The sequence below is a fragment of the Muscardinus avellanarius genome, assembly GCF_963383645.1.
Source record: "Muscardinus avellanarius genome assembly, chromosome: 19".
Taxonomy (NCBI): Eukaryota; Metazoa; Chordata; class Mammalia; order Rodentia; family Gliridae; genus Muscardinus; species Muscardinus avellanarius.
Window position 1 is genome coordinate 20,527,976 of NC_137805.1, and position 136,245 is coordinate 20,664,220.

Here is a 136,245-nt window from a genome sequence, read left to right on the forward strand (position 1 = left end):
GGAGTGTAGCCCAGAGGTAGAAGGGCTTCCAGGAACCTCAGTACCACCAAAAATAAAAAATAGGGCTGACCTCACCTTGAGCTTGCTCTCCTTGTTTTTTTTTTTTTTTTTTTTTTGCGGTACCAGCATTGGAACTAAGGGACATTCTACACCCAAGCTCCACCTCAAGCCCTATGTTTGTTCTCTAATTTGAAACAGGTTCTCACGAAGTTGCAGAGGGCCTCACTTAGTAGTAGCTGAGGCTGGCCACGCAGTTAAGATCTTGTCTCAGCCTCCCAGTTACTGGCATAACAAGCATGTGCCATGATGCCTAGATTCCCCAGAACTTCTTTTTTTATTTTTTTATTTTGAGACTAAGTTGACCAGGCTTCTCTTGAACCTGCTATCTTCCTGTCTCAACCTTTCTACTAGCTTGGATTGCAGACATGTGCCACTACAGCTTTTGTGTGAGGAGGGCCTTGCTAACTTGTCAAGGCTGCCTTTGAATCTGCAATCCTCCTGTTTCACAGCCAGTTTCAGCCTACATAGTGAGGTCCTTTGCAATTCAGTGAGACCCTGTTTCAAAATGAAAAATAAAAAATCGGGCTGGGCGTGTAGCACGGAGGTAGAATGCCCCTAGGTACTATCTCTAGGTACAAATATGAATAAATAAGTTAGGACTGGGGGTGTAGCATGGAGGTAAAATGCCCCTGGGTTCCATCTCCAGTAGGCAAAAATGAATAAACAAATAAATAAATTAGGATTGGAGTTGTAGCTCAGAATTAGAATGCCCCTGGCATTCATCTATAGCAACACACACACACACACACACACACACACACACACACACACACACAGAGGAAATAAAGAAAGAGAGAGAGAGAGGAAGGAAGGAAGGAAGGAAGGAAGGAAGGAAGGAAGGAAGGAAACTTGGCAGCGGGGCCGGCTGGCCCACACCTGTGATCCTAATGCTTGAGAGGCTAAAACAAGTGGATTGCAGTTCAGCATGGTGTTCCATGCTAGTAATCCTGGTACTTGGGAGGCTGAGAAATAAGGATGCAGGTTTGCAGACAGCCTCATCTACTTAAAGAGGCCCTTTGCAATTCAGTGAGACCAGTTTTCAAAATAAAAAATAAAAAATAAGGTTGGGGCATAGGTCGGAGGTAGAATGTCCCTGGGATCCACCCAAAATAAAATAAAAAGCAAAGAAAGAAACACTCATTCTCCTTCCTGGGGTACTCCTGCAGAAGTGGCGGGGAACGGTTGGCCAACTTTCTTTTCACCCTGGATTCGGCCTCCTTGGTACTGGCATTGGAACCAAGAGACATTCTACATTTAAGCTACACCTAAAGCCCTATTTTTTTGTTCTTTATTTTGAAACAGGGTCTCACTAAGTTGCAGAGGGTCTCACTTAGTAGTAGCTGAAGCTGGCCACACAGTTAATAAGATCCTCCTGTCTCAGCCTCCCAAGTACTGGCATTACAAGCATGTGCCACCATGTCTGGCTTCCCCAGACATTCTTATTTTTTTATTTTGAGACTAAGTTTCCCAGGTTTGTCTTGAACCTGCTATCTTTCTGTCTCAACCTCTCTAATAGATGGAATTACAGGCATGTGCCACCACTGCTTCGGTTTGAGGAGGGCATTGCTGACTTGTTGAGGCTGGCTTTGAACCTACAATCCTCCTGTTTTAGTCTCCAAAATGCCCGCATTTGGGAGACTGAAACAGGAGAATCTCATTTCATGGCCAGCGTCTGCTAGTTAGTGAGACCCTTTGCAACTCAATGAGACCCTGTTCCAAAATAAAGACTAAAAAGTAGGGCTGAGGATGTAGCGTAGAGGTAGAACGCTCCTGGGTTTCATCATCAATAGCGCAAAAATGAATAAATAAATAATAAATTAGGATTGGGGAGTTATTTTTTTATTTTTGTGGTACTTTTGGTGGAACCCAGGGGCTTTTCTACCTCTGGGCTATACTGAAAACAGGGTCTCACTAAGTTGCTGAGACCCTAAGTAGCTGGGGTTGGCTTCAAACCTGTGTGACCCTCCTTGTCTCAGCCTCCCAACCACTGGGATTACAAGTGTGCACCACCAAGTCCAGCTTCAAGGACTGGGGGTTTAGCTCATATTTAGCATGCCACTGGAATCCAACCCTAGTACCACTGACAAAACTAATCAAATAAAATGCACCTTAGCTACCTCTCCAAGTCCAGAATAAAGTCCACTCTGGTATTAAAAAGAGGCCCTGAGAGCCATTGCCTGGATGGCATCCTGTATTTTGCCCTTTGAGAAGATCCTCTCCACCTGATGGCACTCCATTCTGTACCTCTTTGCTGCCCGTGGCTTCACATGCCCCTGTAGCCTGGAGTGGCTCCTCCCTTAGCGAGCTCTGCCAGTGGGCACAAGTCATGGCCTCTGTGTCTGCAGAGCAGCTTCCTCTTTTACAAAGCAGAATTCCCCAAACCAGGGCCTCCTGCTCTGCCCCTCAAGAGACACAATGGGCAGAAGTGGGGAACCTTCAGCGCTCTTGGGGAAGGGAGTCCCCACTCTGGTTTCAGGGTGGGGAGAAGTGTGGCTCTTTAACGTATTTAATTTTTTTCATACAACTGATTCTTGGGAGCCTCGTAGAAGCTAGGTGTCCTGTTGAGTCCTGGGTTCTCTGGCCTCAAGGTACTCTGGGGGAAGTGAGCCTTGTTTGGGGAAAGATGGACAATTCAAGGGGTCATGCAGAAGGCAAGTCTGGTGGCATATCATGATTTCTGGTGGTGCAGAGATCACATGTATGTGGAGGAGCTTGAGAAGGTCTGAGAGGGTCACTGTTTGCTGGAGCTCATGGCAGGGCTGGGCCACCACTCCTGCAGAAGAGGCACTGTCAAATCAGTTGTGAGCTCTGCTTTCCAGTGCCTTGGCTCTGCACTTGTTGGCATCTTCAGCTACCACTGGCTTTCCTTTACTGCCAGTAACCCTAACCCTAACTCCAACCCCAAACCTAACCCCTATCCCTAACCCTAAATTCTAACCCTAAACCTTAACCCCTAACCCAACATTAAGCCCAAACCCTCCCTAACCTCTTGCCCTAAACCCTAACCTCTAATCCCAAACCCAACCCCAGCCCCAACTCCAATCCTTTCACTTACCTCATAGAGCAGAGGGTGGGTTTTCAGTTCTCCTGAATGAATTCTTCCTCTTTATACTTCCATTTCTCTTGCCTGGACCTCTTGTCCAATCAAGGAAGATGGTGCCGCCCTCTGGTGGCTTTCAGGTCACTGCGCCTCTAACATGGATGCCACAAGTTCAGGACCGGGAGCGCTGCACCCTCTGGTGGCAGTCAGAGCTCAGTGCTGGATACTAAACTTCACAGTGAACATGGGACCCTCCAGTCTCCTGTAAAGGAAAGAGATTCAGTACTGCATATTATGAAAAGGCCAAAATTCTAGAAATTCAAACTGAAGTGAATCACATTACCATTGTTTTCTCAAAATTGTAACTGAATGTTAAGAAGCCATATCAAATGAAGTAGATGTATATAAAAAACTAAACGTAGCCGGGTGTGGTGGTGCATGCTTGTAATCCAAGCATTTGGGAGGCTGAGACAGGAGGATCAAGGTTGGAGGACAGCCTCAACTACTTAGTGAGGCCTTTTTCAACTCAGTGAGACCCTGTTTCAAAATACAGAATAAAAAATAGGGAGAGCTGAAGGTATAGCTCAGAGGTAGAATGCCCCTGGATTCCATTCACAGTAACACACACACACACACACACACACACACACACGTACAAACTTTTTTAAAAAATTGAACAAAATATATCACAATGACTCATTGTTTCATACTGATACTTTGTATATAGGAATTCTCTAAAGGAACATTTTTGTGTGTGTGGTACTGGGGGTGGAACCCAGGGACTTTTTTCTACCTCCAGGCTATACTCCCAGACCTATTTTATATTTTATTTGGAAACAGGGTCTCACTAAGTTGCTGAGAGCCTCACAAAGTAGCTGAAGCTGGCTTCGAACCTGTGTGATCCTCCTGAGATTACAAGTGTGCGCCACCACACCCAGCTAAAGGAACATTTAAAGTCAATTTTCTGCTGAAAAATAAAGAAACACTAGAGGCAGCAGAATGATTACAAAAAAATAGACTAGTCCTTGGGAGGTTAAGGCTTAAAGATAGCCTCAGCAATGCTGCCAGACCCTGTTTCAAAAGTAAAAAAATAAATAAATAAAATAAAGTGGAGCTAGGATGTAGCTTGGAGGTGGAATGCCCCTTAAGCCAATCCCAAAAATGAATAAAATGAATGAAACAAAAAAACGAATAAAATATAAAACTTATAAACCATAAAACATGCGTACCTCCCTCTTCAGCTCTGGGACACAAACGGAAGGCTTTTCCCTCACACTTCCCATAATTTTCTCACCTCTTCCAAAACGGCCGTCCCTATATTACAGAAACTGCAGCAGCATGTCCCTGAACTACTCCTGAGGAAAATGGAGCTCCAGCAGGCCGTGGAGGGGTTCCACAGGCATCCTGAGAGCACCATCTCTCCGCCGGTCCTCGGAAGAAAGCTCTGGTCCTAATGAGAAAACTCCAGTTAGGTGCAGGGTGTAGTAGCGCACGCTTGTAATCCAAACGCTTGGGAGGCTGAGACGGGAGGATCGCACAGGTTCGAAGCCAGCCTCAGCTACTGAGTGAGGCTCTCAGCAACTTACTGAGACCGTGTTTCCAAATAAAATATAAAAAGGTCTGGGAGTATAGCCCAGAGTTAGAAAGCCCCTGAGTTCCACTCCTAGTACCACCAAAAGAAGAAAAGAAAGGAAAGAAGAAAGAAAGAAAGAAAGAAAGAAAGAAAGAAAGAAAGAAAGAAAGAAAGAAAGAAAGAAAGCTCGCTCCAGTTACATAGCAAGCCGGTCTGCCAAGAAAGAACTTCAGGTGCTGAGAAGAAAGTTCTGGCTCAGAGAAAGAGGTTCCGGAGTTAAGAAAACAGTTCCGGCAAGGAAAAAAAAGTTCCGGTGCTAGTAAAGGAATTACAGCTTAGAGAAAACAGTTCCAGGAAGAAGAAAGAATTTTCTTTGTTCAGAAAAAAAGTTCCAATCCAGAGAATGAAGATCAGGAACAAGAAGGGCTCGATGTTAAGAAAAACGTTCTGAGCTGGGCGTGGTGGCGCACGCTTGTAATCCCAGCATTCAGGAGGCTCGCGGTTCGCAGACAGCCTCAGCTACTTAATGAGGCCCTCTGCAACTTAGACCCTGTTTCAGAATAAAGAATAAAAAATAGAGTGGGGGTGGTATCTTTGAGGTAGAATGTCCCTGGGTTCCATCACCAGACCTGCAAAAAACAAAAACAAAAAACAAAACAAAAAAACCCCTCTGGTATAGAGAAGGAAGTTCTGATCCTAAGACAGAGGTTCCAGGCCTATGAAAAAAGTTCCTATTTCACACAGTTTACCTAATCCCCTGAAGCTGTCCCCGAGGACTCTGGGTATTGTAGTTTGGATTTACCTCCACACATCTTTTTACAGAACCACAGAAGTCTTCCGAAGGACTGTGGGCATGTGCGCTGGCTCTAATTCCGTGTGCCTTCCTATAGAAGTGCCAGAAAGCAGCGCCCATTCAGAGGTAGAATGCCCCTGGGGTTCCATCCCCATTACCAAAAAAAATTGAGAATTTGATACTTGCTATGATGTGAAGGAACCTGGAAAACTGTGTGCTAAAGAGACGCCAGACACAAAAGGCCACGTGCTGTGTAATTCCATTACGTGAAATACCCAGAGTAGGTAAATTAATGGAGACAGAAAGCGTGAGCAGTCACTGGGATCAGAGTGGGCACAGAATGGGGAATGAATGCTTAATGGGTAGTGATTTCCTTTTGGGATGATGTAAATGTTCTGGAACTGAGAGAGATGATGGTTGCACACCACTGTGTATGTACTAAATATCACTGAAGTGTGCATTTTAAGTCAGTTAGTTGTGTGTTTTACGAATTCTACCTCAAATGAAAAAAAAAAAAAGAAAAAAAAGAAATGAACCCAGACCCATGTTCCCTCACCTGCAGCATTCCCTCAGCTAGCATTTGAGTCCCTCCACACTCCAGAGCTGCCTGGGGCCTGGCCAGCCACATTCTGGACACCACACTGTCCACCAGTCATTCCAGGTTCAGGTCACCTTCTCTCTGGTGCCTCCTCATGTGACCCGCTGTCAGCAAGGCCTCTCAAGGCTCACAGGTCAGTGAAATTTACCCTGATGACCTGGTACATGGTTGCAGAGGGCTGTCCTGTCTCAATCAGGGAAAGTCGGCATTCTTTGAGCCCACCTGTGCAAGTGTCCTGCTCAGGTGAACCCACAGCGACTCTGCTAGGTCTGCAGCCCCATGTGCAGAGGGAAGGCAAGGTCCAGGTGGTTCACTGATGCCCCTGCAATCTCTCACCCCCAAGTGCATCATACTTAGGCTCCAGCCCAGGTCCAGGACTCCAAGTGCCACTCGGGGAGACTGAGTCTAGTAAACAGTTTTCCAGGCCATGCAGGAGAGGTGTCCCCACTGTGAGGTCGCTGGACTAGGCACAAGGCGGCTTAGCTCCCACATGAAGCTACAGGTAAGTTGGAGATAGTTACAAACACACCCAGAGGCCAGCACCAGGAAGTAGATTCACACTAGTATTTTTTCAGTACTGGGAATGTAACCAAGGGGTATTCTACCTCTAAGCTACACCCCCCTCCCTAGTTTTTATTCTTTATTTGGAAACAGGGTCTCACTGAGTTGCAAAGGGCCTCACTAAGTATATGAGGCTGGCTGCAAACCTGTGATCCTCCTGTCTCAGCTTCCCAAATGTCTGGATTATAAGCATGCACCACCATGCCTAACTCACACTAGTATTTTATACTTGATTAGAGCTGAGGATCCTCCATCAGCCTACTAAGAACTGGGATTACAAGTGTGAACCACTATATCCAGATATTTTTGAGATTAAAAGAAGTATAGTAAATTTTTTTTTTTTTTTTTTTTTTTGTGGTACTGGAGGTGGAACCCAGAGGCTTTTTACCTCTGGGCTATACTCCCAGACCTATTTTATATTTTATTTGGAAACAGGGTCTCACTAAGTTGCTGAGAGCCTCACTAAGTAGCTGAGGCTGGCTTCGAACCTTTGCGATCCTCCTGTCTCAGCCTCCCAAGTGCGGGGATTACAAGTGTGTGCCACCACGCCCGGCTCAGTAAAAAAAATTTAAACCCCACACAAGACACAGAAGCAATGCTGTAAATAAAACTTCTAACTACCTTTATTGATTCATTCATTTACTTATATATGTTGGCTCATTAAAATCAATGTTTCAAATTTCTTGGATTTTCCCCTTGTACGTTCCAGACTGGAAAAAGCATTTTTACATACACATCTGATTCTCATATTACATACTTAATGTTATAAATTTGAAATTTGTTTTGCACAGATCTATGGCTTTACTACTTTTCAAGACAAAAGTCATATGTTAAAATATAGACTACTCAAACATAAAAGTAAACAGTTGTCAAGACTGTGGTTTACAATATAGACCTTGCAGACAATATAGACTATACAATGACTTATCTGTTTGAGTACAGAATGTAGTGTATTATATTGAATTCTGGTGTAACGTGCTTAATCACCAGAAAACTTATACCAACTTATCTCTCACAAGTATTACAACTAATTTTTTAACTTAATTCTGGTTTAAAAGCCACAAACTGACAAAATATAAATACAAAGTGCTAGGAAAAGTTTAATATATAAAAGGAAAAGCATGTCTTTGCCAGTGTCATGATTTTTATAATGTAGTATAAAGGCAAAGGTGACTTTTTAAAAATCTCAGTCCATATATAATTCTAGGAAAAAAATTTAGCCAAGCCACCTAATGTAACAGATTTCACAGATAACATTAATTTAGTATCATGTCCAGAAAATGTCTATGTAATATGAAAGTCTACATATCACTTAAAATAATGTCAATAAGGATATGCAAACTATAAAATAATCAAGTAAACCTAAATCATGCATTTCTCTCTGAAAAAAATAGGCCTAGATTTTAGTTTAAAAGCAGGTAAAAAATAACTTTGAACTAACTTTCTTTAGTTTATATTTACCAATGTGTGGCAATATATACATTTTCCAAGTTATACATGCAGACTGTATTGTGCAATAAAAAAGAAGAGATCCAAAATAACCAGTTAAGATGGAGATGCCACAAAGACAGCAAACCCCTCACAGAAGGTCACAGAGGCTAAGGGTTAGAGTAAATCATAACATCTGGGTACTTAAGACATCCACACCTGGGATTATTATCAATTCACAATATTCTTTGGGTAAATAATCTTTACTAAAGGGCCCATGTTTTGGAATCAGCGTTGTCCCTTCAAGTCATCTGCCATCTGACTGCTAGAAAGACTGCTTTTTATCTAGACCCACAAATTGATAGAAAGTTCTTGACACAAAAGGCCTAGAAAATGGACCTCATACGTCGCTAGGCAAAACAGTTCTGATGCAAGGGAGCTACTAAAATACATATATTTGTTAAGAAAATTTACAAAACTAACAAATCTCTTTTTCTCCAGAATTATAAAAGATAAAATATATGACTCAGCACTCTAATGTGATCACGGAAAGCGAGCAAACTGAAGTAAAAAAGCACAGGCTGTCTGCAGCATTCCCTAATCTGTCTCCTGCAGTTGCAGCACTTCCCACCTAGCTTGGAATTCAGCTTGTGGACACCTTAGAAATCCATTATGTTCTTTAAAGTGGGGCAATCATCCCAAGGTTAGGGTAGAAGTCAGTTATCTTAATACTTATACATATTAATTAAAAATCTCGCTTCATTTTCAGGATAATCTTTAAGAAATTACCTGACAGTGGTTCATTTAAAGGTAACAAAAGGTGTCAGAAACAGACTTCTTGAAAGTCTTTTGGAATTACAGAGAGACAACTGGAAGTTTGATACTTTTATTCTTCCCCCACTCACAATTTTTTTTCCTTTAAAAATTACAGTTGAAAACTCATATAAGATTTAATTAATTTGATTAAGGGAAGGAGTTTCAATGTTTCCTCATGTAGAAAACTAAAGTTCAGTCAAACTCGGTGTCAGTAATGAAGAGGTTGGTACCAAATAACCCAGTCTCGGACAGTGGTGTGTCACGCCAAGGAAAGCTGTCTCATTTACAAACGATGCTTCACTTCATGTAGGTCAGTCCCAACTTCAGCTTCACTTACAGGGTGCAATGTGCACCAGATGTAAGGGAAAGTCTCCATGTACCGTAGTGTTTCAGCAGAGCACAACAAGCTCCTCTCCACTTGAGGAAGACGCTCTTCTACGCAGTGTTTGTCTCGTTGGAGTACACGTAAATAAGTCACAGCATGGAATCAAAATGTTAGAGGACAATCGAGATGCCGAGTGCAGCTTCCCCTTCCCCAGCATCTACTCCTAAGACCCCGCACACCTCAGTGGCACAATTAGACTCACAAGTGGCTCTTCATTACTCCACTTTTCAAGCAGGAATTTATTTTTCTCTGTAATAAAGCAAGTAGTATTTCAGGGGATCTGGCAGAGGGAGGCTCAGGACCTTCTGGCGGAGGAAATTCACTGGAGGTTCTGGCTTGGTCTCTGTCGAAGTTTTCTCTTCTTCCCGCCGGTCCTCTTCTGCATCCTCACAGCTGTTATCATCTGAGGGATTGGAAATACGACTGGCAAAGACCTCTTTGTCCAAGAAGACAATAGTCTCCATCCGACGGCGGCGCACTCTCCGTCGTTTAAACCTGGGTGTGCTTTTCAGTCCGTTTCCACTCCTGCTCACTGCTTCCTGATGAATGATCTTTTTAATGGTGCCCCGGATGGCTATGCGGGCCAAGTCCTGCAGGCTGCGGACAGCCAGGGGTGCTGCAGCCGGGAGCAAGAGGGGTGAAGCATGTGTGAGCGGACATGCAAGGGCTGACCACCCAATACCCTGACATTTTTAATTCACCAACATATTTACATGTGTTAACAAAAATACAAGAGTACTCAAAGCAAATGTCAATTAGTGCTCTAACTTGCATTCATAGGGTACTTTCCAAGACACTTTTGTGTATGTGTGGCACTGGGAATTGAACCCAGGGGTATTCTACCTCTGAGCTACATCCCCAGCCCTATTGATTTTTTTGTGTGTATATGGTACTGGGGTTCCTGGGTTTCCAGGAACCCCAGTACCTGGAGGGTATTCTACCTCCGGGCTATGCTCCCAGACCTATTTTTATATATTTTTAAAATTTGGAAACAGGGTCTCTAAAGCCAGTGCGGCTGGCTTCGAACCTGTGCGATCCTCCTGTCTCCACCTCCCAAGTGTGGGAATTACAAGCGTGCGCCACCACGCCCGGATTATTAATTATTTTTTAAAACAGGGTCTGACTAAGTCACGGAGGGCCTCACTAAGTAGCTGAGGCTGGCTTCGAACCTATGCAATCCTCCTGTCTCAGCCTCCCAACTACTGGGATTACAAGTGTGCGCAACCACGTCCGGCATTCAAACATTTTTAAGTAAAACGAAAACTTCAAAGCACACCAAGGAAAAAGCACATTTGGCAAGCAAACTACAGCTCACAGTTTGATGCCAGCAATTCACAAAGCAATACGTAAGGGACTTTTCTCAGGAAAGGTATTAATGCCCATATGTTTAAACACATTAAACATAGCCAGGCATGGCGGCACAAGTCTGTAATCCCAATACTTAAGAGGCTAAGACAGGCAGACTGCAGATTTAAGGACAGCCTCCGTAAATGAGCAAGGTCCTCAGCAACTTAACAAGACCCTGTTTCAAAATAAAAATTAAGACCAGGTGTGGTGGTGCACACTTGTAATCCCAGCATTCGGGAGGCTGAGACCGGAGGATCACAGTTCGCGGACAGCCTCAGCTACTTAGTGATGCCCTATGCAACTTAGTGAGACCCTGTTTCCAAATAAAATATAAAATAGGTCTGGAAGTGTAGCCTGTAGGTAGAAGACCCTTGGGTTCCATTCCCAGTACCACCAAAAAAAAAAAAAAAAAAAAAAGATCTAAAAGATAAGCACAATGAGTGCACTCACGTAGCTGGACAAGCCTGGACTTTCCTGCTTCCGAGTGACGGGGCTGGACCAGCGGGGCGAAGGACACAGCCAGGATCTTCTTGGTTTCCCAAGCAGAAGGGCCTGTGCGTGTGATCTTGGTCAGCTATCCCAACGACCAAAGGAAAACATCCAAAAGCTTTGAATGCTACACAGTTTATATTCAAGTGTACTCACTCCTAGATATAAAATCTAAGAAATACAGGTACAGCAACATGTAATAATCTGACCCTAATGGATTTGCAAGAAATACCAATAACTTATGAATATTCCAGCAAAAATTCCTAGCCTAAATAGAGTTAAGCCTCTAGACCTGCCTGTTTTATAGGAAATACGTATGACAGAGAAACTAATTAAAGGACAATAGGAGGAAATCAGACATATCAGGAAGGTTAAGTTCCTAGCAGAGAGCTGAGTGTTGGATCCAGGGGCAGGTCTACCTCTGAGCTAGCCTCCAGCCCTATTTTTTTTTTTTTAAACAGAGTCTCACTAAGTTGCTGATACATCCCTAAGTTACTGAGGCTGGACTCAAACCTATGATCCACCCATCTCAGCCTCCCAGGTCCTAATTCCACACCCAGCTAAGGTAAGGGTTGTTATAGGAGTCTTTGTTGGGTTCTTCAAAAAAAATCATTGACTGGGGAAAGGTTAGGGAAGGACTAACTTCAGGGGGAAAAAATAACTGAGAACACACAACCACCATGATGTTGCAGCCACTCAGCACCCCAGCCTGCCACTTGTCAGGCATATAACTCTACAGACACCATTGCTATAACGGACGACGCCAGGTACTAGTGAAGAGTCATTGCGACTTCCTTCAGCACAAGCACCCCATTCTGGAGACCTAGCAATTGTGCCTATTCTTCCTGGCACAATGTATCCTGGAGGCACATAAAAAGTACACTAGAATTTGGTGGCTACTTCTTCTGCAGTGTAGGCCATCAAAACACATATTTTTAATTAAAGCATCAGACATCAAACTCGATAACATAGCATCACATGTTCAGTGTGTCTAGGCCTTTTGGAGAATGGCCTAAATAGGTCACAGTACTATTTTCAGTCAGCTGTCATGCTAAAATTAGATGCTAATCTTTTATAAAAGAAGTTAAGTAAGCAAATCCTCTAAAACTAGGATTCTCTAAAAGAATTAAGTAGCACGGTAGGTAAATATCAACAAATTAATTACATCTTTATATACCATTAAAACCTATTGTTTGTTTGTTTGGTGGTACTGGGATTAAACCCAGGGGCATTCTACCTCTGAGCTATACCCCCAGTCATATTTTATTTTTATTCTGAAACAGGGTCTCACTACTTGTTGAAGCTTTATAACCTCTGTAGTCTTGGAACAGTGTCACCCTTCTTTTATTGTTTATTTGCAGTATCACCATTACCAAAGCAATTTGATTTCCAAAAGTAGCTCAACATTTTCTACTCATTTATTTATTTTTGGTGCTTTTTCGGGCTGGGGGTATAGCTCAGAGGTAGAACACTCTTGTGTTCATCCCCAGTACCACAGGAAAGAAAGGAAGGAAGGAAGGAAGGAAGGAAGGAAGGAAGGAAGGAAGGAAGGAAGGAAAAGGGAGGGAGGGAGGGAGGGAGAGAGGGGAAGGAAGGAAGGAAGGAAGGAAGGAAGGAAGGAAGGAAGGAAAAGGGAGGGAGGGAGGGAGGGGAAGGAAGGAAGACTAGAAAGAAAGAAAGAAAGACTAGAAAGAAAGAAAGGAAGCCAGGCAAGGTGGCGCACGCTTGTAATCCTAGACCTGGGAGACTGAGACAGGAGGATCTATGTTTGCAGCCAGCCTCAGCTACTCAGTGAGGCCCTCCACAACTTAGACCCTATTTCAAAATAAAGAATAAAAAATCGGGCTGGGGGTATAGCTTGGAAGTAGAATGCCCCTGGGTTCAATCCCCAGCATCACAAAAAAGGGAGAAAAAAAATGATGGAATCAGAATGTATTATTCTGTAATCCCTAATGAAACAATCAAAGCAGGCCACAATCTTGCCATAAGCATCAGAAGAAAAAGAGAAAATAGGCTTGATGTTTCTATACCTGGAAGCAGAGCTGGTCTTTTGATTCTAGGGTCTCTGTTTCCATAATTTCAATCAACAATGTCTCAATAATATTCAGGGGAAAATATATATACATATGTATATGTGTGTGCATTTATATATATATGCATACACACAGTGGCACACACTTGTAATCCCAGTACTTGGGAGACTGAGACAAGAGGATCAAAGGTTTGTGGCCGGCCTCAGCAACTTAGTGAGACCTTGTTTCAAAAATAAAAATATAATGGGGCTGGGGGTGTAGGTCAGAGGTAGAACATCCCTGAAGTCAATCTCCTTTACCCAAAACAAAACAAAATACACATGCCTATACAGATTTTTCTTGCCCTCATTCCCTAAACAACACAATATACAAATATTTATATAGCATTTACATTGTATTAGATATTTTAAGTCATCTAGAGATGACAAATTATACAAAAGGATGTAAGTGTAGGTTACACATCAGTAACATAATATGTGTTTGTGTATGTGTGTGTGTTACTAGAAGGTGAACCCAGGCGCACTCTACCACTGAGATACATCCCTAATCATTTTTTAATCTTGTTATTTTTGTTGTTATACTGGGGATTAAACCCAGAGGCATTCTACCTCTACATCCCCATCCCTTTTTTGGTTTTTTGTTTTTATTTGGAACAGGATCTTGCTAATTTGCTAATAGGCACACTAGCCTCAAACCTGTGATCCTCCTGTTTCAGCCTTCCCAGGACTGGGAATACAGGTGTGCACCACTGCATTCACCTAATATGGGTGAATCTGGGTATCCTCTGGAATGAGGAGTTTCAGAACCAATCTTCTGTGGATACTGAACAACAAATGTAATTTTTTTTTTTTTTTTTTTTTTTTTTTTTTTTTTTTTTTTTGGTGGTGGTACTGAGGTTTCTGGAAACCCTTCTACCTCCGGGCTACACTCCCAGACCTATTTTTTTTTTATATTTTTATTTGGAAACAGGATCTCTTAAGCCAGCGAGGCTGACTCCAAACCAGCGTGATCCTCCTGTCTCCGCCTCCCAAGCGCGGGGGATTACAAGCATGCGCCACCACGCCCGGCCAAATGTAAATTTTAATACCTGGTAAATACTCTTTGCTCTCCTCCTTCAAAAGGTATCAAAGGTCGACCTAACCAAGTCCCTAGATCCAACCTGCAATACCCAGAAAACACAAACAACAGAAGAACATGTGAAATAGCACCACAGAGATATGTAAAGTATAAAATCCAGACTAAATTCTATAAGATAAATGATCTGATTGCTTAAACAAATTGCAAAGAAAGCTGAGCGTGGTGGCGCAAGCTTGCAATCCCCTTGCTTGGGAGGCGGAGACAGGAAGATCGCGCTGGTTCGGAGCCAGCCTCGCTGGCTTAAGAGACCCTGTTTCCAAATAAAAAAATATATAAAATAGGTCTGGGAGTGTAGCCCGGAGGTAGAAGGGCTTCCAGGAACCCCAGTACCACCAAAAAAAAAAAAAAAAAAAAAAAAAAATGCAAAGAAAAAGTAAAAAAAAAGAAAGAACGAGAACCTACAGGTTTCAAAACATTAAGCCATTTCAACCAAAAGCAACATATGAGCCTGAAATGGATTTTTTTTTCAAACTATTAACATTTTTTGAGACAATAAGGAAAATTTGAACATGGACGGGATATTGAAAGATACTAACAAAATTCCTAATGAGCCAAGTGTAATCCTAGTACTTGCTAGGATTACAAGACAGGAGACATACAGGTTTGTAGCCAGTCTCAGCAATTTAGCAAATCCCTCAGCAATTCAGTGAAATCTTGCTTAAATAAGAACTAAAAATGTCTGGGGGTGTAGCTCAGAAGTAGAATGCTCCTGGGTTCAATACCCAGCACCAAAAAAAAAAAAAAATTTAACCAACTGTTATTGGTGGCTACATCCATTATAAATGGTCTTATACTGATATTTTTTAAAAACAGAGACTTAGAATAGTTAGGGTGAGAAGAAGAAAGGGGAAAAAGAGGAGAGAAGAGATGAAGGGGAAGAAAAGAGTGGGGGGGGAGGGGAGAAGAAGGAAAAGAGGAACAGCAGAGGAGAGGGCGAGAGGGCTGACGGCCATAAGCGCGAGGGCGGGGCCTGGCCCACCTGGGATCTGCAGGACCTGGCAAGCTCTCCAGGCTCTCCTGTGCTTGCCTCCTTTCCCTAATCTATAACAATAGTGAAAGCTATTACACATACACTGTCTGGAAAAGACCTTGGCAGATAGGTACAAAAACGCCAGCTGTGAAGGCACTCTGACCTTCTCTTCCAGGGGCATGACAAGGATCCCTCCAACTTTAAGAAGATTCTTCATGTACTCTTCATGTTCTTTCTGCACACCAGCCCCACAGTACACACGATCATACTGAGAACAATCTGGAGAAATCTCCAGGCAATTGCCAGTAACAAAGGAAGGTTCACAAAAGTCAAACCTGGAAGGAAGGAAAAGAATGTTTTTTGTAAGTAAATGTATCACACTGCAACAAGACCATACAGTCAATTTCTATGCTAACCACAGTTTATGTTTTAATTGTAAAATCTCAGAACAATGTAACACAGTTACGAAGCCAGGAGCTGGAAGCCACACTTCCAAAAAGAATTATACTACAAGAATAGAACTCTAGAAATTCCAAACAAAACACAATGAAAAAAAAAGTCATAATCATGATCCAAATATAAGGCAATCTGTGGTCACAGTTTGCTCCGTTGTGTTGTTTCTTCCATTAATTATATAATTTACTATTAATAATACAAATAAAACAAAGAGAGCTGTCCTGAACACTACTACAGGCTTTTTTCAGCAAATTATCTACATTTAGCTTCTTCAGATACAGCCGGTCACTTTGCTGAGCTTTTAGCACCAGGATATTATAGATCCACAGCTTGATACGAGAGGGCACATCCTCTCTAAAGGCAAGAACTAGTGATATAAACAGAGACAAGCAGAACAATTTTATTTAAGAAACAATTTCATGACAAAAAGTTGTTTCTATTGAAAACATAAAAACTGAGTAAAATGAGCTGGGTGTGGCGGCGCACGCTTGTAATCCCAGCATTTGGGAGGCTGAGACCAGAGGATCACAGTTCGCAGAAAGCCTCAGCTACTTAGTGAGGCCCTCCATAACTTAGTGAGACCTTGTCTCAAAATAAAGAATAAAAAAATAGGGCTCAGAGGTCGAATGCCCCTGGGTTCCATCCCCAGACTTGCAAAAAAAAAAAAAAGCAAAATAAAAAAAAACCAAATTAAACCTGTTCCGTCTCTTTTTATATTGGTGAAAAGGTGGCTTTATACAAGTGTCAGATACAAAACCTAAGGCCCTTAAAACCACAAAATACTAAAACAATTACAGCAGGCATGCACAGGGCCTAGGATCAACTAAAGATGTTTGCCAGTCATGTTTGCTGGCATCTACACACTAGTAAACTAAGTGCATGCTCCCTGATAGAGTCTGTTAGCGTTTAATTCATGCCCGCTGACCCAATGGATAGTGTCTGATCATACTTGTCGAAGCTATCACTGGTTCTGATGAAGAAGTCCAGTTTCTGCTTTGCATACTCTATAACGTCTGAATGAAGCTCCACCCCATGGTTCACACCAAAAGGACCTAAAAGGTTGCAGAACAAGAAAGCATTTAGACTAGAGGGGAAAAAAAATCTTGTTCATTTGTTTTTTCTACTTTACTAATTACAACATGTCTGATTTAGAATGAACAATGAAGAAACTCACAAGTCTCGATGCCTTGGCACACACTGGGCCTGGGCCACCCAAGCTGCTCTTCCAATGTGTATGGTAGTTCCTGCTCACAACACAATATTTATTTTGATCCCTGGGCATCTTTGCTCTCAAACATTTAAAGAATAATTTTTTTAAAAAGCCAAGAGCTCAGAGTCTTCTTAAAAAAATTGAAGAAGAAACATATATTTGCAAATGAAACTTCCAGAGACGTAACCTATTTGTCCAGAGGCAGCATTTGTTTTCCACAAAAGATCCCCCAAAACGCTGAGACATAAGCATTTTAATAATTCTCACAAAAAATAAGATTAATTATCCAGGTATGATGGCACATGCTTGTAATCCCAGTGCTTGGAAGGCTGAGACAGGAGGATCGCAGGTTCAAGGACAGTCTCAGCAAGTAATGAGCTTCTCATCAACCTGGGACCCTGTTTCAAAAAATAAAATAAAATAGGGCTAGGGGTAGCTCAGAGGTAGAATGTCCCTGGGTTCAATCCCTAGTACCACACACACACACACACACACACACACACACACACACACACAATTAGTAATAATAAGCTTTATTTGTCAAAATAAAACTACAATTCTAAATCACAATGACACATTTTATTTTGGGTTTTTGTTTATTTGGTGGTGGTACTGAGGATTGAACCTAGGGCTTTGTGCATGCTAGGCAAGCACTCTACAACTAAGCTACATCCCCATCCCTCTTTATTTTTATTTTAAGATGACCCTGCTAAGTTGCTGAGCTGGCTTTGAACTTTCAATCTTCCTGCCTCCGCCTCCCAGGTAGTTGGGATCACAGATGTGCATTGCCACAGCCATGTATCCATAATTTGGAAAAAAACTGTAAGAAAGTTCACAAGGCCACTTGATGAGGTAAGCACTGCATCCTGTAAAAGTGCTCGGGTTAGTGTGGGGCAGGCAGAGAACACCATGAACAAGCACTTACACCTGTCCACATACCAGGCTCCACCCAGGCTGGACCCAACATATGATGGAGGACACAGCAAGGGGAACATGGGAGTCTGCTCTGTACCTCCTTCTGGGTGGTGCTTACCTGGAGGTGAACATTGATGCAAAATTTCACCAAGCTCCACACTTTATGTTTGTTCATTGATTACAGGTTAAATAATACCTTAATTTTAAAACTCAGCATGTGGAAGTCAACAAAGCATGTAGGACTTTATTTACTTGGCGTGTATATAACAGCAATAATACAAACTCTCAGCTAGAAGGGAAGCATAGTGTGGTGAGCAGAGTGGTGTGTCAGGACACAGAACCTACACATGAGTCAGACTGCAAGGCCCCACTGGCAGAGCAGCTCCCATATATGTACCACCTTTGCATACAGGTAATCTCAAAAATGATGAGGGAAGATGGTGACAGCCCTTCACTGTTAAGACTAAAGTAAAGGAGGTTCCTGGGTAAAGGGGAGAGGAACAGTACAGAGCAGGTAAGGCAGTGGGTTTGGAGAGGAGCTTCACATCAAAGGAGACCTCAGAACTCATGTGCAGGCCCTAGAAAGCCAAAGAGGTTTCACTCTGATATGATGTGTGGGAGGTAGCAAAAAGTCAAACAAGCTAGATGCATATGGCCAAGAATGTGAAAGCACACCCCAAAGATTTCTCCTTCAAATACACCGCAATAGGAGACATTTCTTCCCAAAGACCTCTCCTCTCCCCACCACAAATACAATTCCCAGCAAGCAGGGGACCAAAAAGAGAGAAGCAACAGCATCAAAGCACAGTCCTTTCTTCATCACTTCTAGCTGTCAAGTGCAACAGGGTACTCAGGCTTACTTAAGGCCATCTTTCTCATTTTAGATTTCATCAATAGCATTTCTAATCTAGTCGGTTTTATAATCTATCTTCCAAAAATACTCCAATTAAAAGGTACAATGAAATGAATCACAACTGACAAATTTTAAAGTAAGTAATCTGGGCACTATGCTGGAAACCACAAGAGTCAAAGACAAATTAAGGTTAAAAAAAAACAGCTTAAAAATAAAAAGGTACAGGTGAATTCGTTCCAACCACCCCATCATGTTACAACATAAGGCTGTAACTATCTTCTGTATTTCTATCTTTTTAATAAACTTCTTTAAATCTCTAGCAAGAGAAAAAGCTACACATTAAAAAATTTTAAAGTACCAATCTATAGCCTAGAGCTAAGTGATCATCTCAAAACTTCACCAAATTTCAAAATATACAAACCTAAAAGGAAACAAAAAGTTTTCATTCCATACCCACAAAAAACAGCTGTCACAATTAGGGTGTTCTAAAGTGATGAGGACAACTGCACAGAGATGTTGTTCACAATGATGAATTCAGCAGAACACAGAAGACACTGTAACCTGGGATCTCAATGATCAAAACTTTACACCATGGATCCTTGGACCACCGTGGACACTCTTGTTCTCTTTTCAGACAGGGTCTCACTTTGTTGCCCAAGCTGGTCTTGAATCCCTGGGCTTAAAAGATCCTCCCACCTCAGCCTCCTGACTATGCTAGCACACTGAATATTCCTGATGTTTCTTTCACAACCACATCCAGTCCATCAGTAAATTCTGTCAGTTCCAACACCATAAAATAACAACTGCAGCCATGCTATGCCAGCCTCTTCAAGGTCTCCAACCCAGCTTGCTGTGGCAGCCCAGCCTCAACTCCTCTGCGGAGCAATCTTTCACAAAATAGGTCTGCTCCTTTCACAACTCTGGCCAACCCACTCCACCTGACTCAGAGTCAGAACACGTGTCTTTCCCTCAGTGTGGTATTTTACACAAAGTAGATTCCATAAATCCTGGGGTATCTGATCTTGCTGTTGTTATTATTAGAAATGGCCTATTTCCACGTACATTTTCACAACCTTGTGTATTTGAGAAAAAAGGCTAAACAGCTTCAAATAAGATACGTTGTGAAACTGCTTCCATCTCTGAAATTGATTTAATACATAAGTTTACGAGTAGTACTATTTTTTTTTTCGGGGTCTGGGGATGGAACCCAGGGGCATTTGACCTCCGAGCTAAATCCCCTGCCCTATTTTTAAAAATTATTTATTTAGAAACCAGTTCTCACTGAGTTGCAGAGGGCCTAAGTAGCTGAGGCTGTCCACGAACCACAATCCTCTGGTCTCAGCCTCCCGAATGCTGGGATTACAAGCATGCACCACCACACCCGACTGAGTATTACTATTTTAGTATTAAACAAAACAAAAGCTGTATGGAAGAACTTTCATTACGAAAGGATTATAATGACCCTGAGTGGAGAGGAGAGTTAAGGGAGGACGATTTTTAAACAGGGTCTTACTAAGTTGTGGAAGGCCTCACTAAGTAGCTGAGATTGGTGAGAATCTGCAATTTTCCTGTCTCAGCCTCCTAAATACAGGGATTACAAGCCTGCGCCACCACACTGGCTAGAAGACTGATTTAAATTAAATTAAAAAATCACATGAGGTCAAGATTCTTCTACCTCTCCTGGTCATGTATCAGCCACCACAGACTGTGGCAGTGCAGGTGGGAGTGGACATGGAACAGAAGTGGGTCCCGAAGAACTCAGCTCACAGGTGCATATCATCTGGCCACCCACCATCCTATGAATGCGATTCCGGTGACTACTGGAAGGCCAGATGGCCAACTGTATTTTCTGTCCAAGGAGACAACTCATGCACTGAGCAGAAGAGCATACTTCCACACTCACCTAGAATGAGGCCCACCATGGAGCTGAGATAGCCAGTGCCACTGCCCAGGTTCAGAAAGGAGAGCCCAGGCTGCAGGTCCAGGGCCTCCATCACCTCCGAGTAGATGCATGGGGCTGAGAGGTGGATGTTTCCATGCTTCCACGCCAAGTCTTTGTAGGCATTTTCTTTAAACTCTTCAAGATAATAATCTGCGCGATCAATAGCTCGGAAAGCCTGCTCTACCAGTTCAGTCCGGATATACTGTGCTTCTTTCAAGTTATCGATCAGCTCATCGTTGTCCTCACCAGCACTCACAGCACCGCCCATGTTCAAGATAACACTCAGGCAAGACTACAATTAAAATTAAGAACTATTTAAAAATTAAGGATAACAGCAGAACAATAAAAGATCTAAACACATGCCAATTTTAAATTCTGAATTCTAAAAATAACACAGATGGAATATCTTCTGTCAAAAACTACCCATCCTCTACAGATGCCAGATTTAGAAGAAAATCCCAGTTTAGTAATAAATTCAAGCCAATATAAATACTAAAAAAATTATTCCACATTGATTTGAAACACAAATTTAAATGGTGTCCTAAATTATATATGGAAACTCTAGACCTCTACATACACATAAATACTCAAGATGGTAAACTGAGGAAAAGACCACTAAACCAAAGATTAACTTTTCTGAATCACTCACAACAACCCATTAACATGTTGTTACCGTACAATTATATTCACTCTCCCCTAAGTTGAGTCTGTAACAGCAGAATGAGGGTAGCAAAGACACTGGGCAGAGACTTCATATACACCCATATACAGAACTGGCTACAATGGTGGGACAGGTTAGCCAGGAAAGAAAATAAACACAACTCATGATAATCCTCAGCTTTTAACAACAGGTGAACAAAAATACATGTACAGGTGTGGCTTGACACAAATCCTCTTCTATTTTATGGTGAAAGAGTCACTTTTCATGGCCAATATTTGAAAGCTGAGTATTGGACTTTCCAAGTTATAGTTCGGTTATTATAGTTCACCTCCATCTGCAGCTGTTTCAGAGCCCTTGGTATGTATGCATGTATGTATGCATGTATGTATGTATGTATGTATGTACTTCTTATTTATGTATTGCCATACTAGGGATGGAACCCCCAGCCCTATTTTTTATTCTTGATTTTGAAACAGAGTCTCACTGAGTTGCAAAGGGCATAAGTAGCTGAGGCTGGCCATGAACCCAAACCCGGATCTTTCTGTCTCAGCCTCCCAAGTGTCCGACTCAGAGCCCTTGTTAAATGACAGTCCTCTACTTGTCAACTTAGATGGACAGAATAAGTGCTAATGAGGTCAGATTTAATCTTGGATAAGCCACTTAGTTCCCAGACTATACCCCTAGCATAACACAATCATCTTAAAATTTGGGTCGCTGGTTAAAAGTGGAGTCATGCGTTTGGATGCTTAAGGGTCTGTTTTAGAAAAGGACCTTAAAACACATATCCTACTGAGTATCAGGTCAGGAAAGTCACCTACTCCCGAAGCCTGTCCACAATGTCTGTCATTCCACCTCACCACCACCATTTTGTCCTTAGAACGTAACACAAACTGTGCACTGGGTATGTTTGATTTTTCTACTAAGTATTACTTATTTTGCAGTTTTCCTCTCTTTTAAAATTTATCCCATATCAAAGACAGCTTTTCAGTAAAAACAGATGCCACTTTTCTTCCTACGGGGCCAGTCAGGACCTCTAAACACGTGGCAGGTTGGGCTAAGCAGTTATTTTGCTCATGATCATACGGCCACCGTGAAAGGGAGGTGCAGTCAAACTAGAACCATCTGAATAACACAGGTTTTTAAATTTTTCAAGGGAGCAACATTCTTTACACAAAACATCTTGTTAATCCTCTGATGATCAAGGTACCCTAACTATTGCCACTAGTAATATATGGGATATAGGTGTGATATTTACTACCTGCTTTGGCTGGTAATCTAATACTCCCTCATAAAAACAACACTACTTACTCCTTACATGGATATCATGTCACCATGCCACCAAAAACACCCACAACACACTTGTTAATGTCCTAAACAAACCAAGTATTATCACTGTACCAGACTCTGCAATCCAGTAAAATCCAATTTTTCAAAGTTACAGCGGAGAAATACTTTTAGGTTGTTGTCCTTAATTATATTATGCACTTCACTATTTTCTGAAACTCTTAATATAGTCCCTACCCCGCAGTAACCAGCCCAGCCCAGTAGCACTGCAGGACACAGGAGAAAGATGTGCTGAGCTACAGTAACAAAGTCCCAGCACTGGCACATGGGGGCTGTGACTGAAGCCTTGTCAGCATAAGCCAAGCTGTGGAGGTGGGGCTGTTCCAATTTTGGTCTTCAATGGGCTTGGCAGACTACAACACAGTCCAATCTGGATGTCACTTCTGTTGCTGTTGTTGCTTCCTAGTACAAAAAACAAAACCCACCACACACATACACACACACACACACACACACACACACACACACACACACACAAACACCTCTGAGCTACACCCCCAGTTCTATTTTATTTTGAAACAGTCTCACAAAAATTACTGAGGGTCTTGCTAAGTTACTGAGGCTCGCCTCAAACCTGACATCTTCCTGTCTCAGACTTTCAAGTTCTCGGATTAAAGTCATGGGCCACCATGCACAACCTGGATATCACTTCTGAATGGGAATATCCTGTGGAAAATAAGTTGGGGAAAGGGACCCAAAACCTCATGTCCTACAGGCAGAAAGATGGAAAAAACTGAGGCTTCTCATCTTGAAAATCATAACTCTTACAGGGGTGGGGTAATAAAGCCATCAGGTATATACTATCTGTGATCCCTATTCATGGACCAAAGTTTGACCAGTGGTCCATGCTACTAGACACACAGAAAGGCTTCTTTTTTTTTTTTTTTTTTTTTTTTTGCAGGTCTGGGGATGGAACCCGGGGGCATTCGGCCTCCGAGCTACAGCCCCTGCCCTATTTTTTTTTTAATTCTTTGTTTTGAAACCAGATCTCACTGAGTTGCAGAGGGCCTCTCAACTGAGGCTGTCTGTGAACCGCAATCCTCAGGTCTCAGCCTCCCGAATGCTGGGGATTACAAGTGTGCGCCACCACGCCAGGCACGGAAAGGCTTTTAACGACTAGAATTGCAAAAAATGAAATAAGCTCTTTCTCAGAACACACCAGGTCCTAGTGGATTAACTGGCAGGGCAGGGACAGGCCTAATCTAAACACTGTAGATGGTCTCTCTATTCACCAAGGGCAGCCACAATTCCTGAGCCTTACAGGCACCTCAATTTCCCTCATTCTTGAACACCAGGCAACCTAGTGCCCAGAATGAGGCCATTCACTAACTAGAACAGACAAGTCTACTATAAAGAGAGGCAAAATAGTCAGATGGTTAATTCTGAAGAGGCACACCTCCAAGGAAATAAAGAGACCACGCCCAGACACCCAGGTAAACCCCCCCCCCACTTACGACACCCCCCTACACACACTCTGGGCAATTCTTTTCACCTCAATAATAGGTTCTGTCATTTGGAAAAGTCCAAAGTATAATTCATTTCAAACCTTGCCTACTCCTGACCTTAGAGTTAATTGCAAATATTTCCTGCTTAGGTAGAGACAAGCTATGATCTAAAGTAAGCAAATTCCAGAGTCTTAGCAACAAGCCAGGGATGGGGGTTAGGGCAGCACACGCTGGAGTAGGGAAGATGCCACAGGAGGGAAGAGTGTAGGGGTGATGCTTGGGGAGCAGGACAAAATGCTGGGGGAGGGAAGATGCGGGGGAGGAGGACGCAGGAGAAAACGATGCTGGGAGAAGGGCTTGTGGGAGAGAGGCTGCTGGGGGGGAGTGGAAGCTCTGGAAGGGGGCGTGAAGGAGGGACGATGCTGGGAGAGGGAAGATGCTCGGTAAGGGGGACAAGGTCGAGGGAAGTGCGGGGGTCGCCGGGGAGGGAAGATGCCGAGAAGGGGACATGGGGGAGGGAAGGTGCCAGAGGCGAGGGCACGAGGGGGAACATGCTGGCGGGGGGCCGTTTCCCAGAGAAGAGGAAAGGAGCCGAGGATGGGGCGCTGAGGGGTAGCTGCAGGAGTCAAATGCTTCCCGGGGAGGGGCGTTGGGGAGGACGCGGACGGAGGCGGCCCCTGGCCAGGGCAGGGGAAGGGCTGCAGGGCCAGGCGGCGGCGGCGGCGGCGGCGGCGGCGGCAGGAGATCTACCTCCGCGCTCGGCGGCCAGCAGGTACCGAGAGCTACTGCAGTTCTGGGCGCGTCTCTCGCGTCCGCCGCCCGGGCACCGCTACGACCTCGGTCGCCGTAAACATCCACCGCTGCCTCTGCGGCTGCGCGCGACACAGTCCGCACTGCGCGTGCGCCCGGCCGCTTAAAGGGGCCAGGCCGCGGCACTTAAAGGGGCGACGACGCGGTGAGTTGGACCCTATCCTTCTCGTGCTCTATCTAGCTGAGCCTCATCGACTGCGTCCCTGCCTTCATGGCCGAGCTGTCATCGCAGAGGATGCCGCGGCCCAGTGACCACGAGGACATGGAGAGGGACTGTAAGAGTGTTTACAGAAGAAGGGACCTCTGTTGGAGACGAGGATGGAGGGGGAGCAAAGGGCTTGTCCCTATAGCTGCAGAAGTGAAGAGGGCACAGCCTGTGCCCAGCGGCAGTGGCTGTAGGGATTGGAGTTGGCCCGGGACTGGAGGTCCAAGGACAACACCCCTGAAACACTCAGGCACGTCAGACGAGGCAGAAGTGAGAAAACAGGGTCAGGGCAGATCCTGTGGGGCGGGTGCCGAGGTCTGCAGGTCGAGAGGATGGAGGGGGCAGAGCAGAGGTGGGCAGGGGCCCGTTGTGCCACCCACGCACACTTGACCGCCCGGAGTGGCCACCTCCACACCCTGCACCTGGCCGGTAGTATCTTTAGCTCACTGGGGGCCTCGGCGAGAACCAGGCCCTGTAGGCATCTTCAGAGCCACCTGCCAAGGTGGTTCTGAATTTTGTTCTAGTTGTGAGTGAGAAACACAGGCCTATTTCAAGATCCTGTCCACGGCCCACTCCTACGACATCTTGCCGTCCACCACAACCTTGGAGGCTACACACTGAATATGGCAGCGAGGCGGAAGAAGCCTGTATTTTTTTTTCCCCAGTACTGGGGATTGAGCCCAGAGATAGTCTACCTCCAAGCTACATCCCCAGCCCTATTTTTTATTCTTTATTTTGAAACAGGTTCTCGCTAAATTACAGAGGAGCCTCCATCCTTGAGTCAATATTTGTTTTTTGTTTTCTGTTTTTTTTTTCTTTTCTTTTTCTTTCTTTATTTTTTTATTTTTATTTTTTGCGGGTCTGGGGTTAGAACCCAGAGGCCATTGGACCTCCGTTCTACACCCCCTGCCCAATTTTTCAATCTTTATTTTGAAACAGGGTCTTACTAAATTGTGTGTGTTGGGGGGGGGGGGTAGGCTAAGTAGCTGAGGCTGTTTGCAAACCGCGATCCTTCGGTCTCAGCCTCCCGAAAGCTGGGATTACAAGTGTGCGCCACCACACCCGGCTTCTTGAGTCAATATTTGTATAAGTCATTCACCCTACCATGGACTGTAATATGAACTAAAAATAAATAATAATACTGTTGGAGAAAAAAAGCATATATGAAAAGGCCAAAGAACCAGAATAACCAATAAATAATGGTGGAGAAGAATAAAATTGGAGGACTGGCACCACCTGATTTCAATTTATTTTTAAATTACAATAATCGAGCCTGGCGTGGTGGCACACGCTTGTAATCCCAGCATTTGGGAGGCTGAGACAGGAGAATCACGGTTCCTGGGCAGCCTCAGCTACTTAGTGAGGCCCTTTGCAACTCAGACCCTGTTTCAAAATAAAGAATAAAAAAATTGGGCAGGGGGTGTAGCTCAGAGGTCAAGTGCCTCTGGGTTCCATCCTCAGACTCGCAAAAATAAATAAATAAATAAATAAAATTACAATAATCAAGACAGTGGTATTGGCAAAAAAAAAAAAAAACTGCCAACAGATAAATAGAACTGAAGAGAAAGCCCAGAAATAGGCCAACAAAATATAGTCAACTCTTCTTTGTTAAAGAAACAAAAATAATTCATTGAAAGGGCAATCTTTTCAAGTAATGATGCTAGAACTTGAAATTCATGCGCAGAACAGATTAATCTAGAAATAATCTAAACATATTGCCCCACACCTGTAATCCCAGCTACTGAGGAGCTGAGGCAGGAGGGTGGAAGTTCAGAGCCAGCCTGGGCAATTTAGAAAGACCCTGTCTCAAAATCAAAAGATAAAAATAAACCAAGGCTATAGCTCAGTTGTAGAGTGCTCCTGAATTCAATCCCTAATAACACACCCCAAAAAGATTATTGATCTAGAAATAGATATCACACTTTTCACATAAAACTTGTAGAAGATAACAGAGAGGCTGGTCATGGTGGTTCGTGTCTGAACTCCCAGTTCTTAGAGGCTAATACAGGAGAATTTGCAGGTTTGAGGCCAACATCAACAACTTAACAAGACCCTGTTTATAAATTAAAAATTAAAAAAGGGTTGGGGTGTAGCCTGGAAGTGGACTGTCCCTGGATTCAATGCCCAATACTGCCAAAAATAAAAAAGGAGAAAATCTTGGTGACTTTAGATTTAGTGGTGATTTTTTTAATGCATCAATTCATTAAAAAGAAAATTGGTAACTTGGATTTCATTAAAGTTTTAAAATTTTTCTGTAGAAGACACTGTTAAGAGAATAAAAGATAAGTCACAGCCTGAAAGAAAATACTCACAAAACACAAAGGATTAAAAAAAAACTCCTGAGATTCAATAATAAAACAAACAGCACACTTTTAAAATGTGCAGAAGCTCTGAACAGATGCCTCAGCAAAGAAAATTTTACAAGTGGCAAATGAGCATGTGAATAGATGTTCAGCATCATAAGTTGTTAGTTGCAAATGTGTAAAACAATGGATGCCTATACACATCTATACAATGGTCAAAATCTAAAGCACTGATAACACTGAAAGCTGGCAAGGACATGGAGCCTTAGGAGTCCTCTTTCATTGCTAGTGGGAACCCGAAATGTTTCATGAAGCCACTTTGGAAGACTGTTCAGCAATTTCACACTAAGCTAAACATAGTTTTACCATAAGATCTAACTTTTGTGTTCCTAGGTATTTTATCCAAATGATCACTATGCATACACAAAAGCTTGTAGATAATTGATAATAACTATGACCATAATAAGCAAATATTGGAAGCAAACAAGATTCTGCAATGGACTAACAATAAAGAACTGTGATATATCCATACAATAGAGTACTAACCCATGATAAAAAAAAAAGTGAGCTATAGAGCTATGAAAAGACATAGAGGGACCTTAAATGTTTATTGTTACATGAAAGAAAACAGTTTTAAAAAACTACATACTATATGATTCCAATGGCATAATGGAAAAGTAAAAACTGTAGAAATAGTAAAAAGCTTAAGTATTATCCAAGATTGGGACCAAAAGCATAAACAGGTGGAGTATGGTAGATTTTTAGGACAGTAAAACAATTCTATATGATCCTGTAATAGTAAATGTAATTATATATTTGTCAATACCTACAGAATGTTCAACACCAAGAAGGAACCCTAAAGTAAACTGTATCCTAGTCAATAGTAATATATCCATATCAGCATATCAATTGTAATAATGTAGCACACTGATACAAAATATTAACAACAGGAAAACCTGTGTGGAGGGGAGAATGGGGGTCTGTGGAACTCTGTACTCTCTGCTCATATTTTGTGTAAACTTAAAACTGCTTTCAAAAATATATTTTATTAATTTTTTTAAAAGTGCAAGTTCCCCCTCCCAGACATCTAAAAGATGAAATAATTCAACAGCAGACCTACACAACATTAGAGAGATTTTTTTTTCAGACAGAAAGCAAATGATACCAGATGAAAATATAAATCAACACAGAAGAATGAAGGGAATTGCAACTGTATAACTGTATGGGTAAATATGTAAGATTTTTGGGTTTTTTTTTTGTTTGTTTGTTTGTTTTTTTTTTTTTTTTTTTTTTTTTTTGGTGGTACTGGGGGTGGAACCCAAAGGCTTTCTACCTCCGGGCTATTCTCCCAGATCTATTTTATATTTTATTTGGAAACAGGGTCTCACTAATTTGCTGAGAGCCTAAGTAGCTGAGGCTGGCTTCGAACCTGCGCGATCCTCCTGTCTCAGCCTCTCAAGCACAGGGATTACAAGCGTGAGGCACTATGCCCAGCTGTAAGATTATTTTCTTAGTGCATTTGAACCTTGGCTAAGAACTCCACTTCTTACTTTATCTCTGTGTTGGGATTGTTCTTATGATGAGCAAGTATAGCTTTTGAAATTACAAATTTATATTTCTAATCTGCAAATGTTTTACAGATAGAACCCTGTTCTTGAGGGGGAGCTCACGGTCCAAACACCAGTAGCTGTGGTGGTCTTGCCCTTGATCAGCACTTGGTGGTGGCTGAAGGGAGGAGGGAGAACAAGCTCCATAGGTAATGTGCTGGGGGCTCTGCCCACATGCTCAGCAGGAAGCCCTTCCCAAAGCCCCCTTCAGTCCCTCCCTATACAGAGGAAATGGGTGCGAGCATGGACAGGCGTCCCCGTGGCCCCACTTTATGGCCTCAGCCCTCCGTGCCCCAGTCTTCTGACATCTCCTCTGGGCGCTTTTGGCCTTTTCTCTTCAGTGTTCTCAGTCTGAGATACTTGCCCACAGACATCAAATGGGGCTCAGTTTTGTCAGTGCCACAGTGGGAGTGGACAGTAGCTGGGGAGGGTCCGCATGTCTGTAGCCACAGGAATGGCAAGACACAGAATTTACCACAAGGTGTCAGCATTGTATGGCTGCTGTGTTGGGAGGAGGAAAAGCAGATCATCCTTTTAAGCCTTTTAAGCCAGAATATGGAATTAGCAGTCTCTCTTTTTTTTTTTTTTTCCTCCAGTGTTGAGAATGGAACCCAGGGGCATTGTACTTCTGATATACACCCCCCAGTCCTTTTTTTTTTTTGAAACAGGGTCTCACTGAGCTGTGAAGAGCCTTGTTACGTAGCTGAGGCTGTCCAGGAACCACGATCCTCAGGTCTCAGTCTCCCGAATGCTGGGATTACAAGCGTGGCACCACCACGCCCAGCAAATTAGCAGTCTTTAGACAGCATATACAGAAAGATTGGCAACTTATTCTTAAAAATACTTTCTCCTTTTAAACCACTTTAATGAAAAGCACCACAAAAGCACCATGAAGGGGTCTGTGTGGCTCGATTTCATGTCACTTTGCCTAGGCCTACATGGAAGCTGTACATGCTTGCCTCTGGAGACCCTACTGGTACAGGGTGCTTACAAAAGAGTGGTGCCAGGCTGGGGATGTAATTCAGCAGTAGAGTGCTTGCCTAGAATGTGTGAGACCTGGCTTCCATTCCCAGCACCACAAAAATAAATAAACAAAAATAAAATAAGAAAAGCAAAGAAGTAATGCCATACCAGAGCCTAAAGCTTTCCACATAGCCCTGAGGTGAGGCTACCTGGACAGGTGCACTTCTCGGAAGTAGAAGTCAGGTCTCTGTGATACTGCTGCCACTGCCAGGAACTGAGTCCCCTCCCCATGCACAAGCTCCTCTGCCACCGCCCACCCTTCACTGTCTCTTGTGACCTGTAAGAGGGAAGCTCAAGGGAAGATGGCCCTGGAGAAGTAGGGGCCACACCAGATGCTGTTGCCTGTGGTTAGTGGTGGACCTGACCTGGATGTGAGGAGGCAGAAGCAGCAGACTAATCCTCTCCCTGGAACCAGGGGTGGCAGCCAGACCTGTGGGTGCAGACAGGAGAGCCCGGGTGGCCACTGTGCACAGACATCAGGTGGCTGGCAGTTAACAGGAAAGACCTCAGCAGAGACTGCAGCTGGCACAGATAAGAGGTTCAGGGAAGGGAAGTAGCCTTGAGGGCCTCCTTGGGGTGTGCAGTGGTGATGACCTGGGTCACAGCCTTCATGCTCTGGGTGTGGGGACCAGGCACTCAAGAGTCATCAGCTGACAGGCTTCCAGAGGGCCTGCTTCAAGTTGGCTCCTCCCAGCACCCCAGTGCCAGAATCTGGGCAGAGAGATGCCACTCAGAGGCCCCTCCCCACCCCAGCACCCATCTGACATCCCCAGTCTCAAGGCCAGCCCTGTCTACCTTGACCTTTTTTCCTCTTCCCTATGTAGCACGTGTGTGTGTCCACCTACAAGGCAGGCCCTGTTCTGGACCTTGGGCCTGGGTGAGTGTGACGAGACCTTGGCCTTGGGGAACTTAGACACAATAAGCTGGAAGTGAGTCAGCAAATCCACCCCTGCTCACACCCACCAAAAGCCTGGCCATGACCAAGTCCCACTCACTTCCCACCCATTCACTCTTCCCTGGCCCCTGGCTAGCCCCATGGGTCAGGCATCATTCACATTCCTCATTCACATATGGGTCCCTGGGCCTGTCTCAAACACCAGTAGGTCTGGCCCTTACTTCCCCTTAAACCCAGAGCAAATGCCCTGAGGAAGCACCCACTGATCACCTCATGCCCATTTCCCTTCCCTGCTTTCTCTGTAGCTATTCTCACAAAATGTATCATTCTCAAGATGAACCACAGAACCTGCCTCCATTTCAAGGAGGCTTCAGTGTCTCCATCCAGCCCTGCTTGCCATAAAGAATGGTCAGTGCAACCCAGGAACCAATAGTGTCGAGCTGGCCTCCCTGTAGGCACCTTAATAGTGCCCAGACAGTTGCTAACCCTCCTGGGGTGGGCGCAAGCCAGTTCAGAGTTCTGGCTCTCACTACTGTGCTGTGGGGCCCTCCTGCTGGCCTGGGGACAGAGGGCCTTGGACATCTACTCTGTCTGATTGCTCCAATGGGGTACAGCTGATCTTATACTACCATCTCCTCTTCTTCCTCCTCCTCCTCCTGGAGAGACAGACACCAGGGGCATCATCCTGGGGAATCTGAGTCACCAGCCCTGGAGTTCCAGTGGGCAATTGCTGGCTGCACAGCCAACCTTCTGTGTGACTTCTGGGGCTTCCCGAGTCTCCCCATTGATACGTCGGGTCCCTCCCCTCCCCCATGTGATCTGCAGTGAAGGCAGGAGGCTGAACCCTGGAGGCAGAGTCTGCTCCTCAAGACTCCAGATGTCATCGTGAGAGAATCTGCGTTCCCATGCTTAGCCCCCCCCCCCCAAATATTGGCCTTCAAACAGAACTACTTTCCACCCTGGAACCCAGATGACTCCAAAAGCCAATTGGGACTGGTCCCTTCCCCCACGACCAGAGGACCCATTTTGAAGGGCGCTGAATATGGCAAATCGCTGGCTGATTGCCTCCTTTGTAATCTTTTGCATATATCAGAATCTTTAAATCTGGTGCCGACCCTGGGACCATTATTTTTTATTTTAATTTTTTAATATTTTTTCCATTTTTTTTTATTTCCTTAAAACTCTCCAATTTGCTGCCATCGTGGCATGCTCTGCGCAGGTGCAGTAAAAACCTCCACTTACCTAGCCACTGCCGGTCGCCAAGGCTGCTCTTGCTGCCCCATCCCCGCCACAGCGGGCACCTTACCTGGCAGCTGCCATGTGCACTTGGTGCCATTTTAATTCCGCCTTGCAACCGGCAGCCTCGCCATTTTACCCAGTGGCCATATAGCTCACCCTGAGTCCCAGTGGCCATTTTACCCAGTGGCCATTTTACCCAGCTGCTCACCCTGGATCCACCGCCCGACCGGGCTCCACTACACACCCTGGCTTGCAGGCACAGTTTCACTCGCTGATGCCAGCGCTCCATCCAGCCCTCCCGGAGCGAGGTTTGCTGTGCCCGGGACTCAGCGCCCCACAGGCTCTTCCAACCACCAAGCCAGGCTCGCTGGGCACACACGCCATGTGGCCTGGCCTCAGCATCTGCCACGTGCCTAGCAACCATTTTATTTCCACACCGCAGGCCCAGCAGCCACACTGTTCACCCAGAAGCTGGGTCCCCAAGCCCTGGCAGCCATTTTACCCAGCGCTGCTCGCCCCAAGAGCCAGTGGCCATTTTAAATTCCACCCAGCAGCTCTGCAGCGCACCCCTGGCTCCACAGCTTCTCAACACTTCTGCTACAGCCGGCACTGGCCGGCAACTGGTAAGCTTCCCCTTCCCTGGGCAAGCAGGTCCCGGCATTTAGCCTTTCCCGGACTTGAGCTCACGGCTGTTACAAACCCAAATGTTTGGTGCCCATTGTCCCCTGGGGCAGCCAGGCTGCCCTTCAGTCCGTGTAAAAAGAGTGGAGATGTCCTTCTCAACCACGACCCCCTGTTTACTGACGTTAAGCATGATTTTCAGGGATGCCTGTTTCCTGTTTTTTGTTCTCGCCCGCTGACCAATTATGGGGGGAACCAACCCTCCAAGATCACTCCCAAACCTGGCTTTCCCTTTCCACCCCTCCCTGCTCTACTGTCCAAGTTATGCTGACTGGGTGTGCCTGCCAGTCACAGTCGCCATCTTGGTCACCACATGGCAGCTCACAGGCGCCTTCTGGTGATCTTTCTGGGTTACAGGCCTGCAATTCTGCTGACTCACAGTCACCATTTTGTAGCGACACATGGATGCCAGAGTCTGACCCAGCTGAGTTACAGACCTCATTTTCTGAAGACCCAGACCCACAAGATCTCTCCTCATCACTGTGGCCACCATCCTATTCCAGGGCAGCCTCCCACTCTAATCTGCTCCCCCCCGCCACCATCCTCCCTTAAAGTACCAACTCAGAAGGCTTTTACCTTCTATTCCCTCTTAGATTCTTCTTCTGAGGCAGGCTCTGTAGTACTGGCAACTTATATTGGGCAGTCAGCCCCTGATAATCAGAAAAAAAATAAGAAAGGCTGAGGACGGTCCTCAAACTCCTATCTGAGATTTGGTTAACATGGCATTTAAAGTTTTTGCTTCCTGGCCAGGCGTGGTGGCGCACGCTTGTCATCCCCGTGCTTGGGAGGCAGAAACAGGAGGATCGCGCTGGTTCAGAGCCAGCCTCAATGGCTTAAGAGACCCTGTTTCCAAATAAAAAAAATATAAAATAGGTCTGGGAGTGTAGCCCGGAGGGAGAAGGGCTTCCAGGAACCCCAGTACCACCAAAAGATAATAAAATAATAATAATAATAATAATAATAATAATAATAATAATAAAGTTTTTGCTTCCAGAGACAAACAGGCAGAAGTGGAGCATACACTCCAACTTTGCCAGAAGGGAGATTTGCAAGCCCGAGCCCTGGTAGCTGCCCTGTGGCCAGCAGAGGAGGCTCAGCCCTCCGAGCAACGAGCACCACCTAGGGGTGGAGGACAGCAACAATAACCACCTCCAGGAGCCTGTTTTAAGTGTGGACTTACTGGTCACTGGGCATGCGGTTGCCCCCAGCCGTGTCCACCAACTAGACCTTGTCTGGCATGTGGCCAGGAGGAACACTGGAAAAGTGAGTGACCTTGGAAAAGCAGTGAGTGCCAGGAGCCTCAGCACAGAGGACCACCTTTCCAGACTAGGCCCTGTCACTGGCCCTACTCAGCCTGGCTGAAGACTGATGGCTCTGGGACCCGTCAACCTCCATCCTCCTTGCAGCCCAGGGTAACTCCAGGAAGCAGGTAAGCCAGTCTCCTTTTTGGTTGCCTACTCAGTCCTTCCATCCTTTTCAGGTCCTAGTTTTCCTTTTCCGGTCTCAGTACAGGGGATTGACAGCAAGCCCTCTTGCCTACATAATACAGGCCCTCTTTTACAGGACAAAATTGCTCTGCCTGAAGCTCAGGCCAAGTCTAAAAAAGGGTCTGCTACAACAGCCTCATGACAAGTTCTCTTGTACAGTGTTGGGGCCACTAAGCTTCGTTTTTCTCAGCATAATTCTCTTTAATGTTTTTATTTTAGCAGGTCCACTTGTTTACATAGTACAATGTTTTTCCTCTCCAGATGGAAGACAGCCGTAAGTATTTAAAATGCTGCTATCATATTAATAAATCTAGTGACAATCTACTTCATATCTGAAAGGGCTCCAAGGGCCAGAAGCTGCCGGGCTCCTTCCCTGCTGGGCAAGAGCCAGTAGCTGATGGGTTTCTGCCTTTCTCAGGATCCAAATTGTTCTCACGATTTGCCTTTTCTTTTAATAGTTCCTCGCCTGTAAAAGTCTCCTCAAATGCACATCACCAAGCTGTCCAGGGTAACCTCCGACTCCCACTGCAGCCATACTCCCACCGGCCCACTTTGGGAGGACCCGACTTCTCCCAGCCAAGGGGCCCCCCTATGACACTCCCTGACAGCAGGAAGTAGCTTAAGACTCGGTCTCCGCTCATTATCAACAAAAGGCCGGGATGAGAAATCGGGTCCCTCCCCCCACCCACGTGATCTCGCAGCAAAGGCAGAAGGTAGAACCCTGGAGGCAGAAAGTCTGCTCCACGAGACTACAAATGTCGTCGTGAGAGAATCGGCATTCCCATGCTTAGTCCCACCCCCAAAATATATTGGCCTTAAAATAGAACTATTTCCGCCCTGGAACCCAGATGACTCCAATGGCCAATTGGGACTGGTTCCTTCCCCCATGACCGGTGGACCCATCCTGAAGGGCGCTGAATAAATCAGATCACTGGCTGATTGCCTCCTTTGTGATCTTTTGCCTCTATTAGAATCTCTACACCCATCCATATATTGCATCACAGGTGGCTGAGCATTTGAAGGAGACTGTGCATTCTAAAAGGGCTCAGAATCAGATAGTAAGGCCTTATTTCTCTCCTGCATCTGCTCAGAACTGAGGCAGGGAGGGCTTCTCTGGGGAGTGGAAATTGGATCAGCTGTTACTGAACCCTTTTAGATTTGATTCCTGAAAACATCACAGATTATTAGCCTGTGGTTGAAGGTCCCAAGCATGGTCCCAGGGATCATAGGTAGAACTTGAAAGCACTTCTGCTTGGTCTTTACAACTTGGCGGTGGGTCTCAGATGCCTCCTCACATTCTTAGTTCTAGACATCACCAGGATTTTCTTCTGCTATTTTGACAACATCCACAAAGAGAGCTATGACAGAATTAAGAAAAGAAAAACACTTTTGACAGCATGTGAAAGAAACAGGCAAAAATGTGTCTAATTTAGCAGAAGGTACCCCTGAGCAAACAAGTGGACAAGAAATACCCTTCCAGGGCAGGTCTCCAGTGCCCACTTCCTCAAACTAGGCACTACCTCCTAATAGTCCATTCAGCTATGAACCCATCAATGAATTGATCCATTGATGAGATCAGAACTTCATGATTCAATCACTTCCCAAAAACCCACCTCTAATCATTACTGCATTGGGGATCAAGCCTTCAACACATGAGCCTTTAGGGGACATTCCAAACCAGAACACCTCTCTCCTTCCTGATTTCTGTGCCCCCTGCAGCTGTCCCTGGGTGCTCCTCACCAGCTTCCCAAACCATTCTCCCATTTCACCTATGCCTTAAGCTGATACCTGCTGTGCAGAGAACTCCACAGGGTTCCCAAGCCTACCTCTCCCCATTCTGGTATCCTTTGGGGCTCCAACATGTGCCCAGTGGCCACAACAACCCACTAAGTACTCCCAGCCTAGCTCTCCCTAGGCCCATCAAGGCACTAGCTCCTTCAACTCCCCATCCTCACTTACCAGCTGAAGGTCTCATGACTGCACATGAGGTGTCAAAGGGGCAACACTTTTATCTTAAAAAATAAACTTTTATCCTGAGTCCTAAGGAATCAGAACCCCAAGACTAGGCTCCCAGTGCCTCCTAGAATCCTGGACTTGGAGAAACAGAGTTTGATAAACTTAAAGTTCAAATAGAGTTAAAGCAGACTTCTCAAGACTTGGGGTTCTTTAAAGACCAAAGGTCCTCCACCCAGCATTTCTTATACATGCTATTCCCTCTTCAGGGATCCGCTCTATTTCATACCACATTCCAAGAATTGCCTCCCTTAGAGCAGAGACTCCACCACAGCCTCCTCCTTGCAGAGGGATGCAGAGAGTCCTGCTTCTGCAGCCCTTCACACTCACCTGCTGAAGGGACTCCATCATGAACAGCTCTGGGCCAGGGCAGCCACTGAGGGCAGGGCTGCATTCTTCCAGGCTGGAGCTCCTGCTTGAACCAGGCCAGATTTCAGCTTGGAACCCATCCCCATGCTCTTCCCTCAGCTAACTGCCAGTGCCCTATTATGAGCAGGGATCTCTGCTGGGATGTGGTGCCTGTACCCCACACCCACTTCCAAAGCCCTCCATGCCCCCCACACAAATATACAGCTGTGAGGTTGACCTCCAAGATCCTCATCCACATCATGGTTATAGTTCTCTGGGAGCTTCACAGAGACCACAGACAGATTGATGAGCTCACTAATGAGAGTTCACAACCCACCTTCACACACCTCTGTGGGTCTCGATGCTGCTGTTGTTTAGAATGTCTAGAAGTCTTTTTTTTTTTTTTTGCAGCACTGAAGATGGAACCCTATGGCATGCTACCTCCAAGCTACACCCCCAACCCCATTTTATATTATTTTGAAACAGGGTCTCACTAGGTTGCGGAGGGCCTCACTAAGTAGCTCAGGCTGTCTACGAACCACGATCCTCCTGCCTCAGCCTCCCAAATACTAGGATTACAACATGTACCACCACGCTTTAGAAGTCTTTTAAATAAGTCCCACATCTGGACCTATGTGTCACAGAAGAGACTGTGGTGTGAGAGGCCTGGGGTAAGTGGCTATCTGATGTGCAATGTGCCAGGGTCTGGATGGATGGAGAGTCTAGAAAAAACTTCAAAGATCACAGGCAGGGATGGGAAAGGGACTGAGGAGCTAATTCCCACTAGCAGTCCACACATGGGACAGATGTGGTCCTTCCCTTGATGGGCATCTCACTCCTCCACAGTCCTGGCCTCCATTTTCCAAAGTCCCCCCTCTAGTCCATCCCAATGGATTTCAGAATGACAACACCTCTGCAGGCAGAGGGATACCTCAGAACCAGCCTTGCCCACACCACACCAGCACCTGTCATGCTGACATGAAAGGATATAGCTTTGAGCCACTGGCCCCGTTTCCAGGGGAGGGGAGAGCAGTACTGGGACACCCCCCAGAAACCCTTCTTCAGAGCTTCACTATCCTGCTAGTGTGTACAGAGCCTGCTGTGGTTCTTCTGGACAGAGCAAATGCCTCCAGGTGTCCGACTAGAGCAGAGACTGGGAACACAGCCCAGATTTTCAAAGAATTTGTTAGTGAAGGTAAGAGGAAGCTCTAGATCTTCCTCTAGGTCCAGTTCCCATGGAGAACAAAAGCACATGGAGAGTTAATGGTTCAATTCAGGTTCAATGTAACTAGAAGCCTCAAGTCTAAGTCTTACCCTGGGAGGGTTAGAGCTCCACCCAACCTATAGGAGTGACCATAGCCACTGCAAAACCAATAAGACATTGACATTAGCTTAAGAAAAATAAAAACATAGAGGAGTCTATTGCTCCCATAACTGGGAAGTTCAAAAGTAGACTGCCTTCAGTCTGGCCGACCCTGGAGCTCTGAGTTCGTGAGAGGGGTCCCTCTGCCTCTCCTACCTTATTTCCCAGCTCTGCCTCCCTTCAGAATGGCCGAGCTCTCACCTTGTGGCTGAGAGATGTGGTATGGCAGCTCCCGTTTTATACCCACAGTCTAACAACTCCAGTAGGACTTTTTCTCCCTGATTCTAAGAGAAAACTCCTGGGAAGATCTCCAATTTGCACATGCCTGATCATGTGGTAAGAGGTCCTTCTAGACCCACACCTGGGGGTAAAAAATTCCAAAAAGAGATGTTGGCTGAGCTGACCCAGGAAGACCCACTTGCATACCAGGTAGAGACCAAGGATGGAGGAGGAGCTCTCCCCATCCCTAGCATCCTAGGAGGATGAGAAGTAGAGACAGTACCCTCCACATAGACCACAGCACCACTCACAGTCAGACTTTTATTAGGAAATCACCCTCCAAACACACCATGAAGTGTTGTGGGTCCAACGTGTTTCCTGAGGAAGGAGGGTCACAGTATCAAAGCTGCCAAGGGCCGGGCAGTGTGGCCTATGAGTCCCAGTGACTGCTCGGAGCTGACCGTGGCCAGTGCTCCCTCACAGCTACATGACTCAGCCATAAGAACCGCCACAAACGCGACACAAGAAACACGCCAGAGCACACACATCTGCTCTACTCTTAAATAATAATAAATACAGAATTCCATTTGCTGTAACGAGCCTGGAACAAAGGAACCCAAAAGGAAAAAGAAAACCAAAGTGTCTTTCTCTCCATTGGATCAAGGGAAAATCCCCAAATTATCAAAATTCCTCAGTTACAAAATACTTTTAAAAATTTTCATTATTAAAAGAATAAATAACAAAATATATAAAAAATAACTTGGTTGCATCAAAATTATAACTAGAAGTTATATCAAGATTTTTTGTGGCCTATCTTATAGTCAAATAGTTGTTTTTGCTTTGATTTCACTCATTTCTCTCTTATGGTGCCCTAGTGTGGGGTCTAGTTGAAACAATATAAAATTAATAAATAAAAATGTTAAATAAATAGCAAGCATTAACATAAGAGGACATGAATATAAATACATCTTGACAAAATTAAATAATTTACATAATAAACTAGCTACTTTCAATGTTTTCCAGGAAGTGCAATTTCTCTACTCTTAAATACTAATTCAGAATTGCAGTCACAATCAACTTGGACTCTATTTACATGGTCAAAACATTGTGTTTTCAACACATTAAATTAAAATTTACCTTTTTCACATCTTGAATGAATCTAAGAACTGCCCTCTGTGATTTCCCCTCAGGTCAGGGATTCCCCGACTTCACAGATACCACCCACCTCCATCACCTCAGACAAAGAAGTCAAGGACAGCCATGACCCAACTGATCTGTGAGAGGTCAGGGGCCTGGGTGGAGGCGCAAAAGCCAGAGGCTAACTAGGTGGTCCTGGGCTTGGAAGGCCACAAGCACAGGGAGCCACAAACCAAGGCCACACAGGTCTTCTCAGCCCCGGTGACTCCCAGGCTCATCTTTAGGGCCTCCCAGTTAAAATCTCTTGGCTAACTGAGCTGCAATGCTGGCTGACTGTCCAGATTATCGTCTGGAAGGTCTATTCCTAACTTTACTTCTGGAACAGGGGTTTGTCCCACCCTTAAAAGAAAGCTGAATTAAATTAAAATATAAAAAACACTTGTCACATGGGCCCTCACTGAGCACAGACACGCAAACCCAGGCGAGCCCTCCAGGCTGAGCTAACCCCCATGGAGCCAAGCCATGGCTACACTCCCAGCCTTGACAAAGGAATACTGTAGTTGCAAACTCCAAAACTTCCCTGAGAACCTTGTCCATGAGCTTCCATTGGAGACTTTGAGCTGCTCTTCAGATTTCTTTCAGAAAACAAAAATAAACCATTTTGTAATACTTCGGTTTCCCCAGGCACTCGCGTGGGGAGGGTCGGCCCCAGAGACACTGATTTCCAGGCACCCTTTGGATGAACTTGCCCGGGGCTGCACCCGCGCCACCAACTAGAAGTTGCTGTGAGTTAGAGAGCCCCACTGTGAGGAGGTCAACGCTAGGGCCAGGGTGGGGTACTCCTCCCAGCAGCATAGCCTAGACCTGGATGCCCCTCACAGCCTGCTTGATGCTCTCTAGGAGGCCCTTGTTCTCGGGGTTCTGGTAGCAGTCCTGATTGGAGTACATGTCCGTGAGGGTGCTCACGTAGGCGTCGAAATTCTGTTCACATATTGGCTCCTAAAGAACAGAACTAGGTTAGCAAGCCCAGTCCATGCACTGGGCCCCAGGCAGTGGAAACCAGTGGGGGAACATCATAATCCCCGGGTGATCCAAGACAATCCCAGGTCATGGGCAGTGCTGATAGACATCCCTGCTGGAACTTCATGAGCTTCTGTCTGTAGTGAGCCCAGCAACAGACCCACTGTAGCCAGAAGCACCACTGTGCTGAGAATTCATGAGGTGCTAGAAAGGCCAGAGGCCTCATGACCAATAGCTGCACAGGCTGGCCAGAGTACAGAGAATTCCTGTTAAGTGCAAGGAACCCTTTCAGCAGGACCCAGAAGCTGAGAGACGAGGGACAGCCCACCCTCCCCACCCTCTAAAGAGTCCCTGGGGCAGCCGCAAATTCAGCCATGGTACCCACAGGACCACTGCACCTACCATGTGTGGAAGGCGGATGTTGGCGAGACTTTGGATCAGGGCCTGGCTCAGTCCAGACAGCTCCAGAAACAGGGCTTCATTCTGCTCCTCGATGAGCTTATTTTCCTCCTCAATGTTCTTCAGGTTCTTCTCCATGGAGGAGATCTGTGCAGAGAAAGCTGGGAAGTGCTCCTGCTTTGGCCTTGTCCTTCTGGGCACACACTGGGCCATACCTCACATCTCTTGGGGAAAGAACAGAGTCCAGGGGATAGGGGACGCATCAAGGATTTCTTTTGGGAGTCCTACCTCAAAGGAAGGAGCTGGCAGAGCCCTGGTTCCTGAATGGAGGAGATAAAGGCCTTCTGGAAACAGCTGAGCTCAGGGAAGCCAGGAGCCAGTGAGGTGACTGAGCCAGGAGATACATGTGGCCATGGCTCCCTGTGCCTAGTCTGTCCTGGGCAGAGCGAGGGCACAGACTCGGCGGTGCCCTGAGTTCAATATCAGCCCACATAAACTGTGTGCTTAATGTCACCAAGTTTCTTGTTCCGATGTTTGAGTTGCAAGTATCTGCACCTCTGGGTCTTTTCTTCACCCAAAAGATTAACAAACTGTCTCCCTGATGCTCCCAAGCATGTCTTTTCCAAGCCAAACACAAGTAAGTATCCCCACTTTCTGCATCTTGGTCATAACTTGCATAAGGTTATACTGTCCTTGAGGTCTCTAGTGTCAAGGGATAGCTCCAGGCCTGACTTCTGTCTCCAAGGAGCCTCAGGGTGGAGGCAGAGCTCACAGGAGGGCCGGTGTGGCATCAGGCAAGGATGAGCTCCCTGGGAGGCTGCAGATGGGGCCTAGAACTGTCTTGTGACCTAGTAACAAATGTGCAGCTTTAAAGGAGAGAGAGTACAGGCCTGCTTTCCCTTTGCCTAAGCCCTTCTTAAGTGAGCACAACCCACAAAATTCTTTCCATGTGATAGTAAAGGCCTCCGGAAAGGATGCTAGTGAAAGCTAACAATTTGCCTTTTAAACAGACAGGTTTTGTTTTGTGGCAAGGTCTTGCTATGTTGCCCAGGTTAGTCTCAAACTCACTGGGTCACATGATTCTCCTACCTCAGCCTCCTGAGTAGCTGGGCCTGCAGGTATCACAACCACACCTGGCTCTTAAAAGACAGGTTTTGAGTCAAGCATCGTGGTGCATACCTATCATTCCAGTACTTGGGAGGCTGAGACAGGAGGATCACAGGTTCACAACCAGCCTCAGCAACTTAGTGAGGCCTCCACAACTCAGTGAGACCTTGTTTCAGAATAAAAGAATGAAATAGGGCTAGGGATGTAGCTCGAAGGTATAATACCTGAGTTCAATCCCCAGAAACACACACACACACACACACACACACACACACACACACACAGTAGGTTTTGGCAAAACAAAACCAACAAAGTGTATCAACGCTACTTGGGACACTGACAAGGGCTTAGAACTCTGGGAGGTAATGAGAAAGTGACTCCAAAACATGCTGTGTCTCCCACCCAGAGACCTTGCTAAGGGACAGGGAAGGTCCCATCTAGCAGCCCTGTCACCCCTGTTGTCACTGTGGAGATGGAACACACCACATATGCATGTGCAAGACACAGTACAAATCTTTCTGAGCCCCAAGGCTGGTGCTGTTTTTATACAGGTTCTTGAATGGTCAGTGTTCAGCATGGGGCTGGAGTATGTCATGAATCTGCTGCCTATGATAAAGGACCTTGCCAGCTTCCTGTCTTCCCTTTGCCCTTGAAGGGCTCTGCCTACATTCTCTGTGGGGGACTGGTCACTTCCTTGTCCCCTCATCCTTCTATCCAGTAGGAGATACTCCTCCCAATTCATTAGCTCTTCTCTGCCCTAATCAGCAGCCAGAGGGTGGGGCATGTTTTTGTTTTCAGAATAAGACCTTCACCGCTATTTTCTGATGACATAGATTCATCTGGGGGAACTGGGGAAATAGGACACATTTATTTAAGCAATGTGTAACCTGTCACTCAGCCAGGCTCCAGTCAGGCACTGATGCTAAAGCTCTGCCCACAGACGCCATCTTCCCACAACAACCAAAAGGAGCAGGGAACATTCTTGGCCCCATCACACTGAGGAAGAAACAATAACAAAGATGATGGGAGATGTGCAGGTTGTTCTGCTGCTGTGTACTCTGCTGAGTAACTGGCTCCAGGCCCAGCCAAGGCCCCATGCTGATGGGCCGCCAATGCTAACAAAACTAGAAATATGATCAGGACAACAGGGCCACTAACTCTGATGGCCTGCTCACACCAGTGGGACTACCAAGTAGGACAACTGTACCATAGGGACCGGGCTGCTGGCCTAGAAGTGAGGCTCCACTGATGCGGACATCATGGAAGGGCAGCCAACTGGATCTATCTGGGTGTCCCTGTGTGCCAACACTGCACTCTGAGCCAGCTCGGCTTGAACAGCACTGATGTCATCCCCAGGGTGGACTCTGGGTGGGAGGGCAGGGTCGGGAGGATGGTACTACCCACCTGGGACTGCAGCTGTACCATGGCAGCCTCCATCTCTGAGTTGGACTCGTTCAAGTCTCGGATCTCCTGGTTCAGCTGCTTGATCTCCTCATCGTTCTCCAGCACTGCCCAGAAAGAGACCACAGATGTGGCTTTGGCCTCAGGCCCAGACTAACAAGTGAGGTTCAGAAGACCTGCTTTTTTGGTGTAAAGGGAGACTGCCTGTGCAGTGGAGGCCCTCCCACTGGGCTTCCAAGTTCATCTCTCTCAGGCCTGGATCCCACATTTCTTGCTAGGAAACCTGTCTTAGAAACAGGTGAGGGCTGTGTTTGCCTGGGTCCTGGTAGAAAGGCCTGTATAGTTCTCTTTGGAGGTACTAACTGCTGAGTCAAAAGGGGAGAGATTCAGAAATACTGTCTACTCACAGAGGTAGGGTGAGCCACACTCTCTACAAACCTGTAGACATGACTTGTGTTGTGGCTACAGGGCTCTCTAATGCCAAGTCACCAAGCCATAGATCAGAGAATTTATAATGACTTGGGCAAGGACCGGGCACCCAGACATGGTGACTTTAGCCCAGGTCAACAGGCTCTTCAAGGCAATGGCCATCTTCACCATGACCAGGCCCTAGAGAGGCTACCTCTCCACTCCATTCCCACCAGAACAGAGAAGGGACTGACAGGCAGGGACATCCCTGAAGAGCATCCTTACCATCACTGGTCTTGAACTTTGGGCTGAGAACCTCGTCCCCTGAGAGTTTGCCCTTCTTTCCAGCAAAGGTTGCTCTGGGACAGCCAGACAAACTGGAAGCAAAGATCACACATCACTGACAAGTCCAAAGACATGATCTATGGGCAACCCAAGACCACACACCATGGCCATTCCAGGGTTACGCACCATGACTAGGCCAATGTCACACACTGAGACCAGCTGAGGGACACATACCATGGCCACTCCAGGGTTGTACATCATGACCAGTCCAATGACACATACCAGCACCAGGCCAAGGTCCCATACTATGATCAGTCCAGAGTCACACACCATGACCAGTCCAGGAGCAGTCTCAAGTCACACACTGACTGATGCAGGTTCACTGAACAATGGATCCCAAGCACATTCCATGTTACTCAGATAATCCTGAAGGCCTCCCTATGGGAGAACTGCTGCCTATAAGTTGCCTTCTCTCCCTAGAGTATAAGAGGCTGCAAGCTAGCAAGATGGGGGCCTGGCGGCTGTACTCCTCTGAACCCGCCATGTCCAGCTCAGCCATAGATGACCCCATGAGGAGCTGTAGGGACCTGGCATCACTGCACTCAGGCACTGCCTTCTCAGGAATCTGAGGGGCACAGGACTCTCCTGCTGGCACTTTTCAGCCCTGACCTTCCAGAGCAGCCCCTCACAGCTGACCCCACCTACAAGATCCTCCAGGATGTGGCTAATGACACTCACTGATTATTCATTGGACATAGTTGTTTAAGTAGAAATATGTATTAAAATGTGTATGGCTTGTCAAGTATGAGCTCATGCTTGTGCAGTGACCTCATTTATAATAGGGACTTAGAGGATGCTTTTGCTAAATCACTGATTCTTCACCTGGACACGCAGGATAAAACTTGGCATTTCTTCCTTCATTTTGTATGTCTCCTGTCCAGCTCTGCACATAAACATTTAACTAAACATAAACATTTAACTAAAGACTATTATGTCTGAGCCTGGCATGGTGGAGCACACCTATAATCCCAGTACTTGGGAGGCTGAGACAGGAGGATTGCAGGTTCTAGGGCAGCCTCAGCAACTTAGCAAGGCACTCAGAAACCTATCAAGACCCTATTTCTTCCGTGTGTGTGTATGTGCATGTGTGTGTGGTACGGGGGATTGAACTCAGGAGCATTCCACCTCTGAGGTAAACCATCAGCCCTATTTTATTTTTATTTTGAAACAGGGCCTCACTAGGTTGATGAGAGTCTCACTACTTGCTGAAGCAGTCCTCGAACCTGTGATCCCATCTCAGCCTTCCAAGTACTGGGATTAGAAGCATGTGCCACCATACCCAGCTGAGACCTTTTTTCAAAACAAAAAATAAAAAGGGCTGGGGGTGAAGCTTGGAGGTAGAATGCCCCTGGGATCAAACCCCAGTACTATATACACACCAAAAAAAAAAAAAAAAAGACTGAAACTAGTAACACAAGTTTGATTAGCTCTAAATTTACCTAACCCATCTCTTCCCCCCTTCAAATCTGAGGATGCCAAGAAAAGAGTAACCAAGTCTTTTTTTTTTTTTTTTCAGTACTGGGGATTGAACCCAGGGGCACTGTATTTCTGAGCTACATCCCCAGTCCTATTTTTTAGTCTTTTTATTTTTTGAAACAGGGTCTCACTGAGTTGTGAAGGGCCTCGCTAAGTAGCTGATGCTGTCTGGGAACTGTGATCCTCTGGTCTCTGCCTCCTGAATGCTGGGATTACAAGCATATGCCACCATGCCCGGCTACCAAGACATTATTAACAGGTTGTCAAGCCGGGCGTGGTGCCACACGCTTGTAATCTCCACGCTTGGGAGGCTGAGACAGGAGGATCGCGCAGGTTCGCAGCCAGCCTCAGCTACTTAGTGAGGCTCTCAGCAACTTAGTGAGACCCTGTTTCCAAATAAAATATAAAATAGGTCTGGGAGGAGAGCCTGGAGGTAGAAAGCCTCTGGGTTCCACCCCCAGTACCACCAAAATAAATCAATAAATAAACAAACAAACAGGTTGTCAATACCAGTTTTATAACATCCTATCCCAGGCCACACCCTCAGTGGCACTAGAAGTCTCATCATTGCCCTAAACCTTCCAGTAATAAGCAGAAGCTTTGCAGGCATTTCATCCACAATGAGGCTGCTCCCCTACCCAGGATCCATCATCTCATGGGACCAAACTGCTCCTCAAGGGACGACACTTCCCTGAAGCTGAAGCTGGAGCTCCCCAGAACCTGTCTTGAGATAATGATTAACCAGACTACCAGTTTGGGCAAAACTGTTTAATTATGTATACCTCTCACCCCCTGCCCCAACTCTTCCTCTACTTAACATAAAGCTCATGTCAGCACCACTGAAGACAGGGCTTGGATGTATGCGCCCTCTTGTCTTCACACTATAGTTATACTGATTACATCCCTTTCCTGCTTCTCACCAATATTTTTGTTTGCTTTCCTTAGGGTGAACCTTAAGGAAAAGGTTCCTTAGCTAAACCTCCTCTGTTGGGACCTGTGAATCAGGCCTCTGGCATAGGATTACAATAACACATCCACATTACACACACACACACACACACACACACACACACACACACACACACACACATTTGAGGCAAGAATAAATGTGCTTAAAATACCCAGAGTGTGCCCAGGCATGGTGGCACATGCTTATAATCCCCAGTACTTGGGAGGCTGAGACAGAGGATTGCAGGTTCACAGCCAGCCTTAGTGAGGTCTTCTGCAACTTAATGAGACCTTGTTTCAAAATAAAGAATGAAAAATAGGGCTAGGGGTGCAGCTTGAAGGTAGAATGTCCCTGGAAGTACTGAAAAAAAAAATGCCCAGAGTGTGGCCCTTCTGCCTGCCTGGCCCAGGCCTCAGCATTCCCTTTGGCCTTCTTGCAATCCCAGCTCTCCAAGTGAGACCTGATCTCTCCTCTGCCCCAGCCAGGTCCCCTCACTCCCAGAGAAGCCTGGTAAAACCCTAGCTCAGAACTTTCTGCCTCTGCTCTGTGTAGCCCAGCAGGCCAGTCCTTCCAGCTCCAGCAACGCCAAGGTTGTCCTCCAGACTGCTGGCACTCCCTTCTAGGAGGCCTCTTGACCCCCTACCCTGCTATTTTCCTCAGATCCCTGACCACCATTCAAGAGCTGGTTGTCCTATCTCCAGGCCTTGATGTGAGATGAACTCGCAAAAAGTACTTTGGTTGAATGGATGTGTTAATTAATCTTGTAGGGGAAGGGCGGGAGGGAGGAAGAAAGGAAGGAACGAAGGAAGGAACAAAGGAAGGAAGGAGAGAAGTAGAGGGTAGGGGTGAGGTGAAGACAGGAGAGAGGAAGGGAAGGGGGAGAGGGGGGAGAGAGGGGAGAGGGGTTTCTGACTGGACCAGGTACTGGCCCTGTGCCCTCAACCATCACCATGACTACCCAGGACAAAGAGAAAAGGAGGCTGACATCAACCCAGGGGCAGATGTCAGGACAGGTGAGAGCCATGATCACTGTCCAGGCCTACTACCCAGGCAGGAAGAGGCCTAGTCACCAGGTCCCTTGCAAACAGGCCCAAAGCTCAAAGAAGAGGCCCCAGCAAGAGGGGCAGAGCATGAGGTATGAGAGACAAACTTTTCCTGGGAAGTTGACAGGTGAAAAAAACATGAGCCTAGACAGTGCTCTGCCCACACATAGCCTTGGTGATAACACCAGCCCAAAGGACTCCATCAGGGTGTGGAGGAAAGCTTATGAGAACAGAAGCAGGGTAAGAAAGCTGCCCACTGAGCCCTGTCCACCCCACCCATGCCTTATCCAGCCAAGGCCAGTCCCTACTGACCGGCAGAGAGGGCAGGACACGTGGGGAGTTACCTCCGATGGGTGAGGAAGCTTCCGTTGGCATGGCCAGAGCCATCGCAGCCTGGTGTGGGGCAGGTGGGCCCCTCGTTCTTCAGTGACTTCCAGGAGAATGACGAGCCATTGAGGGAACCCTCTTTCTGCCTCCGGGCAGCTAGAGGGCAGCCAGATGCACTTCTGTGGGAGGCATACTTGCCACTGATGTGACCGAGCCCCACACAGCCTGGAACAGGACACCTGGACACAGAAAGGCTGGGGTGACTAGGGGGCACTGCAGTGGGAGGATTCTGAAGACCCAGCATCATACACAGAGGGCTCCTGAGCAAGACAGGAGAATGGCAGAATCCTGGGGCCTCGGGAACAGCCTGTTCTCCAGATGGTAGATGAAGACCTCAGGGGCCACCCTCTCCCTCTTGGCCTCACAACCTGTGCTTAGCTGGGAAGCCTGTGGATCAGGAAGGCCAGGGCACCCTGAGTAGGCAGCTCAGGAAAACAGAAGCCTGCCATCCCGTAATCTCAGAGCTGAGGCCAGGCATGGTGTGGCACCTGTTGGAGTCCAGGAACACAGAGCACAGGTATGTAAGGCGCTGATGTTCCATGACATTCTTTCCAGGTGTTCAAGGAGAGAATAGGAGGCTTTCTAAATGCAGACTGACGAAGGCCACAGGCCCAGTGTGTGGGTTGCTTCTGGGCATCTGTTCTTGCATCTCAGGAAGGACATGGACGAGGGTGTTCTGGGGAACTGGGTAGCTCAGGAACCAACGCCTGACCCAGGACAAGATCCCCAACCTTCAAGTTTTTAGCCTTTTCTCTCCAACAAATGAAGGTCACCCCAATTGCCACCTGTCATACTCCTGTGGGCTGAATATCTGGCACACACTTGCTGTGTGCTGAACACCTATCAAACACAGAGGGTGGCTGCCCAAGGATGGCTGCCCCGTTTTACAGAGTGGCCCATGGGCATACAGAGAAGTCAGGGCCAGGGTACCCTCAGAAGGACTGAAGGCCATCAGAGGCTCCAGCTATAGGGGAAGGCTGCATTGCCCAGTAGGAGGCCAGTGAGGCAGGGGCACACTCTGGCCTCATCTCAGAGACCTCCCTTGTAGACACTGTCCAGCCCCTCGGCCAGGGTTCTGCTTCTCCCTTGGCCGCACAGCTCTTCTTGCCTCTCCTCCTCTCTTGCTCATCTGGTCCACCCAGACAATGTAGGAGAGCCCCTGGGCCAATGAAAGGTCATCTCAACCTTTAGTGCACCACAAGGATTCTGCCTAGGGCCTCCAGGGGGGGGCTTTACAAGGCTCGCATCCAATGTCCAGACCCTGGATCCTGAATACCTCCCAGCTGAGACCTGAGGTTAGCTGACCAGCCCAACTGATCCTGTGGTGAGAGTTGGGCAGAGGCTGAGGACCTGACATTATAAGAACAAATGGCCACATGAGAGGTGGCTCTTCAGTCACTCAGGAGAGTTTAATCTGGATTCCTTTTATTCACTTTCTTGCAAAACTCTAGACCTCCTCACCAAAATGGACTGGACTGTGGTATTTCCTTGAACTGTGCTCATGGAAAGCTCTCCAGGGAGGGTTTCTTTCTCTTAACACCTGGCATCAAACCTTCAGAACTATCAGGTTATTTCATACAGACAAGCAAGGGGCCCAGAGCCAGCCTACTGTCATGCTCCGCAGGCGAGCGGGTGTTTCCTAAACACCTCATGGGGCACAGGAATGGTGTGCAGCCACATGGGAAATGGAGCCAGGACTGCAGGGACCAGAGGTGTGCTTCATATGTCAGATGGAGTGTGGCCTGGACTTCCTGCAGGAAGCATAACACCTGACTCCCATGCTGCAACAGCTGTCAAGTTCTATAACAAGTTATAAAATCATGGCAACTGGGATTCACCACAAAGTGCTGACATGAGTCAATCTCAAATGGAGCAAACATGAGATGTCATTAACGGGAGCTCTTCTTTCACAGCCCCTGAAAAAGTGCTGCTCATGCCTAACGAAATCCCATCCCTCAGCAGGACCTGGTGCATCCATTAAAGATTCTGCTTCACTCTGCACTTGTTTAAAGATGCTGGTTAATTATAAATATGGTCAAAGTTTATGGCTGAGGGGAGGCCCTATAAAATGCAGGTACTAGCAGGTATCCCTCCTCTGGCCATGGAGCCATTAGGGACTTTATCCATCCTACAAATTCTGGATTGTTTCTATGGTCACCATTTCTGCTTAGGTTGTGGGATTCTTGCTTCTTTAACAACAAAGTTGATGGCACATAAGAAGAAGGAAAATTATCTTTCCCAGTTGTTTTGAAAAGTGCTGAACTTGATCTTTTTTTTTTTTTTTTTTTTTTTTGGTGGTACTGGGGTTCCTCGAAGCCCTTCTACCTCCAGTCCAGGCTACACTCCCAGACTTATTTTTTTATATATATATATATTTTTATTTGGAAACAGGATCTCTTAAACCAGCGCGGCTGGCTTAGAACCTGCGCGATCCTCCTGTCTCCGCCTCCCAAGCGCGGGGATTACAAGCGTGCGCCACCACGCCCAGCGCTGAACTTGATCTTAATAATTCATTTATAATATCCTTGCCAGCAGGATCCTTGCTAACTCCATAAAGGCACTGCATCCATATGATGACAGGCAAATTTCTGGATTTCAGGAAGAAAAATGCTTTTGTCCCCAGAGCATTGAGTGTAGCATCAGGATCCCAACAACCACATTTGCACTGTTAATTTAGCATACCTTACAGTTTACTGAAGAATTAAATATACTTTATCAGACCAAACAGCTTGTAGGGCCATCCCCTTCTGAAGGATGTGATGCCTTTCAGTTAGGTCCCTCTTCTGTGGCCAACCAGATGCTTTGGCACAGCTGGAGTACGCTCAGAGGAGCAGCAATGGGATCTGGAACCAAGTGGCCCCCTGTGGGGTGTCTGAATGCTCTTGGCCCAGAAAGCAACTTAGTTGAGGAAGGTCTGCCCAGTCAGTCCCAACGCCCTACTCAACTAGGTCTCTCAATCCCATTCTTCTCCTGCTGGTGGCCTACTGCCTACTTTGCTGTGTGTTAACTCTGAAACTAATCATGTGCAGGGAAATACTTTTATCCTCAGAAAATTGGCCAGTGGATCTTCCTGTTGGGGCTTGTGGCACAGTGTGGCCCCCACCTACAAAAGACAGTGCAATGGACTATTTCCCTACAGAGATAACACATTTGCAATTATAAAACACCCCACCGAGTAGATCCCACACAGGGTCAGCATCCACACCCAAGCCCATGAGGATATGTCAGCCCCCACCCATTCTGGAGAGGGCAATAGTGGGCAGCCTTTTGTCTTCAGGACTTGGGTCACTTAAGGTCAGTGATGTCCTCTTTCCTCCCCACAGCAGGGTATGCTTCCCAGTTTCAACTTCCTCAGCTCTTCACAGGTAAGCAGGAAGGTGAACACATAGGACTGATTGATTGACTGATTGTGGTCCTGGGGATGTAACCCAGGAGCCTCTACCTCTATTTGGAAACAGGGTCTCGCTAAGTTGCTGAGAGCCTCACTAAGTAGCTGAGGCTGGCTTTGAACTTGTGTGACCCTCCTGTCTTAGCCTCCCAAGTACTGGGATTACAAGTGTGCATCACCACGCCCAGTTGAACTCATAGGATATAAAGATTCAGTATTGCTGGGCATGGTGGCACATACATGTAATACCAGTACTTGGGAGGCTGAGACAGGAGGATCTCAGGTTCGAGGACAGCCTTGGAAATTTAGTGAGGCACTCAGCAACTTAGCAAAACCTTGTTCCAACAGAAAAATATAATAGGGCTGGAGGTATAGCTTGGAGGTAGAATGGCCCTGAGTTCTATCCCCAGTATCAATAAAATAAAAATAATAAAGATTTAACATAATCCCACCTATCCTCCTCTCCTGGACTCTGCACCTGACCTTTCCTACTAGACAAAAGTTGTGCAGACTGCAAGGTCTATGGGTACCTTGTGGCCACCCTGAGGCTCAGGGCACTCAGACACTTCCAGCCCCACCAAATGCCTCTGACCTGAACTGAGCCCAGAGGGGGTCCAGCACCCAGGCATCAGTGAGCCAGGTTTGAGTGCTTCTATAAAAATAAAGATTGCTTTGAGGATCAATTGTAATGAAAAGGGAACCAAAAAGGAGTATGAGTTTGGTTTGTTTGTCTGCTGTTATTGCAGTTATTTTAATTATAACACATAGGAAAATCTCAATTCTTCAAAACATTGAAGAAGCCTGTGTGGCCAAACTTACTTCATCAGCTCTGGATCCTCCTTGTCATCCTTGGTGGGTGCCACCTTGAGGCCACTCTTCTTGGCACGCGGACAGCCTGACAAGCTGATTTTGAAGGATGAAAAAATGCCAGCTTAGTCCGAGATCAGCAGATCCCACACTAGTACCCGTCCTGTTCCCTCAAGCAGTGGCCTCCACAGGGGGTGAGGGCAGGTCAATCAGCTGGTCAACTAACTCTGGCCCTCCATCTTTTTCTCTCAGTGCAAAGAGCCACCTACGCAGCTTCTGTGAGCACCAGTAATTCAGAAGAGAAGGAAATGGCTCTAGCTGTCAGCAGAATTAAGGACTATTCAGAACTTTAGACTTTTGTCTAAAACAGAAACCATCACCCTCTCCTGCCAGCCCCACTCACCTCCGGTGTGAAGCATAGTTCCCTGTTATGTGGCCAGAGCCATCGCAGCCAGGTGTGGGGCACCTGTGGAGGAAAGTGGGAGGAGAGCAGACCAAATGTTTAGCCCACTGGGCTCAGCCCTCAAGTGAGCCCATCACTTTCCACAGCCCAGGGCCCCCCATATAGCCACCCTTCTTAGGCACTTCTTTGCAGAGGAGCAGTACCAACGAGGCACCCCAGCCTGCAGCTACCAGCCACAGGTGTCTGGCAGGGTCACCTTGGTGCCTCAGTGCTTTTCCCAACTGCCTCCCGGGGTCCAGAATGCTGAGAAGAGAGCGGCCCCAGGGGCCTGGTCTTACACCAGACATCAGCCAGGGTGTGGGACCGACCTTCTGGGTCCACTGTATCCACAGGAGATGATGGGCTCCAGATCAGCCTTTTCACTGGTTCTGGCCTGCCTAGAAGCATCCAGAACACACCTGAGCCCTAACTTTAACATGAGCCCTTGGAAGGCACAGCCAGTGACCAAGACTCTGGAAGCTTGCTCTCAGGTAGAGTGCACAGTGACAAAGAAGACCAGCAGATGCCCGCAGACCACCTGCTTTCATGGCCGTTGCAGGCCTGGCCGCTGTTTAGTGAGCCCAGACTCAAACAACCAGTGACTTGTGGGGTGGTGGGACCAGCAGAGGTAAGAAGGGAGACAGGACACACAGAGGTCCAACACTATATACCCAACAATGCTTGATGAAAATATTGCATAAGGTATAAAAATTATACTTCGATATTACAAATAAGAAAATGAACTTTCTTGTTTTTACCCAAATAGCCACTGAGAAAAAATGACCTTAGGGTGAAAAGAGGGGCTGGCTCTGAAGTTGGACCCATCTTCCCATGGGGCCTCCTGCTCTGTACCTTGCCCCCAGGAGGGTGCTGGTCCACAGGAGCCAGGCAAACATTTGACACTGGCGCCTGAAAGCCCACCATCATAGTGCACTGCTCTGTGGCACTCGAGCCCATGTGGTGATGGTGAAGATGATCCTTCCTCACTGAAGTCTTCTACCAGCACAAGCAGTATCTGGCCTTTGGGACAGGGCATCTCCTTGCTTAGGTGATAGGATTTGGGCACAGTCCCAACAAGCTCCTATGGCACCACAGGGCAGCCTCACTTCCCACGATCTCTCTGGACCTTTGGAGTTCTCTTGGGGCATCCTCCTGGAGAGTCCTGGGTCTCTCCTCCCTAACCTGTGTCACGCATTGGATGCTTTACTAGCCTGTCAAACCTTTACCAGTCTTTGTGTCAGTATGTCCCTGTTCTCCGAAGCCTAAGTCCAGAGAGCTGAAGGTAGCAGCCTTTTCATCCTGTTTGGGAGTGGCCTCAAGGCTCCTGTTTCTTGTCTCAGCATCAGGAAAGCACTGGCAGACTCAGTTATGGCACTGAGAATAGAGGTCACTCGGTGGCCAGGGTGACAGACCCAGAAAAGCCCTGCCTCAGAGGTGATGAGCCCATTGCCAGGCTGTGAGAGACAGCCACGATGGGGTGTAGGCACACCTGGTGGTACTGGTCAGTCTCAGGTGGCCCTGTAGGCACTTGACCCTGTACTCCCCTCTGAGGCCTAATGTGAGCTATGTCCAAAATAGGACAGCATTCATGTAACCAGAGGAGCAGGAGTACTCAACGTGCTCCTAATGGCCTGTGGCCTATGGGGTCAGCCACAAGAATGGGAGCTAGCCCTGCCCCTCCCACCACCTGCTTCTGAGCACCTTGTCTAGGCAGAAAGGACTCCAGGCCATATCCACGTTTAAGGGCTGCCTCTGCCTTGGCAGCGCAGGTCTCCTCTGAGCCCCATCTGGTGCTATGAGGTATCACCCACCCTGTGCAGAGCCCCCATACCCCAGCACCCCACTACATGTGAGCTGAACAGCCCATGGCAGGTCCTGACCACTAGGGCACACAGAGAGGGAGCAAATGCTGTAGGGATTAGCTTAAAACACAGAAAATGTGTCATTTGAGAATCAGCCTCTGTATCAACAGCAAGGCCACCAAAAGAACCCTGTCTGCCCCAGCTTGGCTGGCCCAACACCTGCACAGGAAGAAGGACATGGAGCAAGCCCAGGAGCAGGAACCAGAGGGGCTGGCCCACCAGCTCCCTGAACCAACCATGGTCTTAGGGAGATGAGGAGAAGGCTCCCAAGGAAGACCCCAGGGCAGAGAAGTGCTCTGGAAGAAGGGGAACCCCTTGGCCATCTGCCACACCTTGCTGAAGCTGAGCTGTTCATTGCATACAAGGGAGACTTTTTGTTGCAATTTCTGCACAAGTATGGGTTGCAGTTCTTCACAAACTTAGTCTTAAAAGAACACTAACCCTGCCATAGGCTGTGTCTCAATAGGATTGTGCCACATTTTCTACCTCCACCTCTTAGCATCTATCTGCTCAAGGCCACAGAAGTATGTGGGTGCATCGCTGGCTCTAAAACTATTCAAGCCCTTGAGTTGGAAAGCCATGGAAACTAATGATAGAAAAGAAAGCAGAACTAGAACAGAAAATTGGAAAAAAAGAATACAAGAAAGATGGCAAGAGAAGAAAGGGGCAGCAGGGGTCACTGAAGCTGCATGACTTAGGGTTCCAACTCTGGACTTTGGGCCAGCAGTGGTAGGGCAGAGTAAACGAATACATTGTGAGCCTGCCACTGCCTCCTCTTCGCCCCCAGAAAGAAAACAGAGGTGGTGAGTCCCACTCCACATCTGTGGTAAGTACTGCTGGAGACCAAGGGTCTCTGTCCCGCCTTAGACCAGCACAGGCCCTTGTGACCACAGCACTCCAGCTCCTCATCCCAGAGGCACCGGTGCCAATTTCTGTCTGGCCCTAAGACGGGCCAAGGATTCTGGGCCTGGATCCAGGGCCTTCCAACACCAAGGCCCACAGGAGGGAGGGCCAGCCCTCGAGGGCATAAAGGGGACAAGAGCACACCTCCTTCCTCCAAGCCTGCGCTCAGCCCTGGCACCCAGGATGAGGTCCCCGCAACTCAGGGGCACCAGATCTGTAATGCCACAGCTTACCCCAAGGCATGAGAACCAAAGGTAATGGCTACTTCCAGCTCCAGCCCCAAGAGAACAGATACCTAGAAACCTCTGGGTGCCTGAGCCTCATTTGTGCAGGACTGCCAAGCAACTGGTGGGTGCCCTCAGGGCTACCCTGCCCAAATGTTAGGGGTAGGGAGGTGCAGAAGCAGAAAAGAGGCCGGCAAAGAGAAGGCATAAGCATGTGGGGACGGTTGGAGGGACCAGGGCAGGAATGGAGCAGGAATGGTCGCAGAGGGGGCAGGAGGAAGGCAAAGAGCTCTTTTGCCTCTTTGGCTTCCAGTTCACTCGGCAAGCGCTGCAGAGCCAGCAGTCATTGAGCTTCGGTGGACTTGTTGGCCACAGCCAATTCTGGGCTTTTTCTCTATGCCTAGGGCAGTGGGCAAAGCAGACCCATACAGCCCCTTTAGGGGCCTCAGGAGAGGCTGGGAGGGCCAAGGGCTGTGCAGGAGCCTGCAGCAGCCCATTTGGCCTGAGGGAAGGCCAAGGCAGTGCTCAGAGCAGGGTCACAGCCACAGCAGCAGCCCCAGCCACACAGAATCGGCCCTTCCTCGGGCCTGCCCCTTCACCCCATCCCAGGAGAGCAGGGCCAGCCTAGGGTGGCACCTTGGAGAAGGCCGATTTTAGCAGGAGCCTCATGAAGGAGAGAGCAAAGCAAGGGTGCTGCCCAAGAGACAGGAGGTCAGGGAGCGCAAACATACTTGAGGTCAGCAGAGTGGGCAGCCATGAGGGTTCTGAGGCTCTTGTCAGCAAGGGGGCAACCAGAGAGGCTGAAAGAGAAGAGATGGGATAGGGGTGAGCCACAGAGGGAGCAGAGGAGGGAAGAGGGAGACCCCCGTGAGCACGAAGGGTTTGGGGTGAGCCACAGAGGGGGCAGAGGAGGGAAGAGGGAGACCCCCATGAGCAAACGAAGGCCAGGCCAAGGAGCAGGGGACGAACCTGCGGTGGGAGGCATAGTTCCCGGTGATGTGGCCACTGCCGTCACAGCCGGGGGTGGGACAGCTGGACAAAGGAAAAAGAGCGTCAGAACAGGGAGCCAGACAAGCCTGCAGGCCTCTCCTGCAGTCCCCAGAGCACAGCCCTCGCTCCAACCGAGGCTTGTCCCACACAGCTTAATGCAAGAAGAAGCTGGACGTGGAGTTAGGAGGCCTCTGAAGTATGTGTGCTGTGTGAGAACACACGTGTGCTGCATGAGAACACATGTGTGCCGTGTGAGAACACATGTGTGCTGCGTGAGAACACGTGTGCCCGTGAATACATAGGTGGAAGCTCCCTCCCTCTCCAGCCCTGCAGTAGTGTGGCCTTCCTTAAGGACCAGAGCCTGGATCTAACAACCTGGGAAAGTTCAGCTCCATGGCAGGAGGAAACTGGTAGTGTTCAGGGTGGGGAGAGGAGGAACCCTCTCCTGCCTGATCACCTGTGGCACAGGAGCCAGGTCAGCCACTCGTAAGCTTCTAGGGAAGGCAGTCACAGTGGTAATGACAGAAGGCCTTGCCTACTTCAGCCCCGCGAGGACCAGCTCGAGGCACCCTGCAGCCCAGCAGCTTCCAGGGCTGAGAGCGGAGTCCTCGCCCAGGCACTGAGCACAGGCAGAAGGTGTCCCATTGGCACCTCAGGGAGTGAACCAGGCCTCTGCTGACCCTCGGGGCTCCCTCTGGAGCTCTGTGCTCGGGACTCCTCAGTCTTCGTCCTGCTCTCTTTGTTCTGCTTTGCAGGTTGGGCCAAGGCACTTCCTTGCTTTTAATTGCTTTTAAAGGATCACATGAATGCCCAGCATAGTGCAGAGATGACAGGTCACCTGTCACATTAACAAAGGAAAGATAGACGAGGGCAGGGAAATCAGCCAGACAGGAGAGGCCCCGACTGAGAACCCTAGTAGCCATGGGCTGAGCCCAGGCTTCAGGTATGCCAGCCACTCCTCCCAGGCTTCAGGTATGCCGGACAAGGTAGCACTTACGTAAGCAGCTCCTTCTTTATGTCCTTGGAGAGAAACTTCAGCTTAAAGTTGGTTAGGGTGACTTCCCCTGGGTACTTCCGCTCCTCAAAGTTCTCCTCTGACACCTCCTGGTCATCTGCTTCAGAAGAAGCAAAAGAATGTGCTGCTGGCTCTGACTGCAAAAAACCAGCAGGGAGATGTTTTAGCGGCTAGCGGGGAGGCCCGGGCACCCAGGCCGGTGGGCAAGGGAGTCTGGCCCTTGGGACAGAACCTACAAGGCACTTAGAGTCTCCTGCTTTCTGGAGGAGGCAGGAGGCTGAATTCCCCCATGCAGCACAAGCAACCACACCCTGTGGACTTAGATCTACCCCCAGGCCAGAGCTCCAGGGCCACTCCAGAGGCAGTGAGCCAATAGCCTAGCCTCGGGCCACCTCTGCAAGCTGCCCTCAGCAAGAGCACCAGGTGCAGAGCCCTCAGGCATGGCTGGTGCCCAGCTATTCTAGGGCTAAATAAGATTGTTGGGTGTAGGAGCTGAGCTGGTGAACACAGCTAGTGCCAACCTGAACGTGCTGAGGTCTCACCCACCACGTGCTGCCGCCACCTCAGCAGCACTTCACCATCGACCGCTGGGCCTAGAGGGCATTCCTTCACCACAGAGGCCAGTTAGCAAGGAATGCCTTCTCCCAGAAGGGCAGAGCTGCCATCAAGACAGCAGCACCAGAGGTCACATTCCAGAGCTGGTGCCTACTTGCTGTGGGTCCCAGCAAGTTATTGAGGTGCCTCACCTCCAGGCCTTAGAGAATCACAGCCCCTCAAACAAGAGAGTGCTGGTGGGCACACTGCCCAGGGAACCACTGGGCAATTGGCAGCGGACCTGGTCCACATTGTAGGTGCTGCCTCTACTGCCTACCCCTGGATAAGCTTGATTTATGTGCCTGACCCAGTAGGAGGAAGCTCCTCAGAGGACATGCTTAGCTGGGTCTTCATAGGATGAATGAGGGCTCCAAAAACAGAGGTAAGAAGCTGTTCCAGAGGCCCATGGACACAAGGGACCTGGAGACAATAGAACAGGCTGCTGCCAGCAGTATGGGTCTCCGGCAGGGTTGGCAGCTGGGTCTGAGTTGGGGGTTCAGGGTGGAGGCAGAGAGACAGGGAAAGGCTCACCTCAAGAGGTATTTCCAATCTGTGACCACACCTAAGAAATGGGTGGAGGAGAAAGAGGAAAGGTTTGGGGAGAGCCAATACTGCTGGCTACAGAGTGCACTGTTGGCTACATTGCCAGATAGAGCATAGGATAGGCTTCTGAGGTGGGGGGGACCTTGAGGCCTCTGAGACAGGCCTATACATGGTGGCTTATTTCTAGGAGTACAAAAATGACCCAAAAGGATGTGGTAAGAGACTGTGTTAACTCAGTGTTAAGCACTGAACTGGGGTCCAAGAAGGGGCAGGGAAGGGTCCAGGGTACCCGCTCACTGGTGCCAAGAGAGCAACTGGCTGAGAAGTGTGGACTGTGGGTGACAGGGGAGTACAGAAAGGAGGTGACTGGGAGAGGCTTGGTCCTGGGAGCAAGGCAAGAATGCCACAAGCTTCTAGACCCAAGCCTGGAGCTGACAGTGGAAACACTGCACAGGAAAGCAACCCATCTCAAACAGGACTCTTTCTCATCACAGGAAGAAGCCAGCTTCAGCAGATGCAGTTCCAAGTATGGCCTCCTTCTACCCAGGCTTTGCCAAGGCAGCACCTCTTCCAGGACCACACACTGGAGGAGGTCAGCAACTGGGCCATGTGCCCTAGCAGGGGGCCTAGCCCACCTCTCTGTAAAATAGGGCCTCCGGATCCCACCAAGGGTCAAATGAAGAGCCTGGGGGATTAACTGTAGAGGGCTCAGGCTACCTCCCCATCTTTCCTTGGGTGTCTGGCCCTGTTCCTTGCATGGAGGTCCTCTCCTGAGGACCCTGGGAGAAGGAGAGGAAGGGGAGCCCATAGTCCTCATGTATGCTGCCTGGATCCTGTGTACTCTCAGAACTAGACTCTGTTCCTAGGGATATATCCTCCTGGAGAAAAGTTTATTTTCCACCCACTTCTGAGAGGCTCTTCATTTTACAGGTGAGGGAGATGAAATGTTCTACAGCTCCAACACCAATGACTAGACTAGCTCTTCTTTACCAGGTCAGTCCAGATCTCAGGGACTCAGGCCATTGTCCACCATAGGGGTCCCTCATCCAAGGCCCTGGGCCAGGAGTTTTCTTACTGTCTTGGCCCAAGGAGCCAAGTGGGCAGCAAGTATTTTCTGCAGGTTGGTGTGACGCTCGCAAAACCAGAGACCATAAATTTCCCCAAAATCACCCCTGTGGGAACTGAAACAAGGCCCTCTCCTCTACATGCTCTAAAGCACCTAAAGTGGTGGCCACCCCATTCTGCAGAGGTGTGTAGACCACCTCTCTTATGAGACAAGGCTGAGCACAGCCCTGCAGGTGGAACCCTTCTTAGAGGAAAGAAATGAACTCAGAAATGGACCTTCTGTGGGAAGCACAGAGAAGGAGCTGCTTAGAGAATCAGCACTGGTTGCAGCAGCCTGACTGCTCACTCAGCCCCACCTGCCCACACCCACCTCTTCAGGCTCCTCTTCCCGAAGGCGGCTGGGCTTGGTGTAGTCCAGAGGCCGGTCCCATTCATCCTGGCGGGAGGCCTGGCTGGACTGTGGCGAGGTCATGGAGCTGCTGGGGGCACTGGTGCTGCTCTGGCGCTGGGAGACATCGGGAGACTTGACCCCAGGGCTGCTGCTGCAACTGCTGCTACTGGGGAAAGCATTCTCCCGTTTACGGTGTTTGTGCATGCTCAAGTCCAGAGTTCCATTTTCATCAACCTCAATGTCCGCAGACTACAATTGCAAAGGTGAATAAATATGTGAAACGTGTGTCAGGGTTCAGGCCCTTCCCATGTGTGCCTTCTAGTACATTTTAATAGGATTTACAGAAAGCCCAGAACCCTGATGCCCATGGAAGGAAGCAGAGAACCAAAATGGATGGCCGCAGAGAGCAAAGAACAGACTGCTGTTCCTGACCACACGTGGAGGAGCCCAGAGTGACCTGGGCTCCCGGCAACACAAAGCCAGTCCCTGAGGCTGAGCACAGTTCTTGGCCCCTCTTCACACAGCACACGGAGCTCTCTTGGGGGGTGGGCCATCCAGGAGGGAGAAAATATAAGAATGACAATTACCAACCAGACCCTCACTATTTCTGCCAGGGTCTCCTGCAGGGAGCAGGCGGGCCTGTCTGCAGATTGTACCCCCAAGCCCTCCTCAGAGGCTCTGTGGGGACACACCCACCCTGCTGGGGAGGTCCTGCGGCTTCGTGCTGAGGTTCTCAGGCATCTCCCAGCAGCGGGTGGAGAGGTTCAGGATGGCGGTGGCAGCCATGTGTGCGGCCTCAGCGTCGTGTGAGTAGTCGAAGCCTGCAGAAGAGGACGGGGTGCTCCTCACATAACTACCAGGGGGCTGTGCCTCAGGGGAGGAGGTCTTTGGGGAAGGTTTGGCTGCAAAAAGGGAACAACACCAAGCTGACACAGACTTGGACAGAGGAGGCAGCAGACGCATAGGGGAGTACTGGGGACCAGGGCACCACAGGCTTAGGTGCAACACCCAACCACTCCCATGTCCTCACACACCCTCCCTCTATCCTTTCCCAATTTCGAGAAGGCCTCTCATTTTTACAAAATTTGAGCAGAAAGAACAAAACCCTCCAAAGACATTCCAGCAGCTCTGAGAGTTCAAACAAAAATATCCATCAGCAAATGCTTATTGAAAAACTAAAGAATTATGTAAATAGGATGAATGTTTGGAATACCACTTTCATGAAAAGTCTTATCACATCATCCCAAAGGTGTGTCAGTATCTCTGTCTCCTATATTCCCAGTGACAGCTGCTATCAATGCCCAAGCACAAAGTAGCATCAATGCCCAAACACAAAAACTGAGGGCAAAAAAAAAAATGTTATCTCTTCTTGTAATGAGGCTAAAGCCATACAAAGCATTCACATACATGATATGCTGAGTAAGCATGACCATTAGTATTTCCAGAAAGATCTCACTATCTTTTTTTTTTTTTTTTTTTTTTTTTTTTTTTTTTTTTTTTTGCGGGTCTAGGGATGGAACCCAGGGGCATTCTACCACCGAGCTACACCCCCTGCCCTATTTTTATTCTTTATTTTGAAACCGGGTCTCACTGAGTTGCAAAGGGCCTCACTAAGTAGCTGAAGCTGTCCACGAACCGCGATCCTCTGGTCTCAGCCTCCCAAATGCTGGGATGACAAGCGTGCGCCACCACGCCCTGCTAGATCTCACTATCTTGAAAGCTCATTGAGGGTCCCCTCTTGGCCAGCATCGTCACACATTTAAACAGGTGTGTGTACTTGAAGACAGCCTGGCTCAGCCCTGGTGAGCAGGTTCTGCTGGGGCAAGGAAGAGCCTCTCCCCCCCAGGGGACCACCTGTTGGAACTTTATTAACAGATGGGAAACTCATCACTGCCACTGTGGAGCAGGCAACATCCACCAGGAGGCGCCAGCCCCAGTCTTGTGTGTGCGTGTTTTTCCATCTGACGTGAGTTTCCAAGGCTAAGAGCCTCGTGAGCCACAAAAGAGAGCAAAAAGTGACAAGGAAAATTGTTTCTAGAAGATGTGCAGGAATTTTTCTTGGTGGTGGTGGTACAATTACTCAGCAAATGTGTTGCTACTGTCACAAACAACATCATTTCCTGTGAGATGGTCTCCAGACAAGAAAGCAAATGGCCTCTTCTGGGGCGCGGGGATAATGGGTCCTGCTGGCCCACAGTCTGACCCTCCCCAGTGCACTGCTGGAAGCAGACATCCCACCTCTTTTGGAAAGGGAGTTCTCAGGGTGGACTATGTCAGCAAAGGTGTCCTTAAGTATTCAGATACACTCCATAAAGGACCTGGGTTTGGCTTCATCAATAATTACGCGATATATAAAGGCTCCAGTGAACTTGGGCAAGATGTGGGCCCCAAGGAGGCCACAAGAGTGCCCACAAAGCATTCAGGGCCTTGGGCCTGCGCCCCAGTCCCTTCTAAATCTTCAGAGATCCCTCCCTCTGCCCCTCCCAGGATCAATGCTAGAGGAAAGACTAGAACAATCTTCCCCAACTTACATTGGAAGGCTTTGGGTGAGGTTTCGCTGGTCTGAATCTTTGGGGCAAGCATACGTTTGCCAAAAACCTGAGCGTCAAAACTTGCGTAGTCGAAGGTGACCTTGGAGAACTTCTCCAGCTCCTTGGCCAGGTTGGCCCTGGGTGTGACCGGAGCCACATTGGGCCGGTAGCTCCCATAGGGAGGGACCTCAAGCTGCTTCACAAAGCACATGGGCCTGGAGTGTGAAAGATGCAGAGCCTGTGAAAGCAGGACCCAAGGACCCAGGCCACCCTCCTCTTACCCCATCCAATGGCCCCATGCAGAACAGTGAGAAAAGAGACCCAGGAGACACCCAGGATCCTTCTCCTAAAGACTGTCAGAAAGCCCCGACAGGGTAAAGGGCCATGTAGCAGGTGTATGAGCCACATGAGGAAGCTGCCTGTGAGGAGGAAGCAAAGGGGGTCTGGAAGAAACAAGAGCATGTCTTCACACTGCCAGAATTAGTCAGAGGAACAAGGGCCTGAGATTTCCCCTAGAACTTAGGAAAGGAGGTTTCCAACAGCCCAGCTACAATTAGTGAGCCTCTGGCAGGGAGCCCAACAGTTAACACAGCCCATGCCTGAGGCAGAATAACCTAGCACTCCAGCAAGGAAGGAGTCAGGCATCTGGAGAAGATGGTAGGCTGGGAACAGAGGTGTGGTCTCAGGGCAAGTTGGACCCCACTCTTTCCTCATGCAAGCAGCCTGTCCTCTTCTTGAAGCCAAGCTGAGAAGGCTCCCAGAGGCAGTGCTGAAAGAGTGAGCACCAGCAGGAAAAGGCCACCAAAAGCATTGGCTCACTGGAGCTCTTGGAAGAGTTCAGGGAGAGCTCTTGGGAAACAACATGGTGGCAAGGAAGTAGGAAGGAAGAAAAGTGGCTGAGACTGCAGGGCAGAGGGGCTCTGAAATGTCAGCTCTAACAGCAGAGGAGAGTCCCCAGCTAGCACCCAGCTAGCTTTCCTCCTTTCTATCTGGACCAAGAGATGACATCAGTGGCTGGGGAACTGGGAAGTTGGTGAGGACCTCAGAGCACTGAGCGCTGAAGAGCAAGAGTGTGGCTGAGAAGAGAACCACCAGGCTCCCTTAGCAGGCCTCAGCCAGGACCTTTAGACTTGGTGTCAGAGCCACTTCATAAAGCCCATCCTCACACCCCAGGGCAAGGCTCTAGAAATGTGGGCCAGATGAATCAACAGCCCAGCAGGAGATTCCCTACACCTGGCCACAGCCACCATTGCCAGTGCTGGCCAAGTGCTCACAGGTGCCGGGGAAGGCAGAATGTCATTTAGGCCTCATGACGTTTGTTGTCCAACTTTCAGAGATGAATGAGAAGGTCGCAGTCCCTTTGTGGCTGGGGGCTGCCCTCTCTCTGCCCTTGCCCAGGCTTTCACCCAAGCCTGCTTTGATGTTTTACAGTGACTCAGATCAAGGCAGAGAAAGGATCAAAATAGCAACTGACAGGAAGCCAGAAGGCAGAGCAATAGATGAGGGGAAAAAATATGAGGGGAAGCAGCTCCTTCAAGCCATGCAAGAGAGCAGCTATGGGGACAGGCCGCTGGCCTGCAGGCTGTGGAGTCACAATAGCGGAACACACACATGCAGAGCAGGAAGGAGAGCCCCTGACCCTGGCCAGAGATGCAGGGACCCTCTGGAGCAGGCCAGGGAAAGGGGAGGGTGTGGCACAGCTGAGGTGAGTGGCCAGGATCCTCTGGCTGGGGCTTCGCAAGCCTGTGCCCAGGGGGGAGGAGGTTAAAGGTCAGGGACCACACAGAGGGCAGTGTGTGCCAGCCAGAGCATTCACGTGAGGAGACAGACATGGAAAAGGGTCTGAGAACCAGGGAGAGACATGAGTGCATTCTGGTTCCTCAGAAAAATGAGAACCAGGGTGTCTCCAGCAGGTGGGGAGAGGAGCAGACAGTAGCTTCCACCCAGCCAGTGGTGCCTCGTGGTCCAGGACTCAACCCCAGGTGGAAGACTGTGGTTGAGAGTGAAATTCTAAAGATAGTCCAGCAGGAGGGACAGCCCTGGGCGAGGGCCTGAACCTCTGGCTTTATCTATAATGTCCAGGTCAGCTGGGCATGGTAGCACATGCCTGTAATCGCAGTACTTGAGAGGCTCAGAGAGGAGGATCGTAGGTTTTAGGAGAGACTCACCAACCTAGTTAAGACCCTGTTTTTTTTTTTTTTGTTTGTTTTTTTTTTTTTGGTGGTGGTACTGGGGGGTAGAACCCAGAGGCTTTCAACCTCCAGGCTACACTCCCAGACCTATTTTATATTTTTATTTTATTTAGAGACAGGGTCTCACTAAGTTGCTGGGAGCCTCACTAAGTAGCTGAGGCTGACTTCGAACCTGTGTGATCCCCCTGTCTCAGCTTCCCAAGCATGGAGATTACAAGCGTGTACCACCACGCCCAGCACCCTGTTTCAAAATAAAAAATAAAAATAAAAAATAGGGCTGGGATGTAGCTCAGAGATAAAGTGCTCCTGAGTTCAATCCCCAGCACTACAATAAATAAATAAATAAATAAATAAATTATAATGCCAAGGTCACCATGATGGAAAATTTAAGCAGAAACATCACAGATTGTCTTTCCAAAGACCTTCTCGTTGATGAAAGCATGTCTACACACACACACTCTTAAACCCATGTATAAACATACTCACAGCTATACACACACACACACACACACACACACACACACACACACACAGCCTTCAGCTGTCTCAGACACTCAGAGGCCACATAGGAGGCAGCACTGGAAGCAAGGATATATCTCCCTCTCCTTTGCTTTAGGATCTACCCCAGTGGGGAGAAAGCCATGGCCCTCAGCTTGTACATCTACTGTCTCCAGACAAGAGCAGTGTCATCTCCACAAATCATCCTCAAATAGTCCCAATGATTGTATCAGGCACCTCGAGGGAAGGAGGGCAGAGCAGTCTATGACTAAGACTGGGGCAGCCATGTGGCTATCTGCCACCTTGGCTAAGGTGACAGATAGGAGATTGTGTGTGTGCTGGGAGGCACATACACACTGCACACACATCCCAGAAGAGGCTGGGACCCCTGAAGGCATTGGGGAGGCAGCTTCAGCTCTGTGGCTCACCTACCTGAGGATCCGATCTGAATTGGAGCTATTCTTGGAAGGATCTCCCGTCTGAGGCTGCTGCTTCTCATGAGATTTGGCTAATTTTTCAGCAGCAGCAATAGGGCACCCAGACAAACTAGAGGAAGAAAAAGGAGAGTCAGCTGAGCCTTTCTTCCAGGCCAGGCCTGTCCTGGATGGCCAGACGTGTGGATCCAAGGACAGCATCATATAAACACCAGAGTTCCAGGTGTGTTCCTGGCTCAACATGCCTGACATGCCTACAGGACAGGGCTTTCTCTCCGGCTCTGTCTTGAGCTCTCTAAGTACAAGTTTCTCAGTCAGTTTGTTTTGGTAAATTCTAAAGCAGTTATCCACAAAGATGGAATGCATCCTAAAGGTTTTCAAAGCCTGGGCAAGAATGCCTCCCCTGCTAGTGGCTGGGTGCTAGGCTCACCTTCCTCTCTCCTTTCTCCTCTCTCCTCTCCCCTCATAAGCTTACAGGCCTGGATTCTGGAACCACTTCTGGCTTGTTTTCTGTTAGATGACTCAGGAAAAACAAAGGCCCCACTCAGACAACAACCTGGGCACTGTACCTGGAGGACTCTGGCCCTTCCTTGGAATGTACCTACTGGAAGATCAGGGCAAAGTGTCTACCACTACCAGAACTGGGTCAACCAGGCACCAGCTCCTACGCTGCAGAGGCTGACAGTCACTGCTGGGGAACGTGGCCTCTTTTCCAGTGGAGTGATCAGGAGAGCTCTGGACTTCCCTTGTCAATGTGTGCCTGCAGACACACAGGCACATCCCATCAAGCACAGCTACCCACAGCTCTCTGGGTGGGGCTGGGGTCAGGTTCCCTCTCACGGGGAAGAAGTGCCAACAGCTATGGGCAGTGCTGGCCACTGAGGTCCCTATTTTATGCACTTTTTTCCTTCACCCATGAGGGCAGAGGTTTTCCAAAATGGGCAGAACATGAAGTCTCCACCCTGGATCTCCACATAGGCATCAGCCCTCTCAAAACAGGGACGTGCTCACTCGAGTTCACAGGGGTGTGGGCAACAGCATCTCTGGATGTCATTCTGCCCATGCAAAGCCCACTTGCATCCCTTTCAACCCTGACCTCAACTCCTATGTAGGCCAGCTGCAGGGAACTGGTATCAGTCAGGGGCCACATGTCAGGCCAAAGCCCATCCCAGGAGAGGATTCACAGGCTCAGCCAGACTCCCCACCATAGCCCAACTCTACCCAAAGTACCTTCTGTGTGTGTTGCGGTTGCTGTTCACATGGCCCTGGCCTGTGCAGCCAGGAGTGGGGCACTTTAGCACATTTTCATGCATGGCCAAGACTGTAAGAGAGACGAGGAAGGCAGACAGTGAGTACAGGCATGGCATGATGGGGGACAGCTCAAGCAGGATGCAGGCCCTGCCAAAGCCATGTAGCATGAAGCAGCAGCTGGGGTAGCTCCAGCTCCAGAGCCTACAAATGTGAGCCCCATGCTCGGCATGGTTAGGCATGCCCCTTCCACCAAGGACTCTGGCTCTGGGTCAGAAACTAGACCACCCTGAACTAGACTCCACCTTGTTTTTCTGTTTTACAACCCTGAACTTAATTTTCACAGTTTCTGTTTCCAGCTTAAATGTAATAACAGAGCTGGACGTGGTGGCACACACTTGTAATCCCAGCATTTGGGAGGCTGAGATAGGAGGATCAGGGCCAGCCTCAGCTACTTAGTGAGGCCCCTTGCAACTCAGTGAGACACTGTTTCAAAATAAAGAATAAAAAATAGGGCTGGGGGGTGTAGCTCAGAGGTAGAATGCCCCTGGGTTCCATCCCCAGTACTGCAAAAAAAAAAAAAAAAAAAGTAATAATAGGTGTCTACTTCCTGAACTGTCAGAGCAAAGGACACTGTGTAAAGACTCCATCTTCCCAATTCAGCTAACAAAGCCCCTCCACTCCCTGCTAATCTGTATCTGTGCAATCTTCTGACCCAGGCTGGCATCTCCAGGTAGACAGCTGGGCAGGTTGTCATCCTCAGCCTGAGAGCTGGAGTCTGGGCTTAGGCAGTTTGAGGGGGTAAGAATGAGCATTTGAGAAACCCTGCCCCTCCCTGTAGATACCTCCAAGTACCATAGGGGCCTGCGCTTCGGAGTGAGGGATAGGCCTGCATGGAGTTACTCACTTTCTGGGGGGATTCTGTCCTTGTGGGGACAGCCAGACAGGCTGCGGTGGTGGGGATATAACCCAGTAACATGGCCAGTGCCATCACAGCCAGGTGTTGGGCACTTGATCTCACGCTTCTCAGCTCTTGATGCATCTGCAACACATAAGATACATAAGACAGATCCAGGGCTGGGTAATGGGCTGAGTGGGGAAGGGCAAGGTGAGCTCACTCTGGCTATCCAGAGAGAAGGGAGACGACACTGCCCAAGAACTCCAGAGGGACAGGGGCTGGACAGCCGGTAACCCTGCAGAAGCTGGCCCAAAGCCCAGGGACTGCCCCTTCTCCCCACACCAGCACATGGACAGTATTCTGAAAAAAACAGCCCTGTGGTGGCTAGAGTGCTGGCTGCATGGAGCCTCACAGGCTCCTTCTGCGTAGAGATAAGACAGTTCATCTCCCTCCACCAGAACTGTCCTTGGGACTCAACAAAGTGAGGAAGATAGAGGGTAAGGGGTTTAGCCAAGGCTGCATGACTAGGAAATGCCTGTGCAGAGATTTTATACAGAATCTCAGTTGGGGGCCTCTGCTGACTCAGGCAGGTACCTGTCCAGTGTGGGACCAGGAACACAAGGAGGAGCCTCTAACACTATCCCTTCAAGAGAACACAAAAGCCCCAGAGGGGCACGCCCTGCAGGGGATCAGGAGGGCTCTGTCCTGCAGGTTTAAATGGGCAGAAAGTTGGCCCCACCCATTAGGCAGCAAGGTGTCCTGAGGGTCCCCTAGATCTAAGCTTAACACCTGTCTCTGTCCAGAACACACTGTGTCTGCTCCTGACACCAATCCTACTGTCTGTCCCAACACATGAACGCGTCCCTACAGCCTGGCAGTGCTACCCATTGTCAGCTCGGCCACCACACCCCAGGCCTATGCTTTCCACAAGTGTCCCTGAATGGAGGGCAATTTGCACTTGGCTCCTGTGTCTTCCACAGGTCTAAGCCCCCCAACACCTCAGCCTGGTTGCCTTCTGTGTCTGTGTCTGTCAGTGGCCCACCAAAACCCACCTTGATCTCTAGACCGGAAGCCTGATAAGCCCAGGCACCAGCACCTGCCTCCAGTCTGTCTCACCTTCAACACGGGCTTCCTGGTGTCTGAGCCTCCAGTCCTGAGCCTAGCAGTTCTGGCCTAAATCTGGGACCCCAAACAGCTACCTCAGTCTGCACTGCCTGAGGGTGTCCTATGCAGAGCCATCCTCCAGGTCCTCACCCTAAAACCATGTCCCCACCTGCATTTGCTCAGTATCTGTTCCCTGAGCCTTTATAACATGTGCATGTGTTCCCAGAGAGTATGTCCCTAAGTCCCCATCAACCTAGTTGTGATACCCTGAGCCAGACCCCAGTGACCCAGGTGTAACTTCCAGGGGCTGCCCCATGTATCTGTCTCCCGCCTTCCTGCTTCCACATCTGAGTCCACCCCCTGCCCTGTTCTCCCTCCTTATCTGCCCCCTCCCTGGTATCAGCCAACTCTTTTTGGGAACAGAGACCGCCCCCCCTGCTCAGATCCATCCAGAGAAGGGAACCTGGCCTGGGAGAGTGAAAGAGGAGACCGGGGTCAGGGCCACTCCCTGATCTTAGGAGAATAGAGGCCTCAGGCCCCGGGGGTGAAGGGGTCACAGCTGACCTGTCTGAGGCCTGGTCCCCTGGCATGATGAAGCTGGATCGCTTAGGAAACAGCCATGGGGGCACTTGAGGTGGGTAGACAGCAGTGCACAGCCAGCCTGTCCTCCAAACCCTCATGTCCATATCACATTGGTGGTCACATTTGCTCAGAGTCTGTCCTCAGACCTGGATCCCAGTCTCTGGTCCCTCCCCAATATCAGCCCACAGGAAAGTCCCTTAGTAGCCAGCCTGATTGTCCTTACCTGATAATCAGCCAGGCAGCAAGCCAGGGAGATACTATCCTATACCCTGTACATCTTAGGGTCAAATCTAGACATAAATACAGAGCCAGCAGCAGGCTTCTCCCTCCAGATGAGCAAGGGACAGATGGGCATCTCTCTTGTCCAGCTGAAAGTCAGGATGGCCCAGTGTGGCTACAGAAAACAGCTCTCCAGGCCCAAGGCTATCGAGTGCTGGGTTCTATCATCTGGGTTAGGTTGGGATAACAAGGGCCACTATTCCTGCCCCAACCCCTCTCCCGCTTCTCACTCAACTCCATGACCCTCTCCAGACCACCCTGCCTGAAGCAGCCGAGGCCTTGTCCTCAGCCTCTCAGATCAGCCATGTACTGTCCCCTGCCTGTCCTTGTATCTTGCTCCAACTCCTTCCCCCCACCTGCCAGGGCCATCCTGCATCTCCACTCCCAGGGTGAGGCTGCATGTCCCTGGATGACAGGAGAAAGGGCAGGCCACCCAGCCTACCTTTACTGTAGCAACTCTTCCGCACGGCATCCAGGGGCTTTGCCGACTTCCCTGGTTCACTTGGGCCCAGCTGGCCCTGCTCAGCAGGTGGACAGCCTGGCTCACAGACGGTGCGCACCTGCTCCGCCTTCAGAGCAATGGCCTGCTCCAGAAGGCCCAAGTTCCCACGTGTCATCATGTCGTACATCTCCGACTCATCTGTGACCACTGACTTCTGGGACCGTGCATCTTCATCCTTGTCATCATCAGAGTGGACTTCCACAATGACAGAGTACTCAGGTTTGGGACTAGGTGGATCTGGGTGCCGGGGTTCTGCGGCCTTCTGGACAGAAGTGTGGGAAGCATCCTCCTCAAAGATCACATCAGGAGCTGACTCTTCCTCCCCCTCCTCTTCCTCCTCTTCTTCCTCCTCTTCCTCCTCCTCCTCTTCCTCTTCTGCCTCCACTTCCTCCTCCTCTTCCTCTTCCTCTTCCTCCTCTTCCTCCTCCTCCTCATCCTCCTCCTCCTCTTCCTCTTCCTCTTCCTCTTCCTCCTCCTCCTGGCCCAGTACACTTTTCTGCTTGCTGGAGTCCTCACTGGCCACATCCTCCAAGGACTGGGGACACAGCTCCTGGGAGCGCTCACTGGTGATTTCAATGACCTCCTCTGCATCCTCTGGCTGGATAAAGAGGTCTTTCTCACCCTCGTCGCTGGTGGCCCCCTCTACAACCTCCTCCTGAAGCAGGTGCAAAATGCCAGGGCCCGACTTGGCCACCTGTCCTGAGTCCTCCCCCACCAAGGTCTCTTCAGCAATTTGGCCCAAGTTCAGGAGAGAAGTTGCAATGATTCCCTGGTAGCTGCTGTAGCTGCCCTTGGAGGAGCTAGTGGGACTGCTGATGGGGGTGGACCCAAAATGGGACTTGATGGGGCTCCTTCCTGCACAAGAGCAGAATTGCCATGGGGGCTGGAGGACAAAATGTGGGTAGTCTCCCAGCCACTGTCCCCATAAGCAACCCACTGCCCCATGCCCACCCCAAGACCACAGCCCAGGAGACTAGGAAACCCAGCAGTGGGGACAGTGTGGTCATTCCTATCAGGTTTCTTCCTGAATCCCTCATCACAGAAGCAGGTCATGATTTGGCCTTTTAAAGCTGAAAATCACTTTGATTTCTGTAAATTAATGTTTCTTTTCCATTATACACACTTCCTTAAATCAGGCAGTACATTTTATACAACAGAATTTTTTTTTTTTTTTTTTTTGGTGATACTGGGGTTCCTGGAAACCCTTCTACCTCCGGGCTACACTCCCAGACCTATTTTTACATTTTTATTTGGAAACAGGGTCTCCTAAGCCAGCGCACGCGGCTGGCTTCGAACCTGCGCGATCATCCTGTCTCTGCCTCCCAAGAGCGGGGATTACAAGCCTGCGCCACCACGCCTGGCTTATACAACAGAATTTAAAGAGCAAATCAGATATTTTAAATTATTTCTTAATTGAAAAGCATCTGTTCGCATGGTACTGAGAATTGAACCCAGGGGTGGTCTATCAATGAGCTACACCCCTAGTCCTTTTTATCTTTTATTTTGAAACAGAGTCTCACTAAGTTGTCAAGGCACAATCCTCCTGTTTCAGCCTACCAAGTACTGGGCTCATAGGCATCACCACCATGCCTGGCTAACATGTGTATATGTCTTGAGGAGCCAAATTTCAATCTAACCACAATAACTAAGGTGTGCCCACTGTACACAGGCCCATAAAACTCATCAGCCAGCACTTCTAGCACCAGCAAGATCCTGCCCTACCATCGACACATCAGGAGACCCAGAGCTTTGGCTGCAAATGCCCATCTCCCAGGACAGATGTCAGGTTCTCCTCCTCCTGCACTCAGGGTTAGCTTGGTCACGTGGACTATGTCCACTCCAGAGCCCCGGGAGGAAAGCAACCATGAGAACTCAGCCTCGGTTGCTCCCAAAATAAAGCACATTTCATCTCAGCTCTCAAAGCCAGAGGACATCCGAAGCCTGGGGGCAGCAGGGATTGGCCTCAGACCTGTCTGACTCCAGCCTCTATGAGTCTGCCTGGGCTCTTGGGAAAGATACATGCCCCTCCCCCAGGGCTCAGGGGCCACCTTCCCTAGCGTCCTGCCAACTGAGGGCCTCCATCACCTGAGGCTTTCCTCAGCACCTGCCCCTTAGTGTTCCAAGACCAAGCAGATTCATGGAGGCAGCTCTCCCAGAGCTCTGCGAGCCACCCACAGGCAGAGCCACCGCCTGCACATCTGTCTGCCTTTCTCACAAGCACAGGCACCCTGTGGAAGCTCACTACACTGGGTACACACACAACCCCCCACTCTCCCTCCCGTGTGCAGTGTTCACACACCCCGCAGACCATGCGCGCTAGGCAGGCCTCTCTCCCAGGAAGGCGGCACATGTCTGGACAAGACATGCCTTGTTCTCAGGAAGGCTTTCGCTCAACGCAAGCTCCCTCCCTACTCACAAGCTGCAATTCTCCAGGGCCACACTAAGCGCCCTTTATTCAGAGGAGAAAGAGCGACAAAGCACCTTCAGCTGGCTGGGGACGATGAATCTCCTCCTGTCCTGACATCTCAGCCTCAGCCTCCTCCAGAGTTCCTTCTGATTCATCCGAAACAGAGGCGTCCTTCACCTCGGTGTCCTCGCTGCCATCGCTATCCACACTGTAGCCCTCCTCCAGAGTCAGTTTCAGGGGGTGTGACTTCCTCTTGGACACCAGGTGCTCGGCCTCTGCGCCCTCCAGCTTCCTCTTCTTGGCCAGTGGGCAGCTCTGTAAACTAGAGTGGGGAAGCAATGCAGAGCAGGGCCAGGGTCACAGGAGGCCTCCGGTGCTTGTGAGTCCCTTCCAAGAGGCCTCCTCCCTCCTGCTGCAGCCTTTCAACTGGAAGCATCAAACTCTGGTGTGTTTATATTTTTACATCTAATTATACATATTTAAAAGTTTCTAGGAGCTGGCGATGTAGCTCAGTGATAGTGCACTGGCCTAACATGTGCTAGGCCCTGGGTTCCATACTCAGAACCACAAATAATAATTAATAATAATAAGAGTTCCTGATTGAGTTTTAAATTACATTGTACTGGGCCATGTACACAGTTGAAGCGAGAGCCCTCAGCCCTCAGGACTGGCTTAGACCACTGCTCTCTGAGCTGCCCATCAGACCCCAAGCAGCAGCCTACACACATGGGACCTGATCTTGGCCATCTGCTCCCACTCAGGCCTTCCCTTCACCTTCAGATCTCCACACTCACACCTACACTATGACCCTGCACTCCAAGTACACCCTCAGTCAGGCTGGCCACATGGGATGACCACCGACAGCCCCAACCTACGCCAGGCCTATGCAGAGCTCTGTCCAGTCCTGGGGGAAGCTCCTGGTAAGAGAGCCGAGGTGCAGAGCAGTCAGTCTAGCTGGCCCCTGGTGGTACCATGCTCCAGCCAGGCCGGCCACAACTGAGACACAAAAGGAAAAGGTCACTTTTGGAGGGCTGAGGCCAAGTCAGGGAACGCAGCCCCAGAAGCGAGAGTTGTTACATTCTCTCTCCTGTTTGTCCTTGTAACCAATAAAGACTGATCCTACCATATTAAAAAAAAAAAAAAAAAAAAAAAAAGGTAAAGGTCCAGGGAGGTCCCTACAGCTCAGCGGGGTCAGGATCACAGAAAAAAATAAATAAAGGGTTTTTAATCTACAAAAGGCCCCAGAGCTGGGGAGGGGTTGAAACCTTCCTAGGAACCTCCAAGAGAGCCAAGGGGCCTCTTACCTGCGGTGCCTGGAGTACTTGCCCCGGACATGTCCTGAGCCTGTACATCCTGGGGTGGGACAGCTGGAGAGACAGCGGAGAAAGTCACCTCAAGCAACAGGCTCTGGCCCCAGGCCACCCCACCCCTCATCCCAGGGAGAAGGTGGTAGCCTCCCAACAGGTCTTCACAGGATGGCCGCTGGAAATAGCTCACCGTTAGTTGAGTGGCTTGTTAACAGTTTATGAGTGTGTTTAATAAAGATCTGTATGTACAGAGCAAAGTTCCTAAGGCCAGCATCTACTAGACAGTTCCCTTTCCCACTGCAGACTCTGCCAGCTGCCACCAGGCTTCCAAGGCTTAGGGAAAAGACCCCCAAGATGTCCCTAGAGGGGCTCATCACTCCTCTGGCCCAAGGCCAAAGCACAGAAGTTGGAATTCAACACTCAGTGCCATGAGACCTATGGCAGCAAGGACTACAGTCCACACCAGATGGGAAGAGCTCTGTGTGGCCTGAGCCAAAGACCCCAGCTGGTGGTAGAGACTGTGTGAAATACTTATAGTCTGGTGTGGGTCCCAGCTTTCACATAGGGAAGGGAAACTAGGGGCGCCAATGAGCTGAGAGCATGGCCTCTGCCTGTGAGACCTCAAAACCCTGCAGAGAAAGGCAGCTTCCAGCTGAAGGCTGCTAAGCAAAGGGTATGGCAGTGAAGCACCCATCTCTTGCCTTCCACCATTACCTGTCCTCTGGATGACTAAACCAGTAGGAGGCCCTGGAAACTTCTGCTCCTGTGTACTGACCACACTACCCAACCATGGCAGCAGGGCTGAAGTTCCCAGAGAAGCCCTCAAGTAAAAGCTACAGGGGCCCATGGGCTTGTGAGACTAGGGCCGCCATGTCGACACCCATGGCACAGCAGACCAGCAAGATGGAGACCCCATATGTGGTCCTCTGGGTTGGGGGATGAACTCCTCATTGGAGGACCTGTCTTTAACAGGATTGCCATGAGCTCCTATAGCACAGCACATCTTCTTGGGCACTTGGAAAAGAGGTAGGTCAGGCTGACTCATGGGGCCCAATGATACCACCCCCACCTGTGTCTAGACACCCCAACATTTCCAATGTGACTGACCACAGCCTGACAGCAGGTGACTGTGAGGCCAACTGTCCGTGTGGGTTGCATTCGCTGACCACGGCAGCCCTGAGCAGAGTCTGTGGAGCCAGTTGCAAAGACCACAGGCAGGGGCTCTCAGGGTTGCCCCCTTCCCACAGGCCACAGTGGATGCCCTTAATGTGGATTTTCAGCACTTAAAGAGGAAGAAAGACAACAGAGCCTGGGGAGAGAGTGGGAGGGAAGGGCAGGAAGGGCTCTTGCTTTGGCTTCCTCTCTAAACAGGGAAAAGTGCTGCTGCCCCAGCCAGCCCACTGTAAAATACAGCCCACACTTGCTTTCACTCTCTCAAGAACTAGCTTTGAGACTTTTCACAAAAAGCTCCTTGTTGTTGAGGATTTGAGGCTGAGGTCCCAATTAGTCGATTAATGACTGAGTTAATCAGGCAATTAGGCAACAGCTGCCGTGGAGGCCGATGGGTACTGGCACTGCCCCCAAATACTTCACCTGCTCCAATCAACTCTTACACCCAGTGCAGCAGGGTTCTGGTCCCCAGCCAGGTGGGCCAGCACCTTCCGACCTGGCCCAGAAGACGAGGGACCAAACTGTGACCCAAGTGTGTAGAACTGGCAGGCACTCAGAGACAAGAAGCTAAAAGCTCCTAAGACCCAACAGTGAGGGAGCATCAGGCAGAACTGACATAAGACCCAGCTGGGGCAACAGAGGCCACAGACACCAGCCCTGGGCCTCGAGGTTTACACAGTTTATCTATGAGCACATGGGAGTACGCATGGCACCGGCCTGTGTCTGCTGTGCCCCTGTGCTGGGGCCAGGTGCAGGTGATCATCTGGAAAAAGTTTCTGGCCTCCTACCCCTCCTCAACCCACTTTTTTTTTTTTTTTTTTTGGTGGTACTGGGGTTCCTGGAAGCCCTTCTTCCTCCGGGCTACACTCCCAGACCTATTTTATATTTTTGAAACAGGGTCTCTTACGCCAGCGCGGCTGGCTTCGAACCTGCGCGATCCTCCTGTCTCCGCCTCCCAAGCGCGGGGATTACAAGCGTGCGCCACCACGCCCGGCGTCTCAACCCACTTTTGGGACAGACAGACCAAGGTGGCCCCACCCAGCACTCTACACCAAGATTTCTGACTTCCCCAGCCTTGGCTCCCATGTGATGGAGGCTGGGGTCAGAGACAAAGGGAAATAAATCAAATGAGGCAGCAGAGGGCCTGGCTCGTGGTCGGCTCTATCAGGTACCCAAGGCGTCAACCTTGTAGGTCCAAACATGAACCACAGGTGGGAGAGGGGCCAAATACAGCTTGTAACCCATGTTTTGGCTACTACCTTTGGACTGTTACCCCTTCCATCCCTGGGGCTGGCAGAAGGCCCCACGCTCACCTGTTCTCAAAGTGGGAGCTCACCAACCTTTGGCTCAAGGAAGAAGTCCTCCAGCAGAGGAAGGGCTGGCTTTGAAGAATCCTTGGGGGCAGGACTCTATACCTGGAGACAGCCCTGGACAGACTAATGGTGCATCTCAAAGACACTAACTCCAACCCTCCCTCACCCTGGCTTCCAACAGAGCCTCTCTGTGGCCATGTGATAGCTGCTGGCCCTACCAAAATGCCACCCACTCCACAAAAGCCTCTGAGAATCAGAAGCATCGTCATCTCTGCTTCTTCAAGGCTCAGCCCAGCAGAGGTGGCTCTCTCCAGGGAGCCAACCATACTTCAGTGGATGTCTCTTCTGGGACACACGTGGGGGCCCTGAGGAGATTGGACTAGGAATGTTTGTGCCTGGTTTGGCTGAAGTCCTCCTCATGCCTCCTGTCCTTGACCCATAGCAAGGCTTTCAGCAGTCGAGCACAGAACCCAACTCTTTTTTATTTTTTTTATTTATTTATTTATTTATTTTTTATTTATTTTTTTTTTGCAGGTCTGGTGATGGAACCCAGGGGCATTTGACCTCCGAGCTACACCCACTGCCCTATTTTTTCTTTATTTTGAAACCGGGTCTCACTGAGTTGCAGAGGCCTCACTAAGTAGCTGAGGCTGTCCGCCTCACTAAGTAGCTGAGGCTGTCTAGGTTTCAGCCTCCCAAAGGCTGGGATTACAAGCGTGCACCACCACACCTGGCTAGAACCCAGCTCTTCTGGTAGAGCACAGTCCAACCCCAGAGACTCAGTTCGCAATTCACAAAGAGGACAGATATGACACCAGCCCGTGCTTCCAAAAGAATCCCTGAGCCTGCGACTATTGTGTGTGGGTGTCGCAGACCTTGGAGGCTCTGTGGAGTCCTACATCCTGTCTTCAACCTCCAAGTGACAGCCTCAGATGTTGGAGGGACACTGGCTCCCTGCCCCACCTCTACCCAAAATTTAAGGGTGACCTTTGGGTCTTTGTGTTTTCCTGGTTGGTATAAGTCATTTACTCAACCACTGTGGGGTGTAAGATAAGACAGTTCCTGCCCCTTTTGTTCACAGTTCAGTGGGATCTTTACCCCTAAGCAATTACAGGAATAGTGCAGAACTGCCATCTATATCCAGCCTCTGCTAGACTTCAACACACAGACCCCCACATGTATCTTGGGTCCATGAATGCTCAGGATGTGAAAGACCCTATCTATTATCTGTGGCCAAACTAAAGCATTTGTGAGTCACCATAAAGCACCTTGCTGCTGGGTTTGGGGACCTCAGTGACTTTTTAGGTCCTGGGGTGACTAGTACCTGGGTCCCTACCATAAGCCTGGATGCCTTATGGTGGGCCAGGGCAGAACAGAGGAAGACATACTTGAGGTATAGATAGCAGAGACATGCATAGAGAGTAGCAGTGGGGGACACTTGGGCCATCTCCATGGTCACAAGCATATGGGCAATGCCCAGTGCTGGCAGGGAGACTTCCTTACCTGAGTTCTGAACCTGTGGTCTCTGGGGGTCCTGAGTGAGAGAAAGAGAAAAACAGGGAACACTTGTGGGACTTGGAATTTAAAGTCACTTTTCCCTAAGAGCACAAAGCAGGTAAAAGAGCTGAGGCTTGCCAAGGATGGCGCAAGCCCAGTAAGTACTGAGCTGGCCCTCTGGGTGCCCACTCTTCCTGGCCTCCAAGAACTTTCTGATCCTGTAAAGGGAGCTGCTTCCTCAGCCACATGCACTCTCTAGACCCTCTCCTGAAAATTCTGCAGAGTGGATCTGGTTCTCTCTGAGCCTTCAAGGCCCACAACTATATCTCTCTATCCAATTGCAGGTAAATGTTGGCTTTCAACAGGAAGCACAACCCACTAGATCAAGCTGAACAGAGAAGATAGACAGGCCAAGTAGCTGGCCCCTCAGTGATGGGCACTGGCTGCAAAGACAAGCAGGAGTCCAACCTGGGCAGACACTGCATGGGGCACATTAGGAAGCCCCCATGCCAAAGCGGTGAGACTGGCCAAGGGGGGTCCAGTTCTAGCAGAGTGAGCAGGGCCTTGGCCCCTCCTCCCACCCCACTTCCAGTTCCCCCAACATCCTCCCAGTCCCCACAGTAGCAGGAACGCTCTCTGGGAGGGAGGAGGGCTGGTGGCAGAAGGCTGGAGCCCTTGTACCTCCAACAGGAAGTCTCCTAACCAAGCTCTGCTGCCCTTTGCTTAGAGCTGTGTCTGCCCCTCTCCTCTAAGCAGTTCTGTCTGGGCCCAGAGCCTCAGCAGCCCCTTAGGTACTCCCCTGAGGGCGACAGGCTGCAGGGGCCTGAGGCCCCGGGTGCCTAGCATGGGCAAGGGGCCTCCAGGCACCACACATTTGCTATGGGGCTTGTTCTTCAAGGAAAGCTGCTGCAGAGAGCAGCATCAAGGACGTCAGAGAACACAACAGCCAAGGGCAGGATGCCAAGCCGACACTCACCTCGCAGGGCCTTGGACCGTGTGCGGGTTCTCTTGTCATCACTTTCTAGGCTCATCTGTAGGCAAAAAGCAACTGTGGAGTTAACAGGAAGCCCCAGCCAGCACCTCCCAGCCCAGAACCACTGGGGAAAGCCAGCCATTTTCTAGCTCTAGCTTTGACAGTGAAGGTGACTCTGTGACCCAGACTGGCCAGGGGAGGACCAAGGCAGCAGGTGTGAGGGTACAGGAAGACTCCAAGGGGCCAGCTATCCCTTCTGTCCCTCAGAAAGGGGCTGTAGTGACCACTGACCCAGGTCTGTACCTGCCACAAAGCCCAAGTCTGTGGCCTGCCCCACTGAATTCCCATGCGTGTGGATGCTTCATAACACAAGGGATTCCTGCATGACAAACCTGACCGGGAAGGTGCAAGGCACCAAGGCAGGTTGCCCATCACCAATGGAGTGAGTCAGCACAAAATATCCCACAGCCTGGCTTCCCAGGGACCCTTCCTTCCCATTCGACAGAATTATCAATGGCCCTTGCACTCCATGGTCTCCTGTTGGAACCAGCAGCCTGAGGCAGCTCCAACCCGCATATCCTGTGGCCTTGGCCACTGCTACCCTGCCTGAGCAGATAGATCAGTGTTCCCACCCACCTATACTTCCCACACCTGACCGGCTGACCCCCGTAGGGTCTCTGCCCATATCATCGTCCTGCAAAGGGGCCAGCAAGCACCCAGAGAGTAGCAGCCACAGAAATGATGTGCCTGGGGAAGATGCCCCAGAAGCTACAGACTGTCCTGTGACTCAGTGAGGAACCTGGAGAGACAGGTAAGATCCTGGGTGTGCAAAATGGCCCTCTCTTGGGGAGCAAGGCTGGGCAGGGCAGATATATACCCCAGAAGGAGATAGGCTGGCCTGGGCTTCACACCTGCCATAGAAAGGGAGGGGGCAAATCTACACCTGTCCCAACCAGTGCTTGAGGGCTCCATGGGGAGAAGTCACAAAAGAAAGGAATAAGAGAAGCAGGAGTAGGGCCCAAACACCCCTGCCTTAAGTAGGGCTTGAGATCCTAAAAATCAACATGGGACAAATGTTTACAGTACCACCTGGGAAGAAAGAAAAAGGGTTCCCCAATTCATAAGATTAAATTTGCAAAATGTACCTCCCCCATGCAGCAGTATAACATAAAATGATTCATGTGATTTAAGGAAGAAAAATCAAAACCTGAGTAATTTATGCAACCTGTCGGCTCCAGGCTGTGGAGTACAGTGCTATAAGCCAGGCGTTTATTACAGCCTTCCCATAGAACAGAAGACAATTACTATAATTTCTATTTTTAAAGCGGAGGTTCCCTATGGACCACTGGCTCACATTTAAAGTGAGGAGAGGAGCAGGTGTCAAAGGGACTTCATTACATTTATGAGACTTCAAGTGTCAACTGCACTGAGCCTGTGCATGAAGCTTTTTGACATGGTCTCGCAGCGGAGCTGATGCATCCAATTGCCAGGCGCCTACACTCACTGGAATGCAATCTATAGCAGCTTTTTTTTTTTTTTTGTCAGTTTTCCCAAGGAAATTGGCAAGCATTCTGCTAGGTTAGAGTGTGCCTTGGCAATTTGGATTTCCTGCAGATAAATTATTCAAAGAGCAGAGAATAGAGAGGGTTGCAGGGATGCGTAATGGGTGCTGCTTGCAAACTGTGAGCTCCCATTGATGAAGCTAACAGCTGTGGCATTCATTCTGCTGAGCACCTTTCCATTTGTGATTTATCTGCATCAAATGGTCAATAAGCAAAAAGTTCTCTTCAGTGCATGTGGCTTTGATTTTAAGAGGAAAAATCTGGACTATGGGAGAAAAAGCCGGGCTTTTTAATATGAGAATGCGTTTGCTGGAGCTGGATGACTTGTGACCTTGACAACAAGCAGGGGACATGGACCTCTGAGCTCTTTGAACCTAGCAGTAGCATCTGCTGCAGAAATATCTGATGAAACTGTGATGAAATCAGACCTGAGTTCACAGGGTTTCCTTTTCAGAAAAACTCAAGGCACTGCAGAGGTGACCCAGCTGTCTCCTTGCCTTGAAGTCCTGCCACACAAGGTAGCCATGCCCAGGGAAGCCCTGTGCCCAGGGCCACCCAGGCTCACCTACTCAATGGCTTGGAAGCAGCCCCCAGGGCCTCTGTCCCTCACCTCCACACAGGGACAAGACCTGCTCTAAGGCACAGCTCACTGATACAAAAGCAATAAGGCACTTCTCAGTCTCTCACGGATTTATTTTTTTAAAACCCTTCATTTATTCTCACCACAAACCAACCATGTTCCTGTTTTTGCACAGTCCACAGTAACTATATGGCCTCTCACCTTCAGGGTGAAAGGCCCTTTGCCAGGACAGGACAGGCTGGCTCCCCATGCTCAAGGGCAACATTCACTCTGTTTCTCTAATACCAACTTCATTCGGCCTAATATCTCAACAGTTCTGCCTTCTATGGGAAAACTGTGAGAAAGAGAATAATTTATAAGCACAAGCACATCATGTTTTGCCACATCTATTAGCCAGAGAGAGCTGTCTCTCTTCCTTTTGCTCAGCTTGCGCTCCTGGAACTGCACAAAAGTAGTCTCGCTCTAGAGAATGCTTTGGCTTTGTTCTGTTTTGCATTTCCTTTTAATAAAGTCAAGACTGGTTATGTAAGCTCTGTTTAAACATACACAGCTTTCACAATGACCAGCATCCTTTCAGACCATCTATATAGTACCCTTGCCAAAACTGAGTTCCCTAAGTTGGATTTTTATAGGTTCAGGTACCAAAAAACAAATACGGCCTCAAAACATGTAGATGTCTTTTGACTCTGTGCTGGTTTTGAAAAATGTACTCAGGACCAAACGTACAGCCAAAACAAATGACTAGGAGCTAGTCTTAAAGGGAAATGTCTTTCCCTGAGTCACACAAGCCTATGTTGACCTTTAACTTTATCCAGAGGGCACCCCTTCCCAACACGCCTCCAGAGCCTCTCTCTCCTCTCTATCTCTATCTCTATCTCTCTCTTCCTCCTCTCTCCCTTTCTTCTGTATCCTCTCTTTCTCTTTATCATCTCTTCTCTCCCCTCTCGATCTCTTTCCTCTTCTCTCTCTCTCCCTTCTCTCTTTTCTCCTCTCCTCTCCTTTCTTATTTCTCTCTCTCTCTCACTTCTCTCTCTCTTCTCCCCTCTCTCATCTCTCGTATCTCCCCCCTCTCTTTCCCTAACCCGGCCCCAGCCCAGAATGCATCAAACTAGGCCTCCCTGAGGCTTGCAGGTCACTCTGAGGAAGCAGGGTGGTGAGTACCCAGGAGCAAGTACAAAGATGGGAAACCCTGAAGCACTGCAGAGCTGGCTCAAGGCAGCTGCCAGGAAGGTGAGCTGGTCAGTGAGGCCTGAGGGCTCCAGGGCAGATGCCTGGGGAGGTTCTCAGGCCCAAGCACTGGGAGCACCTTGGGTGGCTAGCAGCATTGAATGGTCAGGCCTCTGCCTTCCTCTAGCACCTCCTTCTCATCTCCACCCTGCACCTCCGTCTCTCCTTCCAAGTCCCATTCTTAGTTTGAAATGAGCTCACTCCTGCCACTTGCAGACCTGCCCCGTGCCCTCCCCCCGCCATGATGGGCAGATAGAGGAGGGGTGGATGACTGAGTCAGTGCGTGCATATGGACAGTCAGAACTGTCTCTGAAATCTGGCACTGAGTGGTGGGGAGGCATATCCAGAAAGGGATAAGCAGAGACAGCTGTAGGAACCTAGACTGGGGCTTCTGGGCCTCCTGACACCATGAGAGCCCTTCACTGCAGCCCCGGGCTGACGAGGAGACACGATAGTATTTTGTTTTGTTTTATTTAAAATTTATTCCAACAGCTAGCAAAGCTGGAGTATTAGAGTGGATTCGGGACAATTTTTTAAATCCACAAGATTATGTGGATTACAGTGTGCCTGCAGAAGGCTTGAGCCTTCTGTACTTTTCCTCCCAGAGACACAGTTTGGGGAGGAGTGCAACCAGGGCTTCTGTGTCCTGTGCAGGAAGCCCTGACAGTAAGTAAACTAAACTACACAAGCCAGGTTCCCACCACCAGGGAAGCACTCTACCTGAGGATTCACGGGGAGCCTTAAGCATTAGCCTTCCTCCCTTCCACAAGCATCCCAGCGGGCCCTCAGGGCCATCCCATAAGCTGCACACCTGCATATCCCTCTGGCTTTTCTTTCTTTTGATCATGAGCTCAGCCAGATCAGCCAACAGAGTGAGGCAGAAGTTCAGCCCCCTCAGAAGCCCACACCCTGCTTGCCACTCTGAATCTCTGAGGTGTACACTCCTGCACCCGCCCCTGGTTCCTCGAGGTGATATTTCCGTTCCTTTTGGAGAGACATCCCACTGGGTGTCTGAAATTCTCCTGACATTCTACCCATTGTGTGACCTGATCGGAGCTGAATATACCAGCCTCCTCCTGAGGTACAAAAAGGACACCCTCTTAGGGCATTGCTCAACACGTCTTGCGGGGGGTGTCTCCTGACAGTTCTAAGCATGGGATCTTGGCTCACTTCAACTACAAATTTAAAATTATAGCTATATAATGGACAATCTGATGAAACAGCCCTGCCTGCATCCATCTGTTAAAAATTCTGGCATAGATGAAACTTGGATTCACCAAGGTAGGCTCCATCAACATCAAGTGAGGCAGCCGGAAAGGCTGCACACAGTGGCACCTCCCTGCACAGGTGCCTCTATCCAGCTGGCTTTGCTGCGGGCTCCCACGGAGGCAAGAAGGGCTGGTGATGGCCATGCAATTGACCTCCTCCTCAGATATATGACTCCAGGCATCTACTGTTAGGTGATTTGGGACCCAGATGTTTTACTCTTCCAGACCAAGAAGGGGTTCAAAGAGCCACTATCAATGCCTGCACTTCCCCTAACTTCTCTGAAGGCCCCTTCAGACCAGTTCTGAGCTGTCCACGTGCCTGGTGCTAAACTCAGAAGCAAAGATAGGCTGTGGATGCCTCAACATAGGATTCACCTTCTCCACTCCTCCCAAGCTGGCACCTCATCTCACTTCCCTCCTGTCTTAGCCATCCATCCCCTGAGCTGCCTCTTCTTGGCTTCCTCCGTCATAGATGCCACCTACACCACCTCTTGGTCCTGGGAAATCAGCCTTTCTTCCTTCTGTGGCCATTCCTCGTCTTAGCTTTTGACTCAGAATGATAACTCAGTTTTCATCTGCCCAAAACAGAGGGAAGTTGCATTCAGAACAGTTATGAAGCTTCTGGTGCCAACAGGAGGACTTGAGCATGACCCAGCTATTCACAGCAGTTGCATTTTGAACCAGGGGAAACCTCAGGGCTAGAATAGGGTTCGGGGAGTGAGGCCAAAGACTTAGTGATAAAGATAAATAATATTTTAAGCCGAGCATGGTGGCACACACTTGTAGTTTCAGCATTCAGGAGGCTGAGACCTGAGGATCGCGGTTCACGGACAGCCTCAGTTACTTAGTGAGGCCCTCTGCAACTCAGTGAGACCTGGTTTCAAAACAAAGAATAAAAAATAGGGCAGGGGCTGTAGCTCAGAGGTTGAATGCCCCTGGGTTCCATCACCAGACCCACAAAAAAAAAAAGATAAATAATATTTTAATGCAATATTTTAAAACATCAACAACATAAGAAATTTTAAAAAAAACATAATACCACAATTCTACATAAATGCAAGATCAGTATTTCTTGTGCCTGAGGCTCCAATACAGATATGCAGAACACTGACAACCCAACAGAACCAAAATGAGTGGGGTACTTAGCAAAGTAGCCATAACAGACCTGTTAAAATGATATTCTCATCACCAGATTCAAAAGAAAAATGTTAGGGTATGGTTGCAAATGTCTATAATTCTAGCTACCTAAGAGACTGAAGCAGGAGGATCACAAGCTGGAGGCCAGCCTGGGGAACTTAATAAGATTCTGTCTCAAAATAAAAATGTTAAGGCTTCTTCCTTTAACTTTATAACTAAGTGTCTAGTCCCATTTGCTCTTTGCCCAGTCCGGACTCCGATGCTGGCTGTCCTCTCTGTGCTTCATGCCTGGGAGCCAAGAAGAGGCTGGCTCAGGCAGCCCGGGGCAGAGACCTCACCTTGCTGTGTCTGCCCAGGAGGCGGCTCGAGGTCCTGCAGCTGCTGGCCTTGTCTCCGTGTGTCCACCTCTGGCTCAGCAGCTCATTCCGGAACTCATTTTCTGAAGGTTTAGAAAGATAAGGGATCAGAAAGTAAACCCTGATGAGTGCCAACTCAGCTGGCCCCAGGAGAGGAGGAGAGACTTGGTGTGCTTTTTCACACAGCATTTGTACAACCTTTCATTTCTAGAATCCAGCAGAAAGATGGACAAGACCATGGCCCCACAGCTGCTCCAGAGACAAGAGAAAACCCTCTCTGCTCTGGGAGCCCTCAGGGCACTGCACTGTCATCCCAGGCCTGGCAGCTGCTCTACACTCTGCAGAATGCATTCGGGGTGTGTTAACACCCACAAACAGCTGTTCCTCCCAAGGACCCTGGGCAAAATCAGGTATGACTAATCTTGAGAAAACCTGGCAGTTTGAAAATTATCTGACTAATGAGTAATTACTCAGTTAGAACCAGACCTCTCATTGCCCCCCAGAAGTGCACCCCAGATTTATTGCAAAAAAGGGGGAAAGACATACAGCTACGCTCAACTTCTCTGGAGCCCATCAATCAAGGAAAGCAAGGTCCACCCAATGGCCTCAGGTCAGCCCTGGGCTCCACCCGAGCTCTTTGCCTGTTTTCAGCACCTTTTCTCTTCCTATGTGCTGCTTTCTTCAGGGCCATGCCTCCAGTTAATATTTAATTCTTCACATAAATTCACACATCTGAGCAGAGGCTGAAGGCATCAACTGGACATGACAAAGAAATGCATTGTGTACCTATTCCCTGCACGTCACTCCCTGTTTCCATGACAACCTGCTTTCTACAACTGCGGAGTTTCAAAGGAAGGTCATTAGTAACCAACAATAGAAACAGGAAATGAATATTCCTGCATTCTTCCCTCTGCTTCCCCTTGGAAGTGAGTTTTATTCTGCTGCAGACAGGTCAGGCACACTGTTGTCATAAACATTCTTTCTTCCCTACATTTTTACATGCATCCCCAAATGCTGTGTTTCTCTAGAACCCCATACTCTTGGCCCCAGCCAGCCCTGTGGCTGAGCTGCAGCACCCTCTTGTTGCCTGCAAATGCCCCTGCTCTATTAAAGGGCCTTGCATTTCCTTCAGGAGGCTATACACAGAGGAAATCAGATTTGGTTGGCAAGGAGAGGACATAATGCAAGTTCTTCAAAGGACTTGGCACCTATTGTGTGTGTCTACTAGGCATCTTCTCCCGGAGCCAGGTCAACCATAGGGTGTGGCTGAGGAGGGCTTCAACCTCACTTCCACTAGAGAGCAGCAAGCTGCAGAACCTTTTGCACAGCCCAAGGTCTCTTGACCCCATCTACAATGTGGAGATAAGGTCATCAAAGGTCACGAAGTGCCTCTAAGTGCTGCCAAGCCTGCCTGTAGATCAAGGGACCATAGAGCCTGTGACAGAAAACAGAGCCTAACACTAGGACATCCAGGGCACGGAGCTCTTCGGGCAGATGCTGCCAACAGCATGAGGGGTTTAAAAACAGGACCCTGCTCAGGGCAGGAAAGGCCAGGCAGCTTTCCCCTCTGGGAGAATGAGAGGAAGAATGTGCTTAGAAGATACCAGAAGTAAGCAGACAAGAGCCATGTTGGTTGCACCCACAGAGTAAGCACTTCATATGATGAAGGTGTCCTCCATGCATCTTCCCAACAGTGACAGTGGGGACTGGAAGACACCAGCACCCAAAGTACTCGGGGCTCAGTTTCTGAGCAACCATCCAGGAGGGAAGATGCTGGAAACGCCTGTGCACCAACTGGTTTGCAAGGCTCACACAGGATTTCTTGTTGCAGTGACATCTGCAAACTTGTGGGAGAACTGGGCACAGCTCACTGAAAGCTGGAAGAAAGGAACCAGGGTCTGTGCCACATAGGCTGCCCCAGAAGCCTCTCCCCTGAGCTTCTGCTCTAGGTCTCTCCTGCTTCTCAGAAGCCAGTGGGCATAAGCTGCACACATCTCTGCAAAGGGACCTTCATTTCATGTTTGATAGGAGATAAACCGCTCACTGCTGTTTCTTCACCCTCGCCACTCCTCAGAGTCTGGAAACAACCCATGTGAAATTCTCCATTACTCACACTCCTCATGTTCCTGTCCCTAGGTCAACCTGAGCCCCCATGTCTGCCCAGCCAAGTGGTACAGCCTTAGGATCATTTGCTCCTGCAAGGGGCAACTCCTGCCTCCCAATAGCAACAAGGCTGATGAGCATCTCTGGGCAGGACCAAAGTCTCTGCACCACACTCCTGGGATGCAGAGCACTGTTAACCAAAGCACTAGATACCCATACTCAGACACTCATAATGAGGGCCCTGCTCAACCATGGCACATTCTGCCTTACTTCAGGGAGTTTCTTGGCAGGGACTAAGAGTCACTTCTAGAAGCCCAGAAAAGTGTGGAGCTCTTTGACCATCACTAAGACATGTGGCCAGGTCCTGCTGTCCCCTGGGCTTTGCATGCTCCACCCTAGACAAGACCCTACTGTCTAAAAACCTGTATCTCTGACAGCACTTAGGCCTGTTCACCAACACTACCGACGAGACCTGCAGGACCAAGGGAAGCCCTCAAGGCTGGGGAAAGCCATCCAGCCACCCCTCCAGAAGTGGCACTGCTCCATGGACACCCAGCACTGCAGCCAGGGTACCCCACATCTCACAGAGGTCTGCTCCAGGGGTTACAAAGGCTGTCTGAGACTTAGCAGCTTCATCCATAAGGTGCAGGAGCTACTTGGAGATTGGGGCAGGTACAGGAAGAGCCCTCAACAAGAAATAGATCATTGCTGTATCAACAGCATCTCTGCCTTCCTCATAGAAATATGTCTTGTCCAAACAAGACAAGCCCTTCTTTGAGGTTGCTTGGTCTCTGATGAGTCCATTTGAGTCCTGCTCATTGGTGCAAATAGAGGCCCCCATCCTAAGTACACAAGCCTCTCAGGAGCAGCTCCCAGTGGCCAGGATGGCTACACTAACTGCAACTTGTCAGGGACCTTGTTGCCTTACCTGCTAGATGTGGCCCCAGTGTCTGACCTGTGGTGGTCCCAGTAGTCCCACTGTTAAGGGAATCTGGTGGGCAGATGAGTTCAAAAACGCAGCCAGGAACTGTTCGGTTCAGCCACAAGAAAGGCCAGAGACCCCAGCGCAGGCTGGGAGAGGTCAGAACCAAGCCACTCTCCCAGCTGTTCCTTCTCTTCCTTAAGCTCACCACCCCATAAGCCCAGGTCAGGACCAACATCCCAGGAAGAACTACGATGAAGTGCCAGAACCCAGCCAGGCTGGTCCCAGCAGTGCTGCTGGCCTGCTCCAAGGTATTCCTGTCATCAGATTTGGCATCATGGCCACCCCCAATCACACAACCTCAGGGAGGACCCGTCTTCTCTGGTTCTTCCTGGATAGCCTCAATTCTGGCCAGTCCATTAGGGGAGTGAGTCCCCGTACCCTGGCTAAGAGTCCTGCCACCAAAGACTCCAGCACTGGCAGCCCCCTTCCTCTGGAAAATGTTCTATACCCAAGGCTGAGCAAAAGGCCAAGCAGTGAATGTGGAAATCGAATATTTTTGGCCTTCACTGGGTTTGCATCTCTGGTGGCCACAGGCTGCCCATGGGGCCAGTAGCTCTTGTCAAGTGCCCCATCATGCAAAAAGGAGAGGGAGAGCTCACACATCACTTCTCTCATACAACCCCACCCAACTTTCACTCCGCAAAGGGCCTGGCCTCACCACCACATCAGCAGGATGAATCCACCCCTCAGTCCTCCTCCAACCCCACACGGAGGCCTGCCTCCCAGTTGAGCCCTCTGTCCACTCAGGCTTAAGGTGCTCCTCCTCCTCATTGTTGGTTAACATACCCCAGGGAGACCAGCACAATCCCCATTCTTCTGAAACCTTTAACCATTCATTTCAACTCTTCAACAAGCTTGAGACAGGTACATTTATAAAGCACAGTCTGTCTGGACCCCATTCCTCTCCCCTCCACTCCCTTCCCAATCAGCCTCCACCCAAATGGTTCCATGTTGTGTCCACGTGCGCAGTGTGACCCCGAACCTCCTCTCCTGGCCTCTAGGCAGCCTTCTCCTGCTCCACCTGATTTCAACAGCCTGCTTCACTCCGACCCCTTCTCTGCCTACAAAACCTGCTTCTCCTGTGCTGGGCTATTTCTCTCTTCTTCCCTGCCAAGGCCTGCCTGTACTGCTTTCTAAATCACCAGAATATGAACACTTCAGACCTGCTATTTTATTGTGTTTGCAAAAACTGAAAACCCAATTCTAAAATTCATATGGCAATTCAGGAAACATAGAATAGTCGAACAATCCTGAAGAACAAAGGTGGGTGTTTAACACTTTCCAGTTTCCAAACTTACCACCAAACTCCAGTAATCAAGACAACGCAATACTGCCATAGGATGGACACATAGATAAATGGGATAACTTGAGAGTCCAAAAATAACCCCTCACATTTGTGGTCAATTGATTTTCAACAATGGTATCAAGACAATTAAACAGAAAAGACTAGTCTTTTAAAAAAAAAAAAAAAGTGCTGAGACAACTAGCCATCCAAAAGAATGAAGTCGGACCCCCCCACACATACCACACACAAAAACTAAAACTCATGGTGGATCACACATCTAAAATAAGACCCAAAACTCTCTAAAAACACAGTAACAAACCTCCTGTCTTAGATATGACACCAAAACACAAGCCACAAGCCATAATAACGAAAGATAGATTGATATACATGTGTGTGTATGTTACTGGGAATTGAAGGCGCATTCCACCTCCGAGCTACACCCCCATCCCTGTATTTTATTTTTTTATTTTGAAACAGGGTCTCACTAAGTTGAAAGGGCCTCACTAAGTAGCTGATGCTGGCCATGAACCTGTGATCCTCCTGTCTCAGCCTCCCACATATTAGGATTAAAAGAGTGCACCCCCATGCCTGGCTGATTGATATACATTTGACTTCATCAAATTTTAAAACTTTTGTACTTCAAATAGTACCACAATAAGGTAAAAATAATCTACAAACTGGATATGGTGGTGCACATTTGTAACCCCAGGACCTGGGAAGCTGAGATAGGAAGATCGTAGGTTCGTGGCCAGCCTCAGCTACTTGGAGAGGCCCTCTGCAACTTAGTATGACCCTGTTTCAAAATAAAATAAAAATAGGGCTGGGGATGTAGCTCAGAGGTAGAATACCCTTGGGTTAAATCCCCAGTACCTCAAAAAATACAACCTACAGACTGGGAAAAATATTTGCAAGTCATAAAATCATAATTCTGACAAGGGCCTGGACTCGGAATAAAGAACTCTTACAATTTCACAATAAGACAAATATCCCAGTCTAAAATTGGGCAATGGACATGAACAAATAATTCTCCAGAGACAACATACAAACAGCCAATAAATACATGAAAAGATGTTCAACATCTTGGCATTAGGGAAATGCAAATCAAAACCATGAGATAACATTTCACACCCACTAAAATGTTTATGACAAATTTAAAACAGATAATAACAAGTGTGGGTAAAGATGTGGAGAAACTGGAACCCTCAGACATTGCTAATATTAATATAAAATAGCACAGCCACTGAGAAAAACAATCTGGCAATTCCTCAAATTTAACATTAAACACAGAGCCACCATCTGCCCCAGCAACTCCCCGCCTAGACATCTACCCAGGAGAAATGAAAACAAGTTCACACAAAGGCTTGTCCACAACTATTTATAGCAACTTTATTCATACTAGCCAAAAAGCGGAAAAACCCAAATGTCCATCAACTTCTGAATGGGAAATACAAAATACAATTATATAGTAGTTGGTAATAAAAATAAATGAATCCCTCAAATATGCCACAGTGTGAGTGAACCTTAAAAACATTATGATTGGCAAAAGACATCAAACGCAGAAGACCACTTAAGGTACAAGTCCAAATGAAAGCAAGGTCCAGGAAAGGCAAATCCACAGATTCAGAAAGCAGACCTCTGGTTGCTGAGGATGGGCAGGGCAGTGGGGGACACGTGATGGAGAGTGACTGCCAGTGGGGAGGGCTTCCTCTCTGGGATGACTGAAATGTTCCAAAATTGGATTGTTGGTGATGCTGGAACCATTGAATTGTACACTTCTAATAAGAAAACTCTATGACACATAAATTATATTTCAATAAGACCATTTAAAAAGCCAGTGGCATGTGTGAGGAACCTGAGTAAAAGTTACACACAGATTATTTCAGACACAGCCCCTCATCGCAGAAGATGTTCTCACGTATGTCCACTGATTTTCAAAACTGGTGCCAAGATAATTTAATAGAAAGGAATAGTCTTTTCAATAAATGTGCTGGGATAACAGGACATCCTAAAGAATGAAGCTGGATCCTTCCCATACCACTCGCACAGATTAACCGCTGCCTCAACTTCCCTGGCCAGGGAAGGCTGGGATGGGGACAGAGCAGAAAAGGTTATAGCAGTGAGATGGGGTGGGCCATGGAGAGCAGGTGAGGCCACTCAGACCCCCAACACTGCTTAGGGCAGCTGAGGTTGCCCAGTCAGCATGGCCAAGAAAAGAAAGCTGCTTTGAGCAGCCAGGAGGCCTCACAACCAGACGGCTCGGACGCACCCCCACCTCTGACAGCACCAGGCCAGGGTGGGTCCGCAGCTTCCCTGCAGCCATGCCAGTGTGCAGCAATCCCACTACTGACCGACCCACACATACACCAATTCTATCACCCCTGTCCACAGAAGCCTGCTGTCCTGAAAATACTCAGCCTCCTTATCCTTCATCATTCCTTCCATGGAGTAAAATTTTAAAAGGCCAAGCCCTGGGTTGAGGTAAACTCACATCTTGCCATTTGAAAGGAGAAAGATTTCCTAACTTTCATCTCAATCCCCACCTTTTTCTCCTTGCTGCTGCCTAGGTTCAAAGAAAAAGAGGAAGGAGGGGTCACAATGAACATGGAGGGCTAATATGAAGACCCACAACCAAGCACAGGTTACAGCAGGCGTACAGGGCAGTACAGCCCAGAATACCACTCTCTGACCCAGAGAAGCTCTGCTGTCCAAGGTGCTGAGGTCCAGATGTGGGAGGCCAGGACATAAACACACAGATGTGGAAGACACAGACCACATCCCGACCCACAGCACCTGGGCGAGGGGAGGTAGCCAGGCCCAGCATCTCTTGGAATTCAACATGAGACTCCTGCCTGAAACAATGGATGGGAGAGTACCTGTCCAAGAAGCTCTTCCATCCCCTTGTAGACGGTGGCGTGGCTGCAACACAGATAGGCTGGGGGAGGGGGCTAAACACAGACTGCCCAGGACAAGGCTGACCTAGGCAGAGATGGGTTGCTTGGGGAGGCTTAGTGCCACGATGATCTGTCTTTCCCAATCTGGAAATAAGTTATAAAACCAAAATGAGAAACCCAGTGGAAGAACAAGGAGGGGTGAAGAGCAAACATCTGACCCTGACCTGGGAGCTCCAGAAAGAGAACCAAGAAAATAGGAGGGAAGCATATGAGTTCAATAATAAAAGGTGATTCCCCAGAACTTAAAGAAATTAGACTTTGAGATCAAAAGACTCATTAAATACCTAGCACAGCCAGACAGGGTGGTGCGTGCCTGAAATCCCAGTACTTGGGAGGCTGAGCCAGGACAATTACAGGTTCACAGTCAGTCTCAGCAATTTAGTGACAATCTCAGCAACTTGGTGAGACCCTGTTTCCAAATAAAAATAATATTGGGTTGGGGATGTAGCCTAGAGATAGAATGCCCCAGGGTTCAATCCCCAGTACCAACAACAACAAAATGCCCAGCACAGTAACGTTCTAAAACACCAAGCAAGTCGGGAGTGATGGCACACGCTTGTAATCCCCACGCTTGGGAGGTGGAAACAGGAGGATCACACAGGTTCGAAGCCAGCTGCGCTGGCTTAAGAGACCCTGTTTCCAAATTTTAAAAAGTATAAAAATAGGTCTGGGAGTATAACCCAGAGGAGAAAGGTCACAAAGGAACCCAAGAGGAGACTGCAGCATGAAGCAGAGACCTCAAAGAAAGACCTTCCAAGCCCAGAGGCTAGTTTTCAGCAGCCCTGCACACCCTCCTCGATGATAAAATGTTAACCAAGGGAAACGGGAGGGTAGAAACACTTCCACATATACACTTCCTCAAAGTTGCTCACTGGACAGACACTAACGAAAGAGGCGGTGGATAACCATTCATGAGAGAAACAAAGGTTTGTATATGGAAGTGTTCTGGCATATGCTCCTTGGCCCAGCAGTGGAAAGAAATAAAAGAAGGAAAGGAGGAAGGGAGGGAGGGAAGGAAAGAAGGAGGGAGAAGGAGGGAAGAAAGGGAGGAAGGGAAGGAGAAAGGGAGGGAGGGAGGAAGGGAGGGAGGGAGAAAGGAAGGAAGGGAAGCAGGGAGGGAGGAAGAAAGGAAGAAAAGCAGGGGAAAAGGGAGGGAGGGAAGAAGGGAGAAAGGAAGGAAGGGAAGCAGGGAGGGAGGAAGGAAAGAAGAGGAAAAGGGAGGGAGGGAAGAAGGAAGGGAGGGAGAAAGGAAAAAAGTGAGGGAGGGAGGAAGGAAAGGAGGGAGAAGGAGGGAAGAAAGGCAGGGAAGGAGGAAGAATGGGAGGGAGGGAGAAAGGAAGGAAGGGAAGCAGGAAGGGAGGAAGGAAGGAAGGAAAGAAGGGAAAAAGTGAGGGAGGGAAAAAGGGAGGGAGGGAGAAAGGAAGGAAGAGAAGCAGGGAGGGAGGAAGAAAGGAAAAAAGGGAAGAAGGGAGTAAGGGAAGGAAGAGAAGAAGGGAGGAAGGAGGAAGGAAGGGAAGAAGGGGAGGGAGGAAGGAAGAGAGGAAGTGATGGAGGGAAGAAGGAAGGAGGGAGGGAGAAAGGGACAAAAGGAAGGAGGGAGGGAGGAAGGAAGGAAGAAAGGAAAGAAGGGAAGGAAGGAGGGAGGGAAGGAGGGAGGAATGAGGGGAAGAAGGAAGGGAGGGAGAAAGGGAGAGAGAGAGGGAGGGAGGGAAGGAAGAAGGGCAGGAGGAAGGAAGGGAGGAAGGAAAGAAGGAAAGAAAGAAGGGAAGAAAGGAAAGAAGGGAAGGAGAAAGGAAGGAAAGGGAGGAAGAGAGATGACATTAAATACTACAAAGGAAGCAATAGGCCACTGTGGTCAAAAGCAGCAGAAGAATCCCACCCTGAAGCTATAGGGGCTGACCATCCACACAGCACTCAGGACCACCCTGGCTCAGAATCAAGCACCCAACGATTCTGGGGAAACTGGGTTGGGAGGTTCCCTGGTGCCAGAGCCCGAGCAGGACAGAAAGGTACCTTACAGATTGTGGCCTGTCCCACACACAGCAGGCTCCAGTGAGGAGGGGACCACAGGGTCAGTGATTCTGTGCAGTAAGGAGGGTGGTGGTGCAGGGAGCAGGCAGATCAAATATGTCAAGGGTGATGGAAGCCAGGCTTCTCAGTGTGGGAGGAGGAACTCTGGAGAGACTCTATAAAGAGTCACAGTGTGAATGCATGGTTTCAAAGGTCACGGAGAGATGGAGAGGCCAACACAAACCAGGCACAGAACACGTGCAGTGCGTGTGTGTCTGTGTGCACACAGACTGCGTCCACATATACAGGCAGCATGTGCTGTGTGTATGCATAGGAGTATGTCCATGAGTACACACAGTGTGCATCCGTGTGTACCTGCAGCACGTGTCTAAGTGTACATGCAGCGTGTATTTGGGCCTGTATGAATGCAGTGTATGTGTCCATGTGTACATGCCTATCTCCTCTCAGCCCCACAGCTAAGAAGTGCTCAGTACTGTGTTGCAAGCTGGCCTCCACTTTCCAATACAAGACTCCAGGAAGGGAAGGAGAACAGGAGGACGGGTATGGACAAGAGGAGCACACAGCTGCCACTGGCCAGTCAGGAGCAATTGGAGCAACACAGAAAGCCTGACAGCCACTGGGCAAAGTAAGAGATCGTGAGTCTAAACACATTTCCTTAAAAATGGGCACATGGAGTTCTTGATAAGAAAGAGACATCTCCAAAGTTTCAAAGTACTTCCTTACTTCCTCTCAAAATTCTTAGCAAAGGGAAAGAGTAGCTAGCACTGCAGGCACCTGGCAGGCCATCTCTCTCAAAAGAAAGGAACTGGGACAGTGGCAGAAAGTACAGGGCAGAAAGCCTTGCACATGAGTGTTCCCATGTAACCCAAATCCCGTCACAGACACGCCCAACAAGCCCAAACAGGAGGACACTCGCCAAAAACCTAGCCAGTGCTCTTTAAGAAGCTCAAGGTCCTGAAAGACAGGGAATAGCCTCTTCTAGACTGGCAAACTGCAGGACCCATCTTCAAAAGGCCTGAGGACCCAGCATGTAAAGATGGGGGTCCTCATCCACCCCAACATTCTGGGTACTGGCAGCTCATCAGAAAGCATGCTCTCAAGTGATTCAGGAGAGACAGTTTTGCCCTGTATAGGAAACTTTCTGTTGGTTTGAGGTTGTTTCCAAAAAATATTTTTTTAAGTAATAGGGATGAGGGGAGTTATTTAAGTCAATGGAGGCCTCAGTGGGAGGAAAAATGGAAAGAGGGCTTTGGGAGAAGGGGGGAGGGTCCTCAGGCCTCTCCTCCTAGGCTGTCATACCACACATCCTGTAGGGAGCACAAGTGGAGCCCCAGGCTGGAGCCTCCCCCAGCTGGAGCCCGTCCCAGCCCGGGGTGTGCAGCTGCAGCAGGGGTTCTGTCCCTGGGTTTGGGGTCCAAGGCAGTGCTGGTGCCCCTCCCTGTTGAAACAGCTTTTGGCAGGAAACACAAATAGGACAGAGGGGGAAATAAGGGCAAGACTTGTTCTTTTTCTTTCCTTTTTGTTTAAGCTAGAATCCAGAGAGAAGTAGAATGAAGACTTGCTGAGTGTAGCAGACAGACCTGCTTTTGCTGAGTTTAGGTGAAAACGAGAGGAGAGAGAGGTGGGGGCAGGGAAGTGGGCAATTCTATAGCTTTGCACATTTCTCTCATTATTTCACTTCTAAATCAGCCTTGCTGGTACTTTCTCTATTCAATAAAAGCCAAATGCAAGCCATATCCCTTAATCTCTCCAACAGCAGCTCACTGCTGAGAAAATAATACAGATGTAACTTCCAGCATCATACACTCTCCTTTCCATTTATATGCAAATAGTGACCTTTCACCCAGGCTGTCTCAAAGAAGTATTTTCTTAAAAATGCAAATAGCATGTTGCAGGCAGTTAATGTGGCTGAGTCTTTCTTATATTATTATCATTATTTCTTTTAACCTTACCAGTGCTGCAAAAACAACAGCTAAACTGCTTGGCAGTAATAATGACTTTCCAAACCAAATCACAGGACGAGCTCTCCAGGCGGCCTGTCAGCCAAGGCTGCCAGCAGGGGCGGAGGTGTCCGTCCTCAAGCAGCAGTGTGGGAGGACAGACTGGGTCACAAGCTTGGGCCTGGCTCAGCTGAGCCCAGCCCGTGGCCAGGCCTCACAGCCCAACCAGGCACCCAGACCAGGACTGCGCAAACCTAGTCTATGCAGATGTAGACAGGGCTTCTCTTCTGGGACAAGAGCATCCTCAGACCCAAGTAGAATTCAATACTCAGCCATGCGTTCAGCTGCCTGACACCACCCTAGAACACTCTCAGAGCCCCAGGGGGCTGCACCTGCACCCACCCCAGGACAAGGAGCCGAAGGGCTGGTTCCAGAAAGGGAACCAGTAGTGGGACAGGAGGAAAGGTGCTGAAAGAAAAGCCAGGGAAGAAGAGACAGACAGCCTGAAACAGAGATGCCTGGTGGCTTCCTCCCAGCTCTAACCCTCTCGTGGCCAGGCCAGCTCACAGGAGGGCTAGGCCCAGGGAAGGCACCCACTCTACCAGCTGTATCACCTGCTGCTCCCCCAGGGCAGACCTGGCCTGTGTCAGAAAAGTGGGTGGCTGGATGGCCAGGCTGACCATCAGCCCTGCCTCATAGACCACAACCAGAGATACCTTTTCAGACCAGGCACAACTGGACTTGGGCTGTGTGAATTCCAGGGTGTGGCAAAGACCTGTCTTCTGCATGCGGGACAGGAGAGGTGGGCTCAGCCCTGCACCAAGAAAGTGGGGCTAGGAACGCCTCAGAGGATACATTGCCCCTACCCCAGAACCAAGAGGGCAGCTGGAACTCAGCTTCAGCTTTTTCTTACCTCTGAGTGCCAAAAGTCCCTTAGAACTGCCCCACTCCCTAGCCCAGGGAGAGGGGAAGCAGCTAGCTCATTTTTTGAAACCACACTGTACTGAGGCCCTTGATGAACACTAGAAAGAGCTGTATCGGTGTCCCTGTAGCGGGCTCTATCCACACCAGCCCGGCCTGGAGCTCAGAGGAGGAGAGTTCATGGCCCCAAACCTGCATATTGAGTCAAGAAGGCCCTGGGGACTCAAGCCCAATTGTTTTTTGTTTGTTTATTTGTTTGGGGGTTTTTTGTTTGTTTTTGTGTGTGTGTGTGGTTTTTTGTGTGTGGGTCTGGGGATGGAACCCAGGGGCATTTGACTTCCGAGCTATACCCCCTGCCCTATTCTTTATTTTGAAACAAGGTCTCACAGAGTTGTGGAGGGACTAAGTAGCTGATCCTCCTGTCTCAAGCATGTGCCACCAGGCCCAGCTCTAATTGTTTTTGTTTTTTGTTCTCTTTGGGGTGTGTGTGTGTGTGTGTGTGCGTGCGTGTTACTGGAAATGGAACCCAGGGGCACTCTACCTCTGAGCTACACCCCCAGCCCTACTTTTTATTTTTTATTTTGAAACAGGGTCTCACTGAGTTGCAAAGGCCCTCACTAAGTAGCTGAGGCTGTCCACAAACCGCAATCCTCCTGTCTCGGCCTCCCAAATGCTGGGATTACAAGTGTGCGCCACCACGCCCGGCTTTCAATTGTTTTTTTAAACAGCTCCATTTTCCTCCCATACCCAGTCTCTCTAATCCCAGGACCCTGCCCAACTCCTGTTTGGGACGCTGCTCCCTACAGCCCAAGCTCTGGGCCCAGGGTGGCCCCTGAGTGGTGGCTTGGCTATAGCTCACTGCTATTTTTCAGGCTTGGAAGTTGGAGAGGGGCTGCTGATAATTCCTGACCTGGATGCATAGTGCTCAATACACACAGAGCCCACAGAAAACAGTTTGGAGGAAATGCAAACACTTTGCACATAGCAGCAACAGCCTAGTCTCTAAGAGACTGGCCAGGACATGGGTTCTCTGTATTGGGTGAACAGAAAAACAATCCCAGCAGATCCCAAGGTCAAGCCTCCTGCAAAGACAAACAAACTCCCAAGCCCTCAAAGACTCTAACTCTCCCATCCAAGCTGGTTTGGGCTCCTACAGGCATGAGGAATACAGGCTGCCAGCCAAACACAAGACCAGAACCCAAGGCATAAGGGAGCCTCACACCAAGCAGCAACTTCTACACTTGTGATTTGTAGCCAAATAAGTGAAGCTTGTCATCTATGTGGACAGCTTAGGCAGGGAAGAGGGGCTGGGCTCAGACCCTTCCAGCAGCTTTTAAGGGAGTACAAAGCCCTGCTTGACACAATTCAAGTAACAAATATGTTCTTTTTTTTCTCTCCAAACAGACGCACCTAGAAGTGAACAGGTGAGAGAAGCACCTCCCACTCCACACACTTTTTTTTTTTTTTTTTTTTTTGCAGTACTAGGGATGAAACCCAGGGGCATTCTACCTCCGAGCTATACTCCATGCCCTATTTTTTATTCTTTATTTTGAAAAAGGGTCTCAGTAAGTTGTGGAGGGCCTAAGTAGCTGAGGCTGGCTGCGAACCCTGATCCTCCTGTCTCAGCCTCCCAAATGCTGGGATTATAAGCAGGTGCCACCATGCCCGCTCTCACACTCCTTAGAGATTAGGAAAATTGTTTGTCTCTGTGTGTCAGAGGGAGGGGACACCTCATCCCTAACCTGCTTGATGTAGTGCTGTGACACTGAAAGATCACAGTGCTGAGCTGAAATACATGGGGTGGGTGTGGCCTCCATGAAAATGAAATAAGGAACCCCAAATCTAGATAATCTAACGAGAAAAGCCACACACACACACACAAAAAAAAAAAAAAAACCAGAGGGATCGTTCAGTACAGATTCAGAGTCTGTCCTTTATCTGGTTAGACAGGTAGAGGGCCTAAGAGGCCAGAAGGCAGGGATGGGCCTCAAGAAGCAGCAGACCCTAGGAACCAGCTCTGCCTACTCCTCAGGGGGTGTGCAAGCTTTCCTTCCCACCCAAGTTCCTCCTATTTCAACGTCATACTCTCGTCCTTCTCTGGCTACATCCAACCCAGCTTTGAGAACTCCAGCACCCTGTTGACAGTAGGCACTGGCTCCCAGGCCAGGCAGGTCCCGGGCAGGGAACCTGGCAGTCTCCCCAGAGGCAAGCAGAGACACATCTGCAGTGGAATAGCACAGTTGCTGGGAGAGGCCTTTCAAAGAGGAGACTTGGGAGAGTAGCAGGCAGTAACCCAAGGGTCCGGGGTGGCATCAGGGCTAAGCTTTGAAAGACAAGCAAGAATCCCAGCATGGGACATGACAGGAGTCAGTGGCTGCCCAGGGATCAGGGGGGAGGGGTAGCCGGGATAGCCTGGTTTAGGGCAGATATAGGTTGAGGGGCAGCTGGGGCAGACCAAGCATGCCAAGGCAGGTGGCAAGGGCCAGGCTGTGGTCTGAGGGCACCCTCCGAGGCTGAGAGCATGGGGGAAAGGCTGGGTAGGCTGAGTGGCCCTTCAGGGGTCTTCTAGAAGCATCACATCACAGACCCAGTGACAAGTGCCACTGACCTGAGACCAGAGCCTCACACGGGGCAATGGCTAACCAAAGTGTCCTGTAGATGGGTGAGATGCATGCCTGTAAACCCTGTTCATGGGAGGCTGAGACAAGATTGCAGGTTCAAGGATAGCCTCAGCAACACAGCAAGACTCAGTGATCTAGTAGCCCTCTTTTTTTTTTAATATACTGGGGATGGAACCCAGAGGCATTTTACCTCCACATTACACTCTCAACTCAATTTTTTTCTTATTTTGAAACAGGGTCTCACTAAGTTGCAGATGGCCTTACTAAGTTGCTGAGGCTGGCTTTGAACTTGCCATCATCCTGTCTCAGGCTCCTAAGTACTGGGATTACAAGCGTATGTCATCATGCAATGGGAAGACCCTTTTTTTTTTTTTTTTTTTTTGCAGTACTGAGAATGGAACCCGGGGCAGTCTGCCTCTGACCTACACCCCTAGACCTATTTTTTATTTTTTATTTTGAAACAAGGTCTCACTAAGTCGTTGAGGGCCTCCCTTAGTAGCTAAGACTGTCTACGAACCACAATCCCCCTGTCTCAGCCTCCCAAGTGCTGGGATTACAAATGCAGACCACCACACCCAGTGAAGACCCTCTTTCTAAAACAAAAAATTTAAAATTTAAAAAGGGGGCTATGGGTATAGCTCAGAGATAGAATGTTTCTGTATTCAATCCCCAGTACCACAAAAAAAGCATTCTGTGCCTCCTTGCCCCTCAGAACCTTGGCCATATTTGTGTGTGTGTGTGTGTGTGTGTGTGTGTGTGTGTGTGTGTGTGTGGTGCTGGGGATGAAACCCAGAGGTTTTCTACCTTCGGGATACACTCCCAAACCTATTTTGTATTTTATTTGGAAACAGGGTCTCACTAAGTTGATGAGAGCCTCACTAAGTAGCTGAGGCTGGCTTTGAACCTGTGCGATCCTCCTGTCTCAGCCTCCCAAGCGTGGGGATTACAAGTGTGTGCCACCATGCCCAGCAACTTGGCCATATTTTCTGTCCCACTTTATAGACAATAGCCCTGTGTTGATAAAAATAATATTGAATAGCACAAACCTGCCCAAATTCTCAAGTCCCTGTTTTTTTCCTAAGCAAAACTTTGGTCAAAATAGAATGTATAAAAAATTTGCACAGCTCTACAAAAAGAGTGTTGATTCAGTTTTTAACCAAACCAGTTGTTTGGTTAGCAGTTAGGGAACTGAGCAGGCAGTTTTGAACCGCCCAACTGGGTCCCCGGGACAGTAAGTGTCCTGGGAAACCCAGAACTGAGAGAGCCCTCATCCTCTTGCACCTAGATTGCAGAGAAGCTCCAAGTCTAGCCAAGAAGGGGTGAAGAAGCCACAGAGATACCCATCAAAGGCAACTGCCAGCACCTTTCTACTTTCAGAATTCCACAAACCCATAGGTGAAAAGTCCCAAGTGCTCAGGCAGGTCAGCTCAGCAGGATACAGAGTCAGGGATGCGCTCAGCACTAAAGCTATGGGCCCCTCAGATAGGGACCACAGGAGACCTGAGGCTGGTTGGTTTGTGGTCTGGGGCAGGGGCTTCTATAAGCATTCCCTGAGGACAGCCCTCCCCCAGATGAGAGACCTTGAGCCCCTCCCCCTGCAGGAGCAGGTCATCCTATTAAAGCTCTGCTCCTGTGGGTCCTGGGACTTCAGGTGAGAGCAGTGCAGCCCCTCCGCCACCCGCCACCCTCCTGTAAACAGGAGAAGAGCCAGATGGCTTCTGCCTAACCTCTCAGACAATGCTGACCATGACACTGAACGAGATTGAGGGGTGAAGCCAGGCACGAGAGTGAGGGGCTCTGGGTGAGCCACCTACCAGCTGCTCCGGCTGCGGGGTGCCTGCACTGCTCCTTCCCACATCTGGGTAGTAAAAGTTCAACTGTTCTGCACAACACAGACATAGGCTGGCCCCCACTGTGCACACCAGCCTCCAACGACTGCCCCACTTGCTCCCTCCTGTTACAGGCCACGCTCCCAGGCCATTGTTCCCATAAACTCAAGGCACGGCAGACATGTCCAAACAACTGCAAACAACCCAGGGCATAACAACACCCAACTGCTGGCTGAGCCTGAAGCCACACTCCCCAAAAATGGGGCTGCTTGTATGCTGACAGTCATAGGTCAAGGAGTGGACATAGGCCTTGGATACCCACCTCTCCCTTCCAACGGTACGACGTACCCAGCAGGGCCATATTAAATGTCCTCAGCTACTTTTATTCTTTCAGATTAAAAAAATTGCGCTTTTAAAGTGCAAATTTAAAAATGAAAAGAAGGATGAAGCAGTGGATGAAAGCAGCCCTTTCACACACACACACACACACACACACACACACACACACACACACACACACAGCACACAAGCGCTTATCAGCATTAGTGGAAGGGAGAAAGGACTCCAAACTGTATCAGGTGGTACTGGAGCCACTAAAGATGAAAGGGAAGGCATCTTTAAACTGTGCTTCTATTCGCAAGTATTTATTAATCTATTCTCTCTGAAGCAGGCTCACCAGAAGCCTGAGATCAAAAACATTTTAATTCAGGTGAAAATGCCTCTCTCACACTTTTGTTTTGGGTTTCTTAAGTGACATTTGTGGAAACCGAGCATCTGTGGAAAAGAGAAGATGTGCTGAGGGTCTCAGGAGTCCACGGAGTGCCTCCCGGCACCCGGCACACGTTCCGCGCAGGTGGTGGGCACCGGCCCTGGTGTCTTGGGTTGTGGAGCCTCCAGTGAAGCACCTGGTGCTCTCTTCCCTTCTGGGAAACATGACATTTTTCAATCTAGCCAACCTTGTAATGACGCTGGCTCCCAAAGACCATTTTCCTGTAAACTCACACCACAAAATTCCCATTAAGATGACATCTATAGACACCTGGCTCCTGGTGAATTCATAAGAAGAACAGAGGGGACAGCCCTGAGTCAAGGGCCTGAGGGGAGAAGGAGCCCAGCTTTCCACAAGAGAAAAACCAACAGGAAGGGGCTAGGTCAGGTTTCCAGGGTTGGGACTGACCGTGCATCTCCAAGATGCCTGAGTACTGTACAGGTCTCGCAGCTGCCCCTCAGCTCTGCCAGCTGGACCAGCTCCCTGCCTCCCCATCCATTCCAGGTCGTGCTGACCAAGGAGTTCTTGTTGTTCTTAGGCCCACGCCCAGTTCCAGCCCAAGCAGCAGCACTGCCCAGCCCCAAGCCAAGCCCCGCTCACCCTTTTCCAAAGCATCAAGCCCATCCAGGAAGGACTCGTCCCCTTCAGCTAGCTACCCACCTCCATCCAGCAGCTACTGGAGGCCCCAGAGGTCTCTGGCACTTCATCAGTTTACATGCCCCTCTGCTGTGTCCACCAGTGCTGGGCCATGCAAGCCAGAATTTCAAATGGCTCGGCCTTTGCTGGGCTCAGGCAACACCAGGAAAGTGGTCAGCGAGGCTCTGGGCCAGGAAGGTGGTCGGTCGGTTGCAAGGTGGAAGCCTCCTCTACTCCTGTATCGCTGCTTACACACACACTCACCCATGGCATCATCTGTACCTTCAGTGAGCCTATCCAGAAGAGGCCTGGGAGCACAGAGAGGAAGGGTGGAGATCTAGGCAGCATGAGGAGCATGCCCACCACAGGCAGGGGACAGGCCAAGCTCCAGCTATATCCAGGCTAACCCCAGAGCTGGTGTGGTGCAAGTCAGCAGCCCAGCACATACCCCATGCCAGAATCCCCTCTCCAGCCCTCCTGACATCACTGGACACGCACAGGCTTTCAAGTAGAGGCTGCCACAGCCCCAGCACACAGCAGCACTACCGCCCAAAGGCCAGAAGGGTCTCTCAGAGTTCATTCTCCCTGCTCAGTACCAGGACATTTGAGTCAAGGGGTCAGAGCCTTGGCTCAAAACACTTGGAGCTGTTTCCAAACCCTTAAGTGATGCCCCAAGTTGCACTTTAGACAAAAGCAGTTCCTCTTCCTGGGGGAGCTCTGAGAACCACATCTGGCTCCATGGTTCATGGGAAGTGGACAGTAGACTAAGATGGAAAAGTGTCTGTGTCCAACTCTTAGAGGCTCCTTCCCAGACCTCAGATCAGCAAACATCCCTGCAAGGTCCAACATCACCCAGGTTCCTGGGGTGGGAGTGTCAAGGGACGCCATCAGGGTTCAGGAAAAAGAAATGAGTTCAGGAAGCAGTGTCCTCTTTGAAAACAAACTGCTTCTAAGCCTCAATCCAGCCTTCTCTGCACAAGGAACATGACGTGGGTGACCTAGGGGACCTGGGGGACAGGGCAAGGCTCTGCCTCCATTGGCAGCAGCATTCTGGCCAGGCAGGAAAGACTGCAATCCCTGCTCTCTACTCTTTTGTTTACCGTTAATTAACAGGGCCATATGGAGAGAGGTGATAATCACAGCCAAAGACCAATAGGAGGGGAGTCCTGGGCATGGAGCCTGGGGCCGGAAGCTTCCATAGCCAGCCCCCCCCCCCCCACTCTCCAAGCACTTCTGAGGAGCTAGGGTGCATCCTCCCAGTGCCGGGAGGGCACTCTCCTCTCTCCAGGTTTGTCCCCAGCACCCTCCTACCTTTTGTTCCCTGGGCTGCTAGCCTCAAAGAAGTCCTCTAGTTTCTAATTTTTTTTTTTTTTTTTTTTACCATCAGGACAAAATTCCTCACCCCCTCCCAAAAGGATAATTAAAATTATCACTGACATTATCATCATTGATGCCCCAAACCAAGCCACAAACAGCCACTGACCTATACCTCTTAGATTTTTTGTTTCAGAAACTAAACACCCACAATAAAAAGGAAAGAAGGAAGGAAGGAAGGAAACACCCAACTTTTCTAGTCAGTGATGTCTACTGATTCAGAGGTGAGGCTAAGAGGAGCTTCAGTGACTCAGAAATCGGTGAGCTCCCACAATACACACCACCATGCACTGTTTATTTTCCTGGCTTTTAAAAAAGACTCAAACTCAATGAACAAAATTGAGGACACAGCCCCAGTTCTCTCCCTAGTTTTAAATATGCAAATCCAGTCCTACTGACCACAAACAACCACACTACAAGAAGCAAGAAGAGGCAACACTTAGTTGGAGAACAGGAATACAACACACCAATCCTACAACACACCAATCCTACAACACACCAAGTATTGCTCCTAAAGTTGGGAAGTACACAATGCAAAGAAAAACCACCCGCCAGCCTCTGCCTGGTACCTTGGACGAGGGTCCTACACGAGATGCCTGAGCTCCACGTCCCCACTTCAGGGACATCTTCTGCTTAAGGAAGCCGTGTCCTCCCGGGGCAAAGAGCTGCTGAGTTCCAAGACCCAAACATAGCTGTGTTCCACTTCCAGAAATGCACATAAAGTTTTCGGTCTCGATCCGCCAAGCCCCCCTCCACTAATGTCTTCTCTGTCTGACGCACATACCCACGAGAATCTGGGCGTGAAAGGAGGAGGGACAGAGAAAGAGGAAGAACACAGAGCCCAGGCAGTCCGAGAGGCAAAGAAAGCCTCTCCTTCAGAACAGTTTAAAAAGCCATCCCCCGACCTACTCTTCCTGCAAAGAGAGCCTCCCTTCTTAGAAATCAACTCTGCTGGCGCCCTCCCCTGTCTCCATCCAAGGGGAAAAGCCAACACTGGGTATCTGCCTTTGTCAGCGAAAGAACATAACATTGACTTACCTTTCCCCACAGCTATTGTCTGTCCTCTTTCAAAATGACATCACGGAAAGCAATCATGAAATTTACATGGGGGGTGCAGAGTGGACTGGGGGAGGGGAAGGCAGCTGCCTCCCTCACGGCGGTCACATGTGGGGAAGCCTGTGTGCGGGTTTCAATTAAATATCTTCTCCCCTCAGTGTGCGAACTCCTAAGCCAGCTAAAGGCGACGTCTCATTTCCTTAATGACCGCTCTCATTAGCAGCGGCGGAGGAGCCTCCTTTGTAAATACGCTACCCATGAACCCTTGGGGCTCCAATATATCTGTTTACTCTCTGAGGTGAAATAAATTTACAGTATAGCATCAGAAAGATGGATCTGCCGAACCGGGGGTGAGAGGTGCCCCAAACCAGTCAGGCGCCTGTCCACGGCCTCAAGCCTCACCAGTAGAAAGCGCCTACGACTTCCACGCTAATCTGTAATCAATATGCAGCATGATTGGTTTTTTTTTTAATGCAAAATACACAAAAGGGCAGAGAGCGTTACAACCGCCATGCTCACCCCCCTCTGCTTTCTCTGCCAGTGGTTCAGTCCAATAATTCCTAATAGCAGCAACCGGAATGACAGATGCCCTGGGTTAGCATGGCTCCAGAGAAAGTGCTTTACAATATTTATTGGTGGTTAAGAATATGACCTCCCATCATAAAGAACGGGCTGCAGAATTTATTACTCAAACAAACCAGAAGTATTACATATGGGTTCATCTGCATATTCAAGTATTCAAGTACTAGGAATTTAAATGGAATATATATATATATATATATATATTCTTGACTGCAGTAAAATATACTTAATGTCACAGACAAAAAAGGAACATAGCGGCAAAAGACATTTTTTCTGTTGTCTTTTTGTTTTTTAAGCAATAAAACCCTCCCAAAGATAATTTGGAAATTGCTGAGCAAAGGTATATTCTACCCCTAAAAACATCAAATTCATCCCAATCAGAGGGAAGCATTCTGCTCAAGTTTTCTATCCTTTCTCCAAGTCTTTTTCAAACTGTCTGCAACAAGCTGTCCAGCGAGAGCATCAAGAGAATCCCCCATAACCCACGCTGCAGGGGGCCCAGCACTGCAACCTGCCCATCTGCCAGTCCCTGGTCCTCTCCCCATTTGGAGGTGAACACAGGAATTTCTGCCAGGGTGTTCTTGTTTGCTTCTTAAATCTCCTCACACTGACAAGTCAGAATCAGAATGTTAGAAACTATACTGGGAAACAGAATTCAGACCCCTGCAAAGACCAAACCACCACAACAGCTGGAAATCCAACCTCCCTAACTCAGAAGTTCATGTAGAGATTTCAACAGAAAGCAAATATTTTTCCTTGGCAAACCATGTAGGAACATGATGCCCTGCTTGCTGAGCTCTGAAGAGCTCAGGCCACCAAAAGTATGAATGAGACAGAGCTACAGCATCTAGCTTTCTGGGAGCACGCTTGTGAAAATCTTGGCTGATGTTAGCTGAAGCCTCTCTTCTACAAGCAACTATGGTTAGTATGAACTTTATGTTCATATATCCCATGTAAACCAAGGAGCTTCATCCCAAAAGCAGATATGTTAGATTCTTATACACACACATCATTCTCAACAAATAAAATACAAAATGCATGCAGGACAATCAGTTAGATTGGGCAAACAGGAATAAATGAAAGCCTGCAGCCATCACACTGATGGTGAAATATTAATTAACCAAATGAGGACAGTTTGAGGCTCCAATGACTGTCTACTATGTTTCTATTCCTCATGAACTCATACTCATTAGCAAAAAAGGACACATTCAGCCGAGAGCACTCCTGAAAAGCTATGTCTGTCTCCTTTGGACATGCTGCGAGTGCTGGATATTTTACATCCCAAACCTCCAGCATTTAGAAATTCTATTAAACTCTTATCAGCAGGCTGCAGGCTCAGGACAGCCTGGGTGCCATTGTTCCAGGAGAAGGTGGGATCAAAGGGAGGGCCTGCTGCATCTGCCTTACTCTTCAGAAGGCCCAAGGTTCTGGAAAAGCATTTAATTCAGATATGTAACAGTCAGACCCAAGAAACGATACAAAGCAGGGGATAAAGTGGGGTAAAGCTGGTATGTGCTGCAAAAGGACCTCATGAGGTGTCGTCATGTTTTAAGGAAATAGGACTTGCATTTGCACAAATCTCATTCTGTCAGCACACCACATCCCCCTTTGAGTGACCATGGGCTTCTGGAGGTGGAGCTCCAGTGGTCAGGATCGGGACCCCAGATCAAGTCCTGGGGCTGCTTAGGGGAGCACTTAGAATGCTCCTGGAAACTTCAAATCAGTGCCTTTTGGCAGAACATAGAGCCAGAAGCCCCGATGGGAGGTTGCTGTTGTAGAAGATGGGTTTGGGTAACTAAAAGTTCAAAATATAGCTGATACCATCAAGGAAAAAAAAGGGGGGGGTCAGGAAGGACCAGGGCAGAGGAGCTTGTGGCAAGTTTCTCAGGTCTAGCTGCCTCCCTCCATCCCTGGAAAGGAGTGAACCGGCGCCGAGGCCTGATCAGCACTTTGGACAGCGCTTTCCCAGCCTGGCCTTTGTTCTCGGCTCACCGCAGCCTGCACTTGGGCAGGCCGGGCTATCGCTGAACTCCGGGCTAGGAAAGGCAGTTCCAAATCCAAGGCTCCCAACCAAACAGCTGCAGCTTGCGACAACAGCAAGGTAACATCTAAAACTTTTTTCTTAGATAGGGTAAAATTTTGTTAGGATTTTTTTAAATCATAAAATATTTTCTTTTCCATAACAGTATGGAGCACAAGCTGTAAGATTTATTTCATTAAAATCTGTTGAAAAATCGCTTGTGCTTTTTTATTTTCACATTTGGGAAGATCTACAAGGAAATAACTCCTGTCCAACTGATGGGTCCTCAGACTCCACACGGGGAGGAAACTAGGAGATTTGCAAAACCAAACTTGTGGCTGGCTACGGCCTCCCAAAGAAAATGCTTTGTGTGAGCTGGTGGGGGTGGGGAGGACAGGCTTAATGATCGCTTAGCTGGTAAGATCATTTCAAATAAGGTGTAATTACTTGTGCAAATCTGCACACAGACATTCCAAGTGTCAGTTCATTTGCTTCATAAAAACTCTTTCAAGTAATTTTGGTCTAAACTTTCTGCATTTGTAATTGGCACCACCTTCTCCGGTGGCCAGCTGGGGTGAGGTTTTCTTGTTTCCTTCTGAAAGCTTCCCCGCAGATGGGCGCCTGCCTTAAAGCTGCCGGCGACAATTAGGGCGTTGTGTGCGGAGCCGAGATGGTCAGCATTAATATTGTATAGAACAGCTGAGGGCTGGGGGCGCTGCCCCAGGCAGGCCCTGGCAGATGGAGCAAACAAAACCAGAGCCACTTTCCCCTTACTCTGGGCTGACTTTGTGTGCCTGTCTCACACTTGCAAGCATTTGGCATCCTGCGAGTGTGAAGAGGGCCGATGGCGGCAGCCTACCAAGGCCCCTCTGCCACGGGAAGTCCTGGGTGACATTGCCCCCACACACAGAGCCACGGGAGGCACTCACACACACTCTCCCCCACTGGATCCTCACAGGGGAAGCTGGCTAGAACACCTACATCCACACACTCGGACCACTGGCAGACCTGAAGGACAACTAAATTAACAGAAGGCTGTAGCCCACCACCCTTCCCACCCCCAGACTTCCTCAGGGCAGAGGCTGTCAGCACTTCGGCAGCCCGGGATAGGGATCGTTGGAGGGGAGCGTGGGGTTCCAGGACGCCTGGCTAGCATTCAGGAGGGAGCATGTGTCTCTCACTTCCTCAGCTGCCCAGAAGAAAGCACTGAGCACCACCGGGCATCCTGACAGAAAACATGAGAGGCTGGGGGAGGGGCGCGAGGGTGGGGGTGGGGGAGGTGGTACGCACCCAGGAAGCTCCCACAGAGTGCCATCCTGGCCAGGCAGGCGACCTTCCTCTCTAGGACCTGGACACACTTCATGCTGGAAAAAAGTTGTTGCACAAACTTCTGTGTCCCTGGCCCTAGGAGCCCTGCCACAGCCAGCCAATCACAGCAGCAAAAAGATAATCACAAATTGATGCCCCGCTGCCTGCCAATGAGGCTCCCTTCCCCACACAATGGGCTAAGGCCAGACAATGGGCCCCGCCTGCAGGGACAGGGGAGGGGAGTTGGGGCAGCAGAGATGCAGTGACCCCTCCCCACACTGAAAGAGGAACTGTGTGGGAGGGGTTGGGGTGAGGAAGTCCACCAAGTCCAGCCAAGCCTGGTAGGGACCAAAATGGGCCAGAAGCCTGGCCTCCCACACCCGTGAACATTGCCCCACCTTGTCCCAGACAGAGGCTGAATCATGATGTAAGGGAGCATCAGATGCCTAAGGAGCCCTGCAGCCAGTGGAGGGCTGACCCTGCAGAGAGGAGGACAGAGGGAGCAGGTGGGTGTGGGACCTGGGCCTCCAGAAGCTCCACCCAGACAGAATGGAGAGGTGGGGGATGGGCAGAGAGCCTCCTTCTGCACTGTGTCCTTTGCTTGCTCGATGTTCAGGACCCTGCTGCCCATTGAGGCCCTTTAGAGGACTGCACTTGGCCATACCAAGGGTGCCATGACCCTTGACAGCAGGAGGCCGGGGCACCCATAGCCTCTCTCCCTCAGCTTATGGCCAGGTCTGGTCACTTCCACCCAGGCAGCACAGGGGGACTTCTAGGGAGCTTGGTGGACAGAGCCCTGGCTCACCCTCTTAGCTGTGAGACATCCCCACAGTCAATAATGGAAGATGGGGGCAGCAAAGAGTCAGAGGTTGTTGAAGGGGAACTGGGCACTGGGCCCTCTGAGTAGGGAGAGGCTAGGGCATGGGCAAGTCTGCTGGGGCATGGGTGTGGTGGGGAAGGAAGAGGGTACATGGATACCAGGGCTCCTCTGAGCCGCAGGGCAGGGAGCAGAGGGGACCCGGGGTTCTGTGTGGATGCTGGGTGCCAGTTAATCACCCAGGACCATTGGCAGGGAGCCATGGCTCCAGCCGTGAGGCCCCAGGCAGAGCTGGAGCTGCACACAAAGTTGAGTCCTTGCATTCCGGGAGCAATGAGGATGGAGAACTAAGACCATAAAGTACTAGGAAGGGCTGGAGAGGAAATACAGGTAGAAGGGAAGTGGTGGCAGGGAAGGACAGGAAAAGCAGCTACAGAAGGTGCTGGTGGAAGATGGGTTTCTTTTAATGTCTATTTTTCTAATATGTGACAGCAGGTATACTTATGCAAAGGAAATTTGCTTGGTTACCACTTTTCTGTGACTCAGTTTCCTCGTGTGTCAATGAGAGTACCAGGGTGCTATGGGGCCAAGGCACATTGGTAGTGCCTCACTTTGGGTGTTAACAGCCTCTCACACCCTGCTCTGTCTCCAAGCCACCCCCTACCTAGGCTCCCCAGCCCCACAGCACCCCCACTTGCCTGTCCTTAGAAAGTCCACATTGCTCCTCAGATGAGATCCCTGGTCCTCAAGGGCCTGCATTCAGGAGTGTTCAGGGACAAGACCTGCAGCCATCACTCAAGGACCCTGCAGGCGACCTGTGTCCTCCAGAGGACCCTGCCCCCTCTGAGGTCTGTGAGCAGTTCGCAAGAGAGCCTGCAGCAGCCCAGGCCCAGAGCCAGCTGAGGCAGGAGGAGGGCCAGGGAAGGAGTCACGATGATGCACAGCAGGGAGGGGCATCTCCTTGCAGCATGACCAATCTAGGTCAGACGTCGGAAGAACTGGAAGCAGTTATGGAGAGAGGGAGGCTTCCTTCCTGTCTATCCCCATGCATCTCAGCCTTGTTTAGGGTCCTGTGGAGCTCAGAGCAAGGGGCCTACAGGGCAGGAGCAGCAGGATTCAGGTACCCAGGCAGGTGGGAAAAAGCCTGCTGGGCCCAGGATGCTGCACTTGCCTTGTTCCAGGCAAATGGGTTACAAGCTCCTGACAGACCCTGCAGGAACAGGGTGCCAGATCAGGACACAGCACAAGTGGACTGTAGCTGGAAGGGCAAGCACAGTCAGCAAACAAAGGGTCTGGAGTCAGTGTCAGGCACTCAGGCCTGGGCTGAGGGCACAACACACTGGGCCCAGGAAGTTGAGCAGTGTCCCCAAGTCCCTGTGATTGGCTACTCTGAAGCAGGGAGGGGGCAGAGAGATGGGTATGCTGGAGAGCAGAGTGGGAGAAGGAGGGTCAGGTCCCAGCCTCAGCCCCAGAAGCAGCCCCAGAAGGGCAAAGACGAGGAAGGAGGAATGAGAGGAAAGCAAAGACCAGAGAAAGAGCAGTGGCCATGGAGAGGCTGAGGACTAGCAAGGACACTGAGCAGAGATGGACACAAACCCAGGCAGGAGCAGCAACTGTGGACTGGGGGCAGAGCAGAGACATAAGCAGACTCTACAGACAGTTGGACAGCAGGGACAGAGAAAAAAGAATGGTGCAAAGGAGACACACTCAGAGACATAGACACTCACAGGCACACAGACACATGCACAGTAACACTACCACTGAAACACACAGAGAGACACAGACACACAGAGGCACTCACAGAGACACACAGATGTGCAGACACATGCATGTCCATGGACATGCATGCAGACACACACCAGGGCTCCCAGAAACCCCATGATAGTCGGGAAATGAACAACTGCTGAGAGCCCCATGGCTGTCCCTGCCATCTCCTTCCACCCTCAGGGTTAACGCTATGTGTGTGTGTTTGTGTGTGTGTTTGTGTGTGTGTGTGTGTGTGTGTGTATACGCGTGTGCATGCATACACGTGTGTGAGCCCAGAAGGCTGACGCACTCCAGGATCAGTTTAAGTGGCTTTGGAATTGTGCTCCCAGAACAGATGGCCTCAGAGATAAAGCCACCCAGGCGCCGGGACGGAGAGCTAGCTGCGGGCGGTTGCCATGGCAGACCAGGCTGGAGGAGTCTGCTTATTAACAGAGAGCAAGGCCCACAAAAGTCAAGATGGACTCATGGGGAGGGGCACCCACTGAAGAGCCCCAGAGGAAGAGACCTTTGCCTGAATAATCCCTGCAGTCTAGAGAACAGAGCCAGGCAGTGGGCACTGGCCAGTTGCAGGTTAAGGTACAGGGATAATGGCAATGTTGGCCTGGCCACCTTAGGAGGAATAGCCTCCTGGTCTCTATCCCAAAGTACCAGGAGTCCAAGGCACACTGACCCTGTGGTGAGTTCAGCCATACCAGCATTGGAAACTGTGCCACAGGGCCATGCCACCCTCTGGAGTCCCAGGACAGCTCCTGAGCATGTGAATGGGTGATCAGGGATGGGAGCTCAAAGCTGGCCTGTCCTAGCTGGGGATGAAGCCCCTAAGAGGGAGGGGAAGCTGGAGCCCCTGGGAGGGGGGGACTGGGGTACCCCTCCCATCATCCTAGCAAGTGCATCTTGTGGCCATATCCCAGCCGGGGTCCAGGTTGGATGTCCCAACAGTCATAGCACCCCCAAGTTCCACTCCTGAGGTAGATCCATACTAGGGTCAAGGGCCTACAGCTGCTGGGCAAGACTCTCTGACACCAGTGCTGAGGAAGGAGCTTTTTGCACCTTCCTCAATTGGAAACTCAAGCAGTGATAGCCAGGCAGGAGGGTCCTGTGCCAGGCTTCAAGGGAGGCAGAGCCACAGGGACCCACCCTGGAGTGGACAGGAAGGGGCACACAGGGCAGGGGATGCAGAAAAACCCCTGAATAGGGACCAAAGGACAAGAGGAAACACTTGCCACAGAGCCCCCAGAGCCCTGGTCTGGGCGACTGGGCAGCCCAGCTGTCCAGTGGGCCTGACCTAGCTCTACACCTGGCCCAAGGGCACACCTTCTCCAGACTCCAAACCGGTATAAGCTCCAGATGTTCCAAATCTCAGAGCCTCATACAGCCCTTCTACTTCCAACACACACACACACACACACACACACACAGACCTGAGCCTAGTGCAAGAGGCTTAGAGGAGCCATGGACAGCCCCGAGTGCAGTGGCCTAGCTCTGAGCCTGCTGAGTGCAGGCATGGGAGGGATGGGTGCACCCGGTTTGCTGGTGTAGCAAGAAAGCGTGGAACCATAGCTGGTGGAGTTCCTTGGAGACCTGGAGCTGAGAACCCTGCATGCCTCTCGCTGCCTGACCACACACGCACCCCAGCCCTGAATGATGCCAACCGCAACCTCACACACAGGGACTCCCTGAGTCTAGAAAAAGGGGGAAGCTAACAGAACAAGGCAGCATGCCCAGGACATAGCTAGGGAGGAACTGTTGTTGGAGGAGGACCAGAGCTGTCTGGGAGTGGTGCTGTGAACCTAGGCTCCCAGGCACTCACCTGGAAGTACCAGCCAGAACATAAAGCAGTCAAGAGAAGATTGCAAAGGATAATGGTAAATCTGTTTCACAAATGTCAGGTGAGTGACCAACATCTATTTTAAATTTAGCCTTCAGCAAGACATGGTGGTGCATGTTTGTAATCCCAGCACTTGGGAGGCTGAGACAAGAGGATCACACAGGTTCGAAGCCAGCCTCAGCTACTCAGTGACACTCTCAAGCAACTCAGTGAGACCCTGTTTCCAAATAAAGTATAAAAAAGGTCTGGAAGTATAGCCTGGAGGTAGAGAGCCCCTGTGTTCCACTCCCAGTATCACAAAACAAAGTAAAATAAATTTAGCCTTCGGTGTAGCTGGATATTCATTGGAGAGCTGCTGGACTGATGGCAACACACATAGACGTGGGTCTGCGGATGCAGCTGTGGGGAGCCCTGCTGAGCCTCACATCCCGCCTGGGTACACACAACCTCACTTGGAGGAGCCCCAGAGGTATTCGGGGAAGTCTCGTGTAGCCTGAGGCACGGTGTCCTCCTGCAGCCCCTCACTCAGTGTGCAGACCCGCCTGAAACACCCACCCTCAAAGGCCCACCCAGGATGTCTCCCCAACCCCTCCATCTGCTGACACAGGGAGGGCCTCCTTTTAGCCCCCAGAGCACTACTCATCACAAGGAACTGAGGCTCAGACAGTGACTAAGCTGGCCAAGGCTTCAGGATTTAATGGCAGAGCAGGAGCCAAACCCCACACGCTACCTCCTGTTGCTAGTGCAGGCCTGAGGCAGAAGCCCAAGGAGACCACAGCGAGTGAAGCCTGTGTCCCCAGCAGCCATTGTCTCACCACAGGCGCCTCCTGTGCAGGCCATCCCAAGCATGGACTGCTGGCCCCACCCCCTACATTCAGCTGCACCTTGCACCTGTATGTAAATATCATGGGGAGTAGGGTAGGCCTGAACAGGTGCTGGAGAGAAGAGCAGGGAGATGAACTCAGGGTGACCACAGGCCCCCACACCAGAGGGATAGTAGGACCGTGGGAGGAGGATACAAACCCCAGACTGGGCGCCTAGGACTCCTGCCTTGAAGAAGGGGCTGCACACCTGTGGTGGCACATACCTGTAACCCCAGTTACTCGGGAGACTGAGACAGGAAGTTCACAGGTTGGAGTACAACCTCAGCAACACAGTGAGATCCTGTTTCAAAAACAAAAAATAAAAAGGGCTTGGAGGGTAGCTCAAAAGTAGAGTGCCCCTGGGCTCAATCCCCGGCAAAAAATAAAAATAAAAAGGAAATGGCTGTCAGGTTGAGGAAAAGGGCACTTAGGGTGTGGGCCCACGGCAGGCCTGTGCACACCGTGTGTGGCACCCAGATGCTGACCCCTGCATTCACACAGCTGCAAAGTCTCCTTGGAGACTCAGCCTGGGGCCCTAAGGAAGAGCAACGGCAGCAGAAGAAAGAGTAGCAACCACTGCTGTGCCCCTGGAAGGCAGAAGCTGGCAAAAGTTGTTCCAGCAAATCATTACTACGCTTCACGGTTGTGATTTGCCTCTTTTATGGGCTCAAAAGGGACAAGAAGCTTTTCTGAGGTCCCAGCAGTGTGGCCAAATCAGAGATCAGGCACAGTGGAGTCCATGGCCTGTGCACCAGGTCCCAGACCCTGTTTCACATCAACCAAGATGGACCTGGAGACTCAAAGGCACCGGATGCCCCACAGCATCCCATAGAGCACCATGAAGGACCAGAGCCTCCGGCAGAGACCCTAGTGCTGACGCAGGACAACATATGCGCACCAGGTTCACACCCACAACCCTGAGTCCACACAGCTCCCTGGGACAGACTCCAGGTAGCAGGGACCCTTCTTGTAGCCTCACTATGACCACACACTTGGCTTGGGGGACCCAGAAGCACAGGGGGTATCCTGCTGCAGACAGACACCCATTCAGCTCCAGATTAGCCTGCTTCTTGTGCAGGAGCACTTCCCCAGGTTTGCAAAAAAAAACCAGCTTTTTCCATTCACTTGCAGGGCAGTTGCAAATGGCACCACCAGGAAAGAGACCTGTCTATGTTTCCTGCTTTCTGCTTGAAACTGCCACCTCTGTTTTCAATGTCAGTACCTTTGGCTGGGCCTGGAAGGATGAGGGGCAGAATTTCCAGGCAGCCAAGAGCACACCTCGTCCCGGCAGGAGAGGGGCTCTATGCCTCTGAGAGGTGAAACACAGGGTGAAGCCTGCCACCCTCCCATGCAACCACCCTAGAGCTCAGGTACTTTGTCCCCTTCTGTGTCCCCTGCCCAATGCCAGCACCACACAGGCCTCTGCCAGGTCCTCAGCACCCACAACAGGCCATGTGTCCTCCCCATCCCCCACGCACCCCCAGATGTCCAGGGCAGATTGCTTCCACAGGAATAATGTTCCATGTTGGTAAGTTTGGTTCTCTTCCACATAGCATAAGCTACATGAAAGGCCCTGTTCCATGAATGCTGAGAGGCAGCTAGTCCCGAGTCCTCCCCTGGGCAGGCTGGAGCTGCCTGTCCATGGGGGCCCTTACCTCAGCTTGAGCCCTGATGTTCAGGCTGTGCTTTCCTTCTTATGCACCAACCCCAGCTCATCCTCACATCACAGGCCAAGGACTGCTTCCCTGCAGCCAGACTCTTACTTCCCATGCTGCCCAGAAAGGCACCTGTCTACCTGAGGACCAGTATGCCAGTCACTTGTTACCAGCTTTGGGGGTACCCCAAAGGGCAGAGAACACCTGCCTATAGCAGGACCTTCCACTCCCACAGCACCCACACAGTGCTCATCAGCTCTCCCCTTGAGTGAATGAACATGCGACCTACAGGATAGGGAGACATAAAAAGCCCCCTTCCTTCTGAAAACATTAGCCCAAATTCTCTGATGAGCCATGTGGGCCGCTGAGCTGTCATCAGAAGATGCACATGAGCTGGGCATAGTGGCACACGCTTGTAATTCCAGTACATGGGAGGCGGAGACAGGATTACAGGTTCATGGCCAGCCTCAGCAATTTAGAAAGACCTCCTACAACATAGTGAGACCCTGTTTCAAAGAAGAAAAAATAGGGCTGGGGATATAGCTCAGAGGTAGAATGCCCCAGGTTCAACCCCCAGTATCACAGAAGAAAGGGGGAGAAGCAGCAGCAACAACAGCGTATGATTAGACACAGGGTCCTCCACTCACAACCAGGCCCCACCCGTATGTACACACATCACTCTTGCCCCATGAAGGAGATTTGGGCTGAGGGACCCCAAGGGCTTCAGATCTAGCCACTCACATACAAGAGCACCCTGCAGGCCAGCCCCAGGCAGCAGCCATCTACCAAGAGCATGCCTGGACCAAGGAGGAGCCACTGCACCTGCTAGTCTCCATTTTCCTCTCAACCCAGGCCAGCACACTGTCCTGCATCCCCTCATTGGTCTACGAGGCCTTCTTCACAGTGGGTTCCATGCAGCCCCAGACCAGAGCCTCCAGAGGCCCAGCTTCCACAGGGCTTTCTGGGTGCCAGCGAGGGCCAGGATGCCCATGTTAACATCAGCAGATAGGCAGAGCCCTGCCAGGCCACCCCCGAGTGTGAGCCTACACCCGTGCTGTCCACATGCCCTTTGCACCTCTCTGTGTCTCTGATGCTGTTTTACCTTCTGGAGGTGGTAATCAGAGTGTCATCTTACTTTGGTGGTGGGTTTCATGTGTGCCCTGCAATGTGGGCCATCGTACTGAAAATGGCTTCACCAAGATGTGAGCACTTAAGCCAGGGATAGCAAGCCTATGTTAGTGCCCCGGCCACTTGGCCAACAGCAGCCCTCCACCTTCCTCTCAAACCCCTGCCTGTGCAGGAGCCCTCGGCAGAGCTGGGATCAGGGTAGGAAGCGGCCCTGTCAGCTGGGCATCCCCTCCGTGAGGCTGACCGGGCACCCAGGGTAATGAAGAGGACTTCACAGAGTTGTGTCTCCAGCGTGAGGCAACAACCCAGATCTGGGATAAGGTGGCTGTGGCCTTGTGCTGCCTGGAGGTGACTCACATGAGCACTTGACACAATCAGCCAGCATGAGTCCCCGAGAAGGTTCTCCAGGGCCCACTGGGTCCCAGTGGGGTGTCCTCCCCACACTCAGGCTTCCCTGTTCCCACCAAAAACAACAGCCACTGCTCCACCCTGGGCACCATCAGGCCTCCCATTTCAGGGCTGCCCCTCTGCTCTCCAGCCTAAGCCCACCACAGTTGGTCCCCTCCTCCCACCCCTCCCCACCACCTCCTGCCCCAGGGCCTCCCTGCTAATGCTCTTTGGAGCCTCCCCTAGTGGCCTCCCCAAGAGCTGAGAGTGAGGTCAGAAGGGAAGGCAGGGAGGCAGCGCTGGTGGGGGCGTTGCTGAGGAAGCTGAAAACAGGCCTTCTTTGAGAGGCGGGGGAGTGGGGAGGGGTAGGCCGGAAGATGGTCCCACACAAAGGGCTCAGTCTGTGTGAAGTCAGCCCTGCACCTGCCCTGGTGCCCACGTGAGCCAGCCAGGAGCCCTCCCTACAGAGCAACCAAGGGCACAGAGGGAGAGCCCCTCCACACCCCCAGGAGAGAAGCCCCGGGCTTCATAGCAGGCTTGGAGGACTTTGACACGTAGGGCATGGGGCTGGGCACACTGCAGGCAGCAGAGACCAGCTTCTGCTGGGACTGTCTCACCCACTTCTTCTGAGGAGCAAGTCCCTGCCACTGAGAGAGCCAGGACCCCACCAGAGCTGGGTGCCCAGAGGCCGCAGGGTCCAATGGCTTTGTCGGGTATTCAGCACCCCACTCAGGGCTGAGCTCCTGACCAGCACTATCCCTGTGTCCCAGCCTGGAGGCCTCAGGGGAAGCTGGCCCTCCCAACACCCCCATACACAGAGACCAGGCAAAGCACGTCTGCCCAGACATCTCTGACACCCCAGTGGACACTCTGAACCCAGATGCATCCAAAATAGCTGCCTGTATTCACAGTCACACAGAGCACACTGCAGGTGGAAGACATCTGTCATGTATTCACATACACAGATACAGTGCGTGCAGCCAATCACAGCCCAAGCCAGGCATTCTGTGAGTGACCAGAGCTACTCTGGCCTGTGGGGCAGCACAGGAGAGCCCTGAGCACATACCAGGCAGAACTTTCAGCTGGAGGGGACCCTTAGCCCTGCTGCCAGATTCTGATGATTGTCCCAGCCTCTCCCTAGCCAGCAGGAACCCCCTTCAGACTTGATCTGGGGCCTCCAAGAAAATCTGTTGCACATACTCACTCACACATGTGACACATGACACATGGAGGGCATATATATACTTGCCATTTGCCGCTTTTATACATATACACACTTACGTGTGTGCGTGTGCATGAGCACACCTATACGCATGTGTGCACATGCATATAGGTGCACCACCCTTGTGTATGTGCATATACATAAACATGGACACACCACACATATGCAAATATTCATGGGCACATATACTTATGTGTGCATGCATATGTGCATGCCACTTGCATACACATATATATAAGTGTGTGCACAGGAGCATATGCATAAACATATATATGTGAGCATGTCACAGAGATAACCAAGTGAGTATGCATGTGCCCCCATATACACACACATATAGACCACTTGCATGTGTATCTAAACATGCAAATCCACACATGTGTAGAACAATCATACACACCTTTGCAGGTATAAACATGCACACTGAAGCACACATTTATACATACTAACATATTACACATGTAACAGATACACCAGTGTACACGAATGAACATACATGCCCACATGTTCACATATGCATACATGTTTGCATACACATGCAGGTTCACATGTCACAGACATGTGTGTACATGTGCACTCACCTAAACACATCCCCACTGATGAATATGTCCCAAATATGAGTGTTCTCAGGACTCACAGCATGCACCCTAAGGCTCCAGCCAGCCCACCTGAGGGCTCTTTGCCACCTAGCACACCGGAAGCGAGGTCCAGTCTACCGAAGCTTGGAAACTAGAAGGAGGTGGCCAGAATGTATGAAGATAGGAGCAAATGTGGGCCCCAGCCTAGCACTGTGTGAGGATCCCAGTGGACACCAGAGGAGCAGCCAGTGCTGAGAACATGGAAGGTACAGCCACCAGAACAGAGAGGCCGGTGCTGCACGCTTCCTGCTCTTGAGACCAGGAATATTGGGCTGTGATTCATTGCATGTACAAGTGGGTACACTGGGGGAACTGGGATAAAGGCTAGGAGATGTGGGGCATAGCCACATGAGGCTTCAAGGTTTGCAGCCCACAGAGAGAAAGTAGTGGGGAGCCCAGCAGGCACACGCAGGCTGGGCCTGGCCTGGAGGACAGCTGCAGGGGAGTCTGGAAGCAGCAGGGTTTGTGGAGTGGGAAGGCAGGAGTGTGGAGAGAGGTAGCTGGGTAATGAGCTGATTGGCAAATGAGTAAACAGCAATTGCTTGATGAAAAATGTTTACGGTGCAATTAGCAGCTGTGCCATAAATAAAACTTTAACCATGTTTATTGTGAACTGGTTGAGCCATAGGAGGCAGTTCTCCGTGACTGAGCTGGCCTGTGATGCTTAGTTCTTTTCTGATGCCTGATTCAGCATTCTCTCCACACCCGTCTATTTTAAATCACCAGCTCTCCATGTCTCCTGTCTACTGCCCAAACCATGCAGCTGGACAGAGAGGCACTGACCCCGCCCTAGGCCACATGTTGGCTCTACTGCCCTCATCCTGTCTGCCACTGTGCACACCCAGAAGCACCCTCTGACTCGACTGGACCTATTCAGCCCAGACCCAGAGCACCTACCTCACTTGGTCACCAGGAACTGGAGTTGAGCACCACCACCCTTCTCCCACCAGTCTCCACAGTTCTTCCTCTCCTGGTGAAATCCTGTCAGAACCCTCAAAGTCCTCCCCCTGTCTAGCCCAGCACCCAGGCCTGATCTCTCCCCTATCTGGAAGTGACTGTCCTTCCATATATGACCTTCTCATCCCACCCCAGAAAGTTTGTTGTTTAATTTTTAAGCATGAAAATATTAAAACACACAGAGGGGGCATCCCTGAATGGCTTCTATCATTTCTCTGCACATTTTTGCAGTTTGGGCATCTACATACACATCCAAGGGTGATGCATAACATCTCTTCAGTTTACATTAATGAAATCATACAGAACAAAGCCTTTTGCAAGTTGTATCTGCCATTCATCCTTATTTTTGAGGTTTGTCAGGTTGATCTGACTGATCTTGTAGCATGACGACATATAAATAGATTGTAGCTGCCACGCTTTGCAGCCAAGGAACACAGAAGTTAACCTCTCGTCATCCTAGATGTTTCAGTGGCCCTGCCCCCCAGCAGACTCTCCAGAGCTCTTGCTGTGGCCCAAGTTTTGCTACTTCACACCAGGGCCTGGAGCAGCCCAACTCCAGTGCTTCCCAGTGGCAGGACATTGGGCATTTCTTCTTATAACCTGGACACAGACAGCCTCAAGGTCAGTCTCCTTTCCACTGGCCAAGGACCTGGAACTTCCAGGGCAAGCTGTCAGAGGGGTGGAGAGGCCTCCCAGGCTCCCAATCCTCAGGAACTCTTGGGCCTGGAACATTCTCCACACCAAAGCACAGTGTGCAGTGTTCTCAGGTTATGCCCACCCAGGGAGGGTCACAAACATCGGGTCTTCTGCTCCTCGGATGTAGCTGGCTCCTGCAGCACCACATCTCTGGAGTGATGGCACATGGAGTCCTCCAGAATATTTCTTGTGTGTGTGTGTGTGTGTGTGTGTGTGTGTGTGTGTGTGTGGTACTGGGGTTCCTGGAAGCCCTTCTACCTCTGGGCTACACTCCCAGACTTTTTTTTTTTTTTTTTTTGGTGGTACTGGGGTTCCTGGAAGCCCTTCTACCTCCGGGATACACTCCCACGGGCTACACTCCCAGACCTATTTTTTTACTTTTTTTATGTGGAAACAGGGTCTCTTAAGCCAGCGAGGCTGGCTCCAAACCAGTACAATCCTCCTGTCTCCGCCTCCCAAGCGCGGGGATTACAAGCGTGCGCCACCACGCCCGGCCCAGACCTATTTTTTTATTTTTGGAAACAGGGTCTCTTAAGCCAGCGCATCTAGCTTCGAACCTGCGCGATCCTCCTGTCTCTGCCTCCCAAGCACAGGGATTACAAGCGTGCCCACCACGCCCGGCTCAGAATATTTCTCCACATCACTCTCTCCTGAAAAACTGATGCTGCTCAACCCTGCTGCCCATTTCTATTCTGTTGTGGTTCTTGTTGATTTGTGGGCACTTTGTCCTATTTTTTGGAAACCTGGCCTCACTGGCAGTGTGTGCTACAGTGCCCACATCCGTTTGTGGCTCCTCCCTGTACTTCAGTTATAAGCTTTGCATCTTAATACCCGAACCTGCACCTGCCCCCAGAGCCCTGCATCCTTAAAGGTGCCTCCCTGTCTTCCGAGTGGGCTCCCAGCCTCTTCCTGGAAACTGGCTCCTCTCTGATGTAACCTCCTAGCATTTTGCTACTTCATGGTGTAGAATGTTTTGCATACTTTTAGAGTTACAGAAGGGCTCCGGCAGCATTGCTAACTTGGAAAACAAGAAAGAAAAATCACCTTTCACTGCCCTGGCATTTCACATGGGCTGTCTCTGCACATCCCACTCCAGACAATCTCTCTCACCAGGGAGGGTGCCAGGAGGGCCCTATCTCTCAGAGAGGCACAAAAAGGTGAGGGAGGAGGAGGAAGAGGACGACGACACAGGGCCCACCAGATCTCTATCGTGGGGTTAAGGCTGAGGAAGCTCTGGCTTGTTTTTTGGCAATACACCCTGGGTATGAAGTCCAAAGGGCAGGACTGAGGGATGGAGAAGGAAGAGCTGAATGCAGTAGGAGGTCTGGTGCTCTCCCACACTGCCTCTGCCTTCCTGCCTACCCTCACACAGTATACCCTGTGACAGCCCAGCTGTACTCCCCACAGCCCAGAGGGCTCTCACTTACCTGCCTTCCTTTTTAGCACATCTGACTCCTGCTAGCCTGTGAGCTTTGTGAGCTCAGAAGTGGAATTTGCTTATAAAACAACTTTCACAGGGCCTGGTAGCGCCTGTCTGTAATCTCAGCAACTGGGAGACTGAGACAGGAAGACTGCAAGTTTGAGACCAGCCTCAGCAACTTAGCAAAACTCTCAACAATTTAGTGAGATCCTGTTTCAAAACAAAAAATAAGCCAAGCATGGTGGCGCACACTTGTAATCCCCACACAGAGACAGGAGGATCGCATAGGTTCAAAGCAAGCCTCATTGGCTTAAGAGACCCTGTTTCTAAGTAAAATATAAAATAGGTCTGGGAGTGTAGCCCAGAGGTAGAAGGGTTCCATCCCCAGTACCACCAAAAAAATAAAATAAAATAAAATAAAAATAAAAAAGGGCTGGAGTGTAGCTCAAAGGTAGATGGTTCCTGGGCTCAATCCCCAGTACCAAAAAAAAAAAAAAGACAACTCTGGTCCTGAGAGACTATCTGACCTTCGGGAGCATCTTCCTCCCCCTCTGCACAGGCCCTCTGTGGGACCTGAGGTGGAGACATTGTCAGAGGTGGGGCAAAGCTACAGCCTCTTCACCTATCCAGCTCCTTCAAAGAAGATCATGGTGGCCGGGCGTGGTGGCGCACGCTTGTAATCCCCGCGCTTGGGAGGCGGAGACAGGAGGATCGCGCAGGTTCGAAGCCAGCCGCGTGCGCTGGCTTAGGAGACCCTGTTTCCAAAAATGAAAATGTAAAAATAGGTCTGGGAGTGTAGCCCGGAGGTAGAAGGGCTTCCAGGAACCCCAGTACCACCAAAAAAAAAAAAAGAAGATCATGGTATTGGTCAGAGGGTCTCCAGCAGGGAGCCCAGAGGGCAGCTCTGTGGGGAGTCCTTGGCAGAGTGCTACAGTGTTGTCTCCCCTCCCTATTCCTTTAGCATCTTCTCTCTTTTGCCTTATATTCTGATTCCAAAGAGAAGCCCACCTAGATGGTTAAGCTCTGAGTCACAGAGCCCAGAACATCAGATGGCCTTCATAATACCCTTCCTCTGAAAGTTCACTGTGATGCTCCCAGCAGAAAACAAGGAAACATGGCCCTGGCTGGAGACCCACTCAGCCTGGCGCTGCCTCTTCCCCTCCATATGACTACCCTTCCTGCTCCTGAACGCCCCACACAGAGCTTTCAGGAGCTGACCCTAACATTTTCTCCAGAGTTAGGAGAATAAACCTGATTCCTTCCTACCAATTCTGGTCTTCCAAACATCAGCCCCCCAGTGGCAGGTAGCCAAGATCCTTGAACCCAGTAACAAAGGTGGGCTGTCTTTAATTTCTTTCCAGGCAAAGCCCCAGACTACAAAGCAACATCTTAATTTAAATTCCGCTTCCACATTCTGCAGAAACAGCTCTGAGCAGAGGTTTCATTAAAGGCCTTAGTAGGCTTTATAGGACTTGTCATATTGGGAAAGGTGATGGAGCAAACACATTTTCTCTGCTTCTAAGATTCCAACAATGCTCAGAAAACAAACATACAATGAAAATGCAGAGCACTCCGAAAGGCAGCAGCTAGGAGCCTCCCTGTCCTTAAGCAGGAAACCACTGAACTGGGGAACCAGGGGGCCCCAGGAAGTCTAGCCCTGTGCTGCCTGGAGGAGAGGGCAGCCACCTCCCTGTTGAAGTCTTGCACACAATAGATAGTCATTTAAAATGGTCACTGAAGCTGGGCGTGGTGGCCCGCGCTTGTAATCCCTGTGCTTGGGAGGCGGAGACAGGAGGATCGCGCAGATTCAAAGCCAGCCGTGCTGGCTTAAGAGAACCTGCTTCCAAATAATAAAAAAAGTATAAAAATAGGTGTCTGGGAGTGTAGCCCAGAGGTAGAAGGGCTTCCAGGAATCCCAGTACCACCACCAAAAATATATATATATATATATATTTTTTTTTTAAAAAGGTCTGGAGGTATAACTCAGAGGTAGGAAGCCCCTGAGTTCAATCCCCAGGACCACAAAAATAAATAAAATTAAAATGGTCACTGAGAGCAAGGTGTGATGGTGCACACCTGTAATCCCACTTGGGAGGCTGAGACAGGAGGCTCACACAGGTTTGAAGCCACCCTCAGCTACTTAGGGAGGCTCTCAGCAACTTAGTGAGACCCCATTTTCAAATAAAGTATAAAATAGGTCTGGGAATATAGCCCAGAAGCAGAAAAGCCCCTGGGTTCCACCCCCAGTACCTGAATAAATAAATAAATAAATAAATAAATAAATAAATAAATAAATACATAAAATGGTCACTGAGAGCCAGGTATGGTGGTGCATGCCTATAATCCCAGTACTTGAGAGGCTGAGACAGGAGGATCGCAGGTTCAAAGATCCACAACAACTTAGCGAGGCCCTCAGTAACTTAGGAAGACTATTTCCAAAAAAAAATTATTTTTTGCAGTACTGAGATGGAACCCAAGCTCATTCTACCTCCAAGCTACACCCCCAGCCCTATTTTTTTCTTCTTTATTCTTTTTTTTTGGGGGGTGGTACTGGGGTTCCTGGAAGCCCTTCTACCTCCGGGCTATACTCCCAGATCTATTTTATACTTTTTATTTGGAAACAGGGTCTCTTAAGCCAGCGCATCTGGCTTCAGACCTGTGCGATCCTCCTGTCTCCGTCCCAAGTGTGGAGATTACAAGCGTGGGCCACCACGCCCGGCATTCTTTATTCTTTATCTTAAAGCAGGGTTTCACTAAGTTGTGGAGGGCCTCACTAAGTAGCTAAGGCTGGCCGCAAACCTGTAATCCTCCTGTCTCAGCCTCCCAAGTCCTGGGATTATAAGTGTGCACCACCACGCCAGACCCCTGTTTTCAAAAAAAAATTTTTTAAGGGCTGGGGAGTGTAGCACAGAAGTAGAGTGCTCTTGGGCTCAATTTTCAGTATCAAAAAAAAAAAGGTCACTGAAGCCAGACCCTTGGCAGCTTTGGTCCAGGGTCTGGCTATAGGATACAGCAGTATTTGCTGAATAAATGAATGGACGAAGGTATGGAAAGCCCTCACCCAATGGCCTCCCTCGCACTCCCCACCCCTGCAGACCCTGCTGCAAACATTCCAGCATCCGGCCGGCATCACCGGTCCCCAAATCCTGAGGCCCACAGAGCTCACCAGAGACAGCTCTGGGAAGGTAGATGGCAGCCTGGACCAGACCAGCTCATGGTCAGCCTGCACCCTGTCCACCTTTCCCTATGGCCTTCACTGGGCCCAAGCCAGAGCCTTCCAGCCTCCACTCCAACCTACTTCCATGAGTGGCTCCCAAGTTCCCTGGGGTGCTCCTAGGTTCACTTCCCAGGCTGGAATGTCAACTCAACAATCAGTTCACTATCTGACAAGAGCCACACTGTGTCCTGGGCTGAACACATTAGCATTCGGCCTTCATTGCTTCCCATGTCTCCACCCTGCACAGAGCCCCCATGACCTGAGGGGCTACCTGAGCTCATCCTATTGGTGCTGGTTGGGACTGACCCACAGGAGCGCCGGAAGTGAGCAGAGGGAGGGGTCACTTGTTACATCAAGCCTCCACGGTTCCTTGCCCATAGCCTCACTCTGGCAATTCACATAGCCCTTTTTGAGTCCTTCATGCCCAAGGACAGGTCCATAGGACATTGTCTTGGTGGCTTATATGCTGACCACACTGCTACCCCACTAGTCAGCTCTCCCCAGATTCTCCAATTCTAGGTGACACCATTCTCTGCTTAAGCCCTGATGATATAGATCCCTGACTTAGATACTATGCCAAAATAAGCCCTAGATGGGTCAGAGATGATAAAGTTTTAGAATTAAAGGAAGAACACATGGAAGGGGAGAATATTACCAACTCACGAAGCCCAAATCATGAAAGATTAATTACCTTCCATAATAAAAATAATTTTACATGGCAAAACTACCTTATTGTTAAAAGTCAAAAAGATCAAATAATGAACCAGGAGAAATACTTGCAGATATTTAGGGAATAAAGCCTTTTATATAAAAGAACCTGTAAAATCAATAAAGCGAAGTCCAACAACCCAATAAAAAATTCATGAAGGATACAAAGCAGGAAAAATTATTGCTAAACATAAAAAGCTAAGACAGAGCTGGGTGTGGTGGTGCACACTTGTAATCCCAACATTTGGGAGGCTGCGACAGGGGGAATCTGAGTTCATAGACAGCCTCAGCTACTTAGTGAGGCCCTTTGCAACTCAGTGAGACCTTGTGTCAGAAGTAAAAAATAAAGAAATAGGGCTGGAGGTATATCTTGGAGGTAGAATGCCCCTGGGTTCCATCCCCAGTACTACAAAAATAAATAAATAAATAAATAAGACAGGCATGGTGGCACACGCTTGTAATCCCAGTACTTGGGAGGCTGAGACAGGAGGATTGCAGGTTCACGGCCAGTCTCAACTACTTAGTGAGGCCTTCCACAATTTAGTGAGTCTCTGTTTCAAGATAAGGAATAAAAACTAGGGCTGAAGGTATAGCTCAGAGGTAGATGCCCCTGGGTTCAATCCCACTACCAAAAAAACAAAAACATAAAAAGCTGTCCAACCTTACTTCTGGTAGAAGATATTCAGGTATAAACTGCAAAGAATTTTCCCTTTTTCCCCCCCTTAGATTGGCAAATAACCAAAGGTTTCATAACAGAGATATATTAGGAGGGTGTGGGGGCAAGCTCTGTAGAGCGATGTGGTCCTTCAGGATGGAACTATAAACACATGTCAGCACGCCCACTTTCAAGAATCTCTCCTTCAACCTCATCAGAAAACACGCATGTTGCCAGGCATGGTGGTGCACGCTTGTAATCCCCGCGCTTGGGAGGCGGAAACAGGAGGATCGTGCAGGTTCGAAGCCAGCCTTGCTGGCTTAAGAGACCCTGTTTCCAAATAAAAATATAAAAAAAAATAGTTCTGGGAGTGTAGCCCAGAGGTAGAAGGGTTTCCAGAAACCCCAGTACCACAGAAAGAAAGAAAGAAAGAAAGAAAGAAAGAAAGAAAGAAAGAAAGAAAGAAAGAAAGAAAGAGAAGGAAAGAAGGAAAGAAAGAAGGAAGGAAGGAAGAAAACACGCATGTTCAAGGACATATTCATCATCATGTCCGTGATAAGAGGTTGCTTAAATACCTGTCAATAAGGGCTCAATCAGCCGGAGGCACCACCCACAGACAGCCATGGAACATTCTGGCATGGGCACAAGCATTTGTGACTCTGGGATAGACGTGGAGGACTCACTAAGACACAAAGAAGAGAGCAGGAACTTCTTTTCACTCTCTTGTGGTCTCTTTAAAAATATTTATTTTTAAACACTGCGCTTTTTGAGCCATCTGTATGTCCTATTTTTCGCCAAAAATGGGAGATTGAATTTAAGCCTGCAGCCTAGAACAAAGCACATGGTCTAGAATGCATACAAGACACTGGTTTCAGCCCTAACAAATTCCCACTAATCTCCCAGCAATAGATGATAGTTAAATCATAGTAATTTGAGGATGCTAAAACAAATAGAATGCTTGGGACTGTCAAATGTTAACGACTCAATTTAATATGAAATAACAAAAAGAAATCTATGGGAGAGAAGACCAGGAGAAGCTGCAGGGATCTGAGAATATCCTAAAACTGGGTGAGGACGTGTCAAAGGCCGGCTGTGATTGAGGGGAGGGTTCTGTGGTGCGATCCCAGAGAGGAAAGTGTGCAGAGCCTCCTCAGGAGAACAGCAGCCATTTGTTCCTCATATAGGTGCAGCCAGGAAAGGACTATGCCCCAGAGCATGATGTCTAGTAGCTCCTTCCTGGAGGCCACACTTCCACAGGTCCTCCCACATATCCCTGCCCCACAACAGGTAGGGTCCAGTCAACCAGTCTTGTGCTGCCTATTGGGGCAGCCACAAGGTTAGCCCCAGTAGACTGTCCAGCTATCTGTACAGACATGCAGTGGCATGGTGTACTTCATGAGAACTAAGCAGACCACCCGGAGCTCAGCCCATCAGCTAGAGGCTCTGGTGCTAACCTCATACCAAAGGCTTCCATGAGGGGCTGTGAGGCCACGGCCGCCCATAGGAGCCATTGGTATAGCACACTTCCAGGGGTATTGGCCTTTTCCTTCCTTACAGAGACTTGGAGCATCTCACGCTTCCATGGGTTCCAAGGAAACTGTTGCCCAGAAATGTACTGGCCCCAACAGAGTATGTAGCTGTTCAGACATCTACTAGAAAAATGTGCTCATTGTTCTAAATAAGCAGCCAACCTAGTCAAAATGGACATTTCTGCCAGGCGTGGTGGGCACGCTTGTCATCCCCGCGCTTGGGAGGCGGAGACAGGAGGATCGCGCTGGTTCGGAGCCAGCCTCGCTGGCTTAAGAGACCCTGTTTCCAAATAAAAATGTAAAAATGGGTCTGGGAGTGTAGCCCAGCGGTAGAAGGGCTTCCAGGAAACCTAGTACCACAAAAAATAAAATAAAGGACATTCGTGCTACCTCTGCCCAAGAACATAATTCCAAGAGCGTAACCAGCCTTTAACAGGCTATGTGGTCTGTACCATTACTGACCCAGCACCTTAGTTTACAAGCTAAGAGAAAAGCATATATGACCACTAACTGTTTTTATTTATTTATTTATTTATTTATTTATTTATTGGTGGTACTGGAGGTGGAACCCAGAGGCTTTCTACCTCCGGGCTATATGCCCAGACCTATTTTATATTTTATTTGGAAACAGGGTCTCACTAAGTTGCTAAGAGCCTCACTAAGTAGCTGAGGCTGGCTTCAAACCTGCGCGATCCTCCTGTCTCAGCCTCCCAAGCGCGGGGATTACAAGCGTGCACCACCACGCCCGGCCACTAACTGTTTTTAAATAAAAGAGTAGCAATATCAAAAAGATCCACTGCTGCCATTTCTGGGTAAAAGCAAATTATTTTTTTACTCTCTGGGATAATGTCAATGGAGAAAAAAGCATTCGCCAAGTCTACAATGTAATGGAACTGTCCCAGGTCATGTGACAGCTAATCCGTTAGTTGAGACTGCTGTGCACAAGGCTAGTGTCATTTATTTGGCCCCCAGAAGTCTACTGCCATGTGCCAGGAACCCCAGGGTTCTTCTCGGCCATACTGGAGGGTTGAATGGGCTGAGGCAGGTGGGTTACACTCGCCTCTTCCGGTTCTGTATTGTTTGTTCAGTTTCTTCATGACCCTCTGGTAACTTGCATTGTTGTGTACTCATAATCCTCACGGCTTGGGGGGTTCAAGGGGGCATGATGGGATATCCTCTAGTATGGTCTTTACCACATGCACCTGTAGCTAGAATTCTTTGATAGCTGTTCGTACAGTTACTACCACCATACCCAGGTTGTACTCAGATATGGAGGGTACATACGTGTTATACTGCTTAGGAGGCAGGCATCCCATCCCCAAATCACTGGGACATGTCAAATTGTAGTGAGACACCCCCATCACCCTTGATGGCACCTTAGGTCCAGTAAATTTGTCCAGATTGCCAAAGAGGAGAGTGATGTCTGCTCCTATGTCAATTAATGCTGAGACATGGTACCCATTGTGGAAGGACCAGTAAATAGTCAATTCCACATATGAATAGCCTCAGATCATCTGGTTCCCCCACTAACCAGGTATCCTGGCTGAGAAGAAAGTCAGCTATACATATCTCCCAGGATGTTTCCTCATTCCTTTTTGGAGATAAAGGGGTGTGCCTTTGGTTCAGACAAGGTTGTCCCCAGAAAGCCAAAAGTGCTTAATTGGGCTCGTGTTCTATCTTCTCTGCCAGTCTGGCTGCTAACAGGTCAAACCACATCTGTCTGCAGCTGACCTTTACAGGTCTTTCATCTCTTGACTTGTTCTTCTATGACTTGGGGGCCCAATCCCACTGAGAGCCCTCCCCTATGGCTCACACTTGGGCTGTGCACCCCTGCCTGTGCACTTCCATAACTCCCAGCCTGGCCACTTCTAAAGCCTCTACGACTTCCTTCTATCACTAGGTGTACTGGCTGATCAACACACAGGGCCATGAGGGCGGTCACGTGCCAAAAGTGCCTTCAGGGCCAACTACCAGGATCAGATTCTCCAAATGGGCCATAAATGGCTCCTTGTCAGGGCTGGTGTACTGGGCTTCGAACATCATCTTCACATAACCACCTCACGTATGATTTGCACCAGGTCTAAGTAGGCATTCCACTACTCACAGTCTCTGGCAACTTGCTGGCGTTATTCCAAATCCTGTGGGTTGCGACCATGAGCGGATAATCAGAGTCTGATTCCAAGCTTGTGCCTTGGCCGCAGCCATGTTCTGCAACCACTCCTGCAAGGAAGGCACGGTGGTTATGCTAGCCAATTGGGTCATTTCAACCAGGTTCGGGTCAGTCTCCCGCAGGTGTGTCAGCCATGCAGGGACCATTTTTCCTATCTTTTGCTTACATTGCTTTGCCAAACCATGTAACTCCATAGGCATACACTGAGTCAGGGTGGTACAGCAGGTAGATTGTCAGGGTCCTGTGGCCTCCCCCAGGGGCCACAGGCACCTTCATCTCCACCTCTGCTTTATAGGGGTCAGGCACATCAGAGGGAGCCTACACGGCTACTGGGGCAAAAAGTTGGCGCGGACTTGAGAGGGGCGTGCAAAGCTCATTCAGTGACCACTACATCTGCTCTCATTCCTCCTCCCACTGCTATAGTGGGTAGGCCTTCTAGGTCAGCTCCTGGACCTCACAGCTGGCATGCCTCAGCACCACCAGGAACACCCAGGCCACTCACCCGCCGCCTTTGAATGTGCCACTGGAACGTGTGGCTCCAGCACTTCTAAAGCCTTCAGGACTTCTGGCGGGGTCTGCACCACCAGATAGGCTGCTGCAAGGAACCACAGGGAGGCCAGGAGCCACACCTCCTCCATGTTGGGTTGTTCCTCCCATGGCTGCTCCTCCGGGGGGGTACTTGTGGGACTCACTTTATCCTGCTGACACCAGAGTCAGAGGCCAGCTGTGGTTGCAGAAGAGATTTTGGCAATGAGATCCCCAGAGAAGAAAGCACACAGAATCACTCAGGAGAGCAACAGCAGCAGCTTTACTCCACAGTCCTGTTCCTTACATAGGGTTTTGGGCAAAATGGAGCACATATGTTTCATTTGCAGTCGTGTTTATATACCTAAGTGCACACCTGCGGCTGTGCAGGATGAGTGAGGTCCTGTCCTTGCACCAGCCTGTACTTCCTCTGGGCCATGAGATGTTTTTACCTTTATCTAAAGAGAGAGTCCAGGCCGGGCGTGGTGGCACACGCTTGTAATCCCCGCGCTTGGGAGGCAGAGACAGGAGGATCGCGCAGGTTCGAAGCCAGCCGTGCGCGCTGGCTTAGGAGACCCTGTTTCCAAATAAAAATGTAAAAATGGGTCTGGGAGTGTAGCCCGGAGGTAGAAGGGCTTCCAGGAACCCCAGTACCACCAAAAAAATAAATAAATAAAGAGAGAGTCCCAAGCCTTCATCAGACGTGAGTGTGTGTGTGTGTGTGTGTGTGTGTGTGTGTGGTACTAGGGATTGAACCCAAGGGCATTCTATCTCTGAGTTACAACCCTATTCTATTATTTATTTTTGAAACAGGTTCTCACTAAGTTGCAGAGGACTTTGTGTTGCTGAGGTAGCCTGAGATCCTGTGATCCTCCTGTTTTAGCCTCTCAAATACTGGCATTACAAGCGTGAGCCACCACACCCAGCTTCATCAGACTCTTAAAGGAGTTGCTGACCCCAAGGGTATCCTGTGAATCCTGGCAGGAGGGGCTCTGAAATGGGGAAAACTTGAGAGTCCAACCATGCCTGGAATACAATAGGGACCTGTGGTTTCCACCCCCAGATACACATTAGCACCACTTGGAGTTCAGAAGACTGGTGCCCAGGCCCCCTTCCAAACCAAAACATCAGAACCTGAGGTGAAGGCGAGAGAGCCCGCTCTGTGGTTTTTAAACAGACCCAGGTGATCCCAATGGGTTTTCAAGATGAAGAACCAACCAGGTGTGGTGGCACACACCTATAGTCCTAGTACTTGGGAAGCTAAGACAGGAGGATCACAGGTTCAAGGCCAGCCTCAGCAACTTGGCGAGCCCCTTTATAACTTAGTGAGACCCTACTTCAAAATAAAAAATAAAACACCTGGCGTGGTGGCGCACACTTGTAATCCCCGGGCTTGGGAGGCTGAGACAGAAGGATCGTGCAGGTTCAGAGCAAGCCTCACTGGCTTAAGAGACCCTGTTTCCAAATAAAAATATAAAATAGGTCTGGGAGTATAGCCTGGAGGTAAAAGGGTTTCCAGGAACCCCAGTACCACCAAAATAAAATAAAATAAAATAAAACGTCAGGCGTGGTGGCGCATGCTTATAATCCCTGCTCTTGGGAGGCTGAGACAGGAGGATCACACAGGTTCAAAGCCAGCCTTAGCTACTTAGTGAGGCTCTCAGCAACTTAGTGAGACCCTGTTTCCAAATAAAATATAAAATAGAATATAAAATAGGTCTGAGATCATAGCCCAGAGGTATAAAGCCTCTGGGTTCCACCTTCAGTACCACAAAAAATAAATACATAAATAAAAAATAAAATAGGGTTGGGAGTATAGCTCAGAGACAGAATGTCCCTGAATTCAATCCCCACTACCACAAAAATAGATGGATAACCACAGACACAAACATTCCTTATGTATGAACACAGAGTTCTAGCAGAAGTTTTAATGATCACCATTAAGAATATTATTTGCTTTTTGTTGAAATCCTTGTATACACATTTACCCTGAGCTTAATGTACTCTGCAGAATCGACTTGGTTCTTTTACAAACTGCTGTGACATGGAGAATGAATTGCTGCTTTGAGTTCTGTGGTTATCATACTACTTTGGGGTATAAATTCACTTAATCAGGACAGCTGTAGCGTCAGTATCTTATTCCATAAGACCACCCAGGGGTCACTCTCCCCAATTCTATGCTCTATCACCCTTCTGGCAGCTGGAAGCTGAGCCCCTTCTGCTCATGTCCCCCTCATTCACCGGTTTGCCCAGGCAGATCCCTATGACCCTCTCCCCACATGTCTGCAGCCTGCTCCACTCCTGAACACAGGCAGCCCCACCAGGATCTCCTCACCCCTCCAACCTCTTGGCAGTTCTTTCCGTAGTCCCAGGCTCCTCTTCCTCGACCTAGGTTCTGCCTCTGCCTTCTGTTCTCACATTACTCCCGCTCCCCAGGAGAGCACACTCACCTGCCCCAGAGGACTCCCACTCCTGGATCTTCAGTCCTCATCCAACAAACTGAAGGCACCTTGCTTCAGCACACCCAAAAAGGAAAGTGTTATCATTCCCAGAACTGTCTGACCTCCAGCTTTAGTCCGCCACAAACATCCCCACGTGCTAACCTCAGCCTCCATCAATTATCACTGACAATTGAGCACACCTCCTCCATCCATCTGGGGCTCCAGGGCCCCACCGCCTATACCTTGAGTGATGTGTCCGGGGCCCAGGGTTGGGAAATGGCATTGGGAGTGAACTAGGGCTCACAGAGGCAGGGTGCTGGGCAAGACCACAAGAACAGGTGGACAGATGGATGGATGAGTGGGTAGATGGATGGATGGGTGTGTGTTGATAAAAAAGATGGGTATAGAGAGAGATGAATAGCTTGGTGAGTGAATAAATGGATGGATGGGTGGGTGAGTAATGTTTCCTAGTTTACAGGGCACTCTGATAACTCAGAAAAAGCAAAGTATCATTTTCCCCATTGTCTATATGTGAAGTTGAGTCCTAGAAAGAAGTGGCAGCTGAGTGTGGTGGCACACACCTGTAGTCCCAGTACTTGGAAGCCTGAGATCACAGGTTCAAGGACAGCCTCTGCAACATAGAAAAAACTCTCAGAAACCTAGCCAGACCCTGCTTCAAAAGCAAAACAATAGAGCCGGGTGTGGTGGTGGACACTTGTAATCCTAGCATTCGGGAGGCTGGGACCAGAGGATCACAGTTCACAGACAGCCTCAGCTACTTAGTGAGGGCCTCTGCAACTCAGTGAGACCTGGTTTCAAAATAAAGAACAAAAAAAATAGGGCAGGGGCTGTAGCTCGGAGGTAGAGTGCCCCTGAGTTCCATCCCCAGAACTGCAAAAAAAAAAAAAAATAGCTGGGGATGTAGCTAGGAGGTAGAATACCCTGGGTTCCAATCCCAGCACCCCCCACTACACGCACACACACAGAAAAAGTGGCTTGACCCAGATCATAATGTTGCCTACTGGCAAACGTGTAACTCCAGCCCATGTAACCCAGGAGCAGAGCTCACATCCTTACCCCTTAGATTCAGCAGCCATGATTCTCTCCAGTCACATTCTACCCTATGTCCAGGCCTGTGTGAGGATGCCTTCTCTCACAACTGAGTTGGAATCTCAACAGCTACAGTTCCATTGGTCAGGTGCTCCTGTTCCCCTTCCACCCAGCAGCCAGAATTATCATTTTGAAATATATACATGGCCATGTCATGCCTCTGATTGAAACATCCTTGGCCCCTACTGTCCCCCCTCCTCATGATCCAGCTGACTGCCCTGTAGGCTTTCCATTCCCTGGCCCTAGCACCCTGAAGCATAGTGCCTCCACCTGCCTCACTCTGTGTGTTCCCACCCACGTCTTCCCACCCTCATGAGCATCCCCTTCTCTCCCTTAGAAACTCTACTCAAGAAGCTGCCTCCCCAGGAACACTGTCCTGACCCCTCAGGGTTAGGGCCATCCCATAACAAATCTTGATATAAAAAGACCATAGTGTCAGACGTGGTGACGCACGCTTGTAATCCCCATGCTTGGGAGGCTGAGACAGGAGGATCACGCAGGGTCAAAGCCAGCCGAACTGCCTTAAGAGACCTTGTTTCCAAATTTAAAAAGTATATAGCCGGGCGTGGTGGTGCACGCTTGTAATCCCCGCGCTTGGGAAGCTGAGACAGGAGGATCACACAGGTTCGAAGCCAGCCTCAGCTACTTAGTGAGGCTTTCAGCAACTTAGTGAGACCCTGTTTTCAAAAAATATATAAAAAAGGTCTGGGAATATAGCCCGGAGGTAGAAAGCCTCTGGGTTCCACCCCCAGTACCACCCAAAAAAAAAAGTATAAAATAGGTCTGGAAGTGTAGCCTGGAGATAGAAGGGCTTCCAGAAGGGCTTCCAGGAACCCCAGTACCACCCAAAAAAAAAAAAAAGACCACAGTGTGTGCATGGGTATCTGGATACCA

General features: G+C 49.3%; 2 protein-coding genes across 4 annotated transcripts; both read right to left on the minus strand.

Annotated features, from left to right (window-relative positions):
• Positions 1–9,493: 9,493 nt before the first annotated feature.
• On the minus strand, positions 9,494–20,874 carry PCMTD2 (protein-L-isoaspartate (D-aspartate) O-methyltransferase domain containing 2; the record flags this gene model as incomplete). Of its 2 annotated transcripts, none has more annotated exons than XM_080716325.1 (5): positions 9,494–9,870; positions 11,052–11,094; positions 15,394–15,565; positions 16,636–16,738; positions 20,568–20,874. In XM_080716325.1, the coding sequence occupies 5 exons, from the start codon at positions 20,872–20,874 to the stop codon at positions 9,494–9,496; spliced, it is 1,002 nt and encodes a 333-aa protein (XP_080572451.1). The 2 variants fall into 2 exon arrangements, with proteins under 2 accessions (XP_080572451.1, XP_080572450.1); XM_080716324.1 differs by having other exon boundaries at positions 11,052–11,175.
• Positions 20,875–40,244: 19,370 nt separating this feature from the next.
• On the minus strand, positions 40,245–109,628 carry MYT1 (myelin transcription factor 1; the record flags this gene model as incomplete). Of its 2 annotated transcripts, XM_080716807.1 has the most annotated exons (23): positions 40,245–40,385; positions 40,809–40,952; positions 43,317–43,420; positions 44,007–44,098; positions 47,879–48,100; positions 52,129–52,212; positions 52,520–52,582; positions 56,279–56,347; positions 56,517–56,579; positions 57,535–57,689; positions 60,125–60,394; positions 60,842–60,966; positions 62,677–62,891; positions 65,799–65,912; positions 67,031–67,121; positions 67,956–68,090; positions 70,354–71,268; positions 72,895–73,142; positions 74,125–74,187; positions 78,114–78,144; positions 79,084–79,138; positions 85,193–85,293; positions 109,604–109,628. In XM_080716807.1, the coding sequence occupies 23 exons, from the start codon at positions 109,626–109,628 to the stop codon at positions 40,245–40,247; spliced, it is 3,525 nt and encodes a 1,174-aa protein (XP_080572933.1). The 2 variants fall into 2 exon arrangements, with proteins under 2 accessions (XP_080572933.1, XP_080572934.1); XM_080716808.1 differs by lacking the exons at positions 65,799–65,912; positions 85,193–85,293; positions 109,604–109,628.
• Positions 109,629–136,245: the final 26,617 nt, after the last annotated feature.